Genomic DNA, 129943 nt, shown 5'->3' with positions numbered 1-129943 from the left:
GTATTTATCCAATTCCCTTTTGAAAGTTACGATTGAATCTGCTTCCACCGCCCTTTCAGGCAGTGAATTCCAGATCATAACAACCCGCTGCGTAAAAAAATGTTTCCTCAATTCTATGTAATTCTTTGTCACCTCTGGCTCTTTTGCTGATCACTTGAAATCTGTGTCCTCTGGTTACCGACCCTTCTACCACTGGAAACAGTTTCTCTTTATTTACTCCATCAAAACCCTTCATGATTATGAACTCCTCTGTTAAATCTCCCCTTAATATTCTCTGCTCCAAGGAGAACAATCCCAGCTTCTCCAGTCTCTCCACATAACTGAAGTGCCTCATCCCTGGTACAAGCCGAGGAAATCCGTTCTGCACGCTCTCCGAGGCCTTGACATCAGTACTGAGGGAGTGTTTCTGTACCCACTCACTGTGCCCTCTGAATACTGAAGGAGTGTTTCTGTACCCACTCACTGTGCCCTCTGAATACTGAGGGAGTGTTTCTGTACCCACTCACTATGCCCTCTGAATACTGAAGGAGTGTTTCTGTACCCACTCACTGTGCCCTCTGAATACTGAGTGAGTGTTTCTGTACCCACTCACTGTGCCCTCTGAATACTGAGGGAGTGTTTCTGTACCCACTCACTGTGCCCTCTGAATACTGAGGGAGTGTTTCTGTACCCACTCACTGTGCCCTCTGAATACTGAGGGAGTGTTTCTGTACCCAGTCACTGTGCCCTCTGAATACTGAGGGAGTGTTTCTGTACCCAGTCACTGTGCCCTCTGTATACTGAGGGAGTGTTTCTGTACCCACTCACTGTGCCCTCTAAATACTGAGGGAGTGTTTCTGTACCCAGTCACTGTGCCCTCTGTATACTGAGGGAGTGTTTCTGTACCCAGTCACTGTGCCCTCTGAATACTGAGGGAGTGTTTCTGTACCCACTCACTGTGCCCTCTGAATACTGAGGGAGTGTTTCTGTACCCAGTCACTGTGCCCTCTGAATACTGAGGGAGTGTTTCTGTACCCACTCACTGTGCCCTCTAAATACTGAAGGAGTGTTTCTGTACCCAGTCACTGTGCCCTCTGAATACTGAGGGAGTGTTTCTGTACCCAGTCACTGTGCCCTCTGAATACTGAGGGAGTGTTTCTGTACCCACTTACTGTACCCTCTGAATACTGAGGGAGTGTTTCTGTACCCACTCACTGTGCCCTCTGAATACTGAGGGAGTGTTTCTGTACCCACTCACTGTGCCCTCTGAATACTGAAGGAGTGTTTCTGTACCCACTCACTGTGCCCTCTGAATACTGAAGGAGTGTTTCTGTACCCACTCACTGTGCCCTCTGAATACTGAGGGAGTGTTTCTGTACCCACTCACTGTGCCCTCTGAATACTGAAGGAGTGTTTCTGTACCCAGTCACTGTGCCCTCTGAATACTGAAGGAGTGTTTCTGTACCCACTCACTGTGCCCTCTGAATACTGAAGGAGTGTTTCTGTACCCACTCACTGTGCCCTCTGAATACTGAGGGAGTGTTTCTGTACCCACTCACTGTGCCCTCTGAATACTGAGGGAGTGTTTCTGTACCCACTCACTGTGCCCTCTGAATACTGAAGGAGTGTTTCTGTACCCAGTCACTGTGCCCTCTGAATACTGAAGGAGTGTTTCTGTACCCACTCACTGTGCCCTCTGAATACTGAAGGAGTGTTTCTGTCCCCACTCACTGTGCCCTCTGAATACTGAGGGAGTGTTTCTGTACCCAGTCACTGTGCCCTCTGAATACTGAAGGAGTGTTTCTGTACCCAGTCACTGTGCCCTCTGAATACTGAAGGAGTGTTTCTGTACCCACTCACTGTGCCCTCTGAATACTGAGGGAGTGTTTCTGTACCCAGTCACTGTGCCCTCTGAATACTGAAGGAGTGTTTCTGTACCCACTCACTGTGCCCTCTGAATACTGAGGGAGTGTTTCTGTACCCACTCACTGTGCCCTCTGAATACTGAAGGAGTGTTTCTGTACCCAGTCACTGTGCCCTCTGAATAATGAGGGAATGTTTCTGTACCCAGTCACTGTGCCCTCTGAATACTCAAGGAGTGTTTCTGTACCCAGTCACTGTGCCCTCTGAATACTGAAGGAGTGTTTCTGTACCCAGTCACTGTGCCCTCTGAATACTGAGGGAGTGTTTCTGTCCCCACTCACTGTGCCCTCTGAATACTGAGGGAGTGTTTCTGTACCCAGTCACTGTGCCCTCTGAATACTAAGGGAGTGTTTCTGTACCCACTCACTGTGCCCTCTGAATACTGAAGGAGTGTTTCTGTAGCCACTCACTGTGCCCTCTGAATACTGAGGGAGTGTTTCTGTACCCAGTCACTGTGCCCTCTGAATACTGAGGGAGTGTTTCTGTACCCACTCACTGTGCCCTCTGAATACTGAGGGAGTGTTTCTGTACCCACTCACTGTGCCCTCTGAATACTGAGGGAGTGTTTCTGTACCCAGTCACTGTGCCCTCTGAATACTGAGGGAGTGTTTCTGTACCCAGTCACTGTGCCTTCTGAATACTCAAGGAGTGTTTCTGTACCCACTCACTGTGCCCTCTGAATACTGAGGGAGTGTTTCTGTACCCAGTCACTGTGCCCTCTGAATACTGAGGGAGTGTTTCTGTACCCACTCACTGTGCCCTCTGAATACTGAAGGAGTGTTTCTGTACCCACTCACTGTGCCCTCTGAATACTGAGGGAGTGTTTCTGTACCCACTCACTGTGCCCTCTGAATACTGAGGGAGTGTTTCTGTACCCACTCACTGTGCCCTCTGAATACTGAGGGAGTGTTTCTGTACCCACTCACTGTGCCCTCTAAATACTGAAGGAGTGTTTCTGTACCCAGTCACTGTGCCCTCTGAATACTGAGGGAGTGTTTCTGTACCCAGTCACTGTGCCCTCTGAATACTGAGGGAGTGTTTCTGTACCCACTCACTGTACCCTCTGAATACTGAGGGAGTGTTTCTGTACCCACTCACTGTGCCCTCTGAATACTGAGGGAGTGTTTCTGTACCCACTCACTGTGCCCTCTGAATACTGAAGGAGTGTTTCTGTACCCACTCACTGTGCCCTCTGAATACTGAAGGAGTGTTTCTGTACCCACTCACTGTGCCCTCTGAATACTGAGGGAGTGTTTCTGTACCCACTCACTGTGCCCTCTGAATACTGAAGGAGTGTTTCTGTACCCAGTCACTGTGCCCTCTGAATACTGAGGGAGTGTTTCTGTACCCACTCACTGTGCCCTCTGAATACTGAAGGAGTGTTTCTGTACCCAGTCACTGTGCCCTCTGAATACTCAAGGAGTGTTTCTGTACACACTCACTGTGCCCTCTGAATACTGAGGGTGTGTTTCTGTACCCACTCACTGTACCCTCTGAATACTGAAGGAGTGTTTCTGTACCCACTCACTGTGCCCTCTGAATACTGAGGGAGTGTTTCTGTACCCAGTCACTGTGCCCTCTGAATACTGAGGGAGTGTTTCTGTACCCAGTCACTCTGCGCTCTGAATACTGAAGGAGTGTTTCTGTCCCCAGTCACTGTGCCCTCTGAATACTGAGGGAGTGTTTCTGTCCCCAGTCACTGTGCCCTCTGAATACTGAGGGAGTGTTTCTGTACCCAGTCACTGTGCCCTCTGAATACTGAAGGAGTGTTTCTGTACCCAGTCACTGTGCCCTCTGAATACTGAGGGAGTGTTTCTGTACCCACTCACTGTGCCCTCTGAATACTGAAGGAGTGTTTCTGTACCCACTCACTGTGCCCTCTGAATACTGAAGGAGTGTTTCTGTACCCACTCACTGTGCCCTCTGAATACTGAGGGAGTGTTTCTGTACCCACTCACTGTGCCCTCTGAATACTGAAGGAGTGTTTCTGTACCCACTCACTGTGCCCTCTGAATACTGAAGGAGTGTTTCTGTACCCACTCACTGTGCCCTCTGAATACTGAAGGAGTGTTTCTGTACCCACTCACTGTGCCCTCTGAATACTGAGGGAGTGTTTCTGTACCCACTCACTGTACCCTCTGAATACTGAAGGAGTGTTTCTGTACCCACTCACTGTGCCCTCTGAATACTGAGGGAGTGTTTCTGTACCCAGTCACTGTGCCCTCTGAATACTGAAGGAGTGTTTCTGTACCCAGTCACTGTGCCCTCTGAATACTGAGGGAGTGTTTCTGTCCCCACTCACTGTGCCCTCTGAATACTGAGGGAGTGTTTCTGTACCCAGTCACTGTGCCCTCTGAATACTGAGGGAGTGTTTCTGTACCCACTCAATGTGCCCTCTGAATACTGAAGGAGTGTTTCTGTACCCACTCACTGTGCCCTCTGAATACTGAGGGAGTGTTTCTGTACCCAGTCACTGTGCCCTCTGAATACTGAGGGAGTGTTTCTGTACCCACTCACTGTGCCCTCTGAATACTGAGGGAGTGTTTCTGTACCCACTCACTGTGCCCTCTGAATACTGAGGGAGTGTTTCTGTACCCACTCACTGTGCCCTCTGAATACTGAGGGAGTGTTTCTGTACCCACTCACTGTGCCCTCTGAATACTGAGGGAGTGTTTCTGTACCCAGTCACTGTGCCCTCTGAATACTGAGGGAGTGTTTCTGTACCCAGTCACTGTGCCCTCTGAATACTGAGGGAGTGTTTCTGTACCCACTCACTGTGCCCTCTGAATACTGAGGGAGTGTTTCTGTACCCACTCACTGTGCCCTCTGAATACTGAGGGAGTGTTTCTGTACCCACTCACTGTGCCCTCTGAATACTGAGGGAGTGTTTCTGTACCCACTCACTGTGCCCTCTGAATACTGAGGGAGTGTTTCTGTACCCAGTCACTGTGCCCTCTGAATACTGAGGGAGTGTTTCTGTACCCACTCACTGTGCCCTCTGAATACTGAGGGAGTGTTTCTGTACCCAGTCACTGTGCCCTCTGAATACTGAGGGAGTGTTTCTGTACCCACTCACTGTGCCCTCTGAATACTGAGGGAGTGTTTCTGTACCCACTCACTGTGCCCTCTGAATACTGAAGGAGTGTTTCTGTACCCACTCACTGTGCCCTCTGAATACTGAAGGAGTGTTTCTGTACCCACTCACTGTGCCCTCTGAATACTGAGGGAGTGTTTGTGTACCCACTCACTGTGCCCTCTGAATACTGAAGGAGTGTTTCTGTACCCAGTCACTGTGCCCTCTGAATACTGAGGGAGTGTTTCTGTACCCAGTCACTGTGCCCTCTGAATACTGAGGGAGTGTTTCTGTACCCACTCACTGTGCCCTCTGAATACTGAGGGAGTGTTTCTGTACCCACTCACTGTGCCCTCTGAATACTGAGGGAGTGTTTCTGTACCCAGTCACTGTGCCCTCTGAATACTCAAGGAGTGTTTCTGTACCCACTCACTGTGCCCTCTGAATACTGAGGGAGTGTTTCTGTACCCACTCACTGTGCCCTCTGAATATTGAGGGAGTGTTTCTGTACCCACTCACTGTGCCCTCTGAATACTGAGGGAGTGTTTCTGTACCCACTCACTGTGCCCTCTGAATACTGAGGGAGTGTTTCTGTACCCACTCACTGTGCCCTCTGAATACTGAGGGAGTGTTTCTGTACCCAGTCACTGTGCCCTCTGAATACTGAAGGAGTGTTTCTGTACCCACTCACTGTGCCCTCTGAATACTGAGGGAGTGTTTCTGTACCCACTCACTGTGCCCTCTGAATACTGAGGGAGTGTTTCTGTACCCAGTCACTGTGCCCTCTGAATACTGAAGGAGTGTTTCTGTACCCACTCACTGTGCCCTCTGAATACTGAGGGAGTGTTTCTGTACCCACTCACTGTGCCCTCTGAATACTGAGGGAGTGTTTCTGTACCCAGTCACTGTGCCCTCTGAATACTGAAGGAGTGTTTCTGTACCCACTCACTGTGCCCTCTGAATACTGAGGGTGTGTTTCTGTACCCACTCACTGTGCCCTCTGAATACTGAGGGAGTGTTTCTGTACCCAGTCACTGTGCCCTCTGAATACTGAAGGAGTGTTTCTGTACCCACTCACTGTGCCCTCTGAATACTGAGGGAGTGTTTCTGTACCCACTCACTGTACCCTCTGAATACTGAAGGAGTGTTTCTGTACCCAGTCACTGTGCCCTCTGAATACTGAGGGAGTGTTTCTGTACCCAGTCACTGTGCCCTCTGAATACTGAGGGAGTGTTTCTGTACCCACTCACTGTGCCCTCTGAATACTGAGGGAGTGTTTCTGTACCCACTCACTGTGCCCTCTGAATACTGAAGGAGTGTTTCTGTACCCAGTCACTGTGCCCTCTGAATACTGAGGGAGTGTTTCTGTACCCACTCACTGTGCCCTCTGAATACTGAGGGAGTGTTTCTGTACCCAGTCACTGTGCCCTCTGAATACTGAAGGAGTGTTTCTGTACCCACTCACTGTGCCCTCTGAATACTGAGGGAGTGTTTCTGTACCCAGTCACTGTGCCCTCTGAATACTGAGGGAGTGTTTCTGTCCCCACTCACTGTGCCCTCTGAATACTGAGGGAGTGTTTCTGTACCCAGTCACTGTGCCCTCTGAATACTGAGGGAGTGTTTCTGTACCCACTCACTGTGCCCTCTGAATACTGAAGGAGTGTTTCTGTACCCACTCACTGTGCCCTCTGAATACTGAGGGAGTGTTTCTGTACCCACTCACTGTGCCCTCTGAATATTGAGGGAGTGTTTCTGTACCCACTCACTGTGCCCTCTGAATACTGAGGGAGTGTTTCTGTACCCACTCACTGTACCCTCTGAATACTGAAGGAGTGTTTCTGTACCCACTCACTGTGCCCTCTGAATACTGAGGGAGTGTTTCTGTACCCAGTCACTGTGCCCTCTGAATACTGAAGGAGTGTTTCTGTACCCACTCACTGTGCCCTCTGAATACTGAGGGAGTGTTTCTGTACCCAGTCACTGTGCCCTCTGAATACTGAAGGAGTGTTTCTGTACCCACTCACTGTGCCCTCTGAATACTGAGGGAGTGTTTCTGTACCCACTCACTGTGCCCTCTGAATACTGAGGGAGTGTTTCTGTACCCAGTCACTGTGCCCTCTGAATACTGAAGGAGTGTTTCTGTACCCACTCACTGTGCCCTCTGAATACTGAGGGAGTGTTTCTGTACCCACTCACTGTGCCCTCTGAATACTGAGGGAGTGTTTCTGTACCCAGTCACTGTGCCCTCTGAATACTGAAGGAGTGTTTCTGTACCCACTCACTGTGCCCTCTGAATACTGAGGGAGTGTTTCTGTACCCACTCACTGTGCCCTCTGAATACTGAGGGAGTGTTTCTGTACCCAGTCACTGTGCCCTCTGAATACTGAAGGAGTGTTTCTGTACCCACTCACTGTGCCCTCTGAATACTGAGGGAGTGTTTCTGTACCCACTCACTGTACCCTCTGAATACTGAAGGAGTGTTTCTGTACCCAGTCACTGTGCCCTCTGAATACTGAGGGAGTGTTTCTGTACCCAGTCACTGTGCCCTCTGAATACTGAGGGAGTGTTTCTGTACCCACTCACTGTGCCCTCTGAATACTGAGGGAGTGTTTCTGTACCCACTCACTGTGCCCTCTGAATACTGAGGGAGTGTTTCTGTACCCAGTCACTGTGCCCTCTGAATACTGAAGGAGTGTTTCTGTACCCAGTCACTGTGCCCTCTGAATACTGAGGGAGTGTTTCTGTCCCCACTCACTGTGCCCTCTGAATACTGAGGGAGTGTTTCTGTACCCAGTCACTGTGCCCTCTGAATACTGAGGGAGTGTTTCTGTACCCACTCACTGTGCCCTTTGAATACTGAAGGAGTGTTTCTGTACCCACTCACTGTGCCCTCTGAATACTGAGGGAGTGTTTCTGTACCCAGTCACTGTGCCCTCTGAATACTGAGGGAGTGTTTCTGTACCCACTCACTGTGCCCTCTGAATACTGAGGGAGTGTTTCTGTACCCACTCACTGTGCCCTCTGAATACTGAGGGAGTGTTTCTGTACCCACTCACTGTGCCCTCTGAATACTGAGGGAGTGTTTCTGTACCCACTCACTGTGCCCTCTGAATACTGAGGGAGTGTTTCTGTACCCACTCACTGTGCCCTCTGAATACTGAGGGAGTGTTTCTGTACCCAGTCACTGTGCCCTCTGAATACTGAAGGAGTGTTTCTGTACCCAGTCACTGTGCCCTCTGAATACTGAGGGAGTGTTTCTGTACCCACTCACTGTGCCCTCTAAATAGTCACATGCCACCCTCAGCTGCTGCCCAGTGGATGGCTGGCAGTTCCCCACAGCTGCTCTGACTCCATCACACCTTGAGTTCGAGGACACTTACATCCTCTGTTGTGTTTACCACCCAGGATTGGTTTTGGTTAGCAGTGAGAAAATTGTCGCAAACACCCGATCATTTTCGGAAATAACTTGGCTCATTACGTGCTGTTATTATATTTTTTTTATTTTTCAGAAGCTGGGGATTTTCGAGACAGGAAACCACATTCTTCACCTCAATGTGTTGTGACAACTCCACTCCGAGTTTCAGGCTTTGGCCTCCTGCTGCGGCCAATCACCTCACAGCCTTCAGGCAAAGCCAAATATACAGCAAGGGCTCTGAGAGACAGCAGAGGTGAGGGGGTGATGACCAACACTTCCTGTCAGTGCTTCCTGTAACCAATCGTCATGTGAGAACAGAGGGGGAGAGAGAGAAAGAGGGGAGGAGAGGGAGGAAGGAGAGAGAGAGAGAGAGGAGAGGAAGGGTGGAGGGAGAGGAGAGAGAGGAACAGAGAGAGAGGAGAGAGAGAGACAGGAGAGGGAGGAAGGAGAGAGAGAGAGAGAGGAGAGGAAGGGTAGAGGGAGAGGAGAGAGAGGAACAGAGAGAGGGGAGAGAGAGGAAGAGGGGAGGAGAGGGAGGAAGGAGAGAGAGAGAGAGAGGAGAGGAAGGGTGGAGGGAGAGGGAGAGAAGAACAGAGAGAGAGGAGAGAGAGAGAGAGAGAGGGAGAGAGAGGGAGAGGGAGAGAAGAACAGAGGGGAGAGAGAGGAAGAGGGGAGGAGAGGGAGGAAGGAGAGAGAGAGAGAGAGGAGAGGAAGGGTGGAGGGAGAGGGAGAGAAGAACAGACAGAGGGGAGAGAGAGGAAGAGGGGAGGAGAGGGAGGAAGGAGAGAGAGAGAGAGAGGAGAGGAAGGGTAGAGGGAGAGGAGAGAGAGGAACAGAGAGAGAGGAGAGAGAGGGAGAGGGAGAGAAGAACAGAGAGAGAGAGGAGAGAGAGGGGGAGAGGGAGAGAAGAACAGACAGAGGGGAGAGAGAGGAAGTGGGGAGGAGAGGGAGGAAGGAGAGAGAGAGAGGAGAGGAAGGGTAGAGGGAGAGGAGAGAGAGGAACAGAGAGAGAGGAGAGAGGGAGAGAGGGAGAGAGAGGGAGAGGGAGAGAAGAACAGAGAGAGAGGAGAGAGAGGAGAGAGAGGGAGAGAAGAACAGAGAGAGAGAGGAGAGAGAGGAGAGAGAGGGGAGAGGGAGAGAAGAACAGACAGAGGGGAGAGAGAGGAAGAGGGGAGGAGAGGGAGGAAGGAGAGAGAGAGAGAGAGGAGAGGAAGGATAGAGGGAGAGGAGAGAGAGGAACAGAAAGAGAGGAGAGAGAGAGAGAGGAGAGAGAGGGAGAGAGAGGGAGAGGGAGAGAAGAACAGAGAGAGAGGAGAGAGAGGGAGAGGGGACGAGAGGGAGGAAGGAGAGAGAGAGAGAGAGAGGAGAGGAAGGGTAGAGGGAGAGGAGAGAGAGGAACTGAGAGAGAGGAGAGAGAGGAAGGTAGAGGGAGAGGGAGAGAGAAATAGAGAGAGGGAGCAAGGAGAGAGAGAGAGTGAGAGGGAGAGGAGAGAGAGGAACAGAGAGAGAGGGGAGAGAGGAAGGTAGAGGGATAGGGAGAGAGAAATAGAGAGAGGGGAGAGGGAGGAAGGAGGGAGAGAGAGAGAGAGGAGAGGAAGGGTAGAGGGAGAGGAGAGAGAGGAACAGAGAGAGAGGAGAGAGAGGAAGGTAGAGGGAGAGGGAGAGAGAAATAGAGAGAGGGAGGAGAGGGAGCAAGAGGAGAGGGAGAGAGAGAGGAGAGGGAGCAAGGGAAGAGGGAGAAAGAGAGGAGAGAGAGGGAGAGGGAGAGAAGAATAGAGAGAGGGGAGAGAGAGAAAGGTAGAGGGAGAGAGAGGAGAGGGAGCAAGGAGAGAGGGAGAGAGAGAGGAGAGAGAGGGAGAGAGAGGGAGAGGGAGAGAAGAACAGAGAGAGAGGAGAGAGAGGAAGGTAGAGGGAGAGGAGAGAGAGGAACAGAGAGAGAGGAGAGGGAACAAGGGGAGAGGGAGAGAGAGAGGAGAGGGAGCAAGGGGAGAGGGAGAGAGAGGAGAGAGAGGGAGAGAGAGGGAGAGAAGAACAGACAGAGGGGAGAGAGAGGAAGGTAGAGGGAGAGGAGAAAGAGGAACAGAGAGAGAGGAGAGGGAGAAAGGGGAGAGGGAGAGGAGAAAGAGGAATAGAGAGAGAGGAGAGGGAGCAAGGGGAGAGGGAGAGAGAGGGAGAGAGAGGGAGCGGGAGAGAGAGAGAAGAACAGAGAGAGGGGAGAGAGAGGAAGGTAGAGGGAGAGAGAGGAGAGGGAGCAAGGAGAGAGGGAGAGAGAAAGGAGAGAGAGGGAGAGAGAGGGAGAGGGAGAGAAGAACAGAGAGAGAGGAGAGAGAGGAAGGTAGAGGGAGAGGGAGAGAGAAATAGAGAGAGGGAGGAGAGGGAGCAAGGAGAGAGAGAGAGAGTGAGAGGGAGAGAAGAACAGCGAGAGGGAGAGAGAGAGGAGAGAGGAAGGAGAGAGGGAAAAGGAGAGAGGAATAGAGAGAGACGAGAGGGAGCAAGGAGAGAGGGAGAGAGAGTGGGAGGGAGAGAAGAACAGAGAGAGAGGAGAGAGAGGAAGGAGGGAGGGAGAGGGAGGAACAGAAAGAGGGAGAGGGAGAGGCGAGAGAGGAAGGGGAGAAGGAGAGAGGAACAGGGAGAGAGGAGAGGGAGCAAGGAGAGAGGGAGAGAGAAAGGGAGAAAGAGTGAGAGAGAGGGAGAGAGAGAGAGAAGAACAGAGAGAGAGGAGAGAGAGGAAGGAGAGAGGGAGAGGGAGAGAAGAACAGAGAGAGAGGGAGAGAGAGAGGAGAGAGAGGAAGGGAGAGGGAGAGAGGAATAGAGAGAGAGGAGAGGGAGTAAGGAGAGAGGGAGAGAGAGGGAGAGGGAGAAAGGAACAGAGAGAGGAAGGAGAGAGGGAGAGGGAGAGAGGAATAGAGAGAGAGGAGAGGGAGCAAGGAGAGAGGGAGAGAGAGGGAGAGGGAGAAAGGAACAGAGAGAGGAAGGAGAGAGGGAGTAGGAGAGAGGAAGGAGAGAGGGAGACAGATGAAGAGAGAGGGAGAGAGGAACAGAGAGAGAGGGAGAGTGAGGAAGAGAGAAGGAGTGGGAAAGAGGAAGGAGAGAGGGAGAGGAGATGAGAGGAGAGGAGAGAAAGAGGAGAGAGGGGAGAGAAAGAGAAGAGAGAGGAAACTGGAGAGAATTGGGAGAGAGCAGAGTTGCTAAGCTGTGAACAACACTGAGGTACAGAGCTGACAGTGACAGTGATTTCCATAACAGGCCGACCCTGAGCTGATAAAACTCATCACTCATGTGATACATGTGGAATTGTGACCCTTCCACTTGTATATATTGAACCTCTCCTCACTGGGAAGGGAGACTGAGCTCCACTCATCAGTGCAAGGGTTGAAGCTCTCTCATTTCTTGCTTTTAGGATTCTGGGAGGCAGATTTTCTCCTGATGTGCAAATTCACACGGAGATGGGAATGCTACACCTTTGTGAATTTGGATATTAGATGGAACCTGGGAGTGTTTGATGGGACAGTGTAGAGGGAGCTTTACTCTGTATCTAACCCGTGCTGTACCTGCCCTTGGAGTGTTTGATGGGACAGTGTAGAGGGAGCTTTACTCTGTATCTAACCCGTGCTGTACCTGCCCTGGGAGTGTTTGATGGGACAGTGTAGAGGGAGCTTTACTCTGTATCTTACCCGTTCTGCACCTGCCCTGGGAGTGTTTGATGAGACAGTGTAGAGGGAGCTTTACTCTGTATCTAACCCGTGCTGTACCTGCCCTGGGAGTGTTTGATGGGACAGTGTAGAGGGAGCTTTACTCTGTATCTAACCCGTGCTGTACCTGCCCTGGGAGTGTTTGATGGGACAGTGTAGAGGGAGCTTTACTCTGTATCTAACCCGTGCTGTACCTGCCCTGGGAGTGTTTGATGGGACAGTGTAGAGGGAGCTTTACTCTGTATCTAACCCGTGCTGTACCTGCCCTGGGAGTGTTTGATGGGACAGTGCAGAGGGAGCTTTACTCTGTATCTAACCCGTGCTGTACCTGCCCTGGGAGTGTTTGATGGGACAGTGCAGAGGGAGCTTTACTCTGTATCTAACCCGTGCTGTACCTGCCCTGGGAGTGTCTGATGGGACATGAGGGAAAAATGTGTGAGAAATTCCATTCCTCACCACCTCCCTTAGACTGATCATTCGGGAAAACACCCAAGAAAAGAAAACAATCTTACAGAAAGCAAAAATGTCTTGCAAACTAATCTGGCCTTGAAAAGTGGAACTGTCGAATTTGCCGTGTTAATAATCAGGAGGTGTGGTGTGGGAGTGTTCGGGAGACACATCTCCGCAGTTGAGCGAAGGTGAAGATAACATGCAGGTTGCTAATGGAAACTCTACACGGCCTCCCCCTACCCAACGGTAAACCATGGAGCCTGCGTAAATACACCAGGCCATGAGCAGATCCAGTTATGTTTGGGGACTGGGGTAAATCGATTGAATGGCGGAACAGACCCGAGGGGCTGAATGGCCTCCTCCTGTTTCGAATGTTGCCATGAACCTTTGCACGGGACCCCCAGGGAGGCTAACCCTGCTCCAGCCCCCTTAGTCTTCTCCTCCCCCTTGTCTTCTTGCTGTGGGATGGGTGGGGGGTGGAGATGGTGGGGGAGGGTACAGGCTCCACATGTGCTGCCCGCCCTCCAGTGCCTCCCTCGAGGGGCCGTTCATCAGCCGGAAGGTCTGGCAGTGGGCGTTGGTGGAATATTTTGCCGGCGAGGAAGATTCCCAGCCGAGCCGGACCCTGCTCCTCCTCCAATGGCCCCACGTATTAACCTTCCAGCAGGGAGTCACTGAATGGAGACAGGAAGTGGGGAATTACAGCTGGTTTTCTTCTCCCAATCCCACGGGGAGTTGTGTCCAGTTGTCGAGCCTCCGCCATCGCCCTGGTTTAGATCAACTCACTCAACACACTTTGTGATCAAACCTGGGACCTCCGTTGTCTGTACACCAGCTGTATCGGGATGATCCCAGTGATCCAATGATCCCGGTGATCCACTAACTGGAATGACTCCAGTGACACAATGAATCCACTAATACAATGGTCCTAGTGATCTAATGGATCTGTGAATGGATTGATCCTGATGAGTCAATGTATCCACTATTTTAATGATCCCGGTGAGCCAATTGATCCACTAGCGCAATGATCCCAGTGACCCAATGGATCTGCTAATGGGATGATCCCAGTGATCTAAAGGATCTACTAACATAATGATCCCAGTGGCCCAATTCATCTGTTAATGGAATGATCCCAGTGACTCAATGGATCACTAACACAATGATCCCAGTGATCTAAGGGATCCACTAATGGAATGATCCCACTGACTCAATGGATCACTAACGCAATAATCCCAATGATCTAAGGGATCCACTAATGGAATGATCCCACTGACCCAATGGATCACTAATGGAATGATCCCAGTGATCTAAGGGATCCACTAACGGAATGATCCCAGTGACTCAATGGATCACTAACGCAATAATCCCAATGATCTAAGGGATCCACTAATGGAATGATCCCACTGACTCAATGGATCACGAACACAATAATCCCAATGATCTAAGGGATCCACTAATGGAATGATCCCACTGATCCAATGGATCAATAATGCAATGATCCCAGTGATTTAAAGGATCCACTAATGGAATGATCCCACTGATCCAATGGATCAATAATGCAATGATCCCAGTGATCTAAAGGATCCACTAATGGAATGATCCCACTGATCCAATGGATCAATAATGCAATGATCCCAGTGATCTAAAGGATCCACTAATGGAATGATCCCAGTGACCCAATGCAACGATCCCAGTGCATTTACCAGTCAGAGCGTCGAGAACCACTGCAATATAATGAGTTGGGGCTGGGACAGGGCTTCACACCTCAGGCTAACCGTAGTCAAATCAACAAGTCTGCCAATTCCAGTTCCGACTTTCCCCAGAGCCGAGCTTCAGCTTCTGCACCGTTACGACGTAAGAGCGTGCTACGTGAACCGGCCAACGCCACCCTGAGACCTGGGAGGAGGAAGTGGTTGTTAAGACATTTCCTGGAAGCCAATGTGACCACAGAGGCAACTGCAGAGAGACACAACAAGGCAGGAGCAGAAAGGCCGGCTCGAGCTGAGCTCAGATCCAGCCCGCCCCCCCCCCTGTCCCCATCGGCTCGAAAGAATTCCGACCTGAGTTCTCTTCCTATCTCTGACTATGACGACACGCTGGGTCGGTGATTTGCCCGAAGGGGCCTGAACCGGGGGCGGGGGGAGGGGAGAAAAAAAGGGAGATGAGGGGCCTAAGACAGATAGAGGACGGCCCACGCCCAAGGTGTCTCTGCTGAAGTGAGTACTCAGAGTTTTATCTTTCTATCGGTTTTTCCATCAGTCTGGCGTCGCATGTCTCCTGAGCCTACATCTGGAGTCTACGAGACCCAAGATGATTGGCGTAAAGTACATGCCCCAAGCCGTGGGAGTCCTCCTTTAGCGCGTCAATCTCTCGTGAGGGGTTTTGATAGTGTAAACAGGGAGAAGCTGTTTCCAGCGGCCGGAGGGTCGGTAACCAGGTGACACAAATTTACGGTAATTGCGAGATGAGGAGAAATTTTTTACGCAGCGAGTTGTTCTGATCTGGAACGCGCTGCCTGAAAGGGCGGTGGAAGCAGATTCAATGGTAACTTTCAAAAGGGATTTGGATAAATACTTGAAGAGGAGAAATTTGCAGGGCTATGGGGAAAGAGCAGGGGAGTGGGACTAATTGGATCGCTCTTTCAAAGAGCCAGCACAGGCACGATGGGCCGAATAGCCTCGTCCTGTGGGCTTCCGTTGACAAAACTTTAAACAAACTCCCCCCACCCTGCAAAAAAAATTGCGATTGACGTTTCATTTTGCTTTAGCACCCCCCCATGTTATTGCTTAATCTGTTTATTTATTGCAGGAGGGAGGGGGTGGCAGTGGGGGGATGGGACGACGTTGGTGCTGATCCCTTCAGCTTGTCTTTGCGGAGACACTGAAAATGTCCCTTCAGTGCAGGCTCTGAACCGGCTGTACCCCAGCGAGCCGGTTGGTTGTGGTCTTTGTTAATTCAGTGCCCACTCAACGCTGGGCTCAGGAACCCTTACACACCAGTCCCCCAATAACCTTCTGACAGCCAGTGTTCTTTAGTAATAAACGTCCTGATAGCCTGACTTCCTCTTTTGGTAATGAGCCCGACTTTAATAGGGGTCCCGATGCACAAATCCACCCCTTTAATCGGGGTCCTGACGGACGTACTTCCCCAATAGGGGTCCCAAAGGACAGATTTTCCTTTTTATGGGGGTCCGCACAATCCATCATCTCTAATAGGGGGTCTCTATGGGTGGATTTCCCCCTTAATAGGGGTCCTCACAGCTGATGATCTATAACAAGGGGGTCTCTATGAGTGGATTGCCCCATTAATAGGGGTCCTCACAGCCGATGATCTATAACAAGGGGGTCTCTATGGGTGGATTGCCCCATTAATAGGGGTCCTCACAGCCCATGATCTATAACAAGGGGTCTCTAATGGGGGGATTACCCCATAAATAGGGGTCCTCACAGCCCATAATCTATAACAAGGGGGTCTCTATGAGTGGATTGCCCCATTAATAGGGGTCCTCACAGTCCATAATCTATAACAGGGGGTCTCTAATGGGGGGATTACCCTTTAATAGGGGTCCTCACAGCCCATAATCTATAACAAGGGGGTCTCTAATGGGGGGATTACCCTTTAATAGGGGTCCTCACAGCCCATGATCTATAACAAGGGGGTCTCTAATGGGGGGATTACCCTTTAATAGGGGTCCTCACAGCCCATGATCTATAACAAGGGGGTCTCTATGGGTGGATTACCCTTTAATAGGGGTCCTCACAGCCCAACTTCTTTAATAGGGGGCTTTATGACTAGATTCCTCCTTCAATAGGGGTTCTGCAACCCAAACAGCCCTTTGAATATTATTCCATGTCCATCTATGGTGCTGCTCCTTCTTATTCAGCAATTACTGAGGACACGGCCATCATTATTGGTACATTGTTCGATACACATGACCTCTGTGCAGTTGTAAAACTATGAAAAGTTCTTATTGAGAAATTTATAAAATTACAGCGGAAGTCACTCACTACGGGTGAGTTAGTTGATCCATTGGGATCATCCAGTAATGGATCCATTGGGTCACTGGGATCAGTCAGTAATGGATCGATTGGGATCATCCAGTAATCGATCCATTGGGACCATCCAGTAATCGATCCATTGGGTCACTGGGATCAGTCAGTAATGGATCTATTGGGATCATCCAGTAATCGATCCATTGGGTCACTGGGATCAGTCAGTAATGGATCGATTGGGATCACCCAGTAATGGATCAATTGGTTCACTGGGATCATCCAGTAATGGATCCACTGGGATCACCCAGTAATGGATCCATTGGGTCACTGAGATCAGCCAGTAATGGATCCATTGGGTCACTGGGATCAGCCAGTAATGGATCCATTGGGATCACCCAGTAATGGATCAATTGGGTCACTGGGATCATCCAGTAATGGATCCATTGGGATCATCCAATAATGGATCTATTGGGTCACTGGGATCATCCAGTAATGGATCCATTGGGCCACTGAGATCACCCAGGAATGGATTCATTGGGATCACCCAGTAATGGATTGGTCAGAGAAACTGTGATCATTCAGTAATGGGTCTGTTGGGGAGATTAGGATCATTCAGTAATTGGATCCATGCAATATCATCCAGTGATGGATCCATTGGGATGACAGGGATCAGGCAGTACTGGATCCATGCGAGCAACTAGACCCCTTCAGTAATGGATCTAATAGATCACTGGGAAGTCATGCAGTAATGGATACATTGGACATCAGGGATCGCCCAGTTGGTGGGTTCACTGGACATGTGGGATCATCCGTTTACACATCAGAGATCCTAACCATGTGGCATATCAGCACAGAGTCGGGGGGGGGGTGGGTAATGCCTGGACGGTAATGTGGATGAGGGGACTGCCCACCCTTTATAGACCGCCCCCCCCCACTGCATCTCCCCATGATTTCACCTCCGTTGAAACCAATGAAATGAAAATCGGGCCTTTTCTATTAAGGGTGTGCGACCTGCTCCACCAGGTTACCAGCCCGGCAGTGAAGAGAAAATCTTCCCCAGAATGTTTTGCGTCTGTGCTCGTCCAGTGTGCCTAACGGCATAGGTCCGTTATCCTGATGAAAACAGAGGTTCCTGAAGGCAACTTCTTTTATTATTATTCGTTCATGGGATGTGGGCGTCGCTGGCGAGGCCGGCATTTATTGACCATCCCTAATTGCCCTTGAGAAGGTGGTGGTGAGCCGCCTTCTTGAACCGCTGCAGTCCGTGTGGTGAAGGTTCTCCCACAGTGCTGTTAGGAAGGGAGTTCCAGGATTTTGACCCAGCGACGATGAAGGAACGGCGATATATTTCCAAGTCGGGATGGTGTGTGACTTGGAGGGGAACGTGCAAGTGGTGTTGTTCCCATGTGCCTGCTGCCCTTGTCCTTCTAGGTGGTAGAGGTCGCGGGTTTGGGAGGTGCTGTCGAAGAAGCCTTGGCGAGTTGCTGCAGTGCATCCTGTGGATGGTCCACACTGCAGCCACTGTGCGCCGGTGGTGAAGGGAGTGAATGTTTAGGGTGGCGGATGGGGTGTCAATCAAGCGAGCTGCTTTGTCCTGGATGGTGTCGAGCTTCTTGAGTGTTGTTGGAGCTGCACTCATCCAGGCAAGTGGAGAGTATTCCATCACACTCCTGACTTGTGCCTTGTAGATGGTGGAAAGATGGTGGAACTGCCGGTGTAGCATTAAGGCTTCCTCACGAGCAGGGCTAATGCCCTAACTGACCATCACATCATGGCCCTTTGACATGGTTGGCTTATCCTGTTGGTCCCAGATGGGACACGCTCAAGGTACCTCATGTACGTTGTCGTTAATTCGGGAAACCCAAGGGGGGGGGAGAGCCACGGTCCACAGGTACAGGGGAAGACCAAGGCTGAAAGGAACATAAGGTGATTAGCAATTGTCAAGCTTAGACTGTAAAAGCCTTCTAGGTTGTTGGAGAAAGGGCTAACTAAGGGGACGGAAAGGATAGCACGGCTTTTGAAGAGATGGGTTTTGATCGAGTACGTCGGGAGAAACTGACAGGAGGGTCGGTCGCCAGAGGACGCCGAGTTAAAATAATTGGGAAGAGAACCAGAGGGGGAGACGAGGAGAATTTTTTTTAACGCAGCGAGTTGTTATGATCTGGAATGCGCTGCCTGAAAGGGCGGTGGAAGCAGATTCATTAGTAACTCTCAAAAGGGAATCGGATAAATACTTGAAGGGAAAAATTTACAGGGCTGTGGGGAAAGAGCAGGGGGAGTGGGACTAATTGGGTAGCTCTTCCAATGTGTTAATTGTACGATTTATATCAATTAGTGTTAATTATATTCAGATGGTGGGTATCAATTGGGGACTCTCTTGTATCCTTTTTATAGGAGAGCTTATCTCGGGTGCGGTGTGTGTGTAAGGGGGAATCTCTGTGAATAGAGGCTTGGAAGCAACTGAAGACCAGGCTCTGGTATTTTATCCTTCACCACATGGCTAGTCAATTTCAACACAATGGGCCGAATGGCCTCCTTCTGTGCTGTAAGGTTCCATGAGATTGTGCAGCGAGGCTCGGAACACTGCTCTCGTGTGTATAACGGGCTCTTACGCACGATCTTCTCGTCTAGGCACTTAAGATGTTGCCTCACACAAAAGCGAGCAGCGCAACCCATCCCCCCCCCGCTGCAAGGACGCAGGAAGGGGAGGAGCAGGTGGAGCCTCTGGGAGGAAGACGAGAGTAAGGTTCGAGAGTTCGTTATCTAATCGGCACTTCCTGATTCCCCTCTTTCTCTCTTGCTGCCCAGCTCCCGCGCCAGAGGTCTCTCGACTTGAAAGGAAGAAGGAATGTGGTGGTTTCCATTCGAAAGGCCAGAAACACGGAGCAGGGTTGATGCTGACCATTGGCAATCAATGGCGGTCACTCCCTCGTTAAGCCCTGTTACTCTGTGCTGGTGACTGTGCCCTGAAGCCCAGGATGTTGGACACTGCCAGGTCCCCTCTCCCCGTACGGTGAGAACAGCAACGCTGGTTACAGACGTGAGGGAGATTTGGGTCTTTACCAGCCTGGGCGGAGGGTGAAAATGAAACTTTGGCTGGGGAGGATCACAACGCCCCCCCCCCCCCTACAGCCCCCATCCTTCCCGGCCAGAAATTCCTTTCCGCCCAGGCCGGTCCAGAGCAAATATCCATCCCCGTGCTTTCCTGTCGTCAGGCAGTGGGTTCTCCCAGGGTAGATTGGCACCAGGGCTGGCAGTGTGTATTGGCAGTGGGGATTGCCAATGGTCGGCTGGAATGGTGTAGCCTCCTGGGCCAGCCTTGTCCCTCAATAGCTGCAGCTCAGAGACTGAACTCCTCCTCAGCAGATCTCAAAATAAGTCTGAGCTGGGAAGAATTCCCCCCGACCACAGGCGAGATCTTTGTCTTCATTCGCCCATGAGTTTCATTTCTGTAATGGGCCTTCCAGGCTGAATATTGCGGGGGGTTGGAAAATGCTGATTAAAGTCTCCCGGAGGACGGAGCATGGGTTCAACCATAGGTACAGACAGTGAGACAGACAGTGACACAGACACAGACAGTGAGACAGACAGTGACACAGACACAGACACAGACAGTGAGACAGACAGTGACATAGACAGTGACACAGACACAGACACAGACAGTGAGACAGACAGTGACATAGACAGTGACACAGACAGTGAGACAGACAGTGAGACAGACAGTGAGACAGACAGTGACATAGACAGTGACACAGACAGTGACACAGACACAGACAGTGACACAGACAGTGACATAGACAGTGACATAGACACAGACACAGACAGTGACATAGACAGTGACATAGACAGTGACACAGACAGTGACACAGACACAGACACAGACAGTGAATAGACAGTGACACAGACAGTGACACAGACACAGACACAGACATAGACACAGAAACAGACAGTGACACAGACACAGACACAGACATAGATACAGAAACAGACAGTGACACAGACAGTGACACAGACAGTGACATAGACACAGACAGTGACACAGACAGTGACATAGACACAGACACAGACAGTGACACAGACACAGACATAGACAGTGACACAGACAGTGACATAGACACAGACACAGACAGTGAGACAGACAGTGACACAGACAGTGAGACAGACAGTGACACAGTGACATAGACAGTGACACAGACAGTGACATAGACAGTGACACAGACAGTGACACAGACAGTGACATAGATAGTGACACAGACACAGACACAGACACAGACAGTGACACAGACAGTGACACAGACAGTGACACAGACAGTGACACAGACACAGACACAGACAGTGACACAGACAGTGACATAGACACAGACACAGACACAGACTGTTACACAGACAGTGACATAGTTAGTGACACAGACACAGACACAGACAGTGACACAGACACAGACACAGACACAGACAGTGACACAGACAGTGACATAGACACAGACACAGACACAGACAGTGACACAGACAGTGACATAGACACAGACACAGACAGTGACACGGACAGTGACACAGACAGAGACATAGAAACAGACACAGACAGTGACACAGACACAGACATAGACAGTGACACAGACAGTGACTCAGACAGTGACATAGATAGTGACACAGACACAGACAGTGACACAGACAGTGGCACAGACACAGACACAGACAGTGATATAGACACAGACACAGACAGTGACACAGACAGTGACAGAGACAGTGACATAGACACAGACACAGGCAGTGACACAGACTGACACAGACAGTAACATAGAAACAGACACAGACATAGACATAGACACAGATAGTGACACAGACAGTGACACAGACAGTGACACAGACAGTGACATAGACACGGACACAGACAGTGACATAGACAGTGACACAAACAGTGACACAGACAGTGACACAGACACAGACACAGACAGTGACATAGATAGTGACACAGACACAGACAGTGACACAGACATAGACACAGACAGTGACACAGACAGTGACATAGACACAGACACAGACAGTGACACAGACAGTGACATAGACACAGACACAGACAATGACACAGACAATGACACAGACAGTGACACAGACAGTGAGACAGACAGTGACACAGACACAGACAGTGACACAGACAGTGACATAGACAATGACATAGACACAGACACGGACAGTGACACAGACAGTGACACAGACAGTGACACAGACACAGACACAGACAGTGAATAGACAGTGACACAGACAGTGACACAGACACAGACACAGACATAGACACAGAAACAGACAGTGACACAGACAGTGACACAGACAGTGACATAGACACAGACACAGACAGTGACATAGACAGTGACACAGACAGTGACACAGACACAGACATAGACACAGAAACAGACAGTGACACAGACAGTGACACAGACACAGACACAGACATAGACACAGAAACAGACAGCGACACAGACAGTGACACAGACAGTGACATAGACACAGACACAGACAGTGACACAGACAGTGACACAGACACAGACACAGACATAGACAGTGACACAGAAACAGACAGTGACACAGACAGTGACACAGACAGTGACATAGACACAGACACAGACAATGAGACAGACAGTGACACAGACAGTGACATAGACAGTGACACAGACAGTGACACAGACAGTGACATAGATAGTGACACAGACACAGACAGTGACACAGACAGTGACACAGACACAGACACAGACACAGACTGCTACACAGACAGTGACACAGACACAGACACAGACAGTGACACAGACAGTGACATAGACACAGACACAGACACATACTGTTACACAGACAGTGACATAGATAGTGACACAGACACAGACACAGACAGTGACACAGACACAGACACAGACACAGACAGTGACACAGACAGTGACATAGACACAGACACAGACACAGACAGTGACACAGACAGTGACATAGACACAGACACAGACAGTGACACGGACAGTGACACAGACAGAGACATAGAAACAGACACAGACAGTGACACAGACACAGACATAGACAGTGACACAGACAGTGACTCAGACAGTGACATAGATAGTGACACAGACACAGACAGTGACACAGACAGTGGCACAGACACAGACACAGACAGTGACACAGACAGTGACAGAGACAGTGACATAGACACAGACACAGGCAGTGACACAGACTGACACAGACAGTAACATAGAAACAGACACAGACAGTGACACAGACACAGACACAGACATAGACACAGAAACAGACAGTGACACAGACAGTGACACAGACAGTGACATAGACACAGACACAGACAGTGACATAGACAGTGACACAGACAGTGACACAGACACAGACATAGACACAGAAACAGACAGTGACACTGACAGTGACACAGACACAGACACAGACATAGACACAGAAACAGACAGCGACACAGACAGTGACACAGACAGTGACATAGACACAGACACAGACAGTGACACAGACAGTGACACAGACACAGACACAGACATAGACAGTGACACAGAAACAGACAGTGACACAGACAGTGACACAGACAGTGACATAGACACAGACACAGACAATGAGACAGACAGTGACACAGACAGTGACATAGACAGTGACACAGACAGTGACACAGACAGTGACATAGATAGTGACACAGACACAGACAGTGACACAGACAGTGACACAGACACAGACACAGACACAGACTGCTACACAGACAGTGACATAGATAGTGACACAGACACAGACACAGACAGTGACACAGACAGTGACACAGACAGTGACACAGACAGTGACACAGACAGTGACACAGACACAGACACAGACAGTGACACAGACAGTGACATAGACACAGACACAGACACATACTGTTACACAGACAGTGACATAGATAGTGACACAGACACAGACACAGACAGTGACACAGACACAGACACAGACAGTGACACAGACAGTGACATAGACACAGACACAGACACAGACAGTGACACAGACAGTGACATAGACACAGACACAGACAGTGACACGGACAGTGACACAGACAGAGACATAGAAACAGACACAGACAGTGACACAGACACAGACATAGACAGTGACACAGACAGTGACTCAGACAGTGACATAGATAGTGACACAGACACAGACAGTGACACAGACAGTGGCACAGACACAGACACAGACAGTGACACAGACAGTGACAGAGACAGTGACATAGACACAGACACAGGCAGTGACACAGACTGACACAGACAGTAACATAGAAACAGACACAGACAGTGACACAGACAGTGACACAGACAGAGACACAGACACAGACACAGACTGCTACACAGACAGTGACATAGATAGTGACACAGACACAGACACAGACAGTGACACAGACAGTGACACAGACAGTGACACAGACAGTGACACAGACACAGACACAGACAGTGACACAGACAGTGACATAGACACAGACACAGACACATACTGTTACACAGACAGTGACATAGATAGTGACACAGACACAGACACAGACAGTGACACAGACACAGACACAGACACAGACAGTGACACAGACAGTGACATAGACACAGACACAGACACAGACAGTGACACAGACAGTGACATAGACACAGACACAGACAGTGACACGGACAGTGACACAGACAGAGACATAGAAACAGACACAGACAGTGACACAGACACAGACATAGACAGTGACACAGACAGTGACTCAGACAGTGACATAGATAGTGACACAGACACAGACAGTGACACAGACAGTGGCACAGACACAGACACAGACAGTGACACAGACAGTGACAGAGACAGTGACATAGACACAGACACAGGCAGTGACACAGACTGACACAGACAGTAACATAGAAACAGACACAGACAGTGACACAGACACAGACATAGACAGTGACACAGACAGTGACTCAGACAGTGACATAGATAGTGACACAGACACAGACAGTGACACAGACAGTGGCACAGACACAGACACAGACAGTGATATAGACACAGACACAGACAGTGACACAGACAGTGACAGAGACAGTGACATAGACACAGACACAGGCAGTGACACAGACTGACACAGACAGTAACATAGAAACAGACACAGACATAGACATAGACACAGATAGTGACACAGACAGTGACACAGACAGTGACACAGACAGTGACATAGACACGGACACAGACAGTGACATAGACAGTGACACAAACAGTGACACAGACAGTGACACAGACACAGACACAGACACAGACAGTGACATAGATAGTGACACAGACACAGACAGTGACACAGACATAGACACAGACAGTGACACAGACAGTGACATAGACACAGACACAGACAGTGACACAGACAGTGACATAGACACAGACACAGACAATGACACAGACAGTGACACAGACAGTGAGACAGACAGTGACACAGACACAGACAGTGACACAGACAGTGACATAGACAATGACATAGACACAGACACAGACAGTGACATAGACAGTGACACAGACAGTGACACAGACACAGACACAGACAGTGAATAGACAGTGACACAGACAGTGACACAGACACAGACACAGACATAGACACAGAAACAGACAGTGACACAGACAGTGACACAGACAGTGACATAGACACAGACACAGACAGTGACATAGACAGTGACACAGACAGTGACACAGACACAGACATAGACACAGAAACAGACAGTGACACAGACAGTGACACAGACACAGACACAGACATAGACACAGAAACAGACAGTGACACAGACAGTGACACAGACAGTGACATAGACACAGACACAGACAGTGACACAGACAGTGACACAGACACAGACACAGACATAGACAGTGACACAGACAGTGACACAGTCAGTGACATAGACACAGACACAGACAATGAGACAGACAGTGACACAGACAGTGACACAGACAGTGACACAGACAGTGACATAGACAGTGACACAGACAGTGACACAGACAGTGACATAGATAGTGACACAGACACAGACAGTGACACAGACAGTGACACAGACACAGACACAGACACAGACTGCTACACAGACAGTGACATAGATAGTGACACAGACACAGACACAGACAGTGACACAGACACAGACACAGACAGTGACACCAACAGTGACATAGACACAGGCACAGACACAGACAGTGACACAGACAGTGACATAGACACAGACACAGACAGTGAAATGGACAGTGACACAGACAGTGACACAGACACAGACAGTGACACAGACAGTGGCACAGACACAGACACAGACACAGACAGTGACACAGACAGTGACACAGACAGTGATATAGACACAGACAGTGACACAGACAGTGACATAGATAGTGACACAGACACAGACAGTGACACAGACAGTGACACAGACACAGACACAGACAGTGACACAGACAGTGACATAGACACAGACACAGACACAGACAGTGACACAGACAGTGACATAGACACAGACACAGACAGTGAAATGGACAGTGACACAGACAGTGACACAGACACAGACATAGACACAGACACAGACAGTGACACAGACAGTGACACAGACACAGGCAGTGACACAGACTGACACAGACAGTAACATAGAAACAGACACAGACAGTGACATAGACACAGACACAGACAGTGACATAGACAGTGACACAGACACAGACAGTGACACAGACAGTGACACAGACAGTGACACAGACACAGACACAGACAGTGACACAGACAGTGACACAGACACAGACAGTGACACAGACAGTGACATAGATAGTGACACAGACACAGACACCGACAGAGACACAGACACAGACACAGACAGTGACACAGACACAGACACAGACACAGACAGTGACACAGACAGTGACATAGACACAGACACAGACACAGACAGTGACACAGACAGTGACACAGACAGTTACACAGACACAGACACAGACAGTGCCACAGACAGTGACACAGACACAGACAGTGACACAGACAGTGACACAGACACAGACAGTGACACAGACAGTGATATAGACACAGACACAGACAGTGACACAGACAGTGACACAGACACAGACAGTGACATAGACAGTGACACAGACAGAGACATAGACAGTGAGACAGACAGTGACACAGACAGAGACACAGACAGTGACATAGACAGTGAGACAGACAGAGACACAGACAGTGAGACAGACAGTGAGACAGACAGTGACACAGACAGAGACACAGACAGTGACATAGACAGTGACATAGACACAGACACAGACAGTGACATAGACACAGACACAGACAGTGACATAGTCAGTGACACAGACAGTGACATAGACACAGACACAGACAGTGACACAGACAGTGACATAGACACAGACACAGACAGTGACATAGATGGTGACACAGACACAGACAGAGACATAGACACAGACAGAGACACAGACAGTGACACAGACAGAGACATAGACACAGACAGTGATATAGATAGTGACATAGACACAGACAGTGGCATAGACAGTGACACAGACAGTGACACAGACAGTGACAGACACAGACACGGACATAGATACAGACAGTTACATAGACACAGACACAGACAGTGACATAGACAGTGACACAGACAGTGACATAGACACAGACACAGACGTCTACAGTGATAAAGAAACAGATAGTGATATAGACATGGATAGTGACATTGACACAGGCACAGACACAGACAAATCCGGTACAGCTACAGATACAGACACAGATACAAGTACAGACAGAGACACAGTTACAGACATAGATACAGACACCGACACAGACGCAAATGCAACGCAGACAGAGATACAGACACAGACACCGATACAGACACAGACACAGATACAGAAACAAATACAGATACAGACACAGGTACGGATACAGATACAGATACAGAAACAAATACAGATACAGACACAGGTACAGATATAGGTACAGATAAAGATACAGACACAGATAAAGATACAGACACAGGTACAGATACAGATACAGGTACAGGTACAGGTACAGGTACAGATACAGACACAGATACAGACACAGATACAGGTACAGGTACAGGTACAGATACAGACACAGATACAGACACAGATACAGGTACAGGTACAGGTACAGATACAGACACAGATACAGACACAGATACAGACACAGATACAGGTACAGGTACAGGTACAGACACAGATACAGACACAGATACAGGTACAGACACAGAAACAAATACAGACACAGGTACAGATACACATACAGGTACAGGTACAGGTACAGACACAGATACAGGTACAGACACAGAAACAAATACAGACACAGGTACAGATACACATACAGGTACAGATACAGATACAGACACAGACACAGATAAAGATACAGACACAGATACAGATATATGTACAGATACAGATACAGGTACAGATACAGATACAGACACAGATACAGGTACAGGTACAGGTACAGATACAGACACAGATACAGATATATGTACAGATACAGATACAGACACAGATACAGATATATGTACAGACACAGATACAGACACAGACACAGATACAGATACAGGTACAGATACAGATACAGACACAGATACAGATATATGTACAGATACAGATACAGACACAGGTACAGATACAGATACAGGTACAGATACAGATACAGACACAGGTACAGATACAGACACAGATACAGACACAGATACAGATACAAATACAGATACAAATACAGATACAGACACAGATACAGATACAGATATAGGTACAGATGAAGATACAGACACAGATACAGACACAGATACAGACACAGATACAGGTACAGATACAGACACAGATACAGGTACAGATACAGACACAGATACAGGTACAGATACAGACACAGAAACAAATACAGACACAGATACAGGTACAGATACAGATACAGGTACAGACACAGATACAGATACAGGTACAGATACAGGTACAGACACAGATACAGATACAGATACAGGTACAGATACAGATACAGACACAGGTACAGATACAGACACAGGTACAGATACAGATATATGTACAGATACAGATACAGACACAGATACAGGTACAGATACAGACACAGAAACAGATACAGATACAGACACAGAAACAGACACAGATACAGATACAGACACAGATACAGATACAGACACTGAAACAGATACAGACACAGATACAGACACAGACACAGATACAGACACTGAAACAGACACAGATACAGACACAGACACAGATACAGACACAGATACAGATACAGACACTGAAACAGATACAGATACAGACACAGACACAGATACAGATACAGACACTGAAACAGATGTAGATACAGACAGAGACCCTGGCCCACACAATCGTCCATCCCAGGCCCAGAGCCACTCACAGATGTCTGACACATAGAGTCAGAACTGAACACCTCCCTTTATCTCTCTCCCCACCACCCCCCCCACCCCCCTGGAACATTTCCCCTCCTCCTCTCTGGAGGGCGGTGAACCTTTGCTGCTGCGTGTGTTTGGATGCTGGCTGCGCGCTCTGATACATTGCACAATTGCCTGTCCTTAACGTGTGAGCGTGGACAGTGAGCACCATCAGGCTATTCGATGGTGTGAGGGGACGGGGAGTGTCTCCACCGTCAAACCTCGTGCCCTCGGACTAGGGTAAGGTTAAAATCAGCCAAGGTTCTCGCTACTGATTACTACCCGATGACCCCCTACCCACCGCCCACTCCCCACCTCGCTCCCCCCACCCCACCGGCCAGCAAGCGAACACGTGTTGATATCGGGCTCAGCGGCGACGCCCCCTGCAGTCGAATAGCCCGCCGACAGTCGCCCGCGAGGAGCGGCTGCTTGGAGTAGCCAACCGGCCCCTGTCTCGGCGAGACGTCAACGCCTTCAGGGGAAAGGGCGAGGGTGGAAGCAAGTGAAATGAAAAGAGGCCCAGGATCAGAAAGGTGAACAGGAAATGGAAGCTGGCACTGCAAGCTGCGGCCCGTGACCTCACTTCCTGTTGCTGCGGCCGGGCTGGCACAGGAAGCCGGCTCGGCTGAACCAATCGCAGAGCCCGGCCCCGCAACCCGCTCTCTCCGCGCGCCGCAGACGCAGCAAGCTCCCCGCTCCCCCCACCCCCCCGCCCCGCCAGCCAACCTCGCCCCCCCCCTGCACGGGGAGGGTCTCTCCGGCCCGGTGCAAACCCACGCCCGCATGCACTCACACATGCAGGCCAGCCTCGGACACCTCTCACCCTCCGCAGAATCTTACAAAGCTTCAGGAACGAGACTGTAACAGCCACACAACGAGCGGGAAAAGACTGACTCTTTTCCCTCGACTGAGGGGGTGACCTTTAAGATTGTGAAAGGGGAGAGGTAGAGAGGATGCTTCCGCTTGTGGGGGTGTCCGAAACCGGGGGGCCATCAATATAAGATAGTCTCTAATAAATCCAATCGGGAATTCAGGAGAAAATCCTTTGCCCAGGGAGAGGTTAGAATGTGGAATTTGCGACCACAAGGAGTAGTTGAGGTGAATACCATAGATGCCTTTAAAGGAAGCTAGATAAACAGATGGGGGAGAAAGGAATCGAAGGATATGCTGATCGGGTGAGATGAAGAGGGGTGGGAGGAGGCTCGTGTGGAGCATACACACCAGCACAGACCAGCTGGGCCGAATGGCCTGTTTCTGTGCTGTAAGATCGATTTAAAGCAAAAAAAAAACCCTTTGCATTTATGTAGCGTCTCGCTCATCCTCAGCATTTGGGAAGCCCGTGGGACGTGAACGGCGCTACGTGAATTACGTTCGAGCGCAGTCGCTGCGATCAGACGCAACGGCCGACTTGCGCACAGCGAGGCGCCGCAAACCAGCCGTGAGATGAATCAGTCCGCCTGGTTGTTGGTCGAGGGACAAATGTCGGCCGGGACACCGGGGGAGAACTCCGCTCCTTCTGCCCCGGGATCTCTCCTGTCCGCCCGACCTGAGAGGGCAGACAGGAATCCAGTTTATAACGTCTCATCTGAAAGGCAGCCTCCGCTGGCAATGCTGCACTCCCTCGGCACTGCCTGCGATTTTCCAGCTCTGGACAACCCATGCCGGTGTTGAATTTCTCGTGCGCACTCTCAGCGGGCACCAGGAGCGCTGAAGGACACCCCCAGCCCTTGTCTGTATTAAAGGCTGCTCTTCCCTTTCCCCTTTCTGCAAATAATGTCCTCCCACTTCCCCTCTGCCCCCCTTTTCCATCCTCCACTCCTCCGGCCTTCCCCTTCAAATAATCCACTCCTCCATGACGGCAGCACTCTGGCCTCTGATTCAGAAGGTTCATGAGTTCGAGTCCCACTCCAGAGCCTTGAGCATAAAATCCAGGCCCAAGCTCCCGGTGCAGTACTGAGGGCGTGCTGCATTGTTGGAGGTGCCGTTTTCCAGATGAGACGTCAAACCGAGGCCTCGTCTGCCCTCTCAGGTGGATGGAAAAGATCCCACTGAACCTGGGAGTGTTTGATGGGACAGTGGGTCTGGGATTTCCTGCTTTGGTAAGAATTTCGGTGTGCAGGAGTTGTACGCACCTCTGACCCTGACCAATTTTCCGGTTCAGACCGTGTTTTAAGCAGGGCGCGTTAACTCGGAAATATTTCGTTCTATGCAACGAACACCCCTCACCTCAGCTATTGAAAACCCCACGACATCCCTTCAATGGCCATTTGTAAAGAACAGAGAGAGAACTTCACTAAACTGTACAAGTTATATCATAATTGTATCGAACCTTGGTTAGACCACACTTGGAGAACTGTGCACCAGTTCAGGTCTCCATATTACAGAAAGGATATAGAGGCACTGGAGAAGGTGCAGAAAAGAATAATATTAGAGCTGAGAGGTTATACTTATCAGGAAAGGCTGAACAGACTGGGGCTCTTTTCTCTAAAAAAAAGTAGCCTGAGGGTTGACCTGATAATGGACGGGGTTTGATAGGGTAGACGTAAAGAAAAGTTTTCCACTTGTGAGGGAGTCCAAAACTAGGGGCCATAAATATAAGATAGTCACTATTAAATCCAATAGGGAATTCGGGAGAAACTTCTTTACCGAGAGAGTGGTGAGAATGTGGGACTCGCTCCCACAAGGAGTAGTTGAGGCAAATAGCATCGATGCATTTAAGCTGGATGAACACATGAGGGAGAAAGGAATAGAAGGCTATGCTGATAGGGTGAGATGAAGTAGGGGGGAAGGAGTTTCGCGGGGCCTACAAAAGCCGGCATTGACTAGTTGGGCCGAATGGCCTGTTTCTGTGCTGTAGCGTCGATGTAACTCGATGTCAACCATCACCAAAAGCTGCAGCAACACAAACAGGAATCATTCCACGCCCACATGCGAAAGAAAAGTCTCACTTCCTTCCATTTATTTACAACACTGATGTAGATAGCTCACAGACATTGTGCCATAGCGAGTGATGCATCAGCAGGACAGGGGATTTCCTGCAACCGCTTGTGGATATGATGGTAATGTTTGTTAAAGGCATAAGGTCATAACTCTGAATACTGAGGGAGTGTTTCTGTACCCACTCACTGTGCCCTCTGAATACTGAAGGAGTGTTTCTGTACCCACTCACTGTGCCCTCTGAATACTGAGGGAGTGTTTCTGTACCCACTCACTGTGCCCTCTGAATACTGAGGGAGTGTTTCTGTACCCACTCACTGTGCCCTCTGAATACTGAGGGAGTGTTTCTGTACCCAGTCACTGTGCCCTCTGAATACTGAAGGAGTGTTTCTGTGCCCAGTCACTGTGCCCTCTGAATACTGAAGGAGTGTTTCTGTACCCACTCACTGTGCCCTCTGAATACTGAGGGAGTGTTTCTGTACCCACTCACTGTGCCCTCTGAATACTGAGGGAGTGTTTCTGTACCCAGTCACTGTGCCCTGTGATCACTGAGGGAGTGTTTCTGTACCCACTCACTGTGCCCTCTGAACACTGAGGGAGTGTTTCTGTACCCACTCACTGTGCCCTCTGAATACTGAGGGAGTGTTTCTGTCCCCACTCACTGTGCCCTCTGAATACTGAGGGAGTGTTTCTGTACCCACTCACTGTGCCCTCTGAATACTGAAGGTGAAATTCTCTAGTCTCAGCTGTGACTCGATGGGTAACTCCCTCGCCTCTGCGTCCAAAGGTCGTGGATTCACAGGCCCACTCCAGGGCCCTGAGCTCAAAATCTAGGCTTCACTGGGAGTGTACCATCTTTCGGATGAGATGTTAAACTGAGGCCCTGTACGCCCCCCTCAGGTGAAACGTAAAAGATCCCACGGCCACTATTTTGAAGGAGAGCAGGGGAGTTCTCCCCCGATGTCCTGGCCAACAATTAGCCCTCAACCAACACCTAAAACAGATGACCTGGTCATTATCACGTTGCTTTTTGTGGGATCTTGCTTTGCGCAAACTGGCTGCCGCATTTCCAACGGTGACCTCACTTCAAAAAGTACATCATTGGTTGTAAAGCGCTTTGCGACGTTTTGAGAGCGTGAAAGGGGATACGTAAATGAAAGTCCTGGGCCCAACCATCTTCAGCTGCTTCATCAATGACCTCCCCTCCATCATAAGGTCAGAAATGGGGATGTTCACTGATGATTGCACAGTGTTCAGTTCCATTCGCAACCCCTCAGATAATGAAGCAGTCGTGCCCGCATGCAGCAAGACCTGGACAACATCCAGGCTTGGGCTGATAAGTGGCAAGTAACATTCACGCCAGACAAGTGCCAGGCAATGACCATCTCCAACAAGAGAGAGTCTGACCACCTCCCCTTGACATTCAACGGCATTACCATCGCAGAATCCCCCACCATCAACATCCTGGGGGTCACCATTGACCAGAAACTTAACTGGACCAGCCATATAAATACTGTGGCTGCAAGAGCAGGTCAGAGGCTGGGTATTCTGCGGTGAGTGTCTCACCTCCTGACTCCCCAAAGCCTTTCCACCATCTACAAGGCACAAGTCAGGAATGTGATGGAATACTCTCCACTTGCCTGGATGAGAGCAGCTCCAACAACACTCAAGAAGCTTGACACCATCCAGGACAAAGCAGTCCGCTTGATTGGCACCCCATCCACCACCCTAAACATTCACTCCCTTCACCACCGGCGCACTGTGGCTGCAGTGTGTACCATCCACAGGATGCACTGCAGCAACTCGCCAAGGCTTCTTCGACAGCACCTCCCAAACCCGCGACCTCTACCACCTAGAAGGACAAGGGCACCAGGCACATGCACAGTGGGAGAACCGTCACCACACGGACTGCAGCGGTTCAAGAAGGCGGCTCACCACCACCTTCTCGAGGGCAGTTAGGGATGGGCAATAAATGCCGGCCTCGCCAGCGACGCCCACATCCCATGAACGAGTAAAAAAAATAGTTATTTCTTTCCTTTAACGGCTGTCATTTTGTTGCAGTGTGAGGAGGAGGAAGCTGAGAGAGGCATGGAAGAAGGAGGATTGACGGACACCGAGGTTCAGAGCGGAGAGGCCGGAGCTCAGGACAGCAAAGAGGACGACGGGGATGCAACCTCGTCGGAGGGCGGTGGCGATCGGCCTGAGGAAGGCCAGATTGAAGGCGCACAAGGGTCGGAGCCCAGCGGGGACAGCGGCGGAGGTGGCGATGGAGGTGAGGAGGAAGAAGAGGTGCAGGGTGAGGAGGAGGAGCGGGCTGCACCCTCGCTCTACCTGGAGATCCTCGCCGAGCCGGCTAATCACACGGAGGATGCCGAGTGGGCGGTCTCGGCTATGGCGCGGGGTGGCGATTGGATCGTAGATGAAGTTGGCCAAAGTGAACCATCGCCCGATCCTAAAGCCTCAGAAATGGATCCCAGTGTGGACAGCGGCCTGGTGAGTTGGCTGCGTTAACCCGATCTTTCCTCGCCGAAGTCGCCCACCCCCCCCCCCCACGTCCATGGTTCCCTGTGCGGTGCCAACCCTCTGGCACCTGGTGAACTCACCCACTAAACCACCAAAGCACCATCGTTTTTTTTTTGAAAGCTCTGGGGAAGGGGACGGTTCTACTTTTGGTTGGGAGGCTACATTTATAGATAATGGGGCGGGGGGTGGGGGCAGGTAGAGGGGGTATGTGTTTTCTTCCGTGGGTAGATCTTGGGCAGAACTCCTGCCACCCCCATGGACATGCCCCCGACCTTGGAGGGATGGAGGTGGAACCTCACTGCGAGTCCCACCCCAAATTCTGCCCCCGCCCACCCAGAGTACGTTGATTTTGTGGAGGAAATTCAGGCCCAGGCTTTGAGGATTAGTTCACAACCAGCACTGTGTCGGTGGCGGGGGCGGGGCTGCGGGGAGGGTGGGGGGTGGCGTTGGTGGGGAGAGAAGAACAGTGGAGGGTAGAGGTGCTCCATAGAGTTTGACCCAGTGCAAACATTTAATACAATTTGGGTCTGCACCCCTCCCCTCTGGATTTTACATCCATTAACAGGAATGGTTGGGAAAGCATGGCGGGGGACGGGGAGCCTTTGTGAAGGCCGCGTATCATGACTGCTCTTCCCGGCCAGAATGGAGATGCTTGGGTAATTTCCCCCATCAATCACGCACTGTTGTAAGTGACTGGCACTGATTTTACGCATATAATTTGTATTATGTAACTATCATCTACTCACTGCATTTTTCTGGAGAAATAATCCTGCTTTTATCGGGAGAGGCTGCTGTAGTTTCGGTCGTGAGGCTCTGTTTAAATAGACTCTGCTTGCTGTTTGCTGAGTAAATAGACTCTGTCTGCTGTCAAATAGACTGTTCACTGTAAAATAGACTCTGTTTGTTGCAAAATAGACTCTGTTTGCTTTAAAATAGACTCTGTTATAAAATAGACTCTGTCTGCTGTAAAATAGACTCTGTTCGCTGTAAAATAGACTCTGTTTGTTGTAAAATAGACTCTGTTCGTTGTAAAACAGGCTGTTATAAAATAGACTCTGTCTACTGTAAAATAGACTCTGTTCGCTGTAAAACAGGCTGTTATAAAATAGACTCTGTCTACTGTAAAATAGACTCTGTTCGTTGTAAAACAGGCTGTTATAAAATAGACTCTGTCTACTGTAAAATAGACTCTGTTCGTTGTAAAACAGGCTGTTATAAAATAGACTCTGTCTACTGTAAAATAGACTCTGTTCGTTGTAAAACAGGCTGTTATAAAATAGACTCTGTCTACTGTAAAATAGACTCTGTTCGTTGTAAAACAGGCTGTTATAAAATAGACTCTGTCTACTGTAAAATAGACTCTGTTCGCTGTAAAACAGGCTGTTATAAAATAGACTCTGTCTACTGTAAAATAGACACTGTTTGCTGTAAGTCCCACCCCACCTTCAACTCACCGCCTGACTCACTCCGTTTTTTCTTCCTTTATTCCTGAGATATGGACATCGCTGGCGAGGCCGGCATTTATTGCCCACCCCTGGTTGCTCCTTGAGAAGGTGGTGGTGGGCCTTCTTCTTGAACCCGTCCGTGTGGTGAAGGTGCTCCCACAGTGCTGTTAGGTCGGGTATAGGCCTGATGGACACTCTCAGTGGAAGAAACTCTGTGACCAGACGCTGAAGGCCAAAGTCCATGCTCACAGGCCTGGTGTGGTACCGAGCGATGGAGGACAGAGGGTGAATCCAGAGTTTGAGCTGAGTTCGTTGATGTTGGTCGACAGCAGCAACAACTTTGCATTTATATAGAGCCTTTAACGTAGTAAAACAGCCCAAGGTGCTTCACAGGAACGATTATCAAACAAAATTTGACACCGAGCCACATAAGGAGATATTAGGACAGGTGACCAAAAGCTTGGTCAAAGTGGTAGGTTTTAAGGAGCGAAGGGTGTTGAGTTTAGCATCCCTTGGGATATGGACAGGAAGAACGAGCTGGTCTCTCTGCTCCTGCTGGACGTCCAGCAACTCCGACTGGGAAGAACTGCCAACACTTCGTGTGACATGCGGACAAAAGGCCCCTTTGGGCGGGTGCTGAAGGGCACGGTCGTTTCGTGCGGGATCTTCCCCAGCGAGCGTCCGTGCCTTTAGGAGAGGAGGGGAGATAGAGCTTTAGGAGTCTGGCAATCGTCAGAGGCCGGGCCTTGATTCCTTCCCTTGTTTCAAGCGCCAGTCTTGGATCAGTGGGTAGCACTCAGGCCCTCTTCAGTCAGAAGGTCATGAGCTTAAGACTCACCCCACAGACTTGAGTACAATATCGGTGCAGTGCTGAGGGAGTGCAGCCGTCCCAGGTGCCGTCCTTTTGGATGGGACGTTTCACCGAGGCCCCATCCAGCTGTTCAGGTGAGCGTGAAAGTTCGTATGGTGAGATTTGAAGAAGTTCACCTGGTGTCTTGGCCAACATTCATCCCTCAGCCAACACGAACACAGATCATGCGCCCAAGACCCTGAAGTAGGGGCTTGAACCCATGACCTTGCGACTCGGAGACGAGAGAGAGCTACCCACCAAAATTAAAGCAGAGTAACTGGGCATTCGTCGCACGACTTGCTAAGGGGCTGCCATGTTTGCCCACATATAAAGCGACACCATCAACGGTGAATCTTTGGCCGTGTGAAGTGTTTTTTTGGGATGTCCTGAGACAGTGAAAGGCTCTTATATCAATTCCAAATCTTTCTTATCTCAGGCCAGAGAGGGTGAAGGCGATGGCGGACCAGAGGACAGTGAGGTAACCGATCGGCCGGCTCCTTCAGACTCTGACGCCGGAGTGGGGCAGCTCCGTCACCCCAGATGTCCCACGGACAAGAGTGACAAGGAGAGTGGCACCTCGCCCTTGGACGACTGCGACGCTGAAGCCGTAGGGCGCCTGGGACGTGGCCTGTTGCCCCTGGATACCGGTGACATAAACAATATGGTGAGCACAAAGAATTCTGAAGCTGGACTGGGACTTTGCTGCCGCTGTGGATAAATTCGGAGACGCTGGCCCCTGTGAATCGTGCATTTATGTTGTGAGTGCGTTAAAGATGGCAGCAGTCAAGGGACCTGGGTGCCGCAGTGTGTTAACCAGATCAGACTGGTGGGATTGAAAGTCTCCCCCACCTCTGTTGTCTGAACGGGTTCTGGGTGAAATGAGTTACAGTGAAATCCCAACCCAGTCCCCAATGGATTATATAGAATTATACAGAAATTATAGCACAGAAACAGGCCATTCGGCCCACCTGGTCTGTGCCAGCGTTTATGCTCCACACAATCCTCCTCCCACCTTGCTTCATCTCACCCTACCAGCAGAACCTTCTATTCCTTTCTCCCTCATGTACTTATTGAACTTCCCCTTAAATCCATCTACACTATTCGCCTCAACTACTCCATGAGGTACCGAGTTCCACATTCTCACCACTCCCTGGGTAAAGAAGTTTCTCCTGAATTCTTTATTGGATTTATTAGCGACTGTCTTATGCTCGAGAGGCCTCAAGGGTGGCCTTAGAGGGAACGAAACTTCTCACAAGTGCTGCCTTGTGGACAGAGACATCTTCTAAGGTCCAGGCAAACGACCAAGGAATCCTGGCATGACGCTCAGGAAAGGCTACTTCATTGGCCGAACGAAGGGTTTTGGAGCCGCCTTCTATCAGGACCTGGGCTGGGATTGGCTTTCTGCGTTGTCGTTCAATGTTGTAATATCTCTCTCTCTGCAGACCAAATGCTTGACCCCTGACTTCAGTGACCGGGAGGTGTTCTTTGACCTGGTGTGTGAGGTTCAGAGCAGACGTCTAAATGACCAACGGTGTTCTTTCCGTAAGAAGGTCAGGGATCGTTGGGCATATCGATCAATGCCCACATCGCCTCTGGATGAAAAAAGACGTAAGGGAATTTATCAGTATCTGTACAATTTTATCGGTCATTCTGTGACATAACACCAATCAGAAATGATTGTTTCCAGCTTTATAAAAGGTACCCCAGAATTCATTGATTTTCTTTCTCCTCCCAATTTCCCCCCCTCTTCCTGGGTGGTGCCAGGATTCCTTCAGAACCAGTCCCAGCGAACTGCCCAAAGGCAACATCACTCTGTATCTAACCCGTGCTGTACCTGCCCTGGGAGTGTTTGATGGGACAGTGTAGAGGGAGCTTTACTCTGTATCTAACCCGTGCTGTACCTGCCCTGGGAGTGTTTGATGGGACAGTGTAGAGGGAGCTTTACTCTGTATCTAACCCGTGCTGTACCTGCCCTGGGAATGTTTGATGGGACAGTGTAGAGGGAGCTTTACTCTGTATCTAACCCGTGCTGTACCTGCCCTGGGAGTGTTTGATGGGACAGTGTAGAGGGAGCTTTACTCTGTATCTCACCCGTGCTGTACCTGCCCTGGGAATGTTTGATGGGACAGTGTAGAGGGAGCTTTACTCTGTATCTAACCCGTGCTGTACCTGCCCTGGGAGTGTTTGATGGGACAGTGTAGAGGGAGCTTTACTCTGTATCTAACCCGTGCTGTACCTGCCCTGGGAGTGTTTGATGGGACAGTGTAGAGGGAGCTTTACTCTGTATCTAACCCGTGCTGTACCTGCCCTGGGAGTGTTTGATGGGACAGTGTAGAGGGAGATTTACTCTGTATCCAACCCGTGCTGTACCTGCCCTGGGAGTGTTTGATGGGACAGTGTAGAGGGACTTTTACTCCCTGTCTAACCTGTTCTGTACCTGACCTGTGTGTACCCCGCAAGATAATAGTATACCTTTATAGGACAATGTAGACGGCATTTACTGTACTTATAACCCATGCAGTACTAGACCTGTGTGTTTTGGAATGAAACAATGTTCACCATACTGAATACTTGTCAATAGGAGTTTGAATATGGACATATAATGGGTGTGTTTAAGTATGTGGTTATGTATGTGTGTGTGGACGTATACATGGCTATCTATGGAAATGTACATAGATATCGTTATTTGCATTTGATTGTGTGCATGGACATGTATATATATGTGTACATGAATGCCTATATGGATACATATATGTACATGTATGTGAATGTGTACATGGATGTGCATGTGGAGGGGTACATGAATGTGGATGTGTACATGGATGTGCATGTGGAGGGGTACATGAACGTGGATGTGTACATGGATTTGGATGTGGATGTGTACATGGATGTGGATGTGTGCATGGATGTGCATGTGGAGGGGTACATGTGGATGTGTACATGGATGTGCACGTGGAGGGGTACATGGATGTGGATGTGTACATGGATGTGCATGTGGAGGGGTACATGAACGTGGATGTGTACATGGATTTGGATGTGGAGGGGTACATGAATGTGGATGTGTACATGGATGTGCATGTGGAGGGGTACATGGATGTGCATGTGGAGGGGTACATGTGGATGTGTACATGGATGTGGATGTGTGCATGGATGTGCCTATAAATAGGCATGTGTATATGGATGTGTGTGTACATGCATGTATATGTGAATGTGTACGTATAAACGGATGTACATGTGGTGGGGGTTGGAGAGTTAAAGTGGAATTAAAATATTTCCAACACCAGCAGCTGATCTCTTATCTTCTTTGCAGCCTTTTTCCCCTCCATGTCTTCACTACAAACCGAAGAATTCTTCGACCTAATCGCCTGCTCCCAGAGCCGCCGCCTGGACGACCAGCGAGCGGATTTCGAAGACTCTCCCGTTGATGAACTCAGGTCACCTTTCCCTGAGGGAAATGTCGAATATTTGGCTCTGGTAGGAAGAACTGCATCTGAAACAGAGACAGAGGATCCTGCAACAGCGAGAGGGGATTCTCCAACAGAGGGAAAAGAGCCTCCAGCAGAGAAAGAAGAGGTTCCAGCAGAGAGAGGGGAGGATCCAGCAGAGAGAGGGGAGGATCCAGCAGAGAGAGGGGAGGATCCAGCAGAGAAAGGGGAGGATCCAGCAGAGAAAGGGGAGGATCCAGCAGAGAGAGGGGAGGATCCAGCAGAGAGCGATGCGATTCCAGCAGAGAGAGGGGAGGATCCAGCAGAGAGCGATGCGATTCCAGCAGAGGAAGTGAAGACTCCAGGAAGGATAAAGGAGCCGGATGATGAACTGTACAACACCATTTTGAACCATCAGGTATAGAGAAACAACAGGGTCATCTCTTTATTGGGGGGCAGGGGGTGGGGGTGGGGGAGGGGGAGGCAGCCCATTAAAGGGACATTGCCTGTTTGTACCTTCGATCATTTTGAATGGCGGAGCAGGCCCGAAGGGCCGAATGGCCTACTCTTGCTCCTATTTTCCATGTTTCTATGTTCCGTTTGCCCAATTCCCGTTGGGCCAGGTTTAGCCCTGTGCTTTTGTGGGTGTCCGTTCAGTGGGCAGATAGCCAGTATTAAACATACATGAATCACACACTAATGGGATGCGCAAATCTGGACCATTTGTGCCATTGAGTGGTTCTGTGCCTGGCCTGCCACACAGGCAGTGTCCACATACTGGCAAGACACTGGTGGAGGGAGGGCGGCAAAAAAAGGGAAAGAGGGGACATGTTACAGGCAAGTCAGTCCGAGCCTCATTCAGCCACTCGCCCAGCGTCCAGAGATCCAGCTGTTCATCTGCTCTCTCGGTCAGCAGAACGACACGGATTTTAAAATTCATTCTCGGGACGTGGGCGTCGCTGGCGAGGCCGGCATTCATTGCCCATCCCTAGTTGCCCCTTGAGAAGGTGGTGGTGAGCCGCCTTCTTGAACCGCTGCAGTCCGTGTGGTGAAGGTTCTCCCACAGCGCTGTTCGGTGGGGAGTTCCAGGATTTTGACCCAGCGACGATGAAGGAACGGCCGATGTATGTCCAAATCGGGATGGTGTGTGACTCGGAGGGGAGCTTGGAGGTGACGGTGTTTGCTTGCACCTGATGCCCTTGTCCTTCTAGATGGTGGAGATCATGGCCTGTCTGTGGGGGGGATCTGCAAAAGCAATGCCATTACTGCCCAGAAGTGATATCTTCTGAAGGTGGCATCATGATCAACAGTGATGCCCCTTGACTGTAGTACAATCGCCACTGGTTATAGCGGGTGCGTTAGGGCCCTCTATGCGTGTTGGTCGATTTATATGAATCTGAGTGAACCGGAGGAGTAGCTCTAATTGCAAACTGCTGGTTAGGGATGAACTCTCGCCACAGAATTATTCAAGGCGGGAACGAGCAAACGAGGTTTACGGATATCACCTCAGAATGTGAAATCCGCTATTAGCAACTAAATTAAAAGCAGTGGAACTGAGGCTTGAGAGCGGCCCCTGTCAACGTGTTTGTCAGTCACTGAGTTCACAGTTCCTCCAAGCGCCTTTAGTATTAGATCTGATAAAATGTAACCGCACCTTACGGAGAATTGCATAGAATTTACAGCACGGAGAAAGACCATTCGGCCCAACAGGTCTGGGCTGGCATTTATGAGCCTCTGCCCACCTTACTCCGTCTAAGCCTATCAGCATACCCTTTCTCCCTCGTGTGTTTATCCAGCTTCCCCTTAAATCCATCTACACTATTCGCCTCAACTGCTCCTTGTGGGAGCGAGTTCCACATTCTCACCACTCTCTGGGTAAAGAAGTTTCTCCTGAATTCTTTCTTGGGTTTATTGGTGACTGTCTTAGATTTATGGCCCCCCAGTTTTGGTCTCCCCAAAAGTGGAAACATTTTCCTTGCGGGTACCCGATCGAACCCCTTCATAACTTGAAAGACCTCGCTCAGGTCACCCCTCAGCCTTCTCTTCTCCGATGGAACGGACCCCACACTGTTCAATCTCTCCCGATGGGTAGAACTTTGTCGAGGTGCAGACTGCTCCCTGGGCACCTGTTTCCTCCCGAAATAGCCAGCAGGGTTAACACGCTGTAAGCGGCCACTTTGTAACTGACGCTAACGGTGACGGCAAATGGCTCGCGGTATTTGCCCGACTTAACCGTGGCGCGGTTTATGTGGTGGGGACTGTGCTTCAGACTATGACGTGTAATTTACACGTGTCTCCAGCAGAGGGAGCAGGGTCCTGGAGTTGGACGAGGCCGATCTTCCTCTCTTCTTTTACTCGTTCATGGGATGTGGGCGTCGCTGGCGAGGCCGGCATTTATTGCCCATCCCTAATTGCCCTTGAGAAGGTGGTGGTGAGCTGCCGCCTTGAACCGCTGCAGTCCGTGTGGTGACGGTTCTCCCACAGTGCTGTTAGGAAGGGAGTTCCAGGATTTTGACCCAGCGACGATGAAGGAACGGCGATATATTTCCAAGTCGGGATGGTGTGTGACTTGGAGGGGAACGTGCAGGTGGTGTTGTTCCCATGTACCTGCTGCTCTTGTCCTTCTTGGTGGTAGAGGTCGCGGGTTTGGGAGGTGCTGTCGAAGAAGCCTTGGCGAGTTGCTGCAGTGCATCCTGTGGATGATACACACTGCAGCCACAGTGCGCCAGTGGTGAAGGGAGTGAATGTTTAGGGTGGTGGATGGGGTGCCAATCAAGCGGGCTGCTTTGTCCTGGATGGTGTCGAGCTTCTTGAGTGTTGTTGGAGCTGCACTCATCCAGGCAAGTGGAGAGTATTCCATCACACTCCTGACATGTGCCTTGTAGACGGTGGAAAGGCTTTGGGGAGTCAGGAGGTGAGCCACTCACCGCAGAATACCCAGCCTCTGACCTGTTCTTGTAGCCACAGTATTTATGTGGCTGGTCCAGTTAAGTTTCTGGTCAATGGTGACCCCCAGGATGTTGATGGTGGGGGATTCGGCGATGGTAATGCCGTTGAATGTTAAGGGGAGGTGGTTAGACTCTCTCTTGTTGGAGATGGTCATTGCCTGGCACTTATCTGGCGCGAATGGTAATTGCCACTTATCAGCCCAAGCCTGGATATTGTCCAAGTCTTGCTGCATGCGGGCACGGACTGCTTCATTATCTGAGGGGTTGCGAATGGAACTGAACACTGTGCAATCATCAGCGAATATCCCCATTTCTGACCTTATGATGGAGGGAAGGTCATTGATGAAGCAGCTGAAGATGGTTGGGCCTAGGACACTGCCCTGAGGAACTCCTGCAGCAATGTCCTGGGGCTGAGATTATTGGCCTCCAACAACCACTACCATCTTCCTTTGTGCTAGGTATGACTCCAGCCACTGGAGAGTTTTCCCCCTGATTCCCATTGACTTCAATTTTACTAGGGCTCCTTGGTGCCACACTCGGTCAAATGCTGCCTCGATGTCAAGGGCAGTTACTCTCACCTCACCTCTGGAATTCAGCTCTTTTGTCCATGTTTGGACTAAGGCTGTAATGAGGTCTGGAGCCGAGTGGTCCTGGCGGAACCCAAACTGAGCATCGGTGAGCAGGTTATTGGTGAGTAAGTGCCACTTGATAGCACTGTCGACGACACCTTCCATCACTTTGCTGATGATTGAGAGTAGACTGATGGGGCGGTAATTGGCCGGATTGGATTTGTCCTGCTTTTTGTGGACAGGACATACTTGGGCAATTTACCACATTGTCGGGTAGATTCCAGTGTTGTAGCTGTACTGGAACAGCTTGGCTGGAGGCACAGCTAGTTCTGGAGCACAAGACTTCAGCACTACAGCCGGGATGCTGTCGGGGCCCATAGCCTTTGCTGTATCCAGTGCACTCAGCCGTTTCTTGATATCACGTGGAGTGACGGTGGGAATATCAGGAGGAGGCCGAGATGGATCATCCACTCGGCACTTCTGGCTGAAGATGGTTGCAAACGCTTCAGCCTTGTCTTTTGCACTCACGTGCTGGACTCCGCCATCACTGAGGATGGGGATGTTTACAGAGCCTCTGCGCCTGAGGTTATTGTGGGTCACGTGGGCGCATCAAACTCAGGGAAAACGGGCAAGGGCGGGGTGCGTGATTTCCTCGCCCATTTAAATTAATAGACGGAAACCGGGGCTCATCTCAGGTCCGAACCAAACTGGTGGAATTCCTGTCGCTGAAGAATTTGGGGCGTTTCTGGGGAAAAGCAGGCTGGGTGTGCGGGCATGGCCCACGGCAACTGCTCACTCCAAAAGAGTGACAGGGCTGTGGCCTATATCAGTGTTGAATGCTCGATGTGTTTGTGTGGGATCCCGCCCTCTGCTAATTAACAGACGGGTTAATCTGTCCATTGGCAGAGCAGATTTCATAGTATCACAGCGGGTACAGCTACAGGAGGAGGCCATTCGGCCCATCGTGTCGCCTCTGGCTCTTTCGCCGATCACTTTAAATCCGCGTCCTCTGGTTACCGAGGTTTTTAAAATTACGAAGAGTATTGCCAAAAGAAATAACTTGCATTTATACAGCGTCTTTCACGACCTCTGTGGGCCAAAGCGCTTTACAGCCAATGAAGTGTTTGTTTTCTGAAGCGTAGTCACTGATGTAATGTAGGGACATGCGGCAGCCCACTCGCGCACAGCATGATCCCACAATGTGATAATGACCGGACAATCGGTTATCCGGTCCGGTAGAGCGAAAGGGAAAGATGGTTTCCTCTGGTTGGGGTCTCGGTGACGAGGGGTCATCAAATTAACCCGAGAGTGAGGAGAGAGAGCAGGAGGAATTGCTACATACAGCCGATTGTTGGAGCACACAATGCTTTGACACAGGGAGAGGCCAGGGCAGAGACCATCGCATTCGGTCCCTCAGAGCAGGTGGCTGGGGGACGGGGTGTGGGTGCTGGTCAATTCACAGCGTTCTCAGAGGGCTACTGGGGAACAGTTTCTCCCTACTGACTCTATCAGAACCCCTCATGACCTTCAACACCTCTATCAAATCTCCCCTTGACCTTACCTGCTCGAAGGAGAATGAACCCAGCTTCTCCAGTCTATCCACATAACTGTCGTCCCTCACCCCTGGTACCATTGTGGTAAATCCAAATTCATTTTATTCATACATGGGATGTGGGCGTCGCTGGCGAGGCCGGCATTTATTGCCCATCCCTAATTGCCCTCGAGAAGGTGGTGGTGAGCCGCCTTCTTGAACCGTTGCAGTCCGTGTGGTGACGGTTCTCCCACAGTGCTGTTAGGAAGGGAGTTCCAGGATTTTGACCCAGCGACAATGAAGGAACGGCCGATATATTTCCAAGTCGGGATGGTGTGTGACTTGGAGGGGAACGTGCAGGTGGTGTTGTTCACATGTTCCCGCTGCCCTTGTCCTTCTAGGTGGTAGAGGTCGCGGGTTTGGGAGGTCCTGTTGAAGAAGCCTTGGCGAGTTGCTGCAGTGCATCCTGTGGATGATACACACTGCAGCCACAGTGCGCCGGTGGTGGAGGGAGTGAATGTTTAAGGTGGTGGATGGGGTGCCAATCTAGCGGGCTGCTTTGTCCTGGACGGTGTCGAGCTTCTGTAGTGGGAGCTTCACTGGACTGTATTGAGACGGAGGGACTTAATCTAGAGTGAACTCCAGGGTGGAATTATGTAACCAATTGTTGTTTCCTCTCTCTCCTCTGCCCCCTGGCAGTCCGCCAGCGCCCGGATTGAGGACCAACGCAGCCACCCGCCCGCCTACAGCTCCCAAGAGTTCTTCGACCTGCTGGAGCGGATGCAAGAACGGCGGATGGACGAGCAGCGAGCGTCGCTGCCCCCGGGCCTGGCCCCAAAGCGGGCGCTCCCGGAGCGGGGCCGGGAGGAGCGTCGGGAGTCCATCTTCTCACCCCTGCTGAAGGGCATGTCCAACAGACGCGCCAACTCCAGTTAAACGCCCGGGACGGGGGTCGGGTGCGGCGGGAGGAAAGAAGGAGAGGACGGAGCGTGACGAAGGACGCAAGCGACAGACGAAAGTAAAAGGAACCATTGGCTGTCCGAGGCGGCTGGCGTGCGAAAACTTTGTTCGGATATTGCAGAGAAAACCTGAGAAAAAGCCAAGGCGATGAACTCTAACCCCCGCCCCCTGACCCGGATCTCGATGGCATTAACAAGGTGACTGCTCAGGGGCCGTACTGCAGTGCCACCTCTCCCGTTGAATTCCCCTTTTTTATTTTGCTCTCTTTTCCGTTCACCCTCCATCTCCTGCCAGTTCAGTCACAATATAAATCCCTGGGTCTTACTGCGAATGAATGGAAAGACAGCCCTGTAAACCAGTACTCCAACTCAAGCAGCTGACGATTAAGAAGGTCCCTTGATGATAAGCCACTCAGTCCTGACTGTTCCTTTCCGTTGTTAGTATCTGGGTGCAGACTGAGAAACAGTTCTTAATTTAACTCGATGATGCGTCGGTTAAACTGTGCCCAGAAGGCTTGTGGTGGGGGCAGCAGCCCGTCGCTAAAAGGTTCCAGAGATAACGTCACGATGAACTTCTCAGTGAGTGGTGACTAACCTAGAAGCAAGTTGTTTATCTGACCTCCCAGATGCACCTCATGGAGAGGGCTTGAGATGGGAAGCAGGAAGTCAAGAAACAAGTTGCTTTACGAGGTATGAAGTTATCTGGGAAACAGCAGGGCTGAAAGCCTCCGGGGCCAACATCCCAGTGTAACGGCCAGAATGTACCATCTGGGACCTCCAACACCTACCTGGCCAAAGTTGGGGAGGTCGCTTAAGTTAAGTGGCCCTGGCATCGAATCGGGACAATCTTGGGTGCGAGGATGTGGATCCTTTATCCTGATTTAACTTGGAGCTGTTAATGTTAAAACTGTTCCCCTCCCTCCCCCTCAGTTCCTCCCTTTCCCCCTTCCCCCCGCCCAGGCTCCTCCTCTAACCCCCGCTATGGTGCAGGTCCATAGTCACCCGGTGTTCTCCAACCCCCTCCCTCCATGTGGCCATTCTTCAGGGCGAGCTCTGGAATTCCCTCCCTAAACCTCTCCGCCTCCCTCTCCTCCTTTAAGACGCTCCTTAAAACCTACCTGTTTGACTAAGTTTTTGGCCACCTGTCCAGATATCTCCTTATGTGGCTCGCTGTCAAATTTTGTCTGGTAATCGCTCCCGTGAAGCGTCTTGGGACGTTTTACTACGTTAAAGGCGCTATATAAATGCAGGTTGTTGTCGTTGAGTGTCGCCAGGGGATTTAAGTCATGACTCAGCCCAGTCTGTCACCCACCACACACTCTCCAGCTGTGGGGCAGGGGTCACAGGAGCGGGGTCCCTGGCTAATTTCTGCTCCAGCCCACCCTCCACCTTAGCCCGAGGGCACTGATTGATACCAGATGTATCAACTCAACACCTGTCCAGATGTGATCAGCTAACTCAGCACGGACCAGGAATTATACTTAATTTTAATTACTTATTCTTGGGCGTCACTGGGCGAGGCCGGCATTTATTGCCCATCCCTAATTACCCCTTGAGAAGGTGGTGGTGAGCCGCCTTCTTGAACCGCTGCAGTCCGTGTGGTGAAGGTTCTCCCACAGTGCTGTTAGGAAGGGAATTCCAGGATTTTGACCCAGCGACGATGAAGGAACGGCGATATATTTCCAAGTCGGGATAGTGTGTGACTTGGAGGGGAACATGCAGGTGGTGTTGTTCCCATGTACCTGTTGCCCTTGTCCTTCTAGGTGGTAGAGGTCGCGGGTTTGGGAGGTGCTGTTGAAGAAGCCTTGGCGAGTTGCTGCAGTGCATCCTGTGGATGGTACACACTGCAGCCACAGTGCGCCAGTGGTGAAGGGAGTGAATGTTTAGGGTGGTGGATGGGGTGCCAATCAAGCGGGCTGCTTTGTCCTGGATGGTGTCGAGCTTCTTGAGTGTTGTTGGAGCTGCACTCATCCAGGCAAGTGGAGAGTATTCCATCACACTCCTGACTTGTGCCTTGTCGATGGTGGAAAGGCTTTGGGGAGTCAGGAGGTGAGTCACTCGCCGCAGAATACCCAGCCTTTGACCTGCTCTAGGTCTTTGTGTTTCTGTGAGTCACTTAGATGCTTACCATGCCGTCTCAGGGATATGCATTAAAATTAATGGATGGAAAATCAGGGGCTGCCGGCCTGGGATTTCCTGACCAGCATTCCCTATGTGCACTCATATGGTGAAAGGGACAGAGAAAGAGAGAAAGGAGGAGAGAGAGAGAGAAAGGAAGAGAGACTTGCATTTATATAGCGCCTTTCACAACCTCAGGACACCACAGAGCGCTTTACAGCCAATGAAGTACTTTCAAAGTGTAGTCACTGTTGTAATGTAGGAAACACAGCAGCCAATTTGCGCACAGCAAGATCCCACAAACAGCAATGTGATAAATGACCAGATCATCTGATTTTAGTGATGTTGGTTGAGGCATAAATATTGGCCCCAGGATACCGGGGAGAATTCCCCCCTGCTCTTCTTCGAAATAGTGGCCGTGGGATCTTTGACATCCACCTGAGGGGGCAGACGGGGCCTCGGTTTAATGTCTCATCCAAAAGACGGCACCTCAGACAGTGCAGCACTCCCTCAGTACTGCACTGGGAGTGTCGGCCTGGATTATGTTCTCAAGTCTCTGGGACATGAACCCATGACCTTCTGACACTGGGGCCAGCGAGCTAGACTCTGAGCCACGACTGTAATATTTAAATCCGTGTCCCCATAATGGGTACAGTGCAGGAGGAGGCTACTCGGCCCATCGTGCCTGTGGCGGCTCTTTGAAAGAGCCATCCAGTTAATCCCATTCCCCCACTCTTTCCCCATGGCCCTGTAAATTTGCACGCACCTCGAGTTGCTGACACTAACTGATTTAGGATCGGCCCATCAATGGGACAACAGCACCTGGGAGAGCCCTCCTCAAACCTCCAGGCCTCCAAAATTCAAACAGGGACAAACCAGCCGGTACGAACTAGAAGGGAGGATGTAAAAGAGCAGGGCAGATCTCCCAGTGTCTCGATCAACATTTATCCCTCAAACAAAGTGACCAAGTTTGCCTTAAACCACACAATGCTGCTCTTCGGACAGTAACTCCTTGGCTGTGAGATCAGTAATAGTGAGCGTGAAGCTGACAGGTTGTCAGAAATTAACCACCTGGTTCACTTTAGCCAGGCACACCTGCCTTCCTTACCCACTCTGGGCCTATATGTGACTCCAGTCCCCCACCAACCCGTGGTTGACTCTTAAACGCCCTGTGACCTGGCCTAGCTAAAGCCACTCAGTTGTATTAAAACAGCGGCGGTCCAAGAAGAGAGCCCACCACCACCTTCTCAAGGGGCAACAAGGGGTGGGCAATAAATGCCGGCCTTGCCAGCGCTGCCCACATCCTGAGAATGAACAGAAACAAATGCTTTGGGGTGTCCTGAGGAGCGAAAGAAATGTAACTTCTTCCTTCTTTCCTAACCTTGGTTTTCTTTAATATATATCTTAAAACCTGCCTGGTTACTTTGCTGGATTTTAGGAAAGCATCAGAACAATCTAAGCATGGTATTCGCCATCCTGAGATGCAGAGTGAACGAAATCCCAGAGCTGTAATTTGGTTTGTGAAGGTGCAAATAAAGTCTTTAGCTGCCTGTAAATAAATTTCAAGAGAAATAACAAAAAAATGACTTGTATTTTCCATCGACTGTTGAAACTTCTTAAAGCCTTCTGGGGATTGAATCACTGTAAACAGCAGAGACTGCAGCGAGTGTGGCAGTCATTTCACACCATCAACATCCCATAAACGGCGATGAGCAGAATGACCAGTCAATCTGCTTTTGGTGGTGTTGGTTGAGGGGAGAATGTTGGCCAGGACACCGGGAGAACTCCCTGCATTTCTTTAAATAGTGCCATGGGATCATTAACATTCATCTGAGCGCACACTGAGAGACCCCAGTCAGTGTACAGATATCTCCCTGAGGGAGGGACTGAGAGACGCCGGTCAGTGTACAGATATCTCCCTGAGGGAGGGACTGAGAGACCCCGGTCAGTGTACAGATATCTCCCTGAGGGAGGAACTGAGAGACCCCGGTCAGTGTACAGATATCTCCCTGAGGGAGGAACTGAGAGACCCCGGTCAGTGTACAGATATCTCCCTGAGGGAGGGACTGAGAGACCCCAGTCAGTGTACAGATATCTCCCTGGGAGAGGGACTGAGAGACTCCGGTCAGTGTACAGATATCTCCCTGAGGGAGGGACTGAGAGACCCCAGTCAGTGTATAGATATCTCCCTGAGGGAGGAACTGAGAGACCCCAGTCAGTGTACAGATATCTCCCTGAGGGAGGAACTGAGAGACCCCAGTCCGTGTACAGATATCTCCCTGAGGGAGGGACGGAGAGACTCCGGTCAGTGTACAGATATCTCCCTGAGGGAGGAACTGAGAGACCCCAGTCCGTGTACAGATATCTCCCTGAGGGGGGGACTGAGAGACTCCGGTCAGTGTACAGATATCTCCCTGAGGGAGGAACTGAGAGACCCCGGTCAGTGTACAGATATCTCCCTGAGGGAGGGACTGAGAGACCCCGGTCAGTGTACAGATATCTCCCTGAGGGAGGGACTGAGAGACCCCAGTCAGTGTACAGATATCTCCCTGAGGGAGGGACTGAGAGACCCCAGTCAGTGTACAGATATCTCCCTGAGGGAGGGACTGAGAGACCCCGGTCAGTGTACAGATATCTCCCTGAGGGAGGGACTGAGAGACCCCGGTCAGTGTACAGATATCTCCCTGAGGGAGGGACTGAGAGACCCCAGTCAGTGTACAGATATCTCCCTGAGGGAGGGACTGAGAGACCCCAGTCAGTGTACAGATATCTCCCTGAGGGAGGGACTGAGAGACCCCAGTCAGTGTACAGATATCTCCCTGAGGGAGGGACTGAGAGACCCCGGTCAGTGTACAGATATCTCCCTGAGGGAGGGACTGAGAGACCCCGGTCAGTGTACAGATATCTCCCTGAGGGAGGGACTGAGAGACCCCGGTCAGTGTACAGATATCTCCCTGAGGGAGGGACTGAGAGACCCCGGTCAGTGTACAGATATCTCCCCGAGAGAGGGACTGAGAGACCCCGGTCAGTGTACAGATATCTCCCCGAGAGAGGGACTGAGAGACCCCAGTCAGTGTACAGATATCTCCCTGAGGGAGGAACTGAGAGACCCCGGTCAGTGTACAGATATCTCCCTGAGGGAGGAACTGAGAGACCCCGGTCAGTGTACAGATATCTCCCTGAGGGAGGAACTGAGAGACCCCGGTCAGTGTACAGATATCTCCCTGAGGGAGGGACTGAGAGACCCCGGTCAGTGTACAGATATCTCCCTGAGGGAGGGACTGAGAGACCCCAGTCAGTGTACAGATATCTCCGTGAGGGAGGGACTGAGAGACCCCGGTCAGTGTACAGATATCTCCCCGCGAGAGGGACTGAGAGACCCCGGTCAGTGTACAGATATCTCCCCGAGAGAGGGACTGAGAGACCCCAGTCAGTGTACAGATATCTCCCTGAGGGAGGGACTGAGAGACCCCAGTCAGTGTACAGATATCTCCCTGAGGGAGGGACTGAGAGACCCCAGTCAGTGTACAGATATCTCCCTGAGGGAGGGACTGAGAGACCCCGGTCAGTGTACAGATATCTCCCTGAGAGAGAGGGACTGAGAGACCCCAGTCAGTGTGTGGATATTTCAGTGAGGGAGGGACTGAGAGACCCCAGTCAGTGTACAGATATCTCCCCGAGAGAGGGACTGAGAGATCCCGGTCAGTATACAGATATCTCCCTGAGGGAGGGACTGAGAGACTCCGGTCAGTGTACAGATATCTCCCCGAGGGAGGGACTGAGAGTCCCCGGTCAGTGTACAGATATCTCCCTGAGGGAGGGACTGAGAGACTCCAGTCAGTGTGCAGATATCTCCCCGAGAGAGGGACTGAGAGACCCCAGTCAGTGTACAGATATCTCCCTGAGGGAGGGACTGAGAGACCCCGGTCAGTGTACAGATATCTCCCTGAGGGAGGGACTGAGAGACCCCAGTCAGTGTGTGGATATTTCAGTGAGGGAGGGACTGAGAGACCCCAGTCAGTGTACAGATATCTCCCTGAGGGGGGGACTGAGAGACTCCAGTCAGTGTACAGATATCTCCCCGAGAGAGGGACTGAGAGACCCCGGTCAGTGTACAGATATCTCCCCGAGGGAGGGACTGAGAGACCCCGGTCAGTGTACAGATGTCTCCCTAAGGGAGGGACTGAGAGACCCCAGTCAGTGTACAGATATCTCCCTGAAGGAGGGGCTGAGAGACCCCAGTCAGTGTACAGATATCTCCCTGAGGGAGGGACTGAGAGACACCAGTCAGTGTACAGATATCTCCCTGGGAGAGGGACTGAGAGACCCCAGTCAGTGTACAGATATCTCCCTGAGGGAGGAACTGAGAGACCCCGGTCAGTGTACAGATATCTCCCCGAGAGAGGGACTGAGAGACCCCAGTCAGTGTACAGATATCTCCCTGAGGGAGGAACTGAGAGACCCCGGTCAGTGTACAGATATCTCCCCGAGAGAGGGGCTGAGAGACCCCAGTCAGTGTACAGATATCTCCCCGAGAGAGGGACAGAGAGACCCCGGTCAGTGTACAGATATCTCCCTGAGGGAGGGACTGAGAGACCCCGGTCAGTGTACAGATATCTCCCTGAGGGAGGGGCTGAGAGACCCCAGTCAGTGTACAGATATCTCCCTGGGAGAGGGACTGAGAGACCCCAGTCAGTGTACAGATATCTCCCTGAGGGAGGGACTGAGAGACCCCAGTCAGTGTACAGATATCTCCCTGGGAGAGGGACTGAGAGACCCCAGTCAGTGTACAGATATCTCCCCGAGGGAGGGACTGAGAGACCCCGGTCAGTGTACAGATATCTCCCCGAGGGAGGGACTGAGAGACCCCGGTCAGTGTACAGATATCTCCCCGAGAGAGGGACTGAGAGACCCCGGTCAGTGTACAGATATCTCCCTGAGAGAGAGGGACTGAGAGACCCCGGTCAGTGTACAGATATCTCCCTGAGGGAGGGACTGAGAGACCCCGGTCAGTGTACAGATATCTCCCTGAGGGAAGGACTGAGAGACCCCCGTCAGTGTACAGATATCTCCTTGAGGGAGGGACTGAGAGACCCCCATCAGTGTACAGATATCTCCCTGGGAGAGGGACTGAGAGACTCCGGTCAGTGTACAGATATCTCCCTGGGAGAGGGACTGAGAGACCCCAGTCCGTGTACAGATATCTCCCTGAGGGAGGGACTGAGAGACCCCGGTCAGTGTACAGATATCTCCCTGAGGGAGGGACTGAGAGACCCCAGTCCGTGTACAGATATCTCCCTGAGGGAGGGACTGAGAGACCCCGGTCAGTGTACAGATATCTCCCTGAGGGAGGGATTGAGAGACCCCGGTCAGTGTACAGATATCTCCCTGAGGGAGGGATTGAGAGACCCCAGTCCGTGTACAGATATCTCCCTGAGGGAGGGACTGAGAGACCCCGGTCAGTGTACAGATATCTCCCTGAGGGAGGGACTGAGAGACCCCAGTCCGTGTACAGATATCTCCCTGAGGGAGGGACTGAGAGACCCCAGTCCGTGTACAGATATCTCCCTGAGGGAGGGACTGAGAGACCCCGGTCAGTGTACAGATATCTCCCTGAGGGAGGGACTGAGAGACCCCAGTCAGTGTACAGATATCTCCCTGAGGGAGGGACTGAGAGACCCCAGTCCATGGAAATCAACAGATCAAGAATCTAGGATAAATCTAACCTGGCCAATTACCATCCTATCAGCCTCCTCCCAATCATCAGCAAAGTTTTAGAAGGCATCAATGACACATAGTCACCAATAATCCGTTCACCGACACTCAGCTCAGGTTCTTCCACAATCACTCAGCTCCAGATCTCATCACAGCCTTGAGCCAGACATGGACGCAAGAGCTGAATGTCAGATGAGAGGTGAGAGTGGCTGCCCTCAATAGCAAGGGAACATTGGACTGGGTGTGGCACCATAGTAAAACTGAGGTGAAAGGGGGAGTAGAAAGGTCCTCCAACGGCTGCAGTCAAACCTGCCACCAAGGAAGATGGTTGTGGTTGTTGGAGGCCAGTCATCGCAGGCCCAGGATATCGCTGCAAGAGTTCCTCAGGGCAGCGTCCTAGGCCCAACTATCTTCAGCTGCTTCATCAATGACCTTCCCTCCCTCATAAGGTCAGCAATGAGTCTGTTTGCTGATGATTGCACAGTGTTCAGCTCCAGTCATGACTCCTCCAGTAATGGAATACTCCACGCCAGTCTAGAGCAGGACTTAGACAACATCCAGACGTGGGCCGACAAGCGACAGTTAACATTGGCGCCGCATAAGTGCCAGGCAATGACCACCCCGAACAAGAGAAAGCCTGGCCATCGCCCTTTAACCTTCAAAAGCAACATCATCGCTGCGTCCCCACCATCAACATCAATGGTGAGTCGCCATTGACCAGAAGTCTAACTGGACCAGCTATGTCAACACAGTGGCTACAAGAGCAGGGCAGAGGCTGAGTGACACACCTCTTGACCCCTTAAAGCCTCTACAACATCTACAAGAGTCAAGCCAGGATGGAACACTCACCACCTGCCTGCAAGGATGCAGCCGTGATCTGGGAGTCTTCTCTCACATCTCTTCCTTTAAAACAGGATAAATTGTTCTGTTATCCCATTTGTCAAGGTGGTGAGCAAACAATAATTCAACAAAAGTGAATCAATGATTTCAGTTGGACTTGGAACAGCTTCATTGGATTTTTCAAATTGTAGGTTAAAGCTGAGAATGACAGAGGTCCATTAAATGGTTTTTATACATAGATAAAGAGACAGAGAGAGCGTGAGAGAGTGAGAGAGACAGCGAGAGAGTGAGAGCGAGGGAGACAGCGAGAGAGTGAGAGCGAGGGAGAAAGAGGGCAAGAGATAGAGTGAGACAGAGAGCGAGAGATCAAGAGAAAAAGAGAGACCGAGAGCAAGACATAGAGAGAGAAAGAGAGAGAGAGTATAACAATGAATACCTCGGAGTGAGTTACAGACTGGAATCTAATCGAGAGGTTCAGATGGTTTATATATAGAATAATGGATACCCGGGAGTGAGTTACAGACTGGAATCTAATCGAGGGGTTCAGATGGTTTATATATAGAATAATGGATACCTGGGAGTGAGTTACAGACTGGAATCTAATCGAGGGGTTCAGATGGTTTATATATAGAATAATGGATACCCGGGAGTGAGTTACAGACTGGAATCTAATCGAGGGGTTCAGATGGTTTATATATAGAATAATGGATACCTGGGAGTGAGTTACAGACTGGAATCTAATCGAGAGGTTCAGATGGTTTATATATAGAATAATGGATACCCGGGAGTGAGTTACAGACTGGAATCTAATCGAGGGGTTCAGAGGTTATCCAGTTGACCTCTGAGTCCACGGAAGATAAATTTTACATTAAATATCTTTTGCATAACACAATGCCCTAAAGTTACTCCCATTTTGTTATTAAATACAATATGTTAAAATGCTCCATTCGTGGCAGGCTGTGTGATACATCAGTGAATTTCAGGCCTAACACCACCATGGGAGTACCATCAGCACAAGGACTGCAGCAGTTCAAAGAGGAGGCCCATCATCAACAGGGCAACTGGGGACGACGGGCAATAAATGCCAGCCTTGCCAGCGACACCCACATCTCGAGAATGAATAAATAAAAAGGTATCGGAGCAGGTGGTGATGGTTGGTGAGGCAGTGCCACTGATTCCAATGGAAGTACATCAGCTGACGCCTTTATTAAAATAAAACGTCCTGAGCTCGTCACAGGAGCGATTGTCAAACAAAATTTGACACCGAGCTACTTAAGGAGATATTAGGACAGGTGAGGTCACAATTGTAGGTTTTAAGGAGCATCTTAAAGGAGGAGAGAGAGAGGCGGAGAGGTTTGGGGAGGGAATTCCAGAGCTCAGGGCCCAGGCGGCTGAAGGCACGGCCGCCAACGGTGGGACGATGAAAATCGGGGACGCGCAAGAGGCCAGAATTGGAGGAGCGCAGAGATCTCGGAGGGTTGTAGGGCTGGAGGAGGTCGCGGAGATCGGGAGGAGGGGGGGCGAGGCCACGACGGGATTTGAAAACAACGTGGAGAATTTTAAAACTGAGGCGTTCCTGGACCGGGAGCCAACGTGGGTCATCGAGGCACAAGAGGGTGATGGGTGAACGGGACTTGGTGCGAGTCAGAGTTTAACTTCGCGGAGGATGGAAATGGGAGACCGGGCAGGAGAGACGGTCCCTTTGGAGGGGTGCGGAGTCATAAAAGTATGTGCACCTTTAATAAACAATTTCACAGATGGTGTATGTGGCAGACGGTAATTATTAAACCACAGGATTTGCAATTTAAAGGAGCACAGGTTAAATTAAAGGGGCGGCGTGCCTTTAAGAGTGTCAGGCTGGGGAGAGTTTGGCCGACATGCCTGGCCCCTTTAATCTGGCTGGCTGTCAGCCTTGCCCTGCGCTGACGCGGCGCAGTCTGGCGGAATGAGCCACGTCACTCAAAAGCGGTCCCAGATGCCGGGCTTTGCAGGTTGTAACGCCCGGGCTCGGTGCACCTTTTAATTTTTATTTCCCCCCTCCCCTCCCCTCCCTTCCCTTTCCCTTTGCAGAGATGATCCTGATGACCATGATCGCCCGGGTGGCGGACGGGCTGCCCCTCGCAGCCTCCATGCAAGAGAACGAGCAGGTAAAGAGGAAACTGCAAAGGCAGAGAGAGAGAGGGAGAAACAGACACAGATACAGACAGACAGACAGACAGACCCCCCCTCTCTCTCTGTGTGTTGTGTGATATTTGTGCATTGGAGCAGGTATTTACTGAACAAACACTTGGGCGCTCGGTTAAAAACACAATTTAAATTACTTTTAGACCTTTTGCAGGATTTGGCTTCTGCTGTAGCCTGTCCCCAGTTCCCATTCTGTGCCTTGTTCATGTCAGTTGCCTTGTTAATTTCCGGATATCTCCATATAAGGGGAGGGGAGGGAGTGGTAATGTGACTGGCGTCGTGTTGCCAGGATTATGCCATCCTGTGCCACCTGGGAGATTTGGGTGGGTCTCTCTCTCTCTCTCAGTTATGCTCAAACCGTCACCCAAGCCTGGCAATCGCCTCTGGGTTAGCGAATTATAGACAGAAGGGACTTGCATTTATATAGCGCCTTTCACGGCCTCAGGTCACCCCAAAGTGCCTTACAGCCGATGAAGTACTTTTTGAAGTGCGGTCACTGTGGGGAAAAGCAGCCAGCCAATTTGCGCACAGCAAGATCCCACAAACAGCAGCGGCCAGACAATCTGTTTGCGATGTTGGTTGAGGGATAAATATCGGCCAGGGCACCAGGGCGGGGGGGAGAAATCCCCTGCTCTTATTCGAATCCCGAGAGGGCAGACAGGGCCTCGGTTTAACGGCATGGATTTTGTGCTCCAGTCTTGAGACTTGGACTCGCTCCCGATCAGGCAGGGTGCGCGCCCTCCTGGTTTTAGGAGAACTGTCGCTGCACCTGGGAATCACCTGCAACAAAACACACTGCAAACATGTTGGGTGGAGCACCTTGTGACCCCTCCCCCGTGATTTCCCCCCCCCCCTCACGACCGACAGGACCTCCCGTACGGTGAGTGGCTTAGTGGAAAATCATGGCCGCACTGGCTGTGAGTTTGCATCCACTGGTGTTATTGCCAGCGCCACTTGGAATTTCCCAGGAAGTTGCCTGCTGTGTCAGGGGCCCTGCGGATGCCTGGGGGGAGGGGGGTGGTCTCTGAATATTACGGCCACTGAGTCATTCGTGGGGGGGAAATCGCTACGGTTCGGCAATGATTGCAGTGAGAGTATTGATCCTAAAGTGAGGGACGTGGTACCTGTCAGGGCACTGATTGGTGGCTATTGTGACATCGGCTGCCAGCAGATAATATATTAAAGCTCTTGTTAAATTGTACCGTATCTTCTACCCGCAAAAAAAGATATTTAGGATGGATTTGAAGTGGTGATCACTTCTTAGAGCTGAGACGATGACTATAATTGTTGTTTAGATTCTCTCTTCAACTGTGTCCCGGGTATCTATTATTCTATATATAAACCATCTGAACCCCTCTATTAGATTCCAGTCTGTAACTCACTCCCAGGTATCCGTTATTCTATATATAAACCATCTGAACCCCTCGATTAGATTCCAGTCTGTAACTCACTCCCAGGTATCCATTATTCTGTATATAAACCATCTGAACCCCTCGATTAGATTCCAGTCTGTAACTCACTCCCAGGTATCTGTTATTCTATATATAAACCATCTGAACCCCTCGATTAGATTCCAGTCTGTAACTCACTCCCAGGTATCCATTATTCTGTATATAAACCATCTGAACCCCTCGATTAGATTCCAGTCTGTAACTCACTCCCAGGTATCCATTATTCTATATATAAACCATCTGAACCCCTCGATTAGATTCCAGTCTGTAACTCACTCCCAGGTATCCATTATTCTATATATAAACCATCTGAACCCCTCGATTAGATTCCAGACTGTAACTCACTCCCAGGTATCCATTATTCTATATATAAACTATCTGAACCCCTCGATTAGATTCCAGTCTGTAACTCACTCCCAGGTATCCATTATTCTATATATAAACCATCTGAACCCCTCGATTAGATTCCAGAAAATACAAGTGAAACATGGTGGATGCTCCAGTCACGAGAAGAGGGAAAGAGCCGACCCACAGCACGGGCTCAGGCCCCTCTGACAATCCCCTGCTCTGACGTAGTGTCTCCGACCCAAAGGTCAATATGCTGGCTCCCCGGCCCTCCCGCCGAGACACTGGCAGACCCTTCCCCCACCCCCACGTCACACGCACCCACTGCTGTGCAGAGAATGGGAGGATATAGTGAAGGTGCACAGTTACTAAAGTCAGTGTTTGCACCAGGGAGCTGCAGAGTGCCCAGATGAGATAGGAGCAGGAGGAGGCCATTCAGCCCCTCAAGCCTGCTCTGCCATCCAGTTAGATCATGGCTGATCTGCACCCCAACTCCATTTACCCGCCTTTGCTCCACATCCCTCGATACCCTTACCCAACAAAAATCTATCGATCTCAGTCTTGAAAGCTCCAATTGACCCCCAGCCTTTTGGGGGAGAGAGTTCCAGATTTCCACTCCCCTTTGTGTGAAAAACTGCTTCCTGATTTCACCCCTGAAGGGCCTAGCTCTAATTTTAAGATTGTGCCCCCTTGTTCTTGATTTCCCCCCCCCCCCCCCCATCAGAGGAAATAGTTTCTCCGACTCCTGTTTAACATTTTAAACACTAGATTTACAGGTCCATTAACATTTCATGCAGATACGGAATATTTTAATCCAAATGCAGGGGAAGAGCTGGGGCCCAGTGTCCTGAGAGAGTCCTTCAACTTTGTGTCTGTAGGGACTGATGTTCTTTGTTCTAGGTTTTGCTACACCATCTAGTCCATAATATTTGTACCAGTGTTTGATTAAACAGTGTGTCGGAACATAGTTTTAAAAAAGTACAGAAGAAAAGAGTTGTTAATAATACATTTTTATTGACGTGAAACTGTTTAAGAACATGTCCTGATCAGCAACCATATTAGCACGTCATTTAAATACAAACCAGAAAATGCATTTAAAGCCAATAAATCACACCAGTGCCATTAATTTTCAGTCTAAGTTGCAGCGGTGTGAAAACCGGCTTAAATGCAGGAAAAATTGCGATCGGCATTAATTTTAATCAGGGGCGGAGTTTGATGATTGCCTTCTAACTGTTTTTTGGTGGCGTGTAACAGCGGAGCTGAGCGCATGGCCCAGTGGTCTAACTAACAGTGCGAGTCACCTACTCCGTGATTTCCCCCTCTTTGCGCTGTACGTGGTGCCATTACAGTGGAGGGTAGGTCACCAGGAAAATCTGGGCTGCTGTTCTCGGTATTGAGCTTCATTGGAAGGGTGCAGGAGACAAACGAGGGCCTCAAAGTGACTCGAGTCACACTGGTTAGGGTCAGACGGAACGGAGATAGGGCCGCCCGCCCTCCAGGATTGTCCTGGAGTCTCCCAGGACTGAAAGATTGATCTCCTGGACACTGCCACGAGCAAAATCCCAGGGAGAAAAATCACTTTTAAAAAAAAACACAATTTTTTCCCTTTAACGCTTTTGTTTATTTGTTGTGGAAATACTGGAGAAGGAGGAATGAGGCTGTTTGCTGGGTGGGGTAAGAGGTCAAAGGACAAAACCTCCAGGAATGCGCCCAGTCAGAGTTGGCAACTCCACGGAGATGTTCAGAGAAGTAGTTGCCTAGTCTGCGTTTGACCGTCCCTACGAGCAGCTTCTAGAACACACTAGGTTAGAGGAGAGGGGTGTCGGGGGGCAGGTAAGTTGCAGTCTCACGTGGTTGGGGCCCTGGACTGTGGTGTGAGAGGAGCTAAATGGGCAGATGTTCCATCTCCAGATGTGAGAGGAGGGCAGCTGGAGGTCAAAGTGTTTGGAAGAATGAGCAAGGGTCTCATGGAGGGACCACTCCCACCGGTGGGGGAGGGATTGTATGGAAGATGGCCAGGCAAATATGGAGGTTAGTGGGGTGCAAGGTGGGGATAAGGGAGTTGTGGGGGGGGTGGCCATATCTGCACCCAATGAACATCTATCTCACTTTTCATAAGGCTTGTGTGCCAGGCATTTTCAGCACAGTAAGATGTTGGATTATACAATATAATTATATCTGCGATTGCAAGTTCTTTTCATGCTCCAGAACGAGCAAGAGAACTCCATCGCCTCCAGCCTCTATCTTGCCAAACACCGCCTTTCAATCTCTTGCTATTTTAGTATTAACAATGCTGGCCCTCTCTCTCCTCTCCCTCCACAGATGGAGGCTTCACACTCTATCCGCTTTCTCACTGAGTCAAACCCAACATTAACTTATTGATTCCCACAAAACCGCCTTGGTCACCCAGCACCTCGGAATGCCAATCCTCACCTCTCCCAGTTTTCCCCTCCGCCCAGAACCTAAGCCTCTCTACCTCTCTCTCCTCCTTTTAAGACCCTCCTTAAAACCGACCCCTGTCCCTGCCCGATTATCTCTTTGTGGCTCGGTGTCAAATTGTCTAAAAACACTCCTGTGAAGCGCCTTGGGATGTTTTGCTACATTAAAGGCGCTATATAAATGCAAGTGGTTGTTGGCCTTTAACGTTCAAGCTTGGGGCCACTGACGCAAGACTTACAAGATGTTACACGTCTTCTCCCACACTCTTTCCCAATCTTGACGCGTCCTGCGTTATAGGCTTTGGCCTTTCAATTGGTGTGAGAGTTTTTAAAAAAAAAACCCCCATCGACCGAGAGAGCAAAGGGCGATCAGATTATCGATCTGAGCAGAGAGTCAGCAAACGGCCTGTTACTCTGTCATGCTGGCACGGGCTTTTTCTGTGTTGAAACAGATTAAAATCGCAATAAAAATGAACAGTGTACTAGAGACAGTTTAAGGCAGAGCTGAAATGGCATTGATTGAGCATTGCGAGAGCCTATTATATCACCACTGTCACACACTGATCACAGCAAGAGATGATCGAGAATAATGGATATCTGGGAGTGAGTTACAGGCTGGAATCTAATCTAACCCGTGCTGTACCTGCCCTGGGAGTGTTTGATGGGACAGTGTAGAGGGAGCTTTACTCTGTATGTAACCCGTGCTGTACCTGCCCTGGGAGTGTTTGAGGGGGGAGTGTTTGATGGGACAGTGTAGAGGGAGCTTTATTCTGTATCTAACCCGTGCTGTACCTGCCCTGGGAATGTTTGATGGGACAGTGTAGAGGGAGCTTTACTCTGTATCTAACCCGTGCTGTACCTGCCCTGGGAGTGTTTGACGGGACAGTGTAGAGGGAGCTTTACTCTGTATCTAACCCGTGCTGTACCTGCCCTGAGAGTGTTTGACGGGACAGTGTAGAGGGAGCTTTACTCTGTATCTAACCCGTGCTGTACCTGCCCTGGGAGTGTTTGACGGGACAGTGTAGAGGGAGCTTTACTCTGTATCTAACCCGTGCTGTACCTGTCCTGGGAGTGTTTGACGGGACAGTGTAGAGGGAGCTTTACTCTGTATCTATCCCGTGCTGTACCTGCCCTGAGTGTACTTTACACTGACGCTGGGTTAGATAAATGAGAATGTTTTAAAATCACTGCTACATAAGGACAATATATTTTTGGAAAGCCGCCCCATTAGGTCAATGTGCTGTCTCACTGCAGAACCTTTCTTCCTGTATGTGTTCAGAGTGATGTTGTTTGTTACAGTCCGGTCGGAATCTACAGGAGTATCAAAACCAGGCCAAGCAGCTTTTCCGGAAGTTGACTGAACATTCTCCGACACGCTGCACTCTGGAGACGGGATCGCTGATGTTCCAGTACGTGACGCTGATCCAGTTTATCGATTCTGTCCGATATCCGATCTGGGTTTGCTGGCAGTGTGAATGTTTGAATGTCCCTCTCAATCCTCTGATGCTGCTGGCCATCAGTGACTCCTTTTAAAGGAGCTTTGGGTAAATTAATGTACTGAAGGGAAGAGCTTGAATGGGTGAGGTAGGGTACAGGAGGGAGGAGATTTGAGGGGTGAGTTAGGGTATAGGAGGGAGGAGATTTGAGGGGTGAGTTAGGGTACAGGAGGGTCGAGATTTGAGGGGTGAGTTGGGGTATAGGAGGGAGGAGATTTGAGGGGTGAGTTGGGGTACAGGAGGGACGAGATTTGAGGGGTGAGTTGGGGTACAGGAGGGTCGAGATTTGAGGGGTGAGTTGGGGTATAGGAGGGAGGAGATTTGAGGCGTGAGTTAGGGTACAGGAGGGAGGAGATTTGAAGGGTGAGTTGGGGTACAGGAGGGAGGAGATTTGAGGGGTGAGTTGGGGTACAGGAGGGAGGAGATTTGAGGGGTGAGTTGGGGTATAGGAGGGAGGAGATTTGAGGGGTGAGTTGGGGTACAGGAGGGAGGAGATTTGAGGGGTGAGTTGGGGTACAGGAGGGAGGAGATTTGAGGGGTGAGTTGGGGTATAGGAGGGAGGAGATTTGAGGGGTGAGTTGGGGTACAGGAGGGAGGAGATTTGAGGGGTGAGTTGGGGTATAGGAGGGAGGAGATTTGAGGGGTGAGTTGGGGTACAGGAGGGAGGAGATTTGAGGGGTGAGTTGGGGTATAGGAGGGTCGAGATTTGAGGGGTGAGTTGGGGTACAGGAGGGTCGAGATTTGAGGGGTGAGTTGGGGTACAGGAGGGAGGAGATTTGAGGGGTGAGATAGGGTACAGGAGGGAGGAGATTTGAGGGGTGAGTTGGGGTACAGGAGGGTCGAGATTTGAGGGGTGAGTTGGGGTACAGGAGGGAGGAGATTTGAGGGGTGAGTTGGGGTATAGGAGGGACGAGATTTGAGGGGTGAGTTGGGGTACAGGAGGGTCGAGATTTGAGGGGTGAGTTGGGGTATAAGAGGGTCGAGATTTGAGGGGTGAGTTGGGGTACAGGAGGGAGGAGATCCGTTGGGTGAGAGCCAGCCTGTCTTTCCCTATCCCTAGAGTCTGTTTGAGATGCACAGGTGTAAAGTTCTGCTTTTCTCCCAGGTTGCCAGCACCAGTGCCCGGGAGAGCACTCCTCAATTCAGGGAATGGGTTGGCAACCCCAATAATTCAGCAGTCATTTTTAAATTCAATAACTTATTGCCTCCCACTGGGTGGCGATCCAGCATTTTGGCTCTTTGTAACAATGAGCTGCTCCTGTGTGACAGGTGATGGGGTATCAAGGAGTGGCTCCATCCAGTTCACTGCTTAGGGATAGGCCCAGTGCTATAGAAGGCTTTGGTCAGACCCATAATACCCCGTATCCACCTGGAAACTCCATCCCATAATACCCCGTATTCAACCATAAACTCCATCCCATAATACCCCGTATTCAACCATAAACTCCATCCCATAATACCCCGTATTCAACCATAAACTCCATCCCATAATACCCCGTATTCAACCATAAACTCCATCCCATAATACCCCGTATTCAACCATAAACTCCATCCCATAATACCCCGTATTCAACCATAAACTCCATCCCATAATACCCCGTATTCAACCATAAACTCCATCCCAGAATACCCCGTATTGAATCACAAGCTCCATCCCATAATACCCTGTATCCACCCGGAAACTCCATCCCATAATACCCAGTATTGAATCACAAGCTCCATCCCATAATACCCTGTATCCACCCGGAAACTCCATCCCATAATACCCAGTATTGAAACACATGCTCCATCCCATAATACCCCGTATCCACCCGGAAACTCCATCCCATAATACCCTGTATTGAATCACATGCTCCATCCCATAATACCCCGTATCCACCCGGAAACACCATCCCATAATAGCCAGTGTTGACCCCACCCGGACCGGGAGTGCCCCCCAGGTCGGTACTGGGATCGCCATTAACGACGGTACCAGTGGGTGAAACCGCCCAGTGCTGGGAATCGGAAATAAAATCAAAGCTCGGGAAACCCCCGGCAGATCGGAGAATTAGTTCATTAACGCTTGTGGTCTAAAGGCCGTTAACCGGAAAGGCCAGCTCGGGTTCTCTCTCCACAGGTGCTGCCTGACCTGCCGAGCGTTTCCAGCTCTTTCCCTTTCTATAACCACCGTGTGAGTCAGTTTACCACCTCGAGTTAAAGGATCGGGCTAACGGATTATCCCAAACCTGCCCCACCTAACCAAGATGATTCCCAGCTCTCTTTATTACGGTGTCAGCTGGCAGGCCCAGTGTCCGATTCACGGTCATAAAAGAAAACCGTCAGGCTGTCTCTGGGCGTTAAGCTCCTTTGTGTGGCTGATGGAGGATTAATGGGATCTTTCTGTGCGCTGGCAGCTACCTGATAGACCGAGGCGTCTGCTACCTGGTGCTGTGCGAGGGCAACTACTCCAAGAAGATGGCCTACTGCTTCCTGGACGACCTGCAGGCGGAGTTTAGCGAGCTGTACATTAAGAAGGTGGCAACTGTCTCCAGGCCCTACGTTTTCATTGAATTCGGTAAGCCGGGGAAAACGGTTTGGGGCAGGGGAGGAAGGTGGAGCCGAGGTGTTGGTCCGACAACAGCATTGGCTCGGAGAGCTCCCGGCGAGCAATGCCGGCAGAGTGCGGCCAGGCCCCCGCGGGATCGGGGTACTTGCATTCAGTGCAAGAGTGCAGTCGCACCTCTCTCGACTGTTACCTGTGATCTAAATTCCGGTCTCCCGTAACTTAACGGACTGCCCCGAAGATTTAACGCTGCTGACCTGCGCTAATCGTTCACCACGATTAAATCACCGCAGTGTCTCATTTTAAAGGGATGTTGGAAAATTATGGCCAGCCTAATACAGTTGGCCTCATTCGGAAGTTTAGTACAAACGCAGAGAGGATCTAAAGCAGATAACCCCTCACTTACCTGGGGCCGGGTCTGGGGTCTGGGGTCTGGGTTCGGGGCCGGGTCTGGTGCCTGGGGTCAGGACTGGGGTTGGGCCTCGGGCCGGTTCTGGGTCCTGGGCCAGGTCCGGTCATAATTGGCGTTGGATTAGAGAAATTCAGGCAGGGTTCTGACTCCTGATTGCTATCCCGCGTGTATGTGTCTGCGCGTAACCCTGTGTGCGTGTGCGTGCCCCTGCATGTCCATACGTGTCCCTGCATGTGCGCGTGCGCGCACATCAGGTGAGAACAGTATCAAGCTCCGCTGTGATGCCCCCAATGGTCGAATATCTGACCAACGCTCGCTCTCTCTCGGCTCACACGCAAACAGGGCTGCTCGGATGAGGTGGCGGGGGAGCTTGGCCCTGCGGGAGTCGGGGGCGAGATGGGCAGAGAGTTCTGCAAAGAATGAAGTCTCGCTCGGGATGAAAGGAGATCGTCGGGAGAGGCGATTGGACCCGAGCTCTGATCGTATTTGCCGTGTTGGGTTGGTGTCACTTGATTTTCCCCCCCGGTGCCGGTGTGTAAACACAAGGAAAAGCCTCACGGGGCAGGTTACCTGGGTGATGGGCCACTGGAAGAAACGTCGTCAGTGCCGATTGTTTGTTAATTGGTCTCCGAGCCACACAATGGTTGAGTTTAGTTCATGGCTGGGTTACAGTGACACGTAAACTTAACTCCTCGACTGCCGTGTCAATTTAAAGAACTCCCATTTACTTTCACAACCTCAGGACGTCCTAAAGCACTTTACAGCTAATGAACTACTTTATGAAGTGTAGTCACTGTTGTAATGTGGGAAACGGGGCAGCCAATTTGCGCACAGCAAGATCCCACAAACAGCAGTGTGATAATGACCAGATCATCTGTTTGGTTGAGGGATAAATATTGGTCAGGACACCAGGGGGAGGTCCCCTCCCCCTGCTCTTCTTTGAATAGTGGCCGTGGGACCTTTTACGTCCGCCTGAGAGGGGCAGACGGGGCCCTCGGTTTAACGTCTCACCCGAAAGACGGCACCTCCGACAGTGCAGCGCTCCCTCGGCGCTGCACTGGGAGCGTGGGCCTGGATTCTGGGCTCAAGTCTCTGGAGTGGGGCTCGAACCCACTGAGCTCCTGACTCCGAGACGGGAGAGCTACCCGCTGAGCCCACTGACCACCTAAGCTGGAGCCGCCTCCCCTCGTCTCCTGAAAGCCGTGACTCTTGTACAGGGTGGCGATTCCAGCACCTCTTTCCCCCCCCCCCCCCCCCCAAATCTGCCATTCTTTGCTGCCTCGATACATAGAGAAACATAGAAAACAGGAGCGAGAGGAGGCCATTCGGCCCTTCAAATTCCCAGATGCCCGATGCCCCAGTCTTGATCCTGCGAATGGAGTCATTTGCACAAAGGGGACAATTTCCGATGGGGAGTCTGCCCCGCGGTGGGGGGGGGGTGGGGGAGTGGGGAGGATAGGAGGGGTGGTCCTTTCTGGCCGAGGAACGGAGACTTTTTGTCGAAGATGATTTATTCCACTGCCACCTTTTTTTCTGGCAGAAGCCGACGTTGTGGGCCCTGCCCCCCCCCGGCGATGCTGCTATCCTTGTGCCCTGGTGTACTTTGCACAGAGGCCAAAGGAGGCGGAAGGGCTGGGATTATCTGGCGCCAATCCCTCATCCTTCCGATATCGGCACGTGGCCCGGAGGGACGCGCTTGCTCGAAGTGCTGTCAGAATTTCTCCGCTCGTGGCGGGGGAAAAGACGGAGACCTGGCAGAACCGGGTTCAACCCCCAGTTAGGGCCCAGCCCGACTTAGCTCTTTAGAAGCCCCCCCTCGATGGCACGGGAGTTTCAGACCTCAAGTCTCAGTAGGCTGTTCGACTGTGAGCAGCATCACCGTCAAGCCTGACGATCCTCCCCAACCAGTATTCACAAAGGTGTACTTTCCAGGAAGGGGGGTGGGGGGGAGGAAAGAGTCACGACCAGCGACCAGGAACAGGAACTGGCTGATTTAACTGACCTCCCCCCCCCCCCCCCCCCCCAAAAAAACTCGTGGGCCACTGAGGCCCGACTATGACACCTTGGTGAGATCAACGAATGCACGAGCCCAAGGATCAAACCTGGGACTGACTGGTTCACGTGTGCCTCAGTACCGTCCCTCCCAGCGGTGGGGTGGGGGGCCTGTTATCCACTGACCTGAGTTGCTAACCTCCCTGTCCGCCCGGCTGGCCGAGGCACACATTCGCGGACAGGCCCCGTCGTGTTCTTCCCACCCCCCCCCAAGAACCCTCGGCCAATGGCGGGCACCCCTTGTCCTCCTGTGGGCCCTCACCAGCCTCCTTTTTTGTTCGCCCCCTCGCAGACACCTACATCCAGAAGCTGAAGAAGACTTACAGCGACTCGTGGTCTCGGCGCAAACTGGGATCCATCAACAGCGAGCTTCACGATGTGCAGAAGATCATGGTGACCAACATCGAGGAGGTGCTTCAGCGAGGGGAGACATTGTCCGGTGAGTCACCACCGAGTACATGAGGGGGAAACCGTTTCCACTGGCAGGAGGGTCGGTAACCAGAGGTCACGGGTTTAAGATAACCGACCAGCGAGCGGAGACGAGGAGAATTTATTTTACGCAGCGAGTTGTTATGATCTGGAATTCACTGCCTGAAAGGGCGGTGGAAGCAGATTCAATAGTAACTTTCGAAAGGGAATTGGATAAATATTTGGAAAGGAACAAATTTGGAGGGTTTATGGGGCAAGAGCGGGGGAGTGGGACTAATTGGATCGCTCTTTCAAAGAGCCGGTACAGGCACAATGGGCCGAATGGCCTCTTTCTGTGCTGTATGCTGACTGAACTTAAGGGGAATGGGTGGGGAGGTGAGACGGGGAAGACGGGTTGAACTGGGGAAAAGTGGCCAGCCCCGAGGCTCTGTACATCGAATGTTTCTTCAGTGTCTCCTCCCTCCCTTCCCCAATGTGATATTTTGGTTCTTTGTATCTGTGCTGTTCTCCAGTTAGCAGGCCGCCCTGTGCTCCCCGTTCCTCACTCACCGCCCCCCCACCCCCATAACGTGCGTGGAGAACCGCGCTCCCTCGATAATGTACAGCGCACCGAATCCCTGATCCATCCTGTCCGATGCTGCCCTCCGTCTCTTCCCCACGCTCTGTTCTGATATTCCTCAGTACATCCCCAGCTTCTCGTGCCTGATCCCAGGCTCCATCCCAGATTCCTCATACCTGTTCCCGGCTTCCGTCCCGTCCCGTCCCCGGGTCTTCGCGTCTGATCTTGGGGCTCCCTTCCTGGTGCCTAGATCCCATTCTCCATCCCCGGTTCCCCGTGCCTGATCCCGGGCCCCGTTCCTGGCTCCTTGCCTCTAAACCGGCACTGGGTTACTCTCGGCCGCCTCTTCCTTCCCCCTCCACCTGACCTTTGCCCTCTACCGAGGACCGTCGGTGATGCCACCGTTGACCGCACCGTTGACCGCGTTGAGTTTTGCCGACTGGGGGGCCCAGGGAGGTTTTCGAACGCTCTCCCATTCTAACCTCCTCTCTCTTCAGCCTTGAACACCAAAGCGAGCAACCTGTCCAGCCTGTCCAAGAAATACCAGCTGGACGCCAAAGACCTTAATTCCAGGTCCCGCTTCACCAAGGTAGCGGCCACCGGCATTTGTGTCTTCGTGCTGATACTTTACTTCTGGTGGTTGTGATCATCGTCGCCTGAGGTGGACGAGCAAGCACAGCGGCAACTCGAGAAACAAGTAGCATGGACCTCGACCAGGAATGTTCTGGAACACTAACAAACTGTACTGTCTACCGACAATGTAAAAGTGACTCTACCATACGCTCCTGGGTAATCGTCTTTTGTGGGCACTTTCTGTGATCATCAAGGTGAAGGGAGTCAGAGCTGGGGAACGGAACAGGTCAGATTTCATGACAGCCAGTGTTGGCATCAAACACTCCCAGGGTAGGTACAGCACGGGTTAGATACAGAGTAAAGCTCCCTCTACACTGTCCCATCAAACACTCCCAGGGCAGGTACAGCACGGGTTAGATACAGAGTAAAGCTCCCTCCACACTGTCCCATCAAACACTCCCAGGGCAGGTACAGCATGGGTTAGATACAGAGTAAAGCTCCCTCTGCACTGTCCCATCAAACACTCCCAGGGCAGGTACAGCATGGGTTAGATACAGAGTAAATCTCCCTCTACACTGTCCCATCAAACACTCCCAGGGCAGGTACAGCACGGGTTAGATACAGAGTAAAGCTCCCTCTACACTGTCTCATCAAACACTCCCAGGGCAGGTACAGCACGGGCTAGATACAGAGTAAATCTCCCTCTACACTGTCCCATCAAACACTCCCAGGGCAGGTACAACACGGGTTAGATACAGAGTAAAGCTCCCTCTACACTGTCCCATCAAACACTCCCAGATCAGGTACAGCACGGGTTAGATACAGAGTAAAGCTCCCTCTACACTGTCCCATCAAACACTCCCAGGGCAGGTACAGCATGGGTTAGATACAGAGTAAAGCTCCCTCTACACTGTCCCATCAAACACTCCCAGGGCAGGTACAGCATGGGTTAGATACAGAGTAAAGCTCCCTCTACACTGTCTCATCAAACACTCCCAGGGCAGGTACAGCACGGGTTAGATACAGAGTAAAGCTCCCTCTACACTGTCTCATCAAACACTCCCAGGGCAGGTACAGCACGGGTTAGATACAGAGTAAAGCTCCCTCTACACTGTCTCATCAAACACTCCCAGGGCAGGTACAGCACGGGCTAGATACAGAGTAAATCTCCCTCTACACTGTCCCATCAAACACTCCCAGGGCAGGTACAGCACGGGTTAGATACAGAGTAAAGCTCCCTCTACACTGTCTCATCAAACACTCCCAGGGCAGGTACAGCACGGGCTAGATACAGAGTAAATCTCCCTCTACACTGTCCCATCAAACACTCCCAGGGCAGGTACAACACGGGTTAGATACAGAGTAAAGCTCCCTCTACACTCTCCCATCAAACACTCCCAGATCAGGTACAGCACGGGTTAGATACAGAGTAAAGCTCCCTCTACACTGTCCCATCAATCACTCCCAGGGCAGGTACAGCACGGGTTAGATACAGAGTAAAGCTCCCTCTACACTGTCCCATCAAACACTCCCAGGGCAGGTACAGCACGGGTTAGATACAGAGTAAAGCTCCCTCTACACTGTCCCATCAAACACTCCCAGGGCAGGTACAGCACGGGTTAGATACAGAGTAAAGCTCCCTCTACACTGTCCCATCAAACACTCCCAGGGCAGATACAGCATGGGTTAGATACAGAGTAAAGCTCCCTCTACACTGTCCCATCAAACACTCCCAGGGCAGGTACAGCACGGGTTAGATACAGAGTAAAGCTCCCTCTACACTGTCCCATCAAACACTCCCAGGGCAGGTTTGACACAGAGTTAAAGCTCTCCTTCACCTCACCCCCCAACAAATTGCTGGACCTGAACTCCAGCTGAGATCTGCTAACTGAACAGAGGCCGGGGATCGAGCCTGGGGCTGTCTGGTCTGTGTGGCTCCTTACCTTCGTACCTGGGGATCAGGTGAGCACTGGCTGAGGGAGTCCGTGCCTCCTCACTGTCGGACCAGACGTGAGTGGACCAGGCAGAAATTTCTAGAAGGTAAACAGGGCTGCAAAGCCTGCTGGTTTTTAGGTAGAAATGGTTTCTTTGCCTCATTGCAGTCTGTCAGGGTATGGAGGTACTCGTTGGCCAGGTTTACGATTAACCTCCGACTGTAGAAAATCCGCCCTCTTCACAATCCCATTCTGATTCTGTGCTTGGTTCTGGACGACAATCTAATTTGATCATCACCAGTCATCATTTTAATTAAAAAAGACAAACCTCTCCTCTCCCTCCTACTTTTATATTTAATTTTATTTTTTAAAAAACATTCTTTTCCTCCAGTTCCTGTTTCACACCGATCCCCGGGTGTACGTTGTCCTGGGCTACAGAACCGTTCTGTAACTAGCCACCGGGCAGAGTATGAAATTTGCCATAGACCAGGGTCACTCACTGCCTCCTGATTCTCTTCCCCTCCTTCACTCCACCATCAGACCGTGATTAAGAACTTCTCCCAGGTCCACACACTGTGTTGGGATCTTCTCCGATCAGGGAATGCAGGATGCGATCCCATGCAATAACACTCCATGCCAAATTGAGTAAGATATATACAGGAGTGTTATACCCCTGTAACACACGGTGTGTTATATAATATATACAGGAGTGTTATACCCCTGTAACACACGGTGTGTTATATAATATATACAGGAGTGTTATACCCCTGTAACACACGGTGTGTTATATAATATATACAGGAGTGTTATACCGCTGGAACACACAGTGTGTTATATAATATATACAGGAGCGTTATACCCCTGTAACACACGGTGTGTTATATAATATATACAGGAGTGTTATACCCCTGTAACACACGGTGTGTTATATAATATATACAGGAGTGTTATACCCCTGTAACACACGGTGTGTTATATAATATATACAGGAGTGTTATACCCCTGTAACACACGGTGTGTCATATAATATATACAGGAGTGTTATACCCCTGTAACACAGTGTGTTATATAATATATACAGGAGTGTTATACCCCTGTAACACACGGTGTGTTATATAATATATACAGGAGTGTTATACCCCTGTAACACACAATGTGTTATATAATATATACAGGAGTGTTATACCCCTGTAACACACGGTGTGTTATATAATATATACAGGAGTGTTATACCCCTGTAACACACAATGTGTTATATAATATATACAGGAGTGTTATACCCCTGTAACACACGGTGTGTTATATAATATATACAGGAGTGTTATACCCCTGTAACACACGGTGTGTTATATAATATATACAGGAGTGTTATACCCCTGTAACACACAGTGTGTTATATAATATATACAGGAGTGTTATACCCCTGTAACACACGGTGTGTTATATAATATATACAGGAGTGTTATACCCCTGTAACACACGGTGTGTTATATAATATATACAGGAGTGTTATACCCCTGTAACACACGGTGTGTTATATAATATATACAGGAGTGTTATACCCCTGTAACACACAATGTGTTATATAATATATACAGGAGTGTTATACCCCTGTAACACACGGTGTGTTATATAATATATACAGGAGTGTTATACCCCTGTAACACACGGTGTGTTATATAATATATACAGGAGTGTTATACCCCTGTAACACACGGTGTGTTATATAATATATACAGGAGTGTTATACCCCTGTAACACACGGTGTGTTATATAATATATACAGGAGTGTTATACCCCTGTAACACACGGTGTGTTATATAATATATACAGGAGTGTTATACCCCTGTAACACACGGTGTGTTATATAATATATACAGGAGTGTTATACCCCTGTAACACACGGTGTGTTATATAATATATACAGGAGTGTTATACCCCTGTAACACACGGTGTGTTATATAATATATACAGGAGTGTTATACCCCTGTAACACACGGTGTGTTATATAATATATACAGGAGTGTTATACCCCTGTAACACACGGTGTGTTATATAATATATACAGGAGTGTTATACCCCTGTAACACACGGTGTGTTATATAATATATACAGGAGTGTTATACCCCTGTAACACACGGTGTGTTATATAATATATACAGGAGTGTTATACCCCTGTAACACACGGTGTGTTATATGATATATACAGGAGTGTTATACCCCTGTAACACACGGTGTGTTATATGATATATACAGGAGTGTTATACCCCTGACCCACGATGGGGTTAATTTTGACGTTTGGCGGTAGTGTAAAACAGGTGCGATTAGATCGACTGCTCGTCACCCCACCCTCGCCCCGGGCCGTCATCCCTCCCCGGACCCGATTTCCTTTCCATTGAAGTCAAAATAGCTTCACCCTCAAATAAAGGGTAATTATTAAAGCCTGGACTAATAACAGGGTTTGGGTTTGACGATTTGCGCTCCTGCCACCGGTCGGCTGAGAGTGAGATATTTTACTCAATTGTAAAAATTTGGTGCCTCTGCATCTAATTTCTTTCGGTATAATTTATTGTTCTATTTCACTTTAACATTCGCAGTCTGAGAAGCTCTCAATTAAGTTTGCTTCTATGGGGGGAAAAAATTTTTTAAAAATGGAACAGGCAATGAAAGGTGAGCCTGCTGACGGATATTGACCAATCGGAGGAAGGGGCGGGACAAATCTTTGATTGGCATGCGGTGGAGCCAATAGCCAGCGGGTGGGGGGGCGCGTCTGGGTGGCCCGCGAGGCCGTGGACATTGTTTGTGAGGGTTTCTGTTTGCCCGTGGATTATCGTGGCTCGGTGGGTAGCTCGCTCGTCTCAGAGTCAGATTGATGTGGGTTCAAGTCCCACGCTGGAGACTTGAGCACTAAGTCCAGGCCGACACTCCCAGCGCAGGACTGCACTGTCGGAGGTGCCGTCTTTCCCACGAGACGTCAAACCCAGGGCTCCGTCTGCTCTCTCAGGAGGATGTAAACGATCCCATGGCCAATATTCTGAAGAAGAGCAGGGGGAGTTCTCCCCGGTGTCCTGGGGCCAATATTTATCCCTCAACCAACATCACCACAAACTGATTATCAGGCCATTACCACGTTGCTGTTTGTGGGATCTTGCTGTGCACAAATTGGCTGTCAGTTTTCCTACATTGCAACAGTGACTACGTTTTAAAAGTATTTTCTGTAAAGCGCTTTGGGACGTCATGAGGTAGTGAAAGGCGCTATATAAATGCAAGTTCATTCTTTGAAAAGGAACCGTCTCTGCGTGTTGCTGCTGAAGAAAATCCAGGGTCACCTCCCGGTGCTCGGCGCTCCCTTGAAAGTTGGGCCACGAACCCTGGGATGATCCAGTGCACTTGCCGTTCCCCTCTCCCCGTCGAATCAGGCGGGTGAGAGCCAAGAGCCCAGGGAGAGGCTCGCTGCGATGGAGCGGACGGACGATAACTGAGGCGAAAGCGTCTTTCACATCCTCGGGGGCATTCCGAGGTGCTCCACAGCAGAATGAATTTTGAAGTGTCGTCACTGTCGTGATTTAGGAAAGGCGGCAGCCAATTTGCGCACAGCAAGATCCCACAAACAGAACTGAGATGTTAGTAAGATACAGCACAGAAGGAGGCCATTCGGCCCATTGTGTTTGTGCCTGGCTCTTTGAAAGAGCTATCCAATTAGTCCCACTCCCCTGCTCTTTCCCCGTAGCCCTGCAAATATTCTCCCCTTCAAGTATTTATCCAATTCCCTTTTGAAAGTTATTATTGAATCTGCTTCCACCGCCCTATCAGGCAGCGCATTCCAGATCAGAACACTGTTTCCTCATCTCCCCTCTGGTTCTTTTGCCAATTACCTTAAATCTGTGTCCTCTGGTTACCGACCCTTCCGCCACTGGAAACAGTTTCTCCCTATTTACTCTTATCCTTCATGATTTTGAACACCTCGATCAAATCTCCCCTTAACCTTCTCTGCTCGAAGGATAAAGGACCAGTTTTGTTGAGGGCTAAATATCGGCCAGGACACCGGAGAGAAGTCCCTGCTCTTCTTCGAAACAGTGGCCGCGGTCTCCTTCGTATCAACCTCAACGGCCGGGCTGTTTAACGTCTCAGCTGCCGCGCTGGCGGGGGAGCGGGGCGCGGTGCTGTCGGGCGGGGGAGAGAGAGAGGTGATAGGCCGGCCGGTTAGTGTGAGGCACTGGGCTTGGAAGAGGGGGGCAACAATACAGGAGCGAGAGAGAGAGAGAGAGAGACCAGGAGGTCCTGGGTTGTTATAAAGCCCAGGCTCGGTGTTGAGGGGGGGGGGAGATGTGGCTCCTACAATTTGGCGATAAGGACAAGGGGATGAAATTGGTTTTGGACGATCGTTAACGGACATCTTGTTTTACACCCTGCTCGATTCTCGGTTCGATTCAAGTCGGTGCGAAAGAGAATGGGGTGAGCTGGAAATTGGGCTGTTGATTTGTGCTTTCCACCCGAGCCAAATGTTACCCCCTCCCACCCACCCCTCTTGCCTCTGAGAACGTGGAGCGATCTCGAGGGACGTCTGTGCCGGGGAAGAGAACCGGGCCGTGATCGCCCCGGTGAAACCGTTGGGCAAATTGGCTCTCGTCGCCACCTGGTGGCAGCGGACCGGAACTGCGACCGTGCACCCACGGGAGAGGGGCAATCCACCGACCCATTGCAGCTGGTGTCCAAACATCACTTGCCCAGATGCCCCCCCACCCTCCGGGAAAGCACCCGGGCTCCGCTCGGCCCCCTTCCCCTTTGCACCCGTGCAGGCCATTGGGTGACTTGGTGCTGGTTCCTGTGCAGCTGAAAGGCGGGTGCACCTGGGGGGCGAGGGGCTCCTCTCTCCGCCTCCTCCTCCTCCTCCTCCTCCTCCTCCTCCGCCTCCTCCTCCTCTCTCCGCCTCCTCCTCCTCCTCCTCCTCCTCTTGTTTTCTGACACGGATGATGAAAACCAACCCGTGGCTCTGAGCAGAACCCACGTGTTCCAGCAGGGGGCAGTCGTGCCCAGTGGTCTTGTTACTGGGCGAATAATCCTGAGAGATGAGGGTTCAAATCCCACCAGAGGCAGTTCGAGAATTTGAAACCAGTTTTTAGAAAAAAAGCTGGGCTCAGTAAAAGTGACCACGAGGCTGTCACGTTGTCGTTGAGGACCCACCTGGTTCACTAATGCCCTTTATGGAAGGAAACCTTACCCGGTCTGGGCCCGTATGTGACTCCAGTCCCAAACCGACATGGTTGACTCTTAACTGCCCTCTGAAATGGCAGAGCGAGCCACTATCGAACCCGCTGGCTAATATCGCTGCGGGAGAACCGTCGCCACGCGGACTGCAGCGGTTCAAGATGGCGGCTCACCACCACCTTCTCGAGGGGCAACCAGGAACGGGCAATAAATGCCGGCCTCGCCCGTATCCCCAGAATGAATACAAAAAGGATCGCAGGGAGGCAGGGCCCCAGTGTTCTCTGAACCCCCCCCACCCCCCCCCCGACAGGCCCAAGACCAAACATCACCCCTCTCCCCTGTCCATCACTCCCAGCGCAAGCACAGCCTTGTGTAAAAAGGTGGGGGTCCAGGCTTTCGGGCCCTGGGGCCGCAGAGATTGGCACCATTGGTCCTTGGTGGTGGTGGGGCCCACGTATCGAGTTTAATTTCCTGCTCCGGTTAATTTTCACATATCTCAGGCGGCCAGTCCCATTTGATGCACTCATTTAATATTTCTGCACCAGTGAGGCACCAGTGTTAAGAACAGATCTTCCCAAACTCCCAGGCCCACAATTCAAAAACAGGACAAAGCAATGAGTAAAAAAATATAAACACAGATAGGATTGACCAGCCTGGACCAGGCCTGTAGAGACACCATTGCTTTGATGCAAACACAAACACAGAGTGGTCAAAATATACAGCGACTTCAGAAAATATACACAGAACCTTCTGACCTTGTAGCAGCGTACAGTAGTACACAGTTATGGTCCTGGACTAATCCAGAGAACGTGAGTTCCATCAAATCAACTCTCAAAACCCGTCAGAATTTTGAACACCTCGATTAAATCTCCCCTGAACCTTCTCTGCTCTGAGGAGAACAATCCCAGCTTCTCCAGTCTCTCCACATCACTGGAGTCCCTCATCCCTGGTATCGTTCTGATAAATCTCTGCAGGCCCACCCTTTGGAAATCTAGAACCTGTATCCCAGGGGCTCTCTCGGACATTGCTGGCACGGATCTCAGGCATTTACCTTGAAGTGGACCGGAGAGAGTGGGGCAGGAGCAAGTCTTGGAAGGGTTCATATACTCGGCTCACAGACCAGGGTCCCGCATGTGACACACAAACTGAAGAATGGAATTTAATACGACTGAGGAGAGGGGGTCAGATACAGAGTAAAGCTCCCTCTACACTGTCCCATCAAACACTCCCAGGGCAGGTACAGCACGGGTTAGATACAGAGTAAAGCTCCCTCTACACTGTCCCATCAAACACTCCCAGGGCAGGTACAGCACGGGTTAGATACAGAGTAAAGCTCCCTCTACACTGTCCCATCAAATATTCCCAGGGCAGGTACAGCACGGGTTAGATACAGAGTAAAGCTCCCTCTACACTGTCCCATCAAACACTCCCAGGGCAGGTACAGACCGGGTTAGATACAGAGTAAAGCTCCCTCTACACTGTCCCATCAAACACTCCCAGGGCAGGTACAGCATGGGTTAGATACAGGGTAAAGCTCCCTCTAAACTGTCCCATCAAACACTCCCAGGGCAGGTACAGCACGGGTTAGATACAGAGTAAAGCTCTCTCTACACTGTCCCATCAAACACTCCCAGGGCAGGTACAGCATGGGTTAGATACAGAGTAAAGCTCTCTCTACACTGTCCCATCAAACACTCCCAGGGCAGGTACAGCACGGGTTAGATACAGAGTAAAGCTCCCTCTACACTGTCCCATCAAACACTCCCAGGGCAGGTACAGCACGGGTTAGATACAGAGTGAAGCTCCCTCTATACTGTCCCATCAAACACTCCCAGGGCAGGTACAGCATGGGTTAGATACAGAGTAAAGCTCCCTCTACACTGTCCCATCAAACACTCCCAGGGCAGGTACAGACCGGGTTAGATACAGAGTAAAGCTCCCTCTACACTGTCCCATCAAACACTCCCAGGGCAGGTACAGCATGGGTTAGATACAGAGTAAAGCTCCCTCTACACTGTCCCATCAAACACTCCCAGGGTCAGGTACAGCACGGGTTAGATACAGAGTAAAGCTCCCTCTACACTGTCCCATCAAACAGTCCCAGGGCAGGTACAGCATGGGTTGGATACAGAGTAAAGCTCCCTCTAAACTGTCCCATCAAACACTCCCAGGGCGGGTACAGAGTTAGATACAGAGTAAAGCTCCCTCTACACTGTCCCATCAAACACTCCCAGGATCAGGTACAGACCGGGTTAGATACAGAGTAAAGCTCTCTCTACACTGTCCCATCAAACACTCCCAGGGCAGGTACAGACCGGGTTAGATACAGAGTAAAGCTCCCTCTAAACTGTCCCATCAAACACTCCCAGGGCAGGTACAGCACGGGTTAGATACAGAGTAAAGCTCTCTCTACACTGTCCCATCAAACACTCCCAGGGCAGGTACAGCATGGGTTAGATACAGAGTAAAGCTCTCTCTACACTGTCCCATCAAACACTCCCAGGGCAGGTACAGCACGGGTTAGATACAGAGTAAAGCTCCCTCTACACTGTCCTATCAAACACTCCCAGGGCAGGTACAGCACGGGTTAGATACAGAGTGAAGCTCCCTCTACACTGTCACATCAAACACTCCCAGGGCAGGTACAGCATGGGTTAGATACAGAGTAAAGCTCCCTCTACACTGTCCCATCAAACACTCCCAGGGCAGGTACAGACCGGGTTAGATACAGAGTAAAGCTCCCTCTACACTGTCCCATCAAACACTCCCAGGGCAGGTACAGCATGGGTTAGATACAGAGTAAAGCTCCCTCTACACTGTCCCATCAAACACTCCCAGGGTCAGGTACAGCACGGGTTAGATACAGAGTAAAGCTCCCTCTACACTGTCCCATCAAACAGTCCCAGGGCAGGTACAGCATGGGTTGGATACAGAGTAAAGCTCCCTCTAAACTGTCCCATCAAACACTCCCAGGGCGGGTACAGAGTTAGATACAGAGTAAAGCTCCCTCTACACTGTCCCATCAAACACTCCCAGGATCAGGTACAGACCGGGTTAGATACAGAGTAAAGCTCCCTCTACACTATCCCATCAAACACTCCCAGGGCAGGTACAGCACGGGTTAGATACAGAGTAAAACTCCCTCTACACTGTCCCATCAAACACTCCCAGGGCAGGTACAGCACGGGTTAGATACAGAGTAAAGCTCCCTCGACACTGTCCCATCAAACACTCCCAGGGCAGGTACAGGGTTAGATACAGAGTAAAGCTCCCTCTACACTGTCCCATCAAACACTCCCAGGGCAGGTACAGGGTTAGATACAGAGTAAAGCTCCCTCTACACTGTCCCATCAAACACTCCCAGATCAGGTACAGCACGGGTTAGATACAGAGTAAAGCTCCCTCTACACTGTCCCATCAAACACTCCCAGGGCAGGTACAGCACGGGTGAGATACAGAGTAAAGCTCCCTCTACACTGTCCCATCAAACACTCCCAGGGTCAGGTACAGCACGGGTTAGATACAGAGTAAAGCTCCCTCTACACTGTCCCATCAAACACTCCCAGGGCAGGTACAGGGTTACATACAGAGTAAAGCTCCCTCTACACTGTCCCATCAAACACTCCCAGGGCAGGTACAGCACGGGTTAGATACAGAGTAAAGCTCCCTCTACACTGTCCCATCAAACACTCCCAGGGTCAGGTACAGCACGGATTAGATACAGAGTAAAGCTCCCTCTACACTGTCCCATCAAACACTCCCAGGGCAGGTTCAGGGTTAGATACAGAGTAAAGCTCCCTCTGCACTCTCCCATCAAACACTCCCAGGGCAGGTTCATGGTTAGATACAGAGTAAAGCTCCCTCTACACTGTCCCATCAAACACTCCCAGGGCAGGTACAGCACGGGTTAGATGCAGAGTAAAGCTCCCTCTACACTCTCCCATCAAACACTCCCAGGGCAGGTACAGCACGGGTTAGATACAGAGTAAAGCTCCCTCTACACTGTCCCATCAAACACTCCCAGGGCAGGTACAGCACGGGTGAGATACAGAGTAACGCTCCCTCTACACTGTCCCAACAATGTGCCTCAGCTGCAACCTAACAGACCGTCCCCTACTGGATCAGCGTAACATCTGCATTTCTCAGACTTGCCGTCTGGGTGAGATACTTGCTGGGATACCTGTCGTCCACCTCCACAGAACACAGGCCTTGAACTAGCACCCCTGGGCTACCGGTGTACAATCTGAAACTTTCTTTGGGACTAGCCCGCAACGGAGAACGCGATTCCAGAGGAAAAACATCAAGTGATCACAGTGGGGGCTGGTACCATTTGAAGGGCACCATTTCTTGGCGAGGCGGAGGCCACAGCGATTCAATCTTAACCCTTTCCACAGATACTACAATTGTCCACAAACCTTTTATTATAAACGCAAGAGGACTCGTTACAAAAACAATACACACAATATTTATAAAATTATATCAAAAATAGCCTCTTTAATAAAATGCTGCATTAAAGTAACCAGAAGAGATTAGACGTGGAGCACCTGGGTAGATATAGAAATAAATATATAAAAATATGATGCCTCATAGCCGACTGCAGCCAACGTGCCTGAGGTCAGTGTCCCATTGTTGCCCCTTGGGCTGGAAATTCCAAATTAGGGCTCTTCCTTCTGTGGAACTGATTCAAAGTCCGATGGACCAGTGGACGATAATAGTGGTCCTGACGATGGGTCATCGACCTGAAACTCCACTGCCTGACTCGCTGAGTGTTTCCAGCATTTTCTCTTTTTCTTTCAGATTTCCTGCATCCGCGGTTTTCTTTTTTTGCTTTTGAAGTGACTTGTGGTGTTGAGTGTCCTAATGACTGTCACTGGAGACCGCTGCAGCGCTGGTGTTAGAGGCAGGAATGGTGAGCCGACGGTGCAGTGAGCTGGGCAGAGAGGAGGAGGAGGAGGCCGGGCTGGACGTTTAGGGGTAGATTCAGGGTTAGGGTTCACAGAATTGAATTATAGACTCGTACAGTGCAGAAGGAGGCCATTCGGCCCATTGTGCCTGTGCCGGCTGTTTGAAGGAGCTGTCCAATTAGTCCCACTCCCCTGCTCTTTCCCCATAGCCCTGCAAATTTTTGCCTTTCAAGTATTTATCCAATTCCCTTTTGAAAGTTACTATTGAATCTGCTTCCACCACCCTTTCAGGCAGTGCATTCCAGATCATTACAACTCACTTTCCTCATGTCATCTCTGGATCTTTTGCCAATTACCTTAAATTGGTTACTGATCCTTCTGCCAAAAGAAACACTTTCTCCCTATTTACTCTATCAGAACCCCTCATGATTTTGAACACCTCGATCAAATCTCCCCTTAACCTTCTCTGCTCTAAGGAGAACAACCCCAGATTCTCCAGTATCTCCACATAACTGAAGACCCTCATCCCTGGTACCATTCTAGTAAATCTCCTCTACACCCTCTCCAAGGCACTGACATCCTTCCTAAAGTGTGGTGCCCAGAATTGAACACAATACTCCGACTGAGGCCTAACCTGTGATTTGTAGAGATTTAGCATAACTTCCTTGCTTTTGTACTCTATGCCTCTATTTATAAAGCCAAGGATCCCATATGACTTTTTAACAGCCTTCTCAACTTGTCTTAAACCGTCAAAGATTTGTGTACGTGCACCCCCAGGTCCCTCTGTTCTTGCACCCCCTTTAAAATTGTACCATTTTGTTTATATTGCCTCTCCTCATTCTTCCTACTTAAATGAATCACTTCACACTTCTCTGTGTTAAATTTGATCTGCCATGTGTCTGCCCATTTCACCAGTCTGTCTGTGTCCTCCTGAAGTCTGTTACTATCCTCCACATTGTTTACTACATTTCCGAGTTTCGTGTCATCTGCAAACTTTGAGATTATACCCTCTATACTCAAGTCCAGGTCATTAATATATATCAAAAAGAGCAGTGGTCCTAATACTGACCCCCGGGGAACACCACTGTATACTCTCCTCCAGTCTGAAAAACAACCGTTCACCACTACTCTCTGCTTTCTGTCCCTTACCCAATTTCATATCCACGCAGCCACTGCCCCTTTAATCCCATGGGCTTCATGGGTTTAGGGTAAAGGTTTAGGGATTAATTTAGGGTTAGGTTGGTGTCAGGGTGAGAAACCGCTCTTGACAATAGAGTTGTCTCTGGACATGTCCAATCCCAATGTCCTTGTCTCATGATTCTGCCTGTGCTGTTTTTTTGCCACCAGATGGCGCTGTTGCTCACCCTTTAAACATTGGGCAACATCGCCACCTGCTGGCCGTCCGATGGCACTACACCACATTTTTCCCCAGGATCTGCAGGAAATCTCTCTCTGGGCCTCTTGTGCACAATAACTGTCCCACCCAGAATTACCAAAGAATTGCTTCATTATAAAAGAGATCCATAATATACAATCAAAATTATTCTTGGTGAGGCACCGATGAGACAAGGCAGTTTCAGCCCGATTTTCATCGCTCCACCACTGGCGGCCGTGCCTTCAGCTGCCTGGGTCCTGAGCTCTGGAATTCCCTCCCTAAACCTCTCCGCCTCTCTCTCCACCTCTCTCCTCTCTCTCTCCTCTCTACCTCTCTCTCCTCCTCTCTCTCCTCCTCTCCACCTCTCTCCCTCCTCTCCGCCTCTCTCTCTCCTCTCTACCTCTCTCTCTCCTCTCCACCTCTCTCTCCTCCTCTCCACCTCTCTCTCCCCCTCTCCACCTCTCTCTCTCCTCTCTACCTCTCTCTCCTCCTCTCTACCTCTCTCTCCTCCTCTCCACCTCTCTCTCCTCCTCTCCACCTCTCTCTCCTCCTCTCTACCTCTCTCTCCTCCTCTCTACCTCCTCTCCTCCTCTCCACCTCTCTCTCTCCTCTCCACCTCTCTCTCTCCTCTCCACCCTCTCTCTCTCCTCATCCACCTCTCTCTCTCCCTCTCTACCTCTCCGCCTCTCTCTCTCCTCCTCTCCACCTCTCTCACTCCTCTCTACCTCTCTCTCCTCCTCTCCACCTCTCTCTCTCCTCTCTACCTCTCTCTCCTCCTCTCTACCTCTCTCTCCTCCTCTCCACCTCTCTCTCTCCTCTCTACCTCTCTCTCCTCCTCTCTACCTCTCTCTCCTCCTCTCTCTCTCCTCTCTACCTCTCTCTCCTCCTCTCTACCTCTCTCTCCTCCTCTCTACCTCTCTCTCCTCCTCTCCACCTCTCTCTCCTCCTCTCCACCTCTCTCTCTCCTCCTCTCCACCTCTCTCTCCTCCTCTCCACCTCTCTCTCCTCCTCTCCACCTCTCTCTCTCCTCTCTACCTCTCTCTCCTCCTCTCCTCCTCTCTCTCCTCCTCTCCTCCTCTCTCTCCTCCTCTCCACCTCTCTCTCCTCCTCTCTCTCTCCTCTCTACCTCTCTCTCCTCCTCTCCTCCTCTCTCTCCTCCTCTCCACCTCTCTCTCCACCTCTCCACCTCTCTCTCCACCTCTCTCTCCTCCTCTCCACCTCTCTCTCTCCTCCTCTCCACCTCTCTCTCCACCTCTCCACCTCTCTCTCCACCTCTCTCTCTCCTCTCCACCTCTCTCTCTCCTCCTCTCCACCTCTCTCTCTCCTCCTCTCTACCTCTCTCTCTCCTCTCCACCTCTCTCTCTCCTCCTCTCTACCTCTCTCTCTCCTCTCCTGCTCTCTCTCCTCCTCTCCACCTCTCTCTCCTCCTCTCCACCTCTCTCTCCTCCTCTCCACCTCTCTCTCCTCCTCTCCACCTCTCTCTCTCCTCTCTACCTCTCTCTCCTCCTCTCCTCCTCTCTCTCCTCCTCTCCACCTCTCTCTCCTCCTCTCCACCTCTCTCTCCTCCTCTCCACCTCTCTCTCTCCTCTCTACCTCTCTCTCCACCTCTCTCTCCTCTCTCCTCCTCTCCACCTCTCTCTCCTCCTCTCCACCTCTCTCTCTCTCCTCTCCACCTCTCTCTCCTCCTCTCCACCTCTCTCTCTCCTCTCCACCTCTCTCTCCTCTCCACCTCTCTCTCCACCTCTCTCTCTCTCCTCTCCACCTCTCTCTCCACCTCTCTCTCCTCCTCTCCACCTCTCTCTCTCCTCTCCACCTCTCTCTCCTCCTCTCCACCTCTCTCTCTCCTCTCCACCTCTCCTCTCCACCTCTCTCTCCACCTCTCTCTCCTCCTCTCCACCTCTCTCTCCTCCTCTCCACCTCTCTCTCCTCCTCTCCACCTCTCTCTCCACCTCTCTCTCCTCCTCTCCACCTCTCTCTCCTCCTCTCTCTCCTCCTCTCTACCTCTCTCCTCCTCTCCACCTCTCTCTCCTCCTCTCCACCTCTCTCTCCACCTCTCTCTCCTCTCTCCTCCTCTCCACCTCTCTCTCCTCCTCTCCACCTCTCTCTCCTCCTCTCCACCTCTCTCTCCTCCTCTCTACCTCTCTCTCCTCCTCTCCACCTCTCTCTCTCCTCTCCACCTCTCTCTCCTCCTCTCTACCTCTCTCTCTCCTCTCTCTCTCCTCTCTACCTCTCTCCACCTCTCTCTCCACCTCTCTCTCCTCCTCTCCACCTCTCTCTCCACCTCTCTCTCCTCTCTCCTCCTCTCCACCTCTCTCTCCTCCTCTCCACCTCTCTCTCCTCCTCTCTCTCCTCTCTCCTCCTCTCCACCTCTCTCTCCTCCTCTCCACCTCTCTCTCCACCTCTCTCTCCTCCTCTCCACCTCTCTCTCCTCCTCTCCACCTCTCTCTCCTCCTCTCTACCTCTCTCTACCTCTCTCTCCTCCTCTCCACCTCTCTCTCCACCTCTCTCTCCACCTCTCTCTCCTCCTCTCCACCTCTCTCTCCACCTCTCTCTCCTCCTCTCCACCTCTCTCTCTCCTTTAAGACGCTCTTCAAAACTTACCTCTTTGACAAAGCTTTTGGTCACCTGTCCTAATATCTCAAGTGGCTCGGTGTCAAATTTTGTTTGATAATCGCTCCTGTGAAGCGCCTTGGGATGTTTTACTACGTTAAAGGTGCTATATAAATGCAGGTTGTTGTCTCTGGAGTGGGGGTTGACCCCACAAAGCCGACTGAATGAAAGAATGTACAGGCCAGACGGGACTACTGAGTCCGGCCTGGCCAGTCTGTACACGGGCTCCACACCTCAAACCCTCAACAACTTTCCCTGACACATTTCGATCCTGTTCCCCCTTCAGCCTATCGATTTGATCCACCTCCATTCTCCCCCTGGACCATCTGTTCAACAAGCTCACCGCTCTCTGCGTGAACTAAATCTCAAAATTAGCCTGACTCGCAATGCCCTGCAGGAAGGAGAAGCAATAAGAACACAAGAAGCTAATAAACGTAAGAAATAGGAGCAGGAGGAGGCCATTCGGCCCCTCGGAGCCTGCTCCGCCATTCAATCAGATCATGGCCGATCTTTGACCTCAACTCCACTTCCCCGCCCGTAGGAAAAAAAGGTGAGAATTTTTGTTCTGCTTTCGAGGGAACGAGGAGGGTGGGATTCTGTTGTTTTCATTTGTCCACGGGGTAATTTTCCATTTTGTTTTGCCCGTCTGATAGAATTTTATTTCCCCGCGATGTGCACCCTCGCTTCAAATGACTTTAAATTGGGAGAGCGGGACGAGGGAGCATGAGGTCAAACGGGTACATTCAGGAGTGATATCAGAAAATCTTCCTCACGCAAATCACGAGCAATGTTCGGAGTGGACTCCCGGATAGAGCAGTGGAAGGGACAACCCTGGACTCGTTCAGGAAACACGTGGACTGGACGGTTGTTCTGGATGGATGAATAAAGATGGGCCGAATGACCGTCGCCATCTCGAACGATCTCCTGGTCCTGGGGGTGATGTATTTGAGGCGGGGGGGGGGAGGGGGGGGGGTGTGGGGAGCCTGTAATCTTCTTGTGCTTTGGTATTGTCAAGTGTTTGCCTTTCAGCAACGAGCTCAGACGCACTCCCGATAGAGCGCCCCCTGCCGCACGATGTCAACACGTTCCATTTCCCCGCACCCCGGCCTGCTCCCGGTGGGATTGCCAAATGGGGCCAAAATCCTGGGTGGTTATGTGAGGAGCACCAGTGCCTTGGACCTTGAGGCTCGGGGGAAGGGGGAGGGGAGCGGCCAACTTTATCTCCCCTCCGCCCCCCGCCCCCGCTCCGGTTTGGGCCGGTGTTGGAGCCCAGGTTCCAGGAGACGAAACTTGACGTGACACAACGTGATGTGACATGCAGTGAGGTGACGAGTCGTAAAGGGGCGTGACGTTAACGTGACGTGACGTGACGTGACGCCCCCCCTTCCCGGTCCAGTGCTCTCACTACACACGGCAACAGGCCGGCATAACCCACGGATAGTGTTTGTTGCAACGAAGGACGCTCGAGCGCTGGCGTGTGGTCTACACGGGAACACGGATTGGTGAACATGTGTCCACATGCAAAGCTGCGGCATCAATCCTCTCTCTCTCTCTCTCTCTCTCTCTTTGGCGTGCTTTCCTTTCGGACGGGAACTCCGCTCAATAATTCTGCAGGCCGCCACATTTCACCCGCGGTCACCTGACTAGGAGGCGGGACTAATGATCCCGTCCGACCAGTCAGATTTATTGGAATGCGGCGAGGAACTGGACCACTGGTCGGGGGATTCGGGAGAGGGGGTCAGGAACGGGTGGTGCCCCTGGTGGTGGGGCGGGGCCTCCGTATCCGGGGGCGACGGGTAACTGTGTTGGGACGGGGGGGTTAGGTAAAGGCTGGTTGCCATGCCGACGGACTGGTCACGGATGGCCGGCAGCGAGGCGCCGTAATGGTTTCTGTCTTCGCCCGATGCCCGCTCCTGGGGCAGGCTCCTGGCGCCCATGGGCGCTGCCGCGGTGAGGCGGGACTGGTTGCACGCCAAGCCCTCCAGGTCCCCGCCACCCGGGGTGGACGTGGGCGGATGGTACTGAGGGCGCTGAAGGCCGAGGAGCATCATTCGCTGCGCGCTCCGGCATCCCGGCGCTCCCGGCACCGGCCCTGGCGCCTCGAGCTCCCCGTTTACCGTCGCCCGCCATTCCTCGCCCTGCCCCGGGTAACCGCCCGGCTGCCACGGCTCGCGGCGGCCGCCCTGCGGCTCCCTCTCCGCGTGCCGGTGGTGGGCCGGCACGGCGCCACCCGCGAACTGGTAGCCGCGCCCCACGTCGGGCGCCAGACCCCGACCCACGCCGAGGAGGCACGGCCTCTTGGCGTAGCCCGGGTGAGGCGCGCCCGCCGCCACGAGCCGGCTGCCGTCCGGGATGGGCCCACTCTGCCCGCCTAGTAGCCGGTGGCTGAGGTTTGGCATCGCGCGGTTGTACGCCGGGTTCATGCTGATATCGGCGTGGGCACTGTGGTAGTGCCCGTCCATCGAACGGACCACGCAAGATGGCAGCAAGAAGGCAGAGGGGGGCAGTGCCTGGGGGATGTACAGAGAATGGTTCAAGTCTATCTGGGGCGGCAGGGATGGGTCCCGTAGGCCGCTGGTCCCGTGGCACGAGCTCGCCCGGTCCCCGGGCATGAGGTCCCCGCCCTCCGTCGGGCACACCTTGGGGACCTGCCTCTTCCCCTTCTTGGCCGGCTTGAGGTTGCCCGAGGAGCCGCGCGACAGGAGGGGTGAGCGGGGGCCAGCGGCCGGATCCCGCGCCAGGTCCAGCTCATCGAGGAGACGGACGATGTCGTGGTGCGTTCGCTCGCCAGCGATGTCGCGGGGCAGCCGGTTCATGTGGTCGGCGATCTCCCGGTTGGCCAGGTGCTCCAGCAGAACTTTGCCCGTCTCGTAGCTCCCCTCGCGGGCCGCGATGAACAGCGGCGTCTCCTCCTGGTAGAAACCGGGGGGTGGGGAGAAGAAGGAAGGGACACGGTAATAAGATGGCAGACACCGCGCATCACCGACCAACGCCATCGAATTCAATCGGTATCCAAGGAGAGGAACTTCGCGTTCATCGATAAGAGGTAAATCAGTACTGGGAAGGGAATGAACCTATCATCGAACACTCCCAGGGCAGGTACAGCACGGGTTAGATACAGAGTAAAGCTCCCTCTACACTGTCCCATCAAACACTCCCAGGGCAGGTACAGCACGGGTTAGATACAGAGTAAAGCTCCCTCTACACTGTCCCATCAAACACTCCAAGGGCAGGTACAGGGTTAGATACAGAGTAAAGCTCCCTCTACACTGTCCCAGTGATGTGCCTTAATTCCAACCTGGGCAGAGCACTCCCTTGATAAAGGTGTGAGATTTCCCCCCCGGAGATGGCGGCGCCCGGAAGAGCACTCCCTTGATAAAGGTGTGAGATTTCCCCCCCGGAGATGGCGGCGCCCGGAGACCAGACGTGCGGCGCAACCTCGCGGCAGGTCTGAGCTCAAGGCAGTCGGAATTACTAACAGCATCTGGGTCACAGCTGAGGTCATCGAAGATCGACACGCACACACACCCACACACACACACGACATGTACCCCCAGTGACCATTTGGTTGTCGCACCCTGAGCTCCACTGTGACCCCCAGGGAATGAAGGACAAGGAAACCAACAGGACGAAAGACCTGGGACTGCGAGGCAGTGGCAGGTCCTGCACCGGGGAAGCACGAGATTGTGTCCCATTTAGAAGGCTATTCGGCCCACTTGATCTCATGCTTCCAGTATAGCTCTACCAAAGAGCTAGCACGGGCACGATGGGCCAAATGGCCTCCTTCCACGCTGTATGATTCTATGACGACCAACCCCATCTTCTTCCTGTTGCCACCTTCTACCATCAACCTCAGTGTCCCACAACCTGGGGTTAAGGTCCTTCTCAGAGCGGTAGTGTATGCCCCTCCCTCTCCCTCCTCCCTCCCCCCTCCCTCTCCCTCCTGCAGACCCGCTGGGGGGTGATTTTAATCCCCAAGGACGGGTGGGTTGGGGGCGGGCGGGAGTTGAAAAATAGTTGCTTTTTTGTGTCGCGGCCGCAACCCGGCTTCATTCAAGTCCAGGCTTCCCGCCGGGAACGCAAAGTCCCGACAATTTTGCGGTCGCGACCCCCAAAGATCCAACTATTTTCAACTCCCGCCCGCCCCCCCAACCCACCCGCTCTTGGGGGGGGGGGGTTAAAATCACCGCCGCTCCCTCTACTGGGCTGAGAGACCGAGTCCGGGTGCGGTCCCCGGTTCTCCACAAGAGTCCGGGGGATAGTCCACGTCACTGGCGTGGGGGACAGAATCTTCCCATCTCACTGTGACCAAGTCTCTCGCTCGTTGGGAACGCCTGGTGGTGAATTATCCGCACTCATTGCCATCACGCTGTGAAGGAATTTCCCCGTCACATGTCCCCACCCACCGTCCTCACCTTGTTGTCCTGCATGTCTTTGTTGGCCCCGTTTCGCAGGAGGATGAGGGCCGCGTCTACATTATTTACAGCGGCTGCCCAGTGCAGGGCCGATTTACCTGAGGAAGCAAAGGAACAGGAAAGGTCAGGAGGTCATGGTCCTTAATTCGGTTTTCGATGAGCTCTGCTGACTACAGGATGTCCAATGTCCCACTGCGAAACAGTTCATGGCTCCTGCTGCGGGCTAGCTGTTCACTAACCCACCCTACTGGGCACACACTGTCCTGTGCCTCGCTGTCAATGGGCAGCGTTGCGCCAAAGGGTTAATCTCCTCCAAGTGGCCACACACTCTGCTCAGTGGGTGACACCTTCGCCTCTGGGTCGGAGGTCATGGGTTCAAGTCCCACTCCAGAGACTTGACCACATAATCCAGGCCGACACTCCCGGTGCAGTGCTGAGGGAGCGCTGCCCTGCCGGAGGTGCCGTCTTTCGGACGAGACATTAAAACCGAGGCCCCGTCTGCCCTCTCAGGCGGACGTAAAAGATCCCGCGGCCACTATTTCGAAGAACAGCAGGGGAGTTCTCCCCGATGTCCTGGCCAATATTAATCCCTCAACCAACATCACTAAAAGCAGATGATTTGGTCATTATCTCATCGCTGTTTGTGGGATCTTGCTGTGCGCAATTTGGCGTTTCCTACATTATAACATTATTATCTTAATGGCGAGAAACTGGAAGGTACTGCAGTACAAAGGGATCTGGGGGTCCAGGTGCAAGAAAATCAAAAAGTTAGTATGCAGGTGCGCAGGTGATCAAGAAGGCCAACGGAATGTTGGCTTTTATTGCTAGGGGGATAGAATATAAAAACAGGGAGGTATTGCTGCAGTTATATAAGGTATTGGTGAGACCACACCTGGAATACTGCATACAGTTTTGGTCTCCATACTTAAGAAAAGACATACTTGCTCTCGAGGCAGTACAAAGAAGGTTCACTCGGTTAATCCCGGGGATGAGGGAGCGAACATATGAGGAGAGGTTGAGTAGATTGGGACTCTACTCATTGGAGTTCAGAAGAATGAGAGGCGATCTTATTGAAACATATAAGATTGTGAAGGGGCTTGATCGGGTGGATGCGGTAAGGATGTTCCCAAGGATGGGTGAAACTAGAACTAGGGGGCATAATCTTAGAATAAGGGGCTGCTCTTTCAAAACTGAGATGAGGAGAAACTTCTTCACTCAGAGGGTGGTAGGTCTGTGGAATTTGCTGCCCCAGGAAGCTGTGGAAGCTGCATCATTAAATAAATTTAAAACAGAAATAGACAGTTTCCTAGAAGTAAAGGGAATTAGGGGTTACGGGGAGCGGGCAGGAAATTGGACATGAATTTAGATTTGAGGTTAGGATCAGATCGGCCATGATCTTATTGAATGGCGGAGCGGGCTCGAGGGGCCGATTGGCCTACTCCTGCTCCTATTTCTTATGTTCTTATGACTACACTTCAAAAAGTACTTCGTTGGCTGGAAAGCGCTTTGGGGCGTCCTGAGGTGGTGAAAGGTGCTATATAAATGCAAGTTCGTTCTCTCTCGGACCCTACTGCTCTTCCCCTCTTTTAGAGTCATCAGCGAATCTGACCAGTTGAGTCTTGGCCCTGCTGCTCGCGGAGAGCCTCTCGTACCGTGGTTGTCCGTGGCGCTGAGGTCGGCGTTGCAGTTGATCAGCTCCTCCAGCACGTTGTCGACCGCGAGCCGAGCCGCGAGGATCAGCGGCGTGGTCCCGTCGTGCATCCGCGCATCCACGTCCGTTGAGCGGTTTCGCACCAGGATCTGCGGAAGGACGACAGGATTGAACCCAGCTGGCCGCAGGTGCCAGCTCTCTCGTTGTAAGGCCCCCTCTACATCCTACGTCACATTAAACACCTTGTGTACGCTCCCACTTCCTCTCAAGAGACCTCACTCCCCGTTGTCACAATTTGTGGTCGCAGCTTTTACCTCAATATTGAAGGTGCCAGTGACATCAGCTATAATTGGAATTCCCTATGTAAACAGTTCCCCGTAATGCTGTAGTTTCAAGCTGTGGCCAATAGGCGGCGATAAAACTCCACTACAACCTGCACCACTGCTGCTTTCAATTCAATCTGGGCATACGGGCTTCGCCGGCAAGGCTGGCATTTATTGCCCGTTCCTAGTTGCCCTGGAGAAGGTGGTGGTGGGCCGTCTTCTCCCAGAATCACTGCTCTTCCGACAGTGAATATATTCCCACAGTGCTCTAAGGTAGGGATTTTAACCCATGCTGTACCTGCCCTGGGAGTGTTTGATGGGACAGTGTAGAGGGAGCTTTACTCTGCATCTAACCCGTGCTGTACCTGCCCTGGGAGTGTTTGATGGGACAGTGTAGAGGGAGCTTTACTCTGTATCTAACCCATGCTGTACCTGCCCTGGGAGTGTTTGATGGGACAGTGTAGAGGGAGCTTTACTCTGTATCTAACCCGTGCTGTACCTGCCCTGGGAGTGTTTGATGGGACAGTGTAGAGGGAGCTTTACTCTGTATCTAACCCGTGCTGTACCTGCCCTGGGAGTGTTTGATGGGACAGTGTAGAGGGAGCTTTACTCTGTATCTAACCCGTGCTGTACCTGCCCTGGGAGCGTTTGATGGGACAGTGTAGAGGGAGCTTCACTCTGTATCTAACCCGTGCTGTACCTGCCCTGGGAGTGTTTGATGGGACAGTGTAGAGGGAGCTTTACTCTGTATCTAACCCGTGCTGTACCTGCCCTGGGACTGTTTGATGGGACAGTGTAGAGGGAGCTTTACTCTGTATCTAACCCGTGCTGTACCTGCCCTGGGAGTGTTTGATGGGACAGTGTAGAGGGAGCTTTACTCTGTATCTAACCCTGTACCTGCCCTGGGAGTGTTTGATGGGACAGTGTAGAGGGAGCTTTACTCTGTATCTAACCCGTGCTGTACCTGCCCTGGGAGTGTTTGATGGGACAGTGTAGAGGGAGCTTTACTCTGTATCTAACCCTTGCTGTACCTGTCCTGGGAGTGTTTGATGGGACAGTGTAGAGGGAGCTTTACTCTGTATCTAACCCGTGCTGTACCTGCCCTGGGAGTGTTTGATGGGACAGTGTAGAGGGAGCTTTACTCTGTATCGAACCCGTGCTGTACCTGCCCTGGGAGTGTTTGATGGGACAGTGTAGAGGGAGCTTCACTCTGTATCTAACCCTGTACCTGCCCTGGGAGTGTTTGATGGGACAGTGTAGAGGGAGCTTTACTCTGTATCTAACCCGTGCTGTACCTGCCCTGGGAGTGTTTGATGGGACAGTGTAGAGGGAGCTTTACTCTGTATCTAACCCTTGCTGTACCTGTCCTGGGAGTGTTTGATGGGACAGTGTAGAGGGAGCTTTACTCTGTATCTAACCCGTGCTGTACCTGCCCTGGGAGTGTTTGATGGGACAGTGTAGAGGGAGCTTTACTCTGTATCTAACCCGTGCTGTACCTGCCCTGGGAGTGTTTGATGGGACAGTGTAGAGGGAGCTTTACTCTGTATCTAACCCATGCTGTACCTGCCCTGGGAGTGTTTGATGGGACAGTGTAGAGGGAGCTTTACTCTGTATCTAACCCGTGCTGTACCTGCCCTGGGAGTGTTAGATGGGACAGTGTCGAGGGAGCTTTACTCTGTATCTAACCCGTGCTGTACCTGCCCTGGGAGTGTTTGATGGGACAGTGCAGAGGGAGCTTTACTCTGTATCTAACCCGTGCTGTACCTGCCCTGGGAGTGTTTGATGGGACAGTGTAGAGGGAGCTTTACTCTGTATCTAACCCGTGCTGTACCTGCCCTGGGAGTGTTTGATGGGACAGTGTAGAGGGAGCTTTACTCTGTATCTAACCCGTGCTGTACCTGCCCTGGGAGTGTTTGATGGGACAGTGTAGAGGGAGCTTTACTCTGTATCTAACCCGTGCTGTACCTGCCCTGGGAGCGTTTGATGGGACAGTGTAGAGGGAGCTTTACTCTGTATCTAACCCGTGCTGTACCTGCCCTGGGAGTGTTTGATGGGACAGTGTAGAGGGAGCTTTACTCTGTATCTAACCCGTGCTGTACCTGCCCTGGGACTGTTTGATGGGACAGTGTAGAGGGAGCTTTACTCTGTATCTAACCCGTGCTGTACCTGCCCTGGGAGTGTTTGATGGGACAGTGTAGAGGGAGCTTTACTCTGTATCTAACCCTGTACCTGCCCTGGGAGTGTTTGATGGGACAGTGTAGAGGGAGCTTTACTCTGTATCTAACCCGTGCTGTACCTGCCCTGGGAGTGTTTGATGGGACAGTGTAGAGGGAGTTTTACTCTGTATCTAACCCTTGCTGTACCTGTCCTGGGAGTGTTTGATGGGACAGTGTAGAGGGAGCTTTACTCTGTATCTAACCCGTGCTGTACCTGCCCTGGGAGTGTTTGATGGGACAGTGTAGAGGGAGCTTTACTCTGCATCTAACCCGTGCTGTACCTGCCCTGGGAGTGTTTGATGGGACAGTGTAGAGGGAGCTTTACTCTGTATCTAACCCTGTACCTGCCCTGGGAGTGTTTGATGGGACAGTGTAGAGGGAGCTTTACTCTGTATCTAACCCGTGCTGTACCTGCCCTGGGAGTGTTTGATGGGACAGTGTAGAGGGAGCGTTACTCTGTATCTAACCCGTGCTGTACCTGCCCTGGGAGTGTTTGATGGGACAGTGTAGAGGGAGCTTTACTCTGTATCTAACCCGTGCTGTACCTGCCCTGGGAGTGTTTGATGGGACAGTGCAGAGGGAGCTTTACTCTGTATCTAACCCGTGCTGTACCTGCCCTGGGAGTGTTTGATGGGACAGTGTAGAGGGAGCTTTACTCTGTATCTAACCCGTGCTGTACCTGCCCTGGGAGTGTTTGATGGGACAGTGTAGAGGGAGCTTTACTCTGTATCTAACCCGTGCTGTACCCGCCCTGGGAGTGTTTGATGGGAGAGTGTAGAGGGAGCTTTGCTCTGTATCTAACCCGTGCTATACCTGCCCTGGGAGTGTTAGATGGGACAGTGTAGAGGGAGCTTTACTCTGTATCTAACCCGTGCTGTACCTGCCCTGGGAGTGTTTGACGGGACAGTGTAGAGGGAGCTTTACTCTGTATCTAACCCGTGCTGTACCTGCCCTGGGAGTGTTTGATGGGACAGTGTTGAGGGAGCTTTACTCTGTATCTAACCCATGCTGTACCTGCCCTGGGAGTGTTTGATGGGACAGTGTAGAGGGAGCTTTACTCTGTATCTAACCCGGTCTGTACCTGCCCTGGGAGTGTTTGATGAGACAGTGTAGAGGGAGCTTTACTCTGTATCTAACCCGTGCTGTACCTGCCCTGGGAGTGTTTGATGGGACAGTGTAGAGGGAGCTTTACTCTGTATCTAACCCATGCTGTACCTGCCCTGGGAGTGTTTGATGGGACAGTGTAGAGGGAGCTTTACTCTGTATCTAACCCGGTCTGTCCCTGCCCTGGGAGTGTTTGATGGGACAGTGTAGAGGGAGCTTTACTCTGTATCTAACCCGTGCTGTACCTGCCCTGGGAGTGTTTGACGGGACAGTGTAGAGGGAGCTTTACTCTGTATCTAACCCGTGCTGTACCTGCCCTGGGAGTGTTTGATGGGACAGTGTAGAGGGAGCTTTACTCTGTATCTAACCCATGCTGTACCTGCCCTGGGAGTGTTTGATGGGACAGTGTAGAGGGAGCTTTACTCTGTATCTAACCCGTGCTGTACCTGACCTGGGAGTGTTAGATGCCGACACTTGTTTCAGAAGTAGGAAACCTTCACTCAGTATCGGTGAACGTCGCCAAGTTAAATTACAGCAGGGAAGACCCCGGACGCTAACCGAGAATGACGGCCAATGTGACACTGTGACGTACCTGGAAGACTCCTTGTGCATCTGCCGCCACTGCTGTGTGTAAGGGCGTGCGTCCCGATTTGTCCTGGACGTTAGTATCGGCTCCCATGTCCAGCATGCATTTCGCTGCGTCAGCGCGCGAGAATCGAGCGGCCAAGTGCAGGGCATTTTCACCGGTCACATCCGTCTGCGGATGAAGGCTCGCTCCCTGGCCGATCAGATCCAAGATGATGCTGGCCGAGCCCTCCTGCGCCTCCGTCTCCGCGTAGCTGGTTTCGAGGCCGCCCCCCGCGCAGGCGGCCAGCATCAGCGGCGTGACACCGTCTGCAACCGAGAGACAAGACAGCGTGGGAAACGGGGAAATTAGCGGAGACGGTCGGGAAGAGAGGGAGAGAGGAAAAATAAAATTGGAAGCGGATACGGCTAGAGAAAGGGAGGCGGAAAGGGAAAGGGGGGGATAAAGGAAATGGACACAGGAAGGCAGAAAGAGAGAGGGTAAAGAACGAGAGACAGAGGGAAGAGAGAGAAAGAGAGAGAGAGAGGAAAGAAACAGGGACTGCGACAGAGGGAGGAGAAGGTGACAGAGAAAGAAAAAGAAGGTTTACAGATGACGAGAGGGGAGAAACAATGGAAGGAGACAAAGAAAACAGACAGAAGGAAAAGTGCGGGCAACAGGAATAAATGGAAAGAGAGAGAGAAAAAAGGTAACGGACAGAGAGGCGGAATGAGAGAGGGGAAAGAAACAGAGACAGAGGGAAAAAGAGAGGGAGAGAGGGAAGAAACAGGGACAGAGAGAGGAAAGAGGGAGGGAAGGAGGTGGAGAAAGAACAGGAAGGTACACAGACGAGAAGAGGGGAGAAATAGCGGAAGAGACAGAGAGGAAAGAAACAGAGAAAGAGGCAGAAGAGACACAGGCAGAGAGGGAGAAATAGAGAGGAAACAGACAGAGAAGGACGGGGCGACAGATAGATACAAGAAAGGAATTATACAAGAAAGCGATGATACAAGAAAAAGATGCTCAGAGAAGGAGAGTTGGGGTGAGAAAGGGAAGATAAAAAGAGACAACAGGAAAGAATCTTTTGCAAAGCTGAACATACAAGCCAAATAAATCACATGACAAAGAATGAAAAGTAAATGTGGCGAGAGAGTGAGGCCACACGTGTACACACACGCACACGCACACACATGCACACGCACACGCACATGCACACAGATGCGCACAAGCACACTCCCGCGCGCACACACATGCACACGTACACATACACAAGCACACACGCATGCACATACACGCGCACACGGAGACACGCGTGTAGGTGGAAAAGTGCAACATGGAAATAAATTCCTGCCGAGACTATTATTGAGTTCCCTTTGTTAAGGTCCTGGTCGTTTATCCAGCAGTTCTGAAGCTGATTGTCGAGCGTGTGCATTTTCAACAATCCTCTCTCCGGCGATGACAGTTAACGCTGGTGCTGAATCACGCCGTGCTTTGCCGAAAGTGTATATTTAGCGGAGTTGCTCATCTCTGTGTTGTGAGCACATCCTCGACGTGTTCTTGAGTTCTGGAATCACTTGGGGTTGGGCGAGGATCTCTGACACGGGTGGATGTGGAAGGAAGCTACACTCAATGGAGAGGTTAGTGCCTCTCAGTGTCATTCTAAAATCCAGATCAATCACATGGAGCAGGGACGGCTACAGGCTGGAGGCCTGCAACACTTAGCTCCAGATTGAGTTGTGTGATCCTGGGGAAACACAGATCCGGCCAGCTAGAAGGGAAGGAAAATCAGAGAGCAGGGTCATGCCTGGGCAGTGCCTGACCCTTTAATAGGGGCATAGGCCACCAGCCTGGGAGTAGGCCATGTCGTCATGGAACCCGGGAGTAGGCCATGTCGTCATGGAACCCGGGAGTAGGCCATGTCGTCATGGAACCCGGGAGTAGGCCATGTCGTCATGGAACCCGGGAGTAGGCCATGTCGTCATGGAACCCGGGAGTAGGCCATGTCGTCATGGAACCCGGGAGTAGGCCATGTCGTCATGGAACCCGGGAGTAGGCCATGTCGTCATGGAACCCGGGAGTAGGCCATGTCGTCATGGAACCCGGGAGTAGGCCATGTCGTCATGGAACCCGGGAGTAGGCCATGTCGTCATGGAACCCGGGAGTAGGCCATGTCGTCATGGAACCCGGGAGTAGGCCATGTCGTCAAGGAACCCGGGAGTAGGCCATGTCGTCATGGAACCCGGGAGTAGGCCATGTCGTCATGGAACCCGGGAGTAGGCCATGTCGTCATGGAACCCGGGAGTAGGCTATGTATCTGTGCTCCCCTGGTGTAGGCCTCATCAGATTAAAAAAATAGAAAAAAATTATTAAAAAAATACAGAAGCTTTCCTTAATATCCTCACAAAGCAACAAAAAAAAAGGCTTGTAGATATCAGTATAACCGTCCTGGAAGAGCAGAGACATGGAAACAGAATCTGATTGGTTCATTGACACCATCACTTGCGGGCAGGGTCACCATGGTGATAGATTTGTAGCTGGAGTTCGGGCTTGAAACTATATTTGGACGGTGTTGATATAATAATGTGTGACGGTGCCACGGTTGGTGGATTCTGTTGTCCTGCATCTATTTTAAATATGAGATAGTCACTAATAAATCCAATGGGGAATTCAGGAGAAACTTCTTTACCCAGAGAGTGGTGAGAATGTGGAACTCACTACCAGAGGGAGTTGTTGAGGCGAATAGTGTAGATGCATTTAAGGGGAAGCTGGATAAACTCTTGAGGGAGAAAGGAATAGAAGGATACGCTGATAGGGTGAGATGAAGTAGGGAGGGAGGAGGCTCGTGTGGAGCATAAACACCGGCAGTTGGGCCGAATGGCCTGTTTCTGTGCTGTAAATTCCATGTAATTCTATGGGTTTTCTCCATTTTCTCCCCTCCTCTCCTGACCCTTTGCCGGGGGGACGGACCACCGGCGACCAGCAACCCCCAGAACATCATCAGGTGACCGTTCTTGACGTGTGAGCCTAGACAGGCTATTCAACCACGGGAGGGAGGACATGGCAACCCTAGTAACACGCGAGCTCTTCTCTGCATCAATTAGGAGCAGGGACAACGGCCGATTCCCCCTCCTCTCCCAGCCCGTGGGGCATGAGGCCCACTGCATCACCGACTGAGATCGGTTAACTCAGCCCAGACTCTGTAGGGGGGGCGGGGGGGGGGGTGGGGGTGCCTGAGGCCTCCCTGTCCGTATGGCTTAAGTGTCTACGTACCTGGGCCTCTCACATCGACGTCCAAACTCTCTGTGTTCTCCTGCGGTGGGGTCAGTGCCACAGACTGTGGGGTGTAGACAATGGCCTTGATGTGTTTCTGGGTCCACTTTCTGTGGTCAGGCAGCATTGGAATTTCCTCGGGCTACAAGGGCACACACACACACACACACACACACACACATATTAGCACAAGAACAGCGAAACACCTCCCTCAACCCTTTTCTCCTCTCCTCCCTCAGATGCAGGTAGATGTGGACGCTCTGTGAGGTGGCTCAGTGGGTAACTCTCTCACCTCTGAGTCATGGAGATCGTGGGTTCGAGCCCCACACCAGAGACTTGAGCACGTAATCCAGGCCGACACTCCCAAGTGCAGTACCGAGGGAGTGCTGCACTGTCAGAGGTGCCGACTTTCGGGTAAGACGTTAAACCGAGGCCCCGTCTGCCCCTCTCAGGCGGACGTAAAAGATCCCACGGCCACTTTTTCGAAGAAGAGCAGGGGGAGTTCCTCCCCGGTGTCCTGGGGCCAATATTTATCCCTCAACCAACATCACTAAAAACAGATGATCTGGTCATTATCACAATGCTGTTTGTGGGATCTTGCTGTGCGCAAATTGGCTGCCGCGTTTCCTACGTTACAACAGTGATTACACTTCACAAAGTACTTCATTGGCTGTAAAGCGCTTTGGGACGTCCTGAGGTTGTGAAAGGCGCTACATAAATGCAAGTTCATTCTTTACTTCACGGACAGCAGGAGTGAGGATCACTGCACATGCCCAGTCAGACATCACAGCAGGCCTCGGGCCTGGCTCATTTTGTTACCCAGAGTGGGTTTGCTTGCCCCTGGCTCGATCGCCTTTAGAAATAAAAAGCCACCGGTAACTGGGCATCGGTGAGGCAGAGGCCCGCTCCCGCCCTCCCGACCGCTGCCGCTTCAGAAACCGTCTGGCAAACATCGCGTAGCCCCCTCCGACTGTCACCAAGCCTGTGCGATCGACTAGCCGCTGGGAGTCTGCCGATCGGCACGCCTCAGAGTGAGTTGTCACTGCCTGGCGAAGCTCAGGGACCGCACAGTTTGTGGCACCGTGCATCCGCGTGCCCGCAATGTGACCGTGATTAGTGTTAAATGAACAGTGCTCTGTAAAGAGTAAACACTCTGGCTCGTCATAGAATCTTACAGCACAGAAGGAGGCCAATCGGCCCATCGTGCCTGTGCTGTCTCTTTGAAAGAGCTGTCCGACTAGTCCCACTTCCCCACGCTCTTTCCTTATCGCCCAGCAATTTTTTCCCCCTTTTCAAGTATTTATCCAATTCCCCTTTTGAAAGTTATTATTGAATCTGCTTCCACCGCCCTTTCAGGCAGCGCATTCCAGATCAGAACTAAAAAAATTGTCCTCATCTCCCCCTCTGGATCTTTTGCCAATTACCTTAAATCTGTGTCCTCTGGTTACCGACCCTCCTGCCACTGGAAACAGTTTCTCCTTATTTACTCTATCAAAACCCTTCATGATTTTGAACCCCTCGATTAAATCTCCCCTTAACCATCTTTGCTCTTCATTACCTTGGACTTGTTGTTGCTGGGCAGACCTCCCACTATGGAATTCTGATTGTCTTCTTCATCTTCGCAGTCCGTTTCCTGGTTCAGGATTCTGGGATTAACAGTGCACAGTGAGAAGGGACACATGAATCAAGGCATTACTATCTGTCATAACCTTCCTTTCCTCTCTACTTTATCGATATTACCACGGTTGGTGCTCGACTGCACTTATCTCTCGTTTCTTCCGAGATGCAAATATCCCCTCCTGCACTCTCGTCCTTCCCCCCCCAAAAACCGCATCTTCACTGGATGTAATTCGAGACTCATTGCACCATCTCTTACTCGAACTCACTCTACCTCAGGGCATCAGGAATGTGGACCGCCTCACCTCCCTCAGTGTCCCCTTCATCGTACACTCCCAGAGTAATACAGATGTGGACCGCCTCACCTCCCTCAGTGTCCCCTTCATCGTACACTCCCAGAGTAATACAGATGTGGAACGCCTCACCTCCCTCAGTGTCCCCTTCATCGTACACTCCCAGAGTAATCCAGATGTGGACCGTCTCACCTCCCTCAGTGTCCCCTTCATCGTACACTCCCACAGTAATCCAGATGTGGACCGCCTCACCTCCCTCAGTGTCCCCTTCATCGTACACTCCCACAGTAATCCAGATGTGGACCGCCTCACCTCCCTCAGTGTCCCCTTCATCGTACACTCCCAGAGTAATCCAGATGTGGACCGCCTCACCTCCCTCAGTGTCCCCTTCATCGTACACTCCCACAGTAATCCAGATGTGGACCGCCTCACCTCCCTCAGTGTCCCCTTCATCGTACACTCCCAGAGTAATCCAGATGTGGACGGCCTCACCTCCCTCAGTGTCCCCTTCATCGTACACTCCCACAGTAATACAGATGTGGACCGCCTCACCTCCCTCAGTGTCCCCTTCATCGTACACTCCCAGAGTAATCCAGATGTGGACCGCCTCACCTCCCTCAGTGTCCCCTTCATTGTACACTCCCAGAGTAATCCAGATGTGGACCGCCTCACCTCCCTCAGTGTCCCCTTCATCGTACACTCCCAGAGTAATACAGATGTGGACCGCCTCACCTCCCTCAGTGTCCCCTTCATCGTACACTCCCAGAGTAATACAGATGTGGACCGCCTCACCTCCCTCAGTGTCCACTTCATCGTACACTCCCAGAGTAATCCAGATGTGGACCGCCTCACCTCCCTCAGTGTCCACTTCATCGTACACTCCCAGAGTAATACAGATGTGGACCGCCTCACCTCCCTCAGTGTCCACTTCATCGTACACTCCCAGAGTAATCCAGATGTGGAACGCCTCACCTCCCTCAGTTTCCCCTTCATCGTACACTCCCAGAGTAATCCAGATGTGGAACGCCTCACCTCCCTCAGTTTCCCCTTCATCGTACACTCCCAGAATAATCCAGATGTGGACCGCCTCACCTCCCTCAGTGTCCCCTTCATCGCACACTCCCAGAGTAATCCAGATGTGGAACACCTCACCTCCCTCAGTGTCCCCTTCATCGTACACTCCCAGAGTAATCCAGATGTGGAACACCTCACCTCCCTCAGTTTCCCCTTCATCGTACACTCCCAGAGTGATACAGATGTGGAACTTGTCCCCTTCCTCCTGCACTCCGAGTAATACAGATGTGGAACTCGCCTCCTTCCTCTTGCACTCCCAGAGTAATACAGATGTGGAACTCGCCTCCTTCCTCTTGCACTCCCAGAGTAATACAGATGTGGAACTCGCCTCCTTCCTCTTGCACTCCCAGAGTAATACAGATGTAGAACTCGCCTCCTTCCTCTTGCACTCCCAGAGTAATACAGATGTGGAACTCACCCCCTTCCTCTTGCACTCCCAGAGTAATACAGATGTGGAATTCACCCCCTTCCTCCTGCACTCCCAGAGTAATACAGATGTGAAACTTGCCCCCTTCCTCCTGCACTCCCAGACTAATACAGATGTGGATCTCCTCACCCCCCCTCAGCATCCCCTTTCCTCTAAAACTCTCCGGGTGGTACAGAGTTACAATCGAGGCGATCGAGCATTGCAGCCATACACACCTGACCTAAAAATGGTTAAACCAGCAGCTGTTGGCGGTAATAAGCAGGATCGTAGGTGGAGGAGGTTCAGTCCCTGGTCTGTACTGTGTTAGTTGATCTCAGGGGTGGTCAATGCTACAATATGGGCTTGGGTGAGGTGGGGAGGGGAATGGACCTGGGGTCCTACTCCTGGGAGTTAGCTAGTGACCCTGGCTGGAAAGTGTGTGAGTGGACCTCAGGTTACAAAGTGCTTCAGGAGAGGAGGGGATAGAGAGAGCAAACAGGAGAGGAAGAGAGAACAGACAAGCTAGAAAATCAAAGCAGAAAATGCTGGAAACAGCCAGCGGGTCAGGGCAGCATCTGCGGAGAGAGAACCAGAGTTAACGTTTCAGGTCGATGACCTTTCCTCAGATGGTAGAGGTGAAACAGCTTTTAAGCAAATACCGAGTGAGGGGAAAGGGGGAGAGGGGAGGAAAGAGCAAAGGGGAAGGAGGTCTGTGATAGGGTGGAGGGCAGGAGTGATTAGATGACAAAAAGGGATGATGGAACAAGGCGAAAGGGGCTGGGAATGAGACAAGTGAAGAAAGAAAAGATGGGCCTAGACGAGGTGTAAATGGTTACAGCAGAATAGCAGAGGGGGAGGGAAGCGGGGAAAATCTGGCCAAGAGGAGAAGGCTCCCATGGCCCAGAAATGTAGCGGAAGAAAAGCAGGTGAACCCCCGGGTGTGCGGATCACCCTGCAGGCTGTGTAGCGTCAGGGAATCCCCACCCAAAGCATCATCTCACAGCCCCTCCACTCCCAGCGCTCCTGGCGCGGCCCAATCCTCCATTGTCAGCGCCTGCCGTCCGAGAGAAAATGGGAGCGGTGGTTGAGGTCAAAGGTTGTTAAACTCAAGGTCAAGGCCGGAAGGCTGTACTTTGCAGACAACATCAACCTGCATTTATATAGCGCCTTTAATGCCGTAAAAAGTCCCAAGCCGCTTCACAGGAGCGTCATTAAACAAAATTTGAGACCGAGCCACGTAAGGAGATATTAGGACAGGTGGCCAAAAGCTTGGTCAAAGAGGTGGGTTTTAAGGAGGAGAGAGAGGCGGAGAGGTTTAGGGAGGGAAACCCAGAGCTTAGGGATTAGTCAGATGAAGGCACGGCCGCCAATGGTGGAGCGATTAAAATCGGGGATGTGTAAGAGGCCGGAATTGGAGGAGCGCAGAGATCTCGGAGGGTTGTAGGTCTGGAGGAGGTCACAGGGATAGGGAGGTGAGGGTGAGAATTTTACGATCGAGGCGTTGCTGAACTGGTTAAATATAAACCCGGTTGGGATATATCGGGAATCAAACATTGATCGCCTCCAAGGACCAAGAATTAGCGAGGTCCCACACGCAGTCATCGTGTAGCATGAGGATTGGGAACAACGTTTCCCGCCAGTGACCCTCCACCGCACCCAATGGAACACAGCGAGCGACAGAGCCTCAATTTCCACCCCCCCCCCCCGCCCCCTCCAAACTTACTTCATCCCTATGGCGTCTTCCCCCACTGGCTCCCTCCTCTTGTAGTTCTTCGACTCCTTGCTGGGGGCGAAACCGGGGGGCAGCCAGAGCGGGCCGCGTTTGCGCTTGGGTTGCTTGGCCACGTGAATGCCGACGAAGGCGCCGACCGCAATGGCGAAGAGGATGGCGAGCGAAATGCAGGTCAGCTCCCACGGGAACGAGAAAGGTTTGTCCTCTGCGTGAGAAGAGAAGGATTAGAGAGGTAACGCAATGGGGGAAGGGGGCCAGACCAACGCGGAGTCCACACCTACACCTCAATCCACCTACGATGGCCGCGTATAGTGACACCGCAAGTCCCGGCCACAATGGAGATGATTGGGTCATTTTCCCCGTCAGTCACGCCCGGAGTCTGCACTGCTGTCAGTGATTGGGATTGATTTTACTCAGAGAATTTGTATTATGTAACTATTCTCCACTCACTGCATTTTGCTCGAGAAATAATCCTGCAGTACTCCGGAGACTCTGCTGTAATTTATGAGCATATCGACTCTGCTGTAATTTATGAGTAAATAGATTGTTTGCTGTAGTTTATGATTAAATAGACTGCTGTAGTTTATGAGCAAATAGACTCTGTTTGCTGTAGTTTGAGCAAATAGACTCTGGTTGCTGTAATCTCTGAGTAAATAGACTCTGTTTGCTGTAGTTTATGAGTAAGTAGACTCTGTTTGCTGTAGTTTATGAGTAAATAGTCTCTGTTTGCTGTAGTTTATGAGTAAATAGTCTCTGTTTGCTGTAGTTTATGAGTAAGTAGACTCTGTTTGCTGTAGTTTATGAGTAAATAGACCCTGTTTGCTGTAGTTTATGAGGAAGTAGACTCTGTTTGCTGTAGTTTATGAGTAAGTAGACTCTGTTTGCTGTAGTTTATGAGTAAATAGTCTCTGTTTGCTGTAGTTTATGAGTAAATCGTCTCTGTTTGCTGTAGTTTATGAGTAAGTAGACTCTGTTTGCTGTAGTTTATGAGTAAGTAGACTCTGTTTGCTGTAGTTTATGAGTAAGTAGACTCTGTTTGCTGTAGTTTATGAGTAAATAGACTCTGTTTGCTGTAGTTTATGAGTAAATAGTCTCTGTTTGCTGTAGTTTATGAGTAAGTGGACTCTGTTTGCTGTAGTTTATGAGTAAATAGTCTCTGTTTGCTGTAGTTTATGAGTAAGTGGACTCTGCTGTAGTTTATGAGTAAGTAGACTCTGTTTGCTGTAGTTTATGAATAAATAGACTCTGTTTGCTGTAGTTTATGAGTAAGCAGACTCTGTTTGCTGTAGTTTATGAGTAAATAGACTCTGTTTGCTGTAGTTTATGAGTAAATAGACTGTTTGCTGTAGTTTATGAGTAAATAGTCTCTGTTTGCTGTAGTTTATGAGTAAATAGACTTTGTTTGCTGTAGTTTATGAGTAAATAGACTTTGTTTGCTGTAGTTTATGAGTAAATAGACTCTGTTTGCTGTAGTTTATGAGTAAATAGACTGTTTGCTGTAGTTTATGAGTAAATAGTCTCTGTTTGCTGTAGTTTATGAGTAAGTAGACTCTGTTTGCTGTAGTTTATGAGTAAGTAGACTCTGTTTGCTGTAGTTTATGAGTAAGTAGACTCTGTTTGCTGTAGTTTCTGAGTAAGTAGACTCTGTTTGCTGTAGTTTCTGAGTAAGTAGACTCTGTTTGCTGTAGTATATGAATAAATAGACTCTGTTTGCTGTAGTTTCTGAGTAAGTAGACTCTGTTTGCTGTAGTATATGAATAAATAGACTCTGTTTGCTGTAGTTTATGAGTAAATAGACTTTGTTTGCTGTAGTTTATGAGTAAGTAGACTCTGTTTGCTGTAGTTTATGAATAAATCGACTCTGCTGTAGTTTCTGAGTAAGTAGACTCTGTTTGCTGTAGTTTATGAATAAATCGACTCTGCTGTAGTTTATGAGTAAGTAGACTCTGTTTGCTGTAGTTTATGAGTAAATAGACTCTGTTTGCTGTAGTTTCTGAGTAAATAGACTCTGTTTGCTGTAGTTTCTGAGTAAATAGACTCTGTTTGCTGTAGTTTCTGACTAAATAGACTCTGTTTGCTGTAGTTTCTGACTAAATAGACTCTGCTGTAGTTTATGAGTAAGTAGACTCTGTTTGCTGTAGTTTATGAGTAAGTAGACTCTGTTTGCTGTAGTTTATGAGTAAGTAGACTCTGTTTGCTGTAGTTTATGAGTAAATAGACTCTGTTTGCTGTAGTTTATGAGTAAGTAGACTCTGTTTGCTATAGTTTATGAGTAAATAGTCTCTGTTTGCTGTAGTTTATGAGTAAGTGGACTCTGTTTGCTGCAGTTTATGAGTAAATAGTCTCTGTTTGCTGTAGTTTATGAGTAAGTGGACTCTGCTGTAGTTTATGAGTAAGTAGACTCTGTTTGCTGTAGTTTATGAATAAATAGACTCTGTTTGCTGTAGTTTATGAGTAAGCAGACTCTGTTTGCTGTAGTTTATGAGTAAATAGACTCTGTTTGCTGTAGTTTATGAGTAAATAGACTGTTTGCTGTAGTTTATGAGTAAGTAGACTCTGTTTGCTGTAGTTTATGAGTAAGTAGACTCTGTTTGCTGTAGTTTATGAGTAAGTAGACTCTGTTTGCTGTAGTTTCTGAGTAAGTAGACTCTGTTTGCTGTCGTTTCTGAGTAAGTAGACTCTGTTTGCTGTAGTTTATGAATAAATAGACTCTGTTTGCTGTAGTTTATGAGTAAGTAGACTCTGTTTGCTGTAGTTTATGAGTAAATAGACTTTGTTTGCTGTAGTTTATGAGTAAGTAGACTCTGTTTGCTGTAGTTTATGAATAAATCGACTCTGCTGTAGTTTCTGAGTAAGTAGACTCTGTTTGCTGTAGTTTATGAATAAATCGACTCTGCTGTAGTTTATGAGTAAGTAGACTCTGTTTGCTGTAGTTTATGAGTAAATAGACTCTGTTTGCTGTAGTTTCTGAGTAAATAGACTCTGTTTGCTGTAGTTTCTGAGTAAATAGACTCTGTTTGCTGTAGTTTCTGACTAAATAGACTCTGTTTGCTGTAGTTTCTGACTAAATAGACTCTGCTGTAGTTTATGAGTAAGTAGACTCTGTTTGCTGTAGTTTATGAGTAAGTAGACTCTGTTTGCTGTAGTTTATGAGTAAGTAGACTCTGTTTGCTGTAGTTTATGAGTAAATAGACTCTGTTTGCTGTAGTTTATGAGTAAGTAGACTCTGTTTGCTATAGTTTATGAGTAAATAGTCTCTGTTTGCTGTAGTTTATGAGTAAGTAGACTCTGTTTGCTGTAGTTTATGAGTAAATAGACTCTGTTTGCTGTAGTTTATGAGTAAGTAGACTCTGTTTGCTGTAGTTTATGAGTAAATAGACTCTGTTTGCTGTAGTTTCTGACTAAATAGACTCTGTTTGCTGTAGTTTCTGACTAAATAGACTCTGCTGTAGTTTATGAGTAAGTAGACTCTGTTTGCTGTAGTTTATGAGTAAGTAGACTCTGTTTGCTGTAGTTTATGAGTAAGTAGACTCTGTTTGCTGTAGTTTATGAGTAAATAGACTCTGTTTGCTGTAGTTTATGAGTAAGTAGACTCTGTTTGCTATAGTTTATGAGTAAATAGTCTCTGTTTGCTGTAGTTTATGAGTAAGTGGACTCTGTTTGCTGTAGTTTATGAGTAAATAGTCTCTGTTTGCTGTAGTTTATGAGTAAGTGGACTCTGCTGTAGTTTATGAGTAAGTAGACTCTGTTTGCTGTAGTTTATGAGTAAGTAGACTCTGTTTGCTGTAGTTTCTGAGTAAGTAGACTCTGTTTGCTGTAGTTTCTGAGTAAGTAGACTCTGTTTGCTGTAGTATATGAATAAATAGACTCTGTTTGCTGTAGTTTATGAGTAAGTAGACTCTGTTTGCTGTAGTTTATGAGTAAATAGACTTTGTTTGCTGTAGTTTATGAGTAAGTAGACTCTGTTTGCTGTAGTTTATGAATAAATCGACTCTGCTGTAGTTTCTGAGTAAGTAGACTCTGTTTGCTGTAGTTTATGAATAAATCGACTCTGCTGTAGTTTATGAGTAAGTAGACTCTGTTTGCTGTAGTTTATGAGTAAATAGACTCTGTTTGCTGTAGTTTCTGAGTAAATAGACTCTGTTTGCTGTAGTTTCTGAGTAAATAGACTCTGTTTGCTGTAGTTTCTGACTAAATAGACTCTGTTTGCTGTAGTTTCTGACTAAATAGACTCTGCTGTAGTTTATGAGTAAGTAGACTCTGTTTGCTGTAGTTTATGAGTAAATAGACTCTGTTTGCTGTAGTTTATGAATAAATAGACTCTGTTTGCTGTAGTTTATGAGTTAGTAGACTCTGTTTGCTGTAGTTTATGATCAAATAGTCTCTGTTTGCTGTAGTTTATGAGTAAGTAGACTCTGTTTGCTGTAGTTTATGAGCAAATAGTCTCTGTTTGCTGTAGTTTATGAGTTAGTAGACTCTGTTTGCTGTAGTTTATGAATAAATAGACTCTGTTTGCTGTAGTTTATGAGTAAGTAGACTCTGTTTGCTGTAGTTTATGAGTAAATAGACTCTGTTTGCTGTAGTTTATGAGCAAATTAAAACCACAAGTCCCACCCCAACATCAACTCATTGGCTGAGACAGCGGTGTCAATATTCACTCTGTTACATGATAGTCAGTATTCCCAATTTTCACACTGACAAACATAACAAGTAGTTTAAAGAATGTAAGAGAGCATGGAACACGAAAAGAACTCGTCAACCTACTCTTCCCATAGATTCTATAATGGAGCCTGCCCCATCCATTGATCTCCTGAGAGAAAGTTCTGTGCAAGTGTTCCTTGATCTCCAAAGGCAACCATGCAGAACATTCACCCGTTCTCATATCCAGTTCGCCCTGACCCTCAGGCAACACCCCTCAAGTAATTCCTGTAACTCCCAATTACAGACAGTTCATCAACCCACTCCGCCTCTCCGCCTGGAGTCCGTGGACTGGCCCCGCCACAAACTGGGGCGGAGGGGAGGGTAGGAAGCAGCTTCATGGGTCAGCGAAAGGAGTCCGCGATGCATTCCGGCCGTGACCACGCGCGCGATGGGTAAAAGCTGACCGACCTTCCTCGTGTATCACGGCGACGGCTCCCAGAGGGAAGGGGAATTCCTGGTCCCCGTTCTCGGAGGACGTCAGGGCGACGACAAACGCGGCAGCATCGAGGACGGTGGGGAAGCAGGCGGTGTACGTCTCCAGACAGGGCTGTTTGTTGATCTCCACAAATATGATGGACCTTCCGGTTGAGTGAAAGACAACAGAGTTGAGAGTTAGTCTCAGAGGGTTGTAGGGCTGGAGGAGGTTACAGAGGTGGGGAGGGGATGAGGCCGTGGAGGGATTTGAACATAAGGATGGGAATTTTAAATTTTAGGTGTTGATGCACCGGGAGACAATTGTGGGCACTGCGTGTCCAAATTCCTGATAGAATTATGGATACAATCATAGAATGATATGGCACAGAAGGAAGCCATTTGGCCCATCGTGCCTGTGCTGACTCTTTGAAAGAGCTATCCAATTAGTCCCATTCCCTTGCTCTTTCCCCATTGCCCTGTTAATTTTTCCCCCTTTTCAAGTATTTGTCCAATTCCCTTTTGAAAGTTACTATTGAATCTGCTTCCACCGCCCTTTCAGGCAGCGCATTCCAGATCAGAACAACTCGCTGATATCCTTGTCTGAAGCGTTGAAACCCGGGAAATTATCTCTACCGAAAGGTACTTATCGGGACAGAGGAAGTTAACCGGAACACTCCTTTCAGATTCACGAGGACAGAGGGTCAGGGTGAAAAGGGCAAGTTCAGGTCAGATGCCAGGAAGTATTCCTTCCCACAGAGAGTGTTCGACAGCTGGATTCTGAGACAAGCAGAGGCGGGTGAGGGCGGCACGTTGGGAGTTAGTGAAGAAACAGCGACTGTAACGGGGAGATGGTCAGGTCGGCATTCATGGGAAGACGGGATCGAATGGGCTGAAAGATCGTCTTTATCCGAGCCCATCTTGTGATCGATAAGTACATCAGAGTCCACACGTGTTGGTCGAACACCACGGGTGGGCATTAACGAGGCCGAGCCCTTCCGGTGGGCCCTCACACGCCTGGGGTCACCCACCCTCCAGGACTGACCTCCCGGACACTGCTTCCAGCAACTCTGGCGAAAACCTCATAGGGGCGTTTTAAAAAAAACGTGGTGCTTTTTTTTCTCCATTAACTATTATTAGTTATACAAATATTGGAGATGGGCGGGGATGGGGGGGGGGCGGGGGAAAAGGCTGTTTGATTGACAGTCAGGAATCACCCATTCAGCTAATGAAGAGGCCGTCCGCTTCCCATTCGGGAATGGGGTGCTGTGAGGATGGAGGTGGGCGGTGACCAATGGCGGGAGCGTGGGTCATGGGTCAGGAATACGGCCCACCAGAGTTAGCGAGCCTAAACATTTACATAGAATTACATAGAATTTTCAGCACAGAAACAGGCCATTCGGCCCAACTGGTCCATGCTGGTGTTTATGCTCCACACAAGTCTCCTCTAACCTCTCTTCATCGCACCCTATCAGCATAACCTATTCCTTTTTCCCTCATGTGTTTATTTATCTTCCCTTTCAATGCAACTATTCACCTTTAACTACTCCTTGTAGTAGCGAGTTCCACATTCTAATCACTCTCCGGGTAAAGACCTTTCTCCTGAATTCTTTATTGGATTTATTAGTGACTATCTTATATTTATGGTCCCGAGTCCCCACAATTGGAAACATCTCTACGTCTACCCTATCAAACCCTTTGATAATTTTAAAGACCTCTATAAGATCACCCCTCAGTCTTCTCTTTTCTAGAGAAAAGAGCTCCAGCCTGTTCGGTCTTTCCCAATAGTTATAACCGCTCAGTCTTGGCATCATCCTGGTGAATCTTTTTCTGCATCTACTCCACTTTAGTTCCCCAGTCAGCAAACATCTGCCTTGTGATTTGGAGATCTTACCCAATGACTTTACGTTCTGGTCCCGATGTGGTCCGAGCTCCCTCCTCCTCGGGTGGGCCGAGCTCCCTCGTTGGGCGCTTCCTTCCCGGGACGCTTACGTTGTAGACCAAAGCCGTCAGGTTGTCCAAGTCCTCCCGGCCGTAGTAAGGGTAGACCATGTCCTCCCCACTCTGCGACCTCTTGACCCGCACGGTGGAGTGCAGGACCACGCCCAGGTTCCAGAGGAAGCTGGAGAGGCTGTGGCGCAGCTTCCCCGGGCTCAGGAAGGCCACCAGGACCAGGGTGCCGCCGGCAAAGTTCTCCGCCTCGGGCTGGGCGCAGTCCATCCCGTCCCAGCCGCAGTCGGCCAAGCTGCAGCCCTTGTCGCAGTGGCCGTCGTTGTAGTGGTGTTTGCAGTACGTGTCGTAGCGAGGGCTGTCGGGGGGGTGTTGAGACAAGATAATGGTTAGACTGGGGGGAACGAGGGAAAGAAGGAAGAGAGAGAGAAAGAGAGAAAGAGAGAGAGAAAGAGAGAAAGAGAAAGAGAGAGACAGAGGGAAAGAGAGTGAGAGAAAAAGAGAGAGAGAAAGTGAGAGAGAGAGAGAGAGAAAGAGAGAGAGAGAGAAAGAGAAAGACAGAGAGAAAGAGAGAGAAAGAGAAAGACAGAGGGAAAGAGAGAGAAAGAGAGAGAAAGAGCGAAAGAGAAAGACAGAGGGAAAGAGATTGAGAGAAAAAGAGAGCGAAAGAGACGGAGAGAGAGAAAATGAAAGAGAGAGAAAGCGAGAGAGAAAGAGAAAGAAAGAAAGGGAGAAAGAAAGAGAGGAGAGAGAAAGAATGAGCGAAAGAAAAAGAGAGGGATAAAGGGAGAAAGAAAGAGAAAAAGAAAGAGAGAAAAAGAGAGCGCGTAGAAAAGAGAGAAAGAAAGAGACAAAGGAAGAGTGAAAGAAAGAAAGAAAGATTTGTATTTATACAGTGCTTTTCATGACCTCAGGACGTCCCAAAGAGTTTTACAGCCAATGAAGTATATTTAAAGTGAAGCCACTGTTGCAATGCGGCAGCCAATTTGTGCACAGGGAGAGCCGCACTGTTGGAGGTGCTGACATTTGGATGAGACGTTAAACTGAGTCCCGGCCGGCTCTCTCTGCTGGACGGATAAGATCCCAGGGCACAATTTCGAAGAAAAGCGGGGGAGTTCTCCCCGGTGTCCTGGGCTAATATTTATCCCTCAACCAACATCACTTAAAAAAAAAACGGATGACCCGGTCATTATCACATTGCTGTTTGTGGGATCTTGCTGTGCGCAAATTGGCTGCCGTGTTTCCTACATGACTACACTTTAAAAAGTGCTTCATTGGCTGTAAAGAGCTTTGGGACGTCCTGAGGTGGTGAAAGGCGCTTTATAAATAGTGGTTCCTAGTTTTAAATGGTTTACATGTTCAGATTGGCGCCTCCCTCCGAACACGACTCACTCACTTGCACGAGGCCTTCTGCTCCTGGCAGTCGAAGCCGTCGTACTGGCACTCCACGTTGTTGCAGGGCTCGTCGCACTTCCCGTCCCTGAAGCTGGGCCGACACAGTGCGTCCAGCGGGCACTTCCTCCAGGGGTCGCCGGAGCAATCGCCCCCGTCCCAGCCGCAGGCGAGGGTGTCGCAGGGCGGGTCGCAGAAGCCGTCGTTGGCCCGGGCGGCGCAGCGGTCGGCACGGCAACCAGGCCCGGGCCCGGCCGAGCGGTTGCGGCCTACCTCCGGGGCCTGGCAGTAGAGGCCCCGGAAGCCGGGGGGGCAATGGCAGAAGAAGTGGGGCTCCTTGGCTCGCTCCACGCAGCTCCCCCCGTTCTTGCACGTGCCGGGGGTGCAGCGGCTAGGTCTCGGGGGCGAGCAGTCGGGGCCCAGGAAGCCCGGCAGGCAGGCGCACCGACCCGAGATGCATATTCCGCCATTCTGGCAGGGCCGGGCTTTGCACGAGTTGAAGTTCTCGCACTTTCCTCCGCTGTAGTCCTGGAAACAGACGCACAAAACAAAAAGATCGCTCCTTGTTATCGGTCATCGCTGCTCTTCAATCGGACTGATCAATAGAAAGCCCTGTCTTACGTTGCTAGGGGAGATGATGTTGCTAGGGTGGATAGAGAGAAACTATTTCCGCTGGTTGGGGATTCTAGGAGTAGGGGGCACAGTCTAAAAATTAGAGCCAGACCTTTCAGGAGTGAGATTAGAAAACATTTCTACACACAAAGGGTGGTAGAAGTTTGGAACTCTCTTCCGCAAACGGCAATTGATACTAGCTCAATTGCTAAATTTAAATCTGAGATGGATAGCTTTTTGGCAACCAAAGGTATGAAGGGATATGGGCCAAAGGCAGGTATATGGAGTTAGATCACAGATCAGCCATGATCTTATCAAACGGCGGAGCAGGCACGAGGGGCTGAATGGCCTACTCCTGTTCCTATGTTCCGCTTGGAAGACGCAAGATGGGGAACGTCCAAAAACGTATGTTTCAGTGGTGCATCCCCCCACTTCCTTCACCCCGCCATTGGCGGCCGTGCCTTCAGCTGCCTGGGCCCTAAGCTCTGGAATTCCCTCTCTAAACCTCTCTCTCCTCCCTTAAGACGCTCCTTAAAACCCACCTCTTTGACCAAGCTTTTGGTCGCCTGTCCTAATATCTCTTTGGTTCGGTGTCAGTTCTTTTTTTTTGTCCGATTACCCTCCTGTGAAGCGCCTCGGGACGTTTTACTACATTAAAGGCGCTATATAAATGCAAGTTGTTGTGATTACAAAGGACCAGATATTCAGCGTCTGCACTCCTGGTTTAGGCTGGGAAATTCCGCACCCTTAGCCCACGATATTACAACCAGTGTGGTCGGACAATCGGGAATTTTCCGATATGCACTCCAGGAACGCTGCAGTGGAAAATCCCGGCTGATATTTCGGACGAGGTCTAACCAGTGACGGCAGCGGTGCCTCCTTGCCGTTCCGCTCGACGTGGCGGATATCCAACTCGCCGCCCGTCTGACGTCGCGGAGATCCGCCGTCACGTACACGGCCGACAGAAGTGGAAACTGGGCGGTTTCTATAAACGGGCGGGCGATCCACAACGCCAGCAGCTCACCCAGGCGGCAAGTTGAAAATCCATGCCCCAGTTCTCTGGTAATGAAAGCTCACATCCCGTCAATTCACCTTCTCCATTGCTGTTTGCACCTGGGGATCAGCTTTGAGTGACTTGTGCATCTGGACTACCAACTCCCTTTGTTCGTCTCTCCCCAGCCAGCAGTGGGACGTCAGGGAGTAGGGGGTCTCCGCCCCTGGCAACGCCCCCCTGGCCTTTGTTTTGCCTCGGAAGAGCTGGATGGAGGTTCCACCCTTACTCTCGGAATAGGTGCAAACTGTGGGCGAACTGGGCCTCCGCCATTTTCCTGAGGGGAGGGGGACGGAGTGGTTTCCCCACCTGTCTCCCGCCGAACCCCTGGGGAACGTGGCCCCCCCCTACCCCCCCCCGGGATACCTCACATCCGCAGAACCTCCTCCATCTATCACCTCGGTAACTCCGGCGAGGACAGGTGGGGATGCAAGAAGTGGGTGAAGGGCTGGCCGTTACTCACCGGCGGGCACTTGCACAGGAAGCCAAAGGGCGTGTTGACGGCCAGGACGCAGGTTCCACCATTGCTGCAGGGCCCCGATTTGCAGCTGTCGATCACAGACTCACAGCGTCGCCCTGCGGAGAGAGAGGGAGACAGAGCAGGCAAGATAACGGCTCACTGATGGACCCAACTCGACTAACACGTGCCAAACAACTTGGCCACCAAGATGGCGGCCTGCGAGGAGCCGTCTTCTAGAACGTACTCAGCACGCCGGTAGATTTGGCCTGTTATTCCCTTGAGAGTAGGAGATTGAGGGGGGTGATCTGATCGAGGCTCTTAAAATGTTAAAAGGATTCGATAGGGTAGATACGGGGAAACTGTTTCCTCCAGCGAGGGAAATCAAAAACGAAGGGGACGTAATCTTAAAATTAGAGCTCGGCCGTTCGGGAGGGAAATCAAGGGCAGTGGAAATCTGGAACTCTCTCCCACAAAAGATAGTGGAAAATGAGGGTCAATTATGAGCTTTCATGACTGAGATCCGTAGATTTTTGTTGGGCAGGGTTATCAAGGGATACGAAGCAAAGATGGCCAAATGGAGATGAGGTACAGATCAGCCATGATCTGACTGAATAACGGAACAGGTTCGAGGGGCTGAATGGCCTCCTCCTGACCTTTTCCTTGAATGCTTACTCCCGATGTCAATGGTACATCAGTTTTCATTCCTACTCATTCTCGAGACGTGGGCGTCACTGGCAAGGCTGGCATTTATTGCCCATCCCTCGTTGCCCCTTGAGAAGATGGTGGTGGGCCTTTTTCTTGAACCAATGCAGCCCGTGTGGTGAAGGGTATCGAGGGATGTGGAGCTGAGGCGGGGAAGTGGAGTTGAGGTGCAGAGCGGCCACGAGTCTGATTGAATGGCGGAGCTGGCCCCGAGGGGCTGAATGGCCTCCCCCGTGCGTTGCTAAGGTGCCCACTGCCGGTGCTGGCGGGAAGACACTGACCTGTGTAACCGGGCTTACACTGGCAGCGGTAAGCGTTGACCAGCTGCGCGCAGCTCCGCGTCCCGCTGGCGTCGCACGGGTTGGACAGGCACTCGTTGACGTCTCCCTCGCATCGCTCCCCGACGTAGCCCGCCCGGCAGTCGCAGGCGTATCCGCCGATCCGGTCCACGCACTGGCCGCCGTGGTAACACTTGGGCTCGCGGCCCTCGGGGTCACCGGGGGAGGAGCAGTCGTCGATGTCATGCTCGCAGCGAGTCCCTGCAGGATATCAGACACCCCCCGTCACTCAACGCCCCCTCACAGCGGAACGGTACTGGGACAATTGGCAGCGACCCGTGTAAGACTATAGATGTGTTTTTACATGGTCATAGAGTCATAGAGTTATACAGCACGGATAGAGGCCCTTCGGCCCATCGTGTCCGCGCCGGCCATCAAGCCCTGTCTACTCTAATCCCATATTCCAGCATTTGGTCCGTAGCCTTGTATGCTATGGCATTTCAAGTGCTCATCCAAATGCTTCTTGAATGTTGTGAGGGTTCCTGCCTCCACAACCCTCTCAGGCAGTGAGTTCCAGACTCCAACCACCCTCTGGGTGAAAAAGTTCTTTCTCGAATCCCCTCTAAACCTCCCGCCTTTTACCTTGAATCTATGCCCCCTTGTTATAGAACCCTCAACGAAGGGAAAAAGCTCCTTAGTATCCATCCTATCTGTGCCCCTCATAATTTTGTACACCTCAATCATGTCCCCCCTCAGCCTCCTCTGCTCCAAGGAAAACAAACCCAATCTCCCTGTATTAAAACAGGGAGAATTGGTTTAAATTGTCTGCTGAATCAGACAAAAAAAATCACAGCAGTGGGGGAGGAGTGTGAAGGAGCAATTTTGATTGTACGTAAGATGAAATATTTCCTTTGCAATAAAAATTAGAAGAGATAGGACATGGTGGGGGGGGAATTGCAATTTTAACTTAACTGGCCCATCAGGAAACATTTGTAGTCAGCGGAGAGTAATATCGGGCGGGATGTAAAACCAGCGTTCCACCCGATCCCGTGGGATTCCCGCCGGGCAAGTTAGGTTAAAATTGCCCCCTGGGCAGAGGTGTACACGACAGTGGGGGGGGGGTGGGGGGTAACAACTGATAAGCTGAACCGCAGCAATTGTGTCAACTGGGTATATGATGATATGGGACACCTGTACTTGTCCTAGTGACGAAACACATGTGGATGCAACTCACTGGAGCTCAGTCGGAACTTTAACTGGCTCCAAGGAGAACTTCCGTGAGAGGCTTTGGACAAGCAGCACTCATGATTCCTGGGGAGTTCTTTACGCGTGAGTTTCTACATGTAGAACTGCGTGTACTGCTCTGTATTCGGACTTAATCATCATAGAATCAGAGAAAGTTACGGCACAGAAGGAGGCCTTTCAGCCCATCGTGTCCGTGCTGGCCGATAAAGAGCCATCCGGCTTAATCCCACTTGGTCCGTAGCCCTGTGGGTTACAGCACTTCGAGTGCGCATCGAGTTTTAATTGAGTTGAGGGTTTCTGCCTCTCCCACCCTTTCAGGCAGTGAGTTCCAGACCCCCATCACCCTCTGGGTGAAAAAAATTCTCCTCAGCTCCCCTCTAATCCTTCGACCAATTTCCTCAAATCTTTTCCCCCCGGTCACTGACCCCCCTGCTAAGGGAAATATGTCCTGCCTATCCACTCTATCTAGGCCCCTCAAAATTTTATACTCCTTAATTAAAACACCTCCTCTGTTCCAAAGAAAACAATCCTAGTCTATCCAATCTGTCCTCATAGCTAAAATTCTCCAGCCCTGGCAACATCCTCGTAAATCTTAAGATAAATGTTTTGAAACGACAATAAGTGATGTTAGTTGTCAGACATATTACTGTCTGTAGCTTTTCGAATCGGTTATTAAAAAGGATATGGAATTAGCCAACAGCCTCCGTAATACACTTGGGAAATGGTTTTGAGTATTCCCACACTTTGAGCCACAGGGGAACTTCCCACCAGTGAATGAGGTTCGCTCCCCGCCTCCCCCGAGCCTCAGTTAGTGCCGAGCTCTACAGGGCCAGGTCAGATCTCTGGTTCCACCTCTGGCCAGTGGTGGGGTCGAGGAGGTGGATTAAGGACACTATGACTGGCTTCAATCCGCTTCAATTCCAGAAGGGGAGATAAGATCAGCCAAGGATTCTGAAGGCTAGCCAGTGATCAGTACCAATAATAGGGTCGCTTGTACACAGTCTGTGGGAGGAGGGTCCCCCAGGAGGGCCTATAGGCAGGGTACAGTCCATGATGGGGTCACTTGTACATGGTTTGTGGGAGGAGGGTACCCCCAGGAGGGTCTTTCGGTGGGGTACAGTCCATGATGGGGTCACTTGTGCATGGTCTGTGGGAGGAGGGTCTATAGGTGGGGTGCAGTCCATGATGGGGTAGATTGTACATGGTCCATTGGAGGAGGGTCCCCCAGGAGGGTCTATAGGTGGGGTACCCTCCATGATGGGTAGATTGTACATGGTCTGTGGGAGGAGGGTCCCCCAGGAGGGTCTATGGGTGGGGTACGCTCTATGATGGGGTAGATTGTACATGGTCCATGGGAGGAGGGTCCCCCAGGAGGGTCTATAGATGGGGTACAGTCCATGATGGGGTAGATTGTACATGGTCTGTGGCAGAGTCAGTTTTATTGCCTGAGGGGCTGCTTTCTCACTAAGATTCACCTACACCGCAGTAATGCGATCCTCCAGCTCGTAGATGGCACCTTCTCCCGGTACAGACCCCCACCTCTGGTTCGATGCTTACCCTGAGTCCCGTGCAGACAGGAGCACTGAAAGCCGTTGACCAGGTCGATGCAGGTCCCGCCATTTTGACAGGGCTGGGAGCGACATTCGTCGATCTCTTCTGAGCAGTTCGTGCCGTAGTAACCAGGGAGACACTGCAAGTGAAGACACCAAGAGCTCCTTCAGTCTTTGCTGCGATATCACTCCGGACAGGAGACAACAGGAGGCTCTGTCTCTCCAGGTGTGGGTCTGAGGGGGGGGGGGGGAATGTGGGTCTGAGGGGGGGGAAAATGTGGTACTGAGGGGGGGGATTGTGGGTCTGAGGGGGGGGGCGAATGTGAGTCTGATGGGGGGGATTGTGGGTCTGAGGGGGGGATTGTGGGTCTGAGGGGGGGATTGTGGGTCTGAGGGGGGGGGCGAATGTGGGTCTGAGGGGGGGGATTGTGGGTCTGAGGGGGAGGGGGCGAATGTGGGTCTGAGGGGGGGGATTGTGGGTCTGAGGGGGGGGGCGAATGTGGGTCTGAGGGGGGGGGAAAATGTGGGTCTGAGGGGGGGGGAATGTGGGTCTGAGGGGGAGGGAATGTGGGACGGGGGGGGGAATGTGGGTCTGAGGGGGGGGGAATGTGGGTCTGAGGAGGGGGGGAATGTGGGTCTGAGGGGGGGGGAATGTGGGTCTGAAGCAGGGGGAATGTGGGTCTGAGGGGGGGGTAATGTGGGTCTGAGGGGGGGGGGAATGTGGGTCGGGGGGGAATGTGGGTCTGACGGGGGGGGAATGTGGGTCGGGGGGAATGTGGGTCTGACGGGGGGGGGGATGTGGGTCTGAGGGGGGGGAATGTGGGTCTGAGGGGGGGGGAATGTGGGACTGGGGGGGGGGAATGTGGGTCGGGGGGGGGGAATGTGGGTCGGGGGGGGGGAATGTGAGTCTGAGGGGGGGGAATGTGGGTCTGAGGGGGGGGAATGTGGGTCTGAGGGGGGAATGTGGGTCTGAGGGGGGGGAATGTGGGTCTGAGGGGGGGGAATGTGGGTCTGAGGGGGGGGAATGTGGGTCTGAGGGGGGAATGTGGGTCTGAGGGGGGGGAATGTGGGTCTGAGGGGGGGGAATGTGGGTCGGAGGGGGGGGAATGTGGGTCTGAGGGGGGGGAATGTGGGTCTGAGGGGGAGGGAATGTGGGACGGGGGGGGGAATGTGGGTCTGAGGGGGGGGAATGTGGATCTGAGGGGGGGAATGTGGGTCTGAGGGGGGGGGGAATGTGTGCCTGAGGGGGGGGAATGTGGGTCTGAGGGGGGGGAATGTGGGTCTGAGGGGGGGGAATGTGGGTCTGAGGGGGGGGAATGTGGGTCTGAGGGGGGGGGAATGTGGGTCTGACGGGGGGGAAGGTGGGTCTGAGGGGGGGGAATGTGTGACTGAGGGGGGGAATGTGGATCTGTGGGGGGGGAATGTGGGTCTGAGGGGGGGGAATGTGGGTCTGAGGGGGGGGAATGTGGGTCTGAGGGGGGGGAATGTGGGTCTGAGGGGGGGGAATGTGGGTCTGAGGGGGGGGGAATGTGGGTCTGAGGGGGGGGAATGTGGGACTGAGGGGGGGGGCGGAATTGTGGTACTGAGGGGGGGGATTGTGGGTCTGAGGGGGGGGAATGTGGGACTGAGGGGGGGGGCGGAATTGTGGTACTGAGGGGGGGGATTGTGGGTCTGAGGGGGGGGAATGTGGGTCTGAGGGGGGGGGAATGTGGGTCTGAGGGGGAGGGGAATGTGGTACTTAGGGGGGGGGCGGAATTGTGGGACTGAGGTGGGGGAATGTGGGTCTGAGGGGGGGGAATGTGGTACTGAGGCGGGGGGGAATGTGGGTCTGGAGGGGGGGGCGGTATTGTGGGACTGAGGGGGGCGGGATTGTGGGACTGAGGGGGGCGGGATTGTGGGTCTGAGGGGGGGGGCGGTATTGTGGGACTGAGGGGGGCGGTATTGTGGGACTGAGGGGGGCGGGATTGTGGGACTGAGGGGGGCGGGATTGTGGGACTGAGGTTTGCGGGATTGTGGGACTGAGGGGGGCGGGATTGTGGGACTGAGGTTTGCGGGATTGTGGGACTGAGGGGGGCGGGATTGTGGGACTGAGGGGGGCGGGATTGTGGGACTGAGGGGGGGGGCGGGATTGTGGGACTGAGGGGGGCGGGATTGTGGGACTGAGGGGGGCGGGATTGTGGGACTGAGGGGGGGGGCGTTTCCAGGTGGGATGCGGTTCCCGGGGGATTGTGGGTCTCTCTGTGCCAGAAACATCTCTTGCACCTTCCCCGAGTGGCTAATGCTTCAGGTGCGAGGCCGGACAGCGAGCCCGGAGCTTTTCTCCTTCAGTGATCCTGAGCTGATGCCGAGGGTGAGTGTCGGGAATTTGCTCGACCCCATCCCGCGATTCTGACCTTTACACGAGCGCCACAAGTGGGAAAAGTCCAGGATGAGTGTCAGCGGGCATGAAAAGAGGGAGCGAGCCGTATTTGGGGGTGGGGGCTCGGGTTGGGGGGTATCTCAGGCAGGCCCGCATCGCCCACACTTGCCAGCAGGAGTCACTGGAGAGCCGACCAGAGAGCGGGAACTCCTGGCAAACACTGAGGTCAATTGTCGAGGGTCCCCTCGGTGCACCAGCTGAGAACAGATTGAGGCTGGGCTCTGCCTGATCTGTGAGGCTCAGTACCATAAGGGGCAGTGCAGTTACCCACTGGACCACCCGGTGAGGGGAGGGGGAAGGAAATAAAGTCATTCTGAAAGAATAGGAACCATTTAGTTGGAAATAGTGACCAGAAGAAACCAGCCCCTTTGTCAGACAACAACTACAATAAAAACCTGCATTTATATAGCGCCTTTAACGTAGTAAAACATCCCAAGGCGCTTCACAGGAGCGATTACCAAACAAAATTTGACACCGAGCCACATAAGGAGATATTAGGACAGGTGACCAAAAGCTTGGGCAAAGAGGTGGGTTTTACGCAACATCTCAAAAGGAGGAGAGAGAGGGGGAGAGGTTTAGGGAGGGAATTCCAGAGCTTAGGGCCCAGGCGGCTGAAGGCACGGCCGCCAATGGTAGGGGGGGGGAAGAAAATGGAGGATGCCCAAGAGGCCAGAATTGGAGGAGCGCAGAGATCTCGGAGGGTTGTGGAGTTGGAGGAGGGTTACAGAGATAGCGAGGGGCCGAGGCCGTGGAGGGATTTGAACGCGAGGGTGACAATTTTTAAAATCGAGGTGTTGCCGGGCCGGGAGACGATGTAGATCAGCGAGCACGGAGTGGGTGATGGGTATAAATGTACACATTTAAACCACACTCTATTTACAGCTCTCCCTGGGAGGAGCCGCCCATGGACGTCAGGGAACCCAGTACCTGGCAGGAATACTTTGCGATTAAGTCGAGGCAGGTGGCTCCATTTTGACACGGGTCATGCTCGCACTCGTTGACCTGCGTCTTGCAGTAACTGCCCTCAAATCCAGCCGGGCACTGGCAGTAATGGGAGTTTCCCGCGTCAATGCACTGCCCGCCATTCTGGCACAGCTGCCTGGTATCCACCCCTGCGGGGAGAGAAATGGCCAGAGTACAGTTTAAGACAGTTCAGGAGAAAATCTCCAACCTCACTCAGTGCGCCGTTTGATTCCCGACAGTGAAAAGTGTCCTATTCCTCAAACCAGAGGGTAACTTTTAGTCCTGGGCACTGATCGCACTGATGTCCATATTTTTAATGAAACCACTTTGAAAAAAGAACTGGCGTTTTTAAACAACCCCAGGATATCCCAAAGCATTTTACAGCCAATTAAGTACTTTTTGAAGTGTGGACGTTGTTGTAACGTAGCAGCCAATTTGCGCACAGCAAGCTCCCACAAACAGCAATGTGATAATAACCAGAACATCTGTTTTTAGGTGAAGTTGGTTGAGGGATAAATATTGGCCCCAGGACACCAGGGAGAATTTTGCTGCTCTTTTTTGAATGATGCAATAGGATCTTTTATGTCCACCTGAGAGGGCAAGACAGGACCTCCAGTTTCACATTTTATCTGAAAGACAGCACCTTCCAACAGTGCAGCACTCCCTCAGTACTGGCACTGACGTATCAGCCTAGATTTTATACTCAAGTCTCTGAAGTGGGACTTAAACCCACAACCTTCTAACTCCAAGGCAAGAAGGCTATCCACTGAGCCACTTGACTAGAGCCATAGTTTATGGAGGCATCTTCAGCCCTTAACACACACCTGTCGACCTGGAACGGGCAGAGGCCTGAAGGAAGCAGTGGGAGGAATCGATAGATTCAACACAAGCTCAACGTGACTCTGATGGTTGTCCGTATGTCGGGGAGATGGAGTTAAGATACAGATCAGCCTTGATCTAATTGAATGGTGGAACAGACTCCTCCTGTATCTATGTTCCTATGTCTCTACCTGTGCTATACCATCTGTGCTTATTCAGACTGCTCGGATATGAGAGGGACAGACAGCGAGACAGACAGATACACAATGTCTTCCTATCAAGAGACACAGGCGCGTACACATACAGACTGACAAATAAAGACAGACATAACTAGATAAAGAGACATGAGTCTATCTATTGATAGAACCATCCATCTGAGTGTAAAACGGTGAAAAATGGAGACACAGATGTAAAGTGAAGGAAGGTGATATCCATTCTCCCCCCTCTCTCTTGCCCCTTACCCCATGATTATTTTGCCCCCATGATTATCTTGCCCTGTCATCTATCTCTTGTCCACCCACATCATGACCCTTTTCCCAGCCTGTTTGTGACCCTTCCTGAGCTGCTCAGGTCCATCGTAACCTCGTCCACTCTCCCCTCTCTCTCTCACCAATCCCCATCATCACCTGCCCACTCTCCTCTCTCTCTCACCAATCCCCATCATCACCTCCCCACTCTCCTCTCTCTCTCACCAATCCCCATCATCACCTGCCCACTCTCCTCTCTCTCTCTCACCCAATCCCCATCATCACCTGCCCACTCTCCTCTCTCTCTCACCCAATCCCCATCATCACCTGCCCACTCTCCTCTCTCTCTCACCCAATCCCCATCATCACCTGCCCACTCTCCTCTCTCTCTCACCCAATCCCCATCATCACCTGCCCACTCTCCTCTCTCTCTCACCCAATCCCCATCATCACCTGCCCACTCTCCTCTCTCTCTCACCCAATCCCCATCATCACCTCCCCACTCTCCTCTCTCTCTCACCCAATCCCCATCATCACCTGCCCACTCTCCTCTCTCTCTCACCCAATCCCCATCATCACCTGCCCACTCTCCTCTCTCTCTCACCCAATCCCCATCATCACCTGCCCACTCTCCTCTCTCTCTCACCCAATCCCCATCATCACCTCCCCACTCTCCTCTCTCTCTCACCCAATCCCCATCATCACCTGCCCACTCTCCTCTCTCTCTCACTCAATCCCCATCATCACCTGCCCACTCTCCTCTCTCTCTCACCCAATCCCCATCATCACCTGCCCACTCTCCTCTCTCTCTCACCCAATCCCCATCATCACGTCCCCACTCTCCTCTCTCTCTCGCCCAATCCCCATCATCACCTCCCCACTCTCCTCTCTCTCTCACCCAATCCCCATCATCACCTGCCCACTCTCCTCTCTCTCTCACCCAATCCCCATCATCACCTCCCCACTCTCCTCTCTCTCTCGCCCAATCCCCATCATCACCTCCCCACTCTCCTCTCTCTCTCTCACCAATCCCCATCATCACCTGCCCACTCTCCTCTCTCTCTCACCCAATCCCCATCATCACCTGCCCACTCTCCTCTCTCTCTCACCCAATCCCCATCATCACCTCCCCACTCTCCTCTCTCTCTCACCCAATCCCCATCATCACCTGCCCACTCTCCTCTCTCTCACCCAATCCCCATCATCACCTGCCCACTCTCCTCTCTCTCACCCAATCCCCATCATCACCTGCCCACTCTCCTCTCTCTCTCACCCAATCCCCATCATCACCTGCCCACTCTCCTCTCTCTCACCCAATCCCCATCATCACCTGCCCACTCTCCTCTCTCTCTCACCCAATCCCCATCATCACCTGCCGACTCTCCTCTCTCTCTCACCCAATCCCCATCATCACCTGCCCACTCTCCTCTCTCTCTCACCCAATCCCCATGATCACCTGCCCACTCTCCTCTCTCTCTCGCCCAATCCCCATCATCACCTTCCCACTCTCCTCTCTCTCTCTCACCAATCTCCATCATCACCTGCCCACTCTCCTCTCTCTCTCACCCAATCCCCATCATCACCTGCCCACTCTCCTCTCTCTCTCACCCAATCCCCATCATCACCTGCCCACTCTCCTCTCTCTCTCACCAATCCCCATCATCACCTGCCCACTCTCCTCTCTCTCTCACCCAATCCCCATGATCACCTCCCCACTCTCCTCTCTCTCACCCAATCCCCATCATCACCTCCCCACTCTCCTCTCTCTCTCACCCAATCCCCATCATCACCTGCCCACTCTCCTCTCTCTCACCCAATCCCCATCATCACCTCCCCACTCTCCTCTCTCTCTCACCCAATCCCCATCATCACCTGCCCACTCTCCTCTCTCTCACCCAATCCCCATCATCACCTGCCCACTCTCCTCTCTCACCAATCCCCATCATCACCTGCCCACTCTCCTCTCTCTCTCACCCAATCCCCATCATCACCTGCCCACTCTCCTCTCTCTCTCACCAATCCCCATCATCACCTGCCCACTCTCCTCTCTCTCTCACCCAATCCCCATCATCACCTGCCCACTCTCCTCTCTCTCACCAATCCCCATCATCACCTGCCCACTCTCCTCTCTCTCTCACCCAATCCCCATCATCACCTGCCCACTCTCCTCTCTCTCTCACCCAATCCCCATCATCACCTGCCCACTCTCCTCTCTCTCACCCAATCCCCATCATCACCTGCCCACTCTCCTCTCTCTCTCACCAATCCCCATCATCACCTGCCCACTCTCCTCTCTCTCTCACCCAATCCCCATCATCACCTGCCCACTCTCCTCTCTCTCTCACCAATCCCCATCATCACCTGCCCACTCTCCTCTCTCTCTCACCCAATCCCCATCATCACCTGCCCACTCTCCTCTCTCTCTCACCAATCCCCATCATCACCTGCCCACTCTCCTCTCTCTCTCACCCAATCCCCATCATCACCTGCCCACTCTCCTCTCTCTCTCACCCAATCCCCATCATCACCTGCCCACTCTCCTCTCTCTCACCCAATCCCCATCATCACCTGCCCACTCTCCTCTCTCTCTCACCCAATCCCCACCATCACCTGCCCACTCTCCTCGCTCTCTCACCCAATCCCCATCATCACCTGCCCACTCTCCTCTCTCTCACCCAATCCCCATCATCACCTGCCCACTCTCCTCTCTCTCTCACCCAATCCCCATGATCACCTCCCCACTCTCCTCTCTCTCACCCAATCCCCATCATCACCTCCCCACTCTCCTCTCTCTCACCAATCCCCATCATCACCTGCCCACTCTCCTCTCTCTCTCACCCAATCCCCATCATCACCTCCCCACTCTCCTCTCTCTCTCTCACCAATCCCCATCATCACCTCCCCACTCTCCTCTCTCTCTCACCCAATCCCCATCATCACCTGCCCACTCTCCTCTCTCTCTCACCCAATCCCCATCATCACCTCCCCACTCTCCTCTCTCTCACCAATCCCCACCATCACCTGCCCACTCTCCTCGCTCTCTCACCCAATCCCCATCATCACCTTCCCACTCTCCTCTCTCTCTCACCCAATCCCCATCATCACCTGCCCACTCTCCTCTCTCTCACCAATCCCCATCATCACCTTCCCACTCTCCTCTCTCTCTCGCCCAATCCCCATCATCACCTCCCCACTCTCCTCTCTCTCTCACCCAATCCCCATCATCACCTGCCCACTCTCCTCTCTCTCTCTCACCAATACCCATCATCACCTGCCCACTCTCCTCTCTCTCTCTCTCATAAACCCCCTCATGGCGATATTGCCCAGCCTCTTCTGTCCCAGCCAGCCCTATTGGCCCCGTTTATCTCCTCTCTCTCCCTCCAAGATCCATCATAACCCTATCTAATCTTGTCCTTCCTCTCCAAACCATGGCTCCCTAGACAGTGCCTAGTACACTATTAGTCCACGGACTACAGTACGTAGAGCAGAAACAACCGGGAATAATCTCTTACCCAGTTTGCTGGCAGCGATCTCGCAAGAAACTTTCGGGACGTCGCAGTAAAGACCCGTCCAGCCTGTCTTGCACTCGCAGTGAAAGGACGTGTTCACCTGCTCACACTTGCCATCGTTCTTACACACGGGTCTGGCACACCACTTTATCAGAGTCTAGGGGTTAAAGAAAGGAATAGTGAACGACAGAGCGAGCGTTAGCTCAGCAAGGCTCGGTGAAGGTCCACGGTGTGGGACAGGGCCCGAAGGCCAAAGCTCCACTCACCAGCAAGGTTGACATGGTAGGAGGGAAGATCAGGAAATAGTCATTGGCTGACACCAAGCTTGGGCGTTAAAAGGCTGCAGATCATAGGAGGAAGAGAGGTGAGGAGATCCACTGTAATTTAGGTAATTAAGATAACTGGCCAAAAATGTAGGGGGGAAGATGAGGAGAAATTTATTTTACGCAGTGAGTTGTTATGATCTGGAATGCACTGTCTGATAGGGTGGTGGAAGCAGATTCAATAGTAACTGTCAAAAGGGAGTTGGAAAAATACTTGAATAGGACTATGGGGAAAGAGCAGGGGAGTGGGACTAATTGGATAGCTCTTTCAAAGAGCCGGCATAGGCTCGATGGGCTGAATGGCCTCCTTCTGTGCTGTACGATTCTATGATTGCAACTACGCAAAAGCCAGGATGGCTTTTGCGTAGTTGCAATCATAGAATCGTACAGCACAGAAGGAGGCCATTCAGCCCATCGAGCCTAGTTTTGATAAAATATTTTGAATTGGTGCTCTGTGTGAATTCTGGATTGTGACCTCTTTTTTGTTGCTGTTGTTCGAACTGTTTCCCAACACCACGTCCAGACGGCGTTTACTCTTGCTGGGGCCGTGGTTCCTTGGAGCTGGCCGCCTCCAGCGTCTCGCTCAGGTGGCCCGCGCTTCTGTCTCCGTGTAACGCTGGCTCGCGTGCGCTGCCCCAGAGGGCAGTAGTCATTGCCTGGCCACCAGGAGCAGGAACCCTGGCTGATATATCCCATCTTCTGGCCTAAGGGGGCACTGAGGCCAGATATAGTCCCCTGACTGAGATGAGAACGCAGCAGAAACTCCTGCTCTGTATGGGTCACACCAAGCATCTCCTGAGTATGGAAGGTCGAGGGGGAATCTGATTGAGGTGTTTGAAATGATTAAAAGGATACAACAGGGTAGATAGGGAGAAACTATTTCTTCTGCTGGTGAAATCCAGAACAAGAGGACATAATCTTAAAATTAGGCATTTCAGGAGCGAAATCAGGAAGCACTTTATCACACAAAGGGTTGTAGAAATCTGATATCTTTCCCCCAAAAGGCTGTGGATGTTGCAGGTCAGTAGGAGCTTCCAAGACTAAGATCGATTAGATTTTTTTTTAGGTAAGGGTATCGAGGGATATGGAGCAAAGGCACAGATCGGCCATGATCGAATGGAATGGCGGAGCAGGCTCGAGGGGCTGAATGGCCTCCTCCTGTTCCTGTGAGTGGCTGGGGAGCTCAGAACATCCACTTTTAGAAGCACTCAAGTTGGGGGCACTGGGTGGCGCAGTGGGTGAGCAGCTGACCTCTCACATCTCAGTTCAAATCAGGCCCACGGCAACAACCAAAGCCTCCTTGATTAGGGGCCTTCCGTGTAATGGCTTTGGGCCATGCTTGGTGCCTAAAATGGAAGGTGTTTCATTTTTCCAACATCCCTGACTTTAATAAGCACAATTTTATATTTGAAGTCGCACTCAACATCTGGTGCCAGTAAACCATTTGGCTAATGTTTCTGCATCTTAAATTTTTCAGCACCACATAGGCAGAGGCGGCCATTTTGTCATAAATGCCCCTCATCTCGGGACACGAAACAGGAAGTACAATTCCGAATGCCAATTGGCGCGGGGAAGGCGTGCGACGTAGGCAAGATAGTTACGGATGAGGAAGGCTATTCACCCAGTACAACCTGCAGGCACTCCCCCCCACCGTGGGCACTGACGGAAACACAAGAGGGTGGAATCTCGCTCAATAACAAAATGCTTGGCCAACCCATTGACATCAGCCGACCCACCACAGAGAATAATGCAAGAGGATCAGGAAGCTTCTGTTCCAATGAGTGAACTATTTGAAAAACGAACAGCATCATTCGCGGTTGGTTAATGTGTTGGAAAGACCCATGAGGAACAGATTAACAGACTGCAGCACCGAAGGAAACAGCAACCATCAAAACATCTCACTGACTGATAACCTTTAAGTGACTTGGCGTCACACCCACCATTCCCCCACAAAACCGCCCCCCACCCCGGCATTACTGACGGAGCTATCGTTCCGTTCACACCGAGCGCCTCCCGGTTTTCCAGGATGACCGCGACGTTCCGAGGTGCGGTGATTCTGGAGGAGATGGAAAACCGCCAAACAGGATGCGGCCTTTTACACTGAGCTTATCAGGGAGGTCAAGTTGGGAGGGAAGGTTGAGGAACTGCTTTCTTTGGAGAAGAGGAGACGTTGAGTTTCCATGACTACGAAAGGATTTGACATGAGCTGCCCCAGGAAAACCGTTCACAATGGTCAAGGGTTGAAATACCAGGGGGTCACACATGAGGAAGTGAGGAGTCAGGCGGGAAAGGTTTTTTAATACCGCCGTCAAGCCAGTAAAAAAGTTAATCGCGATTAATCTCGACTGCTTTCAAGACTGAGATCGATAGATTTTTGTTGGGTCAGGGTATCGAGGGATGTGGAGCAAAGGCGGGTAAGTGGAGTTGAGGTACAGATCAGCCAGGATCGAATTTGAATGACGGAGCCGGCCCGAGGGGCTGAACGGCCATCCTCCTGTTCCTCATGCTCCAGCAGGGCCGAGGACGCACTCAGCTTTGTGACCTGAGGCACGGCCACCTTTGTCTGTCGTCGGTCCTCCATTTTCCGTCGCCGCCTGATTACCTGACAGTCGTTCCCAGCGTAGCCCTGCGCGCAGGAGCACTTGTAGGCCCCGTAGCCGTCCTGGCAGGTGCCTCCGTTCAGGCAGGGCTGCGAGTCGCACTCGTTTATTTCCTGCTGGCAGTAGCGGCCAGCGAAGCCGGCGGGACAGCAGCAGGAGAAGTTGGCGACTCGGTCGACGCACGTCCCTCCATTCAGACACGAGCTGCGGAATAAAAAGGGTCTCGATGAGACCACGGATTCGGGCGCCCGTCCGCGCGGGCTCTGTCGGAGTATTAGCCGGGTCAACTTAATTAAACGTTATGTCCGATGAGCGAAGTTGATTTTTAGCACAGCTGGACCGGCTGTGAATAAAAAAATAAAACCTGCAGATGTTGGAAATCTGAAATAAGAACACTAAAATGCAATTTTAACCCAACTCATTGGGCAGGAATCCCACGAGATCGCGTGCAACTCTGGTTTTTACACTCCGCCCGATATT

General features: G+C 51.2%; 3 protein-coding genes across 6 annotated transcripts in view; 2 read left to right on the top strand and 1 right to left on the bottom strand.

Moving 5' to 3' along the window:
* Positions 1-8517: 8517 nt before the first annotated feature.
* On the top strand, positions 8518-49861 carry LOC137305221 (cyclic nucleotide-gated channel beta-1-like). Of its 4 annotated transcripts, XM_067974064.1 has the most exons (7): positions 14444-14748; positions 19333-19537; positions 33972-34403; positions 37165-37392; positions 38171-38336; positions 40039-40571; positions 45901-49861. In XM_067974064.1, exons 3-7 carry the CDS (start codon positions 33999-34001, stop codon positions 46135-46137), a joined length of 1569 nt encoding a protein of 522 aa, XP_067830165.1. In that variant the 5' UTR covers positions 14444-14748; positions 19333-19537; positions 33972-33998; the 3' UTR covers positions 46138-49861. The 4 variants fall into 4 exon arrangements, with proteins under 4 accessions (XP_067830164.1, XP_067830165.1, XP_067830163.1 ...); XM_067974063.1 differs by lacking the exons at positions 14444-14748; positions 19333-19537 and adding an exon at positions 8518-8643; XM_067974062.1 differs by lacking the exon at positions 19333-19537.
* Positions 49862-56755: 6894 nt separating this feature from the next.
* Positions 56756-69521, top strand: LOC137305220 (vesicle-trafficking protein SEC22b-like). The gene is made up of 5 exons (XM_067974061.1): positions 56756-56980; positions 62551-62660; positions 65141-65301; positions 68046-68192; positions 69239-69521. Exons 1-5 carry the CDS (start codon positions 56906-56908, stop codon positions 69385-69387), a joined length of 642 nt encoding a protein of 213 aa, XP_067830162.1. The 5' UTR covers positions 56756-56905; the 3' UTR covers positions 69388-69521.
* A 15658-nt stretch (positions 69522-85179) lies between these two features.
* LOC137305219 (neurogenic locus notch homolog protein 1-like) overlaps positions 85180-129943 on the bottom strand; it is a 134776-nt gene continuing 90012 nt past the window's right edge. The window contains exons 19-34 of the mRNA XM_067974060.1: positions 129466-129667; positions 126544-126697; positions 121710-121894; positions 118371-118503; positions 115572-115829; positions 114592-114704; positions 112470-112993; positions 111018-111431; positions 109121-109290; positions 104003-104216; positions 100448-100535; positions 98890-99031; positions 95647-95948; positions 91413-91560; positions 89761-89858; positions 85180-88257 (exon numbers count right to left, since the gene is read on the bottom strand). Coding sequence (XP_067830161.1) covers positions 86989-88257; positions 89761-89858; positions 91413-91560; positions 95647-95948; positions 98890-99031; positions 100448-100535; positions 104003-104216; positions 109121-109290; positions 111018-111431; positions 112470-112993; positions 114592-114704; positions 115572-115829; positions 118371-118503; positions 121710-121894; positions 126544-126697; positions 129466-129667 — 4414 coding nt within the window. The 3' untranslated portion in view covers positions 85180-86988. The remainder of the gene's footprint in view (positions 88258-89760; positions 89859-91412; positions 91561-95646; positions 95949-98889; positions 99032-100447; positions 100536-104002; positions 104217-109120; positions 109291-111017; positions 111432-112469; positions 112994-114591; positions 114705-115571; positions 115830-118370; positions 118504-121709; positions 121895-126543; positions 126698-129465; positions 129668-129943) is intronic.

Source organism: Heptranchias perlo, chromosome 39 (genome assembly GCF_035084215.1).
Source record: "Heptranchias perlo isolate sHepPer1 chromosome 39, sHepPer1.hap1, whole genome shotgun sequence".
In the NCBI taxonomy this organism is placed as follows: Eukaryota; Metazoa; Chordata; class Chondrichthyes; order Hexanchiformes; family Hexanchidae; genus Heptranchias; species Heptranchias perlo.
This window is presented reverse-complemented; position numbering and strand designations above follow the sequence as displayed.

Coding starts and splice junctions, on each gene's coding strand:
- LOC137305221 (XM_067974063.1), top strand. CDS start 33,999: ATGGAAGAAGGAGGATTGACGGACACCGAGGTTCAGAGCGGAGAGGCC. Junction 34,404..37,164: donor CCAGTGTGGACAGCGGCCTG/GTGAGTTGGCTG, acceptor TTCTTATCTCAG/GCCAGAGAGGGTGAAGGCGA. Junction 38,337..40,038: donor GCCTCTGGATGAAAAAAGAC/GTAAGGGAATTT, acceptor TCTTCTTTGCAG/CCTTTTTCCCCTCCATGTCT.
- LOC137305220 (XM_067974061.1), top strand. CDS start 56,906: ATGATCCTGATGACCATGATCGCCCGGGTGGCGGACGGGCTGCCCCTC. Junction 56,981..62,550: donor CCATGCAAGAGAACGAGCAG/GTAAAGAGGAAA, acceptor TGTTTGTTACAG/TCCGGTCGGAATCTACAGGA. Junction 65,302..68,045: donor CTACGTTTTCATTGAATTCG/GTAAGCCGGGGA, acceptor GCCCCCTCGCAG/ACACCTACATCCAGAAGCTG.